General features: G+C 55.7%; 2 protein-coding genes across 3 annotated transcripts; both read right to left on the bottom strand.

Annotated features, from left to right (window-relative positions):
- Window positions 1–2771: 2771 nt before the first annotated feature.
- On the bottom strand, window positions 2772–47307 carry TTYH2 (tweety family member 2). The gene is made up of 14 exons (XM_075562179.1): window positions 47136–47307; window positions 36198–36373; window positions 31419–31530; window positions 22624–22844; window positions 19302–19397; window positions 18829–18901; window positions 14533–14602; window positions 14296–14351; window positions 13043–13135; window positions 12830–12922; window positions 10296–10438; window positions 9491–9679; window positions 9075–9153; window positions 2772–3456 (listed from the first exon to the last, which is right to left on the bottom strand). Exons 1-14 carry the CDS (start codon window positions 47262–47264, stop codon window positions 3376–3378), a joined length of 1611 nt encoding a protein of 536 aa, XP_075418294.1. The 5' UTR covers window positions 47265–47307; the 3' UTR covers window positions 2772–3375.
- Window positions 47308–53224: 5917 nt separating this feature from the next.
- RPL38 (ribosomal protein L38) lies at window positions 53225–57394 on the bottom strand. Of its 2 annotated transcripts, none has more exons than XM_075562176.1 (5): window positions 57294–57394; window positions 57066–57091; window positions 56496–56556; window positions 53482–53604; window positions 53225–53299 (listed from the first exon to the last, which is right to left on the bottom strand). In XM_075562176.1, exons 2-5 carry the CDS (start codon window positions 57066–57068, stop codon window positions 53274–53276), a joined length of 213 nt encoding a protein of 70 aa, XP_075418291.1. In that variant the 5' UTR covers window positions 57069–57091; window positions 57294–57394; the 3' UTR covers window positions 53225–53273. The 2 variants fall into 2 exon arrangements, with proteins under 2 accessions (XP_075418291.1, XP_075418292.1); XM_075562177.1 differs by having other exon boundaries at window positions 57203–57309.
- Window positions 57395–121896: the final 64502 nt, after the last annotated feature.

Here is a 121896-nt window from a genome sequence, read left to right as displayed (position 1 = left end):
GGGCATGCTAACATGGAGGCCTGGTGGCTCAGGGGCTGTGACAGTTACACAATCTCTGGTCAGCTTGAGCAAAGGGGTGTCAATCAGGTCATAGCCAACGAGGCCAGTGTGGGCATGGCCTTCTCCTGAGGATTCTGCAAACTCCTGGAGGGGGGACACACACACACACTCTCTCTCTGACTTCCCTTTCCTGCTGTTGAGACACTCAGAGAGCTGGAGGAGACAGTGTTGAGATGCTTCCACTGCCACTGGATCCACAAGACCTTCTACCCCCACGGATCTGTGATCTTCCTGCAGTCGGCATCATTGCATGTACTGCATGAGTCTAAAGAGGGACTTATGGACTAGATCTGGACTGGGCTGGGAAGTTTTTTCAATCTACCATTGCTCTTTGATACAAAGCTCTTTCTTATACACATGATTGTCTATGAATTTGTTTCGCTAGTCAACCTGGACTAACACAGGGGCGGCACGCTCACCTGCTCACTGCAAGGCAGGTGATGTGAGCCCCCCTAGGAGTGCCCCGGGGTCAGTCGCTCCTTCAGAGATGACAGCCAGGGACACCCAATGCCTCTACGCTGTCACAGTGGGTCGCACCTAACCACACGACTGAGAGTATTAGGAGCCCAGTCGGGAAGGGGACTTGGTGAAGCGCTAGTGCTGAAGTGACCTCTGTTTTGGTCCTGCAAGACCACCTGGAAGACCACAAGCGGCCCGCTGACCCCCAGACAAGGGTCCCGCCTTCTCCCGAAACGGACACTGACATCTGCTTAGAAGGCCCTCCACACCTCCATGTTGGCGAAGACTGTGAGAGATCATTGAAGGGAAAGCAGATCCATCTTGGAGGCTGTCCAGCGGAGCGTTCCTTGGACTCAAGGGTGGAGAGACGGTGTCTCACCTACTTTGGACCTGTGATCGGGAGAGACAACTAGACCGACAGACAGCTAAGCAGAGAAAAGATGGGAGTGGTCAAGGATTTCATTTTCCTGGGATGCACAAGCAACACCCAGTGGAATCCAGCAATCCAGAGCATCCTGCAATGGGGCACATGGTGGTTAAAAGGGTCTGTGTCCAGTGTTAAGGAGCCAAGAGGTCATGTTGAGGATTCAGGTGCGCCTGACCCAAGCCACGGTCTGCTCAATTGTTTCCGATGCAAGGGACGCTCAGACAGCGAAGAATGGCGGCATTCCGAAGACTTGATGCCTTCGAATTGCGGAGAACGGTGACTGTGTAGCCATGGACTGACTGCCGGGAGAAAGAATGCGCTTGTCTCCAAAGAAGTGCAGTCAGAAGGAGGAGGGCAAGACTTGTCTCCCCGACTCTGGACATGTGGCCAGGAGAGACCAGGGCCTTTATGCTCCAGAAAGCAGCGGGTCCGTGAGAAAGAGGACAAGCGTCCAGGAGATGGACAGACACCGTGGCTGCAACCCTGGGCTCTGACGAAAAGAGCCCGCCCAGCTCCATACCTCTCCCCAGCCCGTCAGCCCCTGAGGTCGAGAAGGTGGACGCTGACAGCACGCGCTTAGTACAAGGGGTTTATTTCTCTTCGGGGCGAGGCTACACAGGTAGGTAGCAGCTGCCTGCACACCTCACTCCATCGGGAGCCACGAAGGAGTTTTAGTGCCGTTTAAATGCATTGCAAGCACCTCCTCTAGGTGCCTATGACGCTCTGTTAAGAAGCATCCCCGGGGGGTCGCAGGACTCCCTGCCTGCCACGTGCTGTGGACAGACACAGGGCGTGTGTCCAGGGTGAGGTGGGTGAGAGACGGGAGGGGAACCTCGCTGCCAATCTTGCCTGGAGGAAAAGCGGCCTCACTTTGCCTCGGGGTGGCCAGTGGGGGAGGGGTACCCTGCTGCAACCAAGTTGGCAGGAGGCAGGAAGCACCAAAGACCCTGACCCGGGCAAGACAGGGCTGGGTGGGTACAGCCGGGGCCTGGGACACGGCGTGGTCGAAGAGGTAGGGTAGAGTTTCCTGCTAGAACCTCTGGTGCCAAACGTGCTTCAAGACAAAGAGGAGGCGACAGGTGCTCTGGGCCTTGAAGCTAGACACTCCCCACCTCCACCTCGGGCCCCAAACTGGCTAGGGCCTGAGAGGTCTGCCAGGAACAGAGTAGTGGGAGGGAGGGCCTGCATGTGCCGTGGCATTGTTCTTTGGCAAATCTGTGGCCGCCACATTCCAGTGAAAGAGGATGTTATGGGGTTTGTACGTTTCATGGACACCCCATGACAACCTTCTAGCCAGCCTCCATGGTGGGGCTGGAGCTGCAGGGAAGGTGGGAGGAATATGTGGTACTGGGAGGGGGGCGGTTGGCAGTGGAGGAGAAGGTAGAGGAGCTGGATGCAGAAGTGGTGGTGGAGGTGGTGGTAGTGGAGGAGGTGGAGGTAGTAAAACAGGATTAAGGGAGGGGGAGGGAGGGGACCAACCCAGCCTCGACTGAGCAGCAGGAGCAGCCTGGGCCCTGCAGCCCCTACAGTCTCCCTGCCAACAGGATAAGGCCAAGAGCCTGGACTTGGGGTCTTGCAAACCCTTAGGGGGTGAATGCTTTTTAAAAGTGTGTTCCTTTCTTCAAAAAGAGGAAAGAAGTGCACATGACAGGCTGTGACTGTGGTCAGCAGTTGGTGGACAATGGAGCAAACAGAATTCTCCCATGAACTTTTGAAACCCCCCCCACCCTATTCCCCACCCCCATCTGTGTGGCTGAACGCTGCTTGGCCATCATGGATGGTAAGTGAAACACACCCACATTTAACCCCCCCACCCCCACCCCCCAAAAAAGTGTTAACGCTGTTTTCAGAGTGCCTGTCAATACCTGAGACCCCAGAGCATCATTTCCAGGACGGAGGGGAGCTGATAAAGTGACAGAGGACAGGTGAGACCCGCAGGTTGGCACCCCCACCCCAACCAGGGCTCATTACAGACCCCACCAGGCACCGGCTGTGTCCCCACAACCCTGGAACCAGCGGCCTCCTGCTGAAGCTCCCCAATACCCGCTCTGGGACCAGGAGGGTCCAGCTGGCCTGGGGACTCTGATCTGGGCAGTATCCAGTCTCATCGCCAGTGACAGCACCTCTGGCCAGGTGGTCAGCAGGAAAGCGGCGCCCACTCAGGCCCCTGTGCTAACAGGAGGCGGGGTCCTGTCGATGGAGTCCATTTGAAGCTCCTTTGGTGCCCAGCCAGGCTTCTGGAGCCAGGCCCAGGCGGTTTGGAGACGGCAGCTCCGGGAAGCCTGGCGCCTGGTGGCGGTGGACAGAAGCGGGCAGGCTGCCCGTGTCCTGTGTCTCCGGCCTCTGCGGCTGTCCTCGGCGCTCCCCTTGGCAGCAGAAGCCGCCCTCCACTCCTGGCTCGGGTTTCTGTGAGGCCGGAGGGGGTGTGCTTAGGCAGGAAACTCCGTCCCGTAGTGCCTCAGGTGCTCATCTGCCACGGACAGGTAGGTGGCCCTCATGCTGGGGGAGTACTATGGGGAGAGAAGAGGCGCCAGTCAGCACAGAGGACCTCGTCACAGGGCCAGACACACTGGACACTGCAGTAAGAGACAGGGTGATACTGAGGAGAGAGAGCCAGGCCTGCCACTACTCCAGCCCAGTACGAGTTTTAATCTCAGCGCCCCGTGGGACTGGAGGTGGCCCTACTTGGCAGGTGACTGAAGTGAGAGGTCAAGGCTGGGGAGGTGGGAGTATCCCTTGTTCCACTCCCAGCTTAGGCTGATCACACATCCAGCTTCTAGCCTCAGAGGCCAGGTACCCTCCATGCCCAGGCCCAGGTCACCTTGCACTGGAGCCTGCAGGGGTCACCCATGGTGCAGACCGCGATGCCCTGTGACCTTGACTGAGGTATAAATGCCCTTGACAGCCCTCAGCAGAAAAGATGGCGGCGATGCCACAGAGCCCCGCCCACCACAGCGGAGCTTCAGAAATCTGGGTGGGTGGGGGCTGGGAGGGCTGCTTCAGAGGTAGGCAGGCCCCAGCCCAGGCGCGCTTTCTAGAATTCACAATTGCGAGTCGTTCCTAAAGCTCTTCAAGCTATTCCAAGAGGCCACTCTGGAACCCCAGACCAAACCCATCGCCATCGAGTCCCTGCAGACTCCTAGCGGCCCGACAGGACAGGGCGATGGGACAGGGGATGACGGCGGCGCTCCTGTGAGTTTCTGAGGCTGTGACTCTTTATGAGAGAAGAGAGCCTCCTCTTTCTCTCTTGCAACAGCTGCTGATTTCGAACTGCTGACCTTGTGGTTTGCAGCCCAACATGTAACCACTACCCTCCGGGGCTCCCAAGCAACCCACCCTACCCAGGGTTTCTGAGACTACAATCTCGATAGAAGCCGGGACCCTCCTCTAGATGTCTCCCAAGAAGCGGCCGACGGGCTTGAATAGCCTGGTGCTTTGCTGCAAAACCCCCTGTCCACTGTCCGCTGGTCCATAATTATCCAAAGCTGATGCTTAAGCCACACCACCACTAGGCTCTCCACTGGATGCGAGGACCGCGAGGACCGACACAGTAACCCTGAGCTAGGGTCCTGGGGGCTCAGTGGGTGGCAAATTAGGCTGCTAACCGAATGATCGGTGTCTCAAAGCCACCAGCTGCTCTTTGGGGAAAAGATGAGGCTGTCTGTGCTCCTAGAGCAGCAGTTCTCAACCTGTGGGTCAAGACCCCTTTGGGGGGGCCCGAACGACCCTTTCACAGGGGTTGGCCGATTCATCACAGTAGCAAAATGACAGTGATGAAGTAGCAACAAAAATAATGTTATGGTTTGGGGGTCACCACCATGTGAGGAGCTGTGTGAGAGGGTCTGGGCATCAGGAAGGCCGGGAACCGCTGCCCTAGAGGGTCACAATCTCGGAATCCCACAGGGGCAGGGTGACTCTGATCTGAGTGGGAATCGACTTGCTGGCAGTGAGTTTTGATTAGTCAGGGAACTGGTTAGAAATGTAAACCTAGCCCTCCGCCCCACCCAACGAGCCTTCCAGGGGAGCAGACAGCTTCCCCCAGGTTCTGGGAGATGGCCGAGGAGCCCTGGTGGCCCTGTGGTCACGCGCTGGTCGGCTAACTGCAGGGTCTGCCATTCCAGAAGCTCTGCTCTGTCCGTCTGGTAGGGCAGCTTGACTCAGAGTCGGCTGGAGGGTGGTGGGCTGGGTTTTCTGGAGGAGGGCTTCTTCCAGGAAATTCCAATTCAGTGAGTCAGGTCCCTGTGAGGGCGCCTGATAACAGTCTGGATCTTCTCCATCAATGGTTTAGGAGACAGCCTGGAGGGATGGGTGGGGTCTTGTGGGGAGACTCCTGGAGACTACTCATGGAGGCCTAGCTCTGGAACCAAACACTGCTGGACACCCCATCTGTCCCAGAGATGGAGCTGGGAGAAGGAGGTGCTGACTGATGACATCCGGGTGGGTATGGTGCAGGCTGGGGTGGGCAGGGCCAGTGGAGCGGTCCTTTCCAGCCTCTGGGCCTCCTAGGTAGCAGCCGGACAAAGTGGGCGCTGCCTGTGGCATAGGGCGGGGCTCCCCTGAGGCTGGTGGGACCTCACAGCCAACTTTACCTAAGCAGGGACTGTTTAGAAAAAAAACAAGACGGAAAACACAACTCGCTGCCAGTCCATCCCAACGGCATTTTAATGCTTGGGAGGGAGGTTTATTCGGTCTTCGGACAAGTATGGGGAGGGGGCTGTCTGTATCCCAAACAAACACCCCCCCACTGCCATCGAGTTGATTCTGGGTAGTCCTGCCTCTGTGCGTTTCCGGGGCTCTTAACTCTTTACAGGAGTAGAATACTCCTGGCCTCAAGATTAGCAACCCGGAGGGAAACCTCCGTGCCACGAGGACCTCCAAACAGAGAGTAGTCTCCCAATCACACTCGGCCCTCGGTTCCCCGGCTTCTGACTTCTGTTTGGTTGGGATGAAGGTTCAACCAGAGCAGCGCTGGCGGGAAGAGGTTCAACCTGCCCACCCTCCCTCCCGGGGACCCCAGAAAGGGAACGGGTCAGTGCGCGTCCACGGCACTATGTGAGGGGGCAGGCTGTGCCCGGGGTACATGCACCCAGGAGGGAGGAGGCCTGGGAGGCCTGGGCAGAGCCGGCCAGTCTGTGTGGTGAGGGCTGGCCCCTACCCTCTGGATGCCAGGGACAATCCCTTGGCAAAATGTCCCCAGACACTGTGAATGTCTCTGGTGGGGGACAAATGGCCTCTGCTCTAAGGAGGAAAAAAAAAAGCCAAAAACTCACGGGTAGGGTCGATTCGGAGGATTCATGGCCACCCCATGGGCTGGAGTAGAACTGGCCCTGTGGGTCTCCTAGGCTGTAAATCTTCATGGAAGCGGCAAGCCTCATCTTTCCCCAGAGGAGAGGCTGGTGGTTTCGAACAGCCGACCTTGCACTTAGCAGCCCAACACGCAGCCCGCTAGTCCTCCAAGGCTCTGAGGTACAGCTCAGACGTCGTCACCTGCTCCTCAGGCCCATGAAGGATCGTCCCTCAAGGCCCCAGAGTCAGGTGGCAGCTTTCACCCCCACCCCCAGGTCCACGCTGGTTCTCAGGATTATGGCATCTGGTAAGCTGGCTCTGTGGGTGCCTGCGAACATGTGAGTCTCACTTGGTCTCTGTCCAGTGTTGGCTGCCCCCTCCCCGCAAAGCCACCCTCTGGATATGGCAGGTGAAAGGTGTCCCACCTACAGCGACTCAAGGGCGCCTTCCCCGACAAACACCTGGCTCAGGCCTCTGCTGTCACCGCCCTCACGGACTTCCGGCCTTGTCTTCTGCCCCCACCCCCTCCCCCGCTCACTTTCTGTGCAGATGCCACATACACGCCAGATCCTAACCCACGGCCACCAGGTCTGTTCCCACCGCACCTGCCGGGCCATCGGGCTGCCCCCCAGCATTTCCTGAGTCATGGCTGTTAGGGAGGCCGAGGTCGCATCACCCTCAGGGGAGTAGCTGGGGGTTCAAACAGGGCCATCCTTTTGTTTGACTGCTCAAGGCCGCACCCCCAAGGCCCTGGCCACGCAAAGGGACAAAAGAGCCAGTCAAAAACCACAGCCACGCAGCACTTTCGCAATACTGCTTGACGTGCCCGGCTTTGGAGCGATACGATATCCGTACCAGCTCCCAAAACGATATCCCTATCAGCTCCCAATACGATGGCTTTGGAAAACAGACAACACCAAACCCCTGCCGCAGTCAGCTCTGACTCACAGCATCCCTGCAAGGCTGTGTGGCGGACAGCTCCTTAGGTTTTCCGAAAGTAGCCTGCACGAGAACAGACAGCCTCGTCCTGCTCCCAGGAGCAGTTGGTGGGCTTGAACCGATGACTTTGTGGTCGGAAGTCCAAAGCTTAACCCAGGGCACCCCTGGGGCTCCTGGCCACCCTAATAAGTCCGTGTTATTATCATCCCCATGCACAGGTGGGGACGCAGAGGCAGGGAGCGGGGAAGTGCCAGAAATCATATAGGACAAGTTGGCCTTTGGCTCTGGAGGCTGACCATTGTCCCTGGTCTCTCTGCCCAGCTCTGTACCAGTCGGGATTCCTGGGACTCTTAGCTCCACCCACCCACCCCCCTTCTCAGCTTGGCACTCTCTACCCCAGGCTCCTACCCACAGCATGCTTCTAGGGGGCCCTGGCTGGAGGTGGAGGGTGAGCAGCAGGTCTGGACCCAGGGACCTGAGAGCTGGGTGAGCCCGCCCTGCAGCCCGTGGGGTACAGATCTGAAAGGAAACCATTCTCCCTGGACCTCCTTCCCTTCTCTTCAGGCAGCTTGTCACTAAGTTATTGTCTCTGCCCCTGCGGGGTGTGTGTCTGTCCTTTCAGCGGCTAAGCCGGTCCCTGGTGAAAACCCAGCCTGTGATCTCCAGGGCCTCTGCTCCATCCGAGGCATCAAAGAAGACAGGCGAGTGTAGGTTAGGCGCAGGCTCCCAGCTGTGTGACCTGCTTATGAGAGACACACGAGAAGGCGCACATTCCCTCTGCACCGGGGATCAGCCAGCACCCGAATCACCAGGGGACTCCATGAAAACCCACCCCCCTCACAGTGGTTCAGGCTCACAGTGACCCTCTAGACCAGTGGTCCTCAACCTTCCTGATGCTGCGACCCTTTCATACAGATCCTCCTGTGGTGGGGACCCCCCCAACCATACAATTATTTTTGTTGCTAATTCCTCACTGTAATTCTGCTACTGTTACGAATCGGGAGACCCCTGTGAAAGGGTCGTTCGACCCCTTTGGGGATCGCAACCCACAGGTTGAGAACCACTGCTCTAGGTCAAGAGCAGAACTGCCTGTTTGGGTTCCGGACACTGTCAATCTTTAAGGGTGTGAAAGCCTCACCTTACTCCCTCGGACTGGCTGACGGAAAGGCCCACAGAGTCACAGTCTCAGAAACCCCCAGGGCAGTTCTAGCCTATCCTATCGGGGTGCTATGAGTCGGCATCCACTCCATGGCAGGGAATCGGTTTGGATCTACGGCAAAGGAATCCCCGGCCTGTGCGCGTGGGGATGCATCCGGCTACGAACAAGAAGGTGAGACCTCACCCAGAGGCACCAGGAAGAAAGGCCTGGCAGTCTTCCCACCCACCAGAGGTCATGCGAACCCAGCGGAGCGCAACTGTCTGCTGCAACCTATGGGTCACGCAACTCAGGACGGTTACAGGGGAGCCAGGGAAATGTGAGACAGTGCTGGTCGAGTCCTCTTATCTGAGAGCCCCAAAGAACACCCCCACCTACCCCCACTGCTCTCTAGTTGATTGCGACTCTTTACAGCCATGTAGGGCAGACCCTCGGGGGTGGGGGTGTGAACAGCTGGCCTTCTGGTTCACCATGGCACCAGAGGTCCTGATCTGAGGACCACTGCCCATGTCCTCCGACCCCCCTCCTGGCCTGCCTGCTCCATGCCGCCCCCCCCACGCCACCCCCACCCCCTAGCTCCCACCCCCCCGAGGTGGGTGTCCTGTGGGTTTCAGCACCAGCGGATCTGGATCCTCCGGTTCTACCTCGGAGGAGACAAGCCACTGCGCTGGGGTTGGCAGATTTTATTTGTCATCGTCTCCCCCACACGGGGAAGGACAGAAACTTTGCCACCGAGGTCCAGGTTACCGTAGGCGGCGGGGAGCCTCTTCCGATGAGCGGCACGTTCTCATAGCGCGGGGTCCCACCGAAGAGGGCCGCCTGGTTCCTGGGGGGGAGGGGAGAGAAGGACGCTCAGCGGGGTACACGCTTCGCTACCCAAGGCTCCTGCTGGGGAACGAGATGGGCAGGTGTGGGGGGGCGGGGCCCACAAAGTGTGGGGAGCAGGTAGCTCTGACGTATCTTGGGGTGACCAGTGTGGCCATCCCTCGAGGGGCCAGAGCTCCTGACAAGGGCAGACGATGGACATCTAGTGGATGCCTTTCTGGGTGGTGGGCACCTGGAGGAGGCTAGAGGGGACGGACCCGGCGGGCCACCTGGCATGCCTGCCCCCACCCCCACCCCCCGGCTCCCTGGGCCCTCGGCCTGGCTGGGTTGGGCCGTACATGTACTCGGAGACAGGGGCGTTGGAGATGGTCTGCGCCGGGGGGTGCAGGCTGGTCTGGCTGCCCAGGCCGCTGCTGTAGCTGCAGAAGCTGTGGAGCGGCGCCCCCCGGGGGTGGTGGTGGGCGGCGATGCGTCGGGCCTGGGGGTTGAAGGGGTCTTCTTCGTCGATGTCGTTGTAGTCCCGGTCCCTGGGACAGGATATGGATAGAGGGCTGTCAGAGGCCAGGGGGGGAGGGGCGGGGCTACCAGGGGACGTGCCTGCTTTTTGGTCTCTTCCGCCATCCCTTGTGCTCTGGCCAGGCCTGTCTCTTGCAGACCCTCCTAAGGAATGGGCCTCAGCTCTGCCTGCCGCCCCCGGAATCCTCAGCTCTCCCCTTCCCAACCTCACACCCACCTCCTCCTCCAGGAAGCCCACCATCCCGACAGTGCAAACCGACCAGGCTTCCTCGTGTCCCATCTGCTCATAAGGGGCCCCGATACCACCTTGTTGGCCTCCGGAGGAGCCCAGGGCTCCCGGACAGCACTGCCTACAGCTGGCCCTTGGTGGCCCTCCCAGAAACCAAAACAATTCCCCGCTTGCCCTGCCGAGTCTTGCCCGAAAAAGAGAGCCAGCTGTGCGGGATGAGAGGTGCAGGGCTGTCACCTCTCAGCCTGGCTCTATCTTCCAACCTGCCCTTAGGGGCCTAGATTCCCAGAGATGCTCCTGCAGGAATGCCACTGGCCCAGTCGGCCCCATTCCTGCCATCGGCCTCAGAGCAGCATCCCAGGAAGGCCCAGGGTGGCAGCCCCCCACCCCCCACTTACCTGGTGGCAAAGTGCTTCCAGGTGCGCGGCCCGGCACAGATCATGGAGGAGAAGGCCAGGGCGGCCAGGAGGGAGAAGAGGCCCAGGTAGATCAGGCCCTCAATGCCATCATAGCAGACGCCGGTGAGGGCATCCAGGTAGTCCTGGGAAGGAGGGGCAGACTGTTGACTGGAGAATGGGGTACACTTGGGCTCACCCGGCCACTCCCCACCCCAAGCACCTGCAACAGCTGCACTGGCGCCCAGCACGATGGGCTTCCTGGGTTCTCCCTACGCATGTGCCGAGCACAGACTGTGTGCTAGTGTGTGTGGGCGGGGAGGTCAGTGCCAAAGCGGGCAGACACGGCTGGGGGGTGAGCTGAAGTTAAGAGAAGTCTGTCTGCAGAGCGAGCAAGGAGGAGCACGGCTTCAGAAAGGGCCAAGGGAGGAGGCGAGGCCAGACCCTCGAGGACATGTGGGGACTTTGGATCTTGCCATCAGGTGGCCCAAGACTCAGGAGGCTTGGAGGATGGAAGGGATGGAAGCTGGTGTGTGCCCAGCCCTGTGCGGCCATGTGTCCTAGGCCAGGCTCGAAGCGCAGGAGAGAGGGCGTGGGGACCAGTCAGGAGCCACGGTCAGCCAGCACCAGGGGCGAGGAGGGTGGCTGGTCCTTGCTGAGCAGTTCTGACTTGGAAGTCAGGGTCCAGAGGCAAATTGCCCCTCAACTTTCCAGCTCGGGAATCTTCAGGATCCTACGTGTCAAATCGCAACATGACACACGCAGTCTTCCTTCCCTCAAAACGGCATCTCCTCCACAGGGTGACTGTGAGGCCGTTAGATGAGGGGGGTGCTTCCAGGGGGAAAAAATCGTGAATTTTCTCAATCTTGTTTTCTTTACCGCAAGATCCAGAAAAATTAGGGAAGAATAGAGGCTTCCAGAAAAATTCAAGATAACAGCATTTTCTTAAGAATTTATTGAACCGAGTGAGCGAGTGGTCCCAAAGGGATCAGTTACCAGGCATCAAAGAACAAAAAATCATATCATTGACTGCACACCTCCATGATAGGATCGCTGAAGACAAATGGGTGCATAAGCAAATGTGGTGAAGAAAGCTGATGGTGCCCGGCTATCAAAAGAGATAGTGTCTGGGGTCTTAAAGGCTTGAAGGTGAACAAGCGGCCATCTAGCTCAGAAGCAAATAAGCCCACATGGAAGAAGCACACCGGCCAGTGCGATCACGAGGTGCCCAAGGGACCAGGTATAAGGCATCATGCAAAAAAAAACAACAACGTATAAGTGTGTGTATATATGTGTATATGTATATATATACCATATTAAATGAAGGGGGAAGTGCAGAGGGGAGACCCAAGGCCCAAGTGTCGACCAATGGAGATCCCCTCATAGAGGGGTTTAGGAGAGGAGATGGGTTAATTAGGGTGTGAGGTAGTATCGATGAAGAACACAGCTTTCCCCCGGATCCTGGATGCTTCCTCCCCCCAACTACCATGATCCGAATTCTACCTTGCAGGGCTGGATAGGACAGAGGCTGTACACTGGTGCATATGAGGGTTGGAGGTACAGGGAATCCAGGGTGGATGATACCTTCAGGACCAAGGGTGTGAGGGACGATGCTGGGAGAGTGGAGGGTGAGTGGGTTGGAAAGGGGGAACTGATTACAAGGATCCACATGTGACCTCTTCCCTGGGAGAGGGACAGCAGATAAGGGGGGAAGGGAGACTCCGGATAGGGCAAGATATGACAAAACAACGATGTATAAATTACCAAGGGCATATGAGGGAGGGGGGAAGGGGGAGGAAGGAGGGGAAAAAAAAGAGGACCTGATGCAAGGGGCTTAAGTGGAGAGCAAATGCCTTGAGAATGATTGGGGCAGGGAATGTATGGATGTGCTTTATACAATTGATGTATGTATATGTATAGATTGTGGTAAGAGTTGTATGAGTCCCTAATAAAATGTAAAAGAAGAAAAGAGAAAAAATGATTAGGGCAAAGACTGTACAGATGTGCTTTATACAATTGATGTATGTATATATATGAACTGTGAAAAGAATTGTATGAGCCCCAATAAATTGTTAAAATTAAAAAAAAAAAAAAAAGAATTTATTGAACCACCCTGAGCGAGACTTAAAACCCGAGCAAGCCGGTGTGTGTTAGTTTCCTGTGGGTGTGGCACACGTGGGCGTGTTACACGTGGAAACTGCCAGCTTCATCGGCAGTTCCATCATTCTCATCAGTTTCCCTAAATCCATCTGAGAGCCGAGAGCTGTCGACTCCAGGGAGACCACAGCACAGGCCCCCCCGCAAGTGTTCTCTGCATTGGTCACAGTCTGCCAGGGGCAGGGACCGGTCAGGGCCGGCTCACGCTCTAGCCCGAACGGATGCTGCCTCTCCAGCCTCATCCTTTTCACCACGCCTCCGTCCTGGTCACCGGAGAGACTCAAGAAGCCAGGTCCTCCCTGCCCCAAAGCCCGGTCCTAGCCTGCTGTGTATGGCTAGCCCCGCCCCCACCACCCCAAGGCCCCAGGGCACCCCCACACCTTGTACAGCCCTCGGCAGTCCAGCAGGGCCGTCAGCTGGTGCAGGCTGGCCTCAGAAGAGTTCAGCAGGAGCTGGATCTCCAGCAGGTCTTTCTGCAGTGGGCGAGAGGGCAGCTGTGAGGCTGGAGGGACAGGAGGAGGGCTGGCAGAGAAGGCCCCCCCAGGGGGGCAGTCTATGCCTCCCGCTCAGAGCTGGCTCGGGCCTGGCCTCACCTGCGCCGTGGGGAAATGGGGCACAGCAAGCTGCAGCAGATGGCTGGTCTGAGTCTGCATGGCGGTCAGCGAGCGCTGGAAGACGGTCAGCACCTAGGCCAGGGAGGACAGCCACCCTGGGGTTCTTGAGAGCTCCCAGCTACTCAAGCGTGTGGGTCCCAGACTCTAGAGTCCCAGGCCCCACCCTCGACCTGCTTGGACCTCTGAAATGGTTCTTCCAGACCCAGGTGGGCAACAGCGTGGTGGGGCAGGGCCAGGAGGGTCAGGGGCAGAGGCCGAATTTCCCTTTCAGAAAACAGGGGCAGTCTGTGCATCGCCAGTAACCAGATCTCTTCACCAGCCGGGTTGAGAACGACGGTGCTTGGCTCAGAGATGGCGGCTCTATCACTCTCAGAACTCACCCGGCCTCTTCCAACTCGCCCATTCCAAGGTTCAGACCCACCCTGGGGCTCGGAGGGAGAAAGAAGGGCTAGATCTGCCAGTCTGAGGATGCTGGCCTAGAAAACCTGTGGGGCTGCTCTCCCCTGCACACACACACACATCACCCCACCCCCCCGGGTCCACACAGACTCAGGAACAGACGCCTGGCCTTAGTTGAGGCTGGTTGGTTGGGGTTGTTTCTCATAGCCCAGCAATGCATGACTAAGGTACCGGCATCCCTCCTTTCTCAGAGGTGGGCACCCTCGCTCCAGTTTTTAGCCTGGCCTCATCAGCTTTCCCAGCTTGGGCAAACACACCGATTCCCGGTCCTTTAGGCTTCCTCTGTACCGGAGCCTTGCACCTCGGGGGTGTGAACAGCGGTGCCAGGCAGCGGCGGGAAATGAAGGCGCATTCGGCCAACACCGAAGTGACCGTCCCATTTCAGGTACCTCCCCGGGGGAGGACACCCCAGCCGCCGCTGCTCTTCTCCCATCCCAGAATAGGAGCTCCACCTGCAGAGGTTCTGCCAGCAGCCAAATCCGCACCCACCCCACCCCACCCTGTGCTGCAGTGACTCGGTGGTTAAGCGCTCAGTGAGGCCCCACCAGCTGCTTCCTGACCCCTTCGAGAACACGGGAACACCTGTCCCACAGGGTCACCGTTAGAATCGACTCAGGGACACATGAGAATGGGGGTGTGCATGATGCCTAATCAAGCCCTGATCGGGAACCCGGGCCTAATGGCATCGCCCCTGTCAGAGAAGGCGGGAACACCCCAGCCACCTCTGGTTGGCCCTCACTGCCGGGATGGAGTGGGAGGCTGGAGGACTGTACCTGCTGGAAGGGGCTGCTTGGGCCTTGGCTGCAGTACAGGTAGTAGCGGGTCACCTCTGCAGGGAAAAGTCAGAGGTGTCAGGCACTGGCTCTCATGTGACCTGGCCGCCCAGCCAGGTTTCCCTAAGAAGCGCATTTCCAGGAAGCAGACAGCGGTCCAGCTGGCCTTGGCGCCCAGGGCCGGGGGTGGGCTGGGCCCCAGGAGCGGCCGGGGCAGCAGGAAGGAGGGCTCCTCACCTGTGCTGATGTGGCCCTGTGTGAGGTTCAGGATGAAGCTGTCAGGAGCAACGCAGAAGTCGCTGGTGCCCTGAGCCGGGGAGAGACGGGGATAAGGAAGGGGTAGGCACCAGTGCCCACCAGGGGCAGGAAGGAACCCAGCTTTGGGATCGCTTTCCTAACTTTGTTGTCGTGGTTACCTTATAACATTACAGGCTGTGACCCTTGAGGTCAATCATTGGAGAAACCACCCACCACCTGGTGCTGTGCTGGAGCAAGATGGCTCTCCACCCCGCAGAGAGTGACAGTCTCCAACACCCACAGGGCCAGTTCCCCTGTGAGGCCACATCGACTGGATGGGAGTTGAATTTTTGGGGGGGCTAGTGGGGGGGGTTCTTAACTTGGTCACCTTGGCCAAGTGATGTATTTTCCCCCAGTGCCTCTGTTTCCCCCTCTGTAACCAGAGCTCTAAAAGCCATCCTGTACTGAGTTACAAAAACATCAACTCATACTCTACCCCAGGAAGGGGGCCCGTCCCCTCTCCCAGGGGACACAGTCCCCCTGCTGGGAGCCGGTTATATTTTCTTCGCCAAGTGTACGTCCCCCGAGCTGTGGGCTCTGGGGGCTGATTGAGGAGCCTCCCTCAGCCACTCCATCAGATAATCGAATCCTAAGGGCTCGTCTTCGGAACAAGTCCTGCTCGTGTCAGCTTTCGGGGTTCAGAGAACACGGGTCCCCGCTGGGTGAGGGAGCTTGTCACCCTGAGCAGGTTCTGGCTGGGTGACCGCTAAGGGTCTCTGAAGATGTCCTCCGGTCACATGCGGTGACACAGACTAGGTTGGACCCGAGCCCGTGGGGCGTGTTTATCAACAAATGGACTTAGAGAGAAGACAGCCAGGTGGTGACAGGGGGCACAGATATGCAGAGATGGCACCTTCCCGAGCCAGGGACTCCAAGGGAATGTCCCCGGAGAGCAGGGGGACAGCAAGTGGCAGGTTTTCCCTCCGAAGGCAACCAGCATGGCTGACACCCTGACTGTGGCTCCCCGGCCTTCAGAACCACGGGGGAGTGGGCTGGTCCTCACGGGGTCCTGGTGCCCCGGGAGAGGGAGACACCTTCCCTTTTGGACTCCACCTCATCCCACTTTCTCTTTGCCCTGAAGGGAGCCCACGTTCCCTCCTTCTAGAACTTTCCAGCAATGCCGTGGACCTGCCCCGTGTGCCTTCTGTCTCTCATCTCCCCTCCTGACCCCAAGCACAGCTGAAGTCACAGAGGCCTGGGGGGCAGGGGACAACTCAGAATGCCACTCCCCTGAACTGCTTGCTACTCAGCCCGCTCCCTCTGATCTGGTGTCCTTCTGAGTGACTGGGAGGGGAGGGGCCACAGCTCCAGGCTACACAAAAGCTCCCCACACTGATGGCTGTCAGCAGCCTCAGGGGCCCATCAAAGGCCCATTCAGCTGTTCCGCATGGGGCCTGACTGAACAAGCAGGAGCCGTGCCCCTCCCGCCGCCACACACCCCATTGGGAGGGTCAGTGGCCCTGGTATCTGGAACAGTGGAGCCTGGTGCAGGAGAAGCCCCTCCACCCACCCACCCCCGGGATGCCTGGGAGGGACTGCCCCCCCCCCGCCTGGGTGGCCCATCATGGCCAGCCTGTGCGATCAGGCCTGGGTGGCCAGGGTGCAGGCGGGGCTGGGGCGCCCGAGCTGTGCTTGCTCCTTTGTGTTCACAATGGTCAGCGAGGAGGGCTGTCAGGGCGGCAGCTGTGTCCGCAGCTGTGCCCAGAGCCCCCGCCAGCTGTAGCTCGGGCTCCCTCCTCACCCCAGGATACACACAGGCTGCGTTTCAGCAGGACCTCAGCCCTGCTGCCTGGTCTTCTCTTCTTGGTGTCTGGGGTCAGCCTCTTCTCCAACCTCCCCGTCCCCACCCACACCAGCCGGAATCACGTATTTCCTGACGCTAGGTGTTAAGCACTGTTGGTAGAGTGGTTATGCTTTGAGCTGCGACCCACGTGGTGGGAAAAGACTGGCCTTTCCACTTCATCGACAGTTCCCGTCTGGGAAACCGACTCCAGGAGAGTGGGGGTACAGCCCCCCTGGTGAGTTGGTTGCCCTTGAATGAGCTAGCGCCTCCCCACAATCCACCCCTGACCGCCTTCGGGTACCCTCCAGGAACCCCCACCGCGTCCCTGCCTAGTCTTTCCTTTCTACGGAGCCGGGAGGCCTTTCAAATGTTTTGTACACCCAGGTACCGGGCAGTGATGAGCCGGAGTTGAATGAGTCACGGGGCAGAACGGCCCCTGTGAGTTTCTGAGACTGTCACTCTGCTGGAATAGAAGATCTCATCTCTCTCCCAAGGAGCAGCTGGTAGTTTCGAACTGTGGACCCTGCGGTCAGCAGCCCAGTGTGTAACTGCTGTGCCAGCGGGGCTTCCTGGCGTGGCCGGAAGGCTCAGGGAAGACCAACCTTGCCCCGTCAGGAGCCCTGACTCTCTCTGTTGTATATGAAATGCCCGGTCAGCCACTGGCCGGGGAGTGCTTTGGCTGTGAGCTTGGGAGAGGAGACAGGTTCAAAGCCCCCTCGGGTTTGGGACATGGAGGAAGAGGGGATTATGAGGATGGTGGGGTCCTTCAACCAGAGGCTCAGATGGGACCCACCCCCACCAGACTTGGTGAGTTCTCAGACCCAGAATTACTGTGACCAGACACTCAGAGCTGTGACCAGCCCTCAGGAACCTCATCTGGACTCTGTAGCCTTGGCGCACCACGCCCCCTCCCTGGGCCAGGTTCTCCCTACGCCAGAGGACCACACCTTCTCCCTGGACCAGGGCACCCAAGCACCTTCACTTCAGAGGTTCTAGGCCAGAGACTGGAAGGATATTGTGAGTACCATGGACTACGAAAACAGACAAACGGAACCGAACTCACAGTCATAGAGTGGATGCCAACTCACAGTGACCCTATAGGACACGGCCTACAGGACACGGTAGAACTGCCCCTGTGCGTTCCCGCGACTGTTTACGGGAGTAGAAAGCCCTGTCTTTCTCCCGAGAAGCAGCTGGTGGTTTCCAACTGTGGCCCATGAGGATCTCAGCCCAACTCGCAACCACTGCGCGGCCAGGGCTCCTCATGGACAGCCAACAGAACAAAAAGATCTGTCCTGGAAGCAGTGCAGCCAGACGTGCCTTAGAGGCAAGGGTGGCGAGCCGTTGTCTCCCGTACTTTGGACATGTTGCCAGGAGAGGCCAGACTGTGGAGAAGAGCACCATGCTTGGTGAAGCCGAGGGGCAGCAAAACAGAGGAAGGGCCTCAAGGAGATGGACGGACTCGGCGGCTGCAGCCACGGGCTCGGGCAATAGGACAGTTGTAAGGACGGCCCAGGCCGGGGCAGCGTTTCGTTCTGTTGTTGGATCGGACTTGACGGCACCTCACAACAACAAGCTGGGGGCCAAGGCTGGCTGGGGGCCCTGCCCCGGGGAGCTGGACTGCAGGACAAAAGACCAAGCCTGGCCTTTTGTCTCTGGTTTCTGAAACTAGAGTAATGGAGTTGGGAGTGCAGATTCCGAACTGGGCGCTCTGATGGGTCTTTCGGAAGTTGGCAGGTGGCCCTCCAACGTGTGTAAATGCATGGGGGGGGGGCAGACCGTCACCTTGGTGATGACCCTCAGAGAGGGAAGGGTGGGAGGAAGCCTCAGCTCCGGCCTTCCCTGGGTTTTATTGCTCGTGTGTATTCTAGCTCATAGAGACCCCACCTGGCAGAGCAGAGCGGAGCAGCCCCGCATGGCTTCCTAGTGTGGCCCAGCAGTGAATCACCTGGCCGCCAACTGCAAGATCCGCAGTTGGAAACCACCGGCCTCTCTGAGGTAGAGAGAGGAGGCTCTGTACTCCTGTAGAACGTTACAGTATCCGAAACCCACAGGGCCAGCTCTGCCCTGCCCCAGAGGGTTGAGAGTCATCAGAATTGACTCGATGGCTGTGAGTTTGGCTTTGTTCTGTGGGTTCCGCACCCGGCTGCTAACTGCGGAGTCGGAAGCTCGAAACCGGCGCCACGCCTCGGGAGAGCAAGAGGCTCTCTCCTCCGTAAAGAGCGAGGGACGCAGAAACCCTGCTCTCGGGGTTGCTGTGAGTCGGGACTGACCGATGGCAGGCAGGGAGCTCAGGCTCCGGCAGAAGTGAACGTGCTGCTCCCGGCGCGGTCACACGGAGTGACCACCGGTCCCGTTTCTAACGGCCTCCTGGCGACTTTGAAAGTGGGGACACCACCCCTTGCGGGAGGTCCTGGGTGACCACCGCCCTCGGAAGCCCCAGCCCCACTCACCACGGCGGCGGCGGTGTCGGCGGCCAGGGAGGCCCAGCTGAGGAGCAGGGTCAGCAGCGCACAGCACAGCAATCTAGGAGACAGAGCAGCTGAGCAGCGGGCGCTCGGCAGAGGCTGGCGAGCAGGCGCCAGTCTGTGGGCTGCCACCCCGTGGGCCTCACATGCTGGGAGGGCTTGAAGGCCAGAGTGCCCTTGCCCCAGCCCAATGCTGCCCTCCTGGGACCCAGACTCCTGCAGGGTTCTGGAGGCAGCCTTGGCCTTCACCCCTATGGTCAATCATGCCACCAGCTAGGGGCCCCAGGAGTCCCACGAGTGAGGCGTCCATTCCAGGGCTCCAGGGACACTCAAAAGAGAGGAGGATGAGGAGGGGGCAGAGGTAAGACAGCTCCCCAGCTCCTCCCTGGGCATTGAGGGCTGGTCAGGAGGTGGGGGGGTGCCTGTGTTTTACTCCCACCCTGTCCAAGGCTACTCACATGGCTAGCAGGCACCTGGAGCGCTTGGCCAGCCCCAGGCAGGCGATGAGGCAGATGGCCACGTCCAGGATGAAGAGCAGGAGGTAGGACAGCCACCTGGGTGAGGGGCCAGCCATCAGGGGGTGCGGGGCAGCACATCCCACATGCCACTCACAGACCCGGAGAACAGCCCCCCACCCCCGCCCCAGGCACTCTGACCCGTCCCAACAACACAGCCCAAGCCAGCAACTCAGCAGGCCAGGGCCTGGGCACGGTCTCTGCCCCCACCCCCAGCCTGAAAGATCTTCTGGGGCCCTGCCCAGCCCTGGACCAGGGAGCTCCAGGCTGTGCCCACGTCAGAAGCAGCCAGTTGGATTTCACACAAAGACTCCGGTTCCAGATCTCTGTGGCCGGCCTGAGGGCCAGCAGGGCAGCTCGGGTCGCCCAGGTGTGCTCTGTGTAACTTGGGCACACACTTGGATTCAGCAGCGGTGACGGTTCTGCAGGCCCAGGTCTCCCTTCAACGCTTCCTACGTGAGCCCTTTGCTTCTATATCCCCGACCACAGCTTGTCCATCTTTGCCTCCTAATACTCTAGCCCCACTTCTTCCATGATGGATCGGTTTGTCCTGCTAGCGCTTCGGCAGCACCACAACGCACACGCCCTGGCTCCTCTGTGGCCTTCCTTAGTTCAGGGTCCCATTTTCCCCGCACACGGATGTAGAATCCAGCGGCAAGGGGTCAGTTAGCTCTGGGCTTGTAGCTGGAAGAAAGGCCTGGCCGGCCGCCTGCTTCCGCAAAGTGAGAGTCACGCAGACCCTCGGTGGTGGAGTGCGTCTCTGTCCACACGGCCCCTGTGAACTACAGCTGATGAGCACTCTACAGTGAGCCCCTTCGGAGAGGCCTGTCCACCAGCCAAGGGCTGCCCAGGGCTGCTGGAAGGAGAGCTCCCCTAGAAGGACACAGGCTGTCCGGACTTGGCCTTCGGGTCTCCCAAACCATTGCCAGGTATGCCGATTCTGACTCACGGGGACCCTGCTGGCAACAGAAGGACACGCCGCCGGTCCCAGGCCAGGCTCACAATCGCTGCCCTTGGGAGCCCATTGTTGCACCCCCTGTGTCCCTCCACCTCCCGGAGGATCTTCCTCTCTGCCACTGACCATGAGGTCTCCCACCATGGGGGGTGGGTCCCTCCTCTTCGGCTTCTCCAAGCCCAGGCTGAAGAATGAGGGTGGACTTTGCTCCTGGGGCCGCCTGGCACCCCAGCCTGACTAGCTGCTCCCTGGTGGGCCGGTCTGAGGGGCCACACGCTGGACAGCGCAGGGTGCAGGGCGAGACAGGAACTTCCCCCGCCACAAAGGAGGGAAGTCTTTTGATTACATTGCTCTTGGTGCAGGAGCCAAGTCAGTCCTCTGGCCTGTCCACTTCACGGGGACTTCTGCCTCCACAGAGGGGGTGAGGAAGTGTTATTCTGGAGGGGGAGGGGGGCAGAGTTGGAGGGAGTAGGAGCACGGTGAGGGGCCACCCCCCAGCAGCACAGACTTTACAAATTAAGATTTCAGGCCCAAAGAAGGGGTCTGACCCAAGCCCTCACCCTCAGCACAGTATGGAGTCGCCCCCTCCCAAGCTATGAACTGCTTGGGGTCCCAGGAAAGTTGTGGAGGGGGGCTGTGGGGTCAGAGCCGGCTGTGAGACCACCTAGGAGTTTTCTTAGGGCCCGAGCTGGCGCTGTCCCAATGGGAAGATCCCATTCCACAGACGGGAACATTGAGCCCCTCCCAGCCTTGCAGGCGTCTCAGGACGGCTCTGCCTGCAGGTCCACAGTGGCTCCGGGCTCCTCGCCAGAGCTCTGTGGCTTCAGGTCTCCCCCGGGAAGCCTTACTCCCTCTCTCCCCCACAGAAAACCCAGCCAGGGTCTCCCTGATTCACCCCGCTCAGTGCACTCCTCTGCACCCACCCCTCTGGGAGCAGCAGTTCCTGGAATCAGCTCTGCCGGTCGGGGGAGAGCTCGCATGACAGCTGCATGATTACTTAACTGAGAACTTGACTCCAGAGCTGCCCGCCTTCCCCTCCGTCCCTGTACAAGCCTTGCCCCTCCCTCCCCCACTGCAAATCTTTCGAAGGTAACTGTCTCCTGCCTTCTAGCCACTCCAGCTCAGCCAGAGTTTGCTGAGACACTGTCCGGAAAGCAGCGATAGGAGGCTGCCCCGAGACCCAGCGAGGATCCAGGGCACCCCGATAAAGCCAGGCACGCCATGGTTTGGTCTCCACTGAGTGCACGTCAAAGGTCCCCCATGGAGGGCTTTCAGAGGCTGCACGGCTCTCCCTCTGGGAGCCTTCCTAAGGTGGGGCAGCCTGGATTTGAACCGCCGACCTTGCAGTTAGTCCAAAGCGTGCAGGATACCAGCCTGGTGATGAGGGTCAGAGACTGAGAATGGCGGCCTGTGGCCCGCAGGCTTGCTCCACACCGGGAAGCTTGCTTTGTGTGTAAGAAATGCAGGTCCACACAGCGGGGTGTGGGAGCCGTAGGGACCCTCCCCCACCCCTGGAAACAGCTGTGTGTACGTTTTCCCATCGCTGCCCCGTTCAATGAGCTCTGCTTCCACTTAGCAGCTACATCCAGTCTTCAGCATCCACCGGCCAACAGCAAGGAGAGGGAGAGAGGGGAAGCGAGGGGGATAAGGAGAGATGGAGACAGAGACAGGGAGAGGGAGAGACAGAGGTGGGGGAGAAGGGGAGATAGAGGAGAGGGAGAAACACACAGGCAGAGGGGAGGAGGGTGTGACCCTCCTGAGTCGGGAAGGTGTCTGGCCAGAGTCCCGCAGTGGTCCCTGGGGTGGGGCCTGATAAACCGGCGGCCAGAAATGCAGAGTGCATTGTGCAACACTGCCGATAAAGGTCCAGGGCCTGACCACAGCTCCACGAACCACGTGTTTGCCCAACGCTGCGGGAGGGACCCCGGTGCACCCAAGGGCACCAGCCAAAGGCCCGGCTGCAGTCCGCACTGAGTCCCTTCCCCTGGCCCCACAGCACCTTGACCATCCAGGTGTCCAAGGACCCTGAAGCAGAGTGTGCTACAAGTGGGTGGGGCGGTGACCTACGCCCTAGAATGGACCTGGTGCATGATGGCAGCCTTGGGGACAGTTCTGTCCTGTCCTGTCTAGTTGGAGCTGCCTCGATGGCCACAGGCATAGGGGATTCTAAGTCCACTTCAGGTTCTAGGGCCACCAGGTTGGTGATTCGAACCTACTTGGAGGGGCCTCGGAAGACAGGCCTGGCAATCTGCCCCCAAAGGCCACAGTCACACGGTGGGGGAAGCCGCATGCCCCTTGCTCTCACGTCACCTGTAGTGCTCCACGTAACTGGTCTGGTCGGCCACCTCGGTCAGCACGGCGGTGACGTTGCTCCACTCGGGCAGCCCCGCGAGCTGGGCCATGATGGTGCCGGCCATCTGCTGCAGGAACCTCAGCACCTGGATGTAGTCGCCGCGCGCCGCCAGCATCTCGCCGAGCCTCGCCAGGTGCTGCTCCAGCTCCAACTTCATCTTCTGGGTGGTTCCGGCAACCTGGGAGTGGGGGGGGCAGGGTAGAGAATGGGTCCTTGTGACCCTCTGCATAGGAGGGGGTGAGGGGGCGGGGTCCTTACAGAGGCAGCCTCTGGCCTGGCCCCGACTCCCCAGTTCTGGGGTCGCACTTTAAAGAGACCTAGATGGCTAAACAAGAATGCGGGGAGCCTTGGACGCCACGCCACCGTGGGTGTCTTCCCAGATCTCTGCCAGCAAGCCAAGGCGCCTCCCATGACTTTTGTGACCGCACCCCTGCACCCCCAAACTCAGTGCCATGGACTCGATGTTGACTCTTAGTGACCCCACAGGACAGGGTGGAACTTCCCCAGTGGGTTTTGGAGACTGGAACCTCTCTATGGGGGCAGACAGCCTCATCTTTCTCCCTTGGGACGACTGGTGGTTTTGAACAGCTGACCCTGTGGTTGGTTAGCAGCCCAACCTGTAACCCACCAGGCTCTGACAGATGTGTCGCAACATGAGGAAAAGGTGTGGGACACTGGAAGAACGACCAACAGGTGACACGGGGACGTGCAGTGACAGTCGTCAGACTTGCTCCGGGAAGGGAGACAGCCATCGGCCTTCAATTTTTTTTTTAAGGCTGCATTTTCTGCAAAGTGCGATGATACAATAATGCTCATCCCTGTCTAGACTTTTTTCCTTGCAAGTTTCCTTTGCCGCTGCTGTTGGTTGGGGTCACGGGGTCGTCGGCTCCGCCCACAACAACCCTCGGCACAACAGAACCAACACGGGCCGGTCCTACAACGTTCTCGCAATGGTTCCTCTGCCTGAGCCCGTGGTTGCTGCCCCGGTGTCCATCCATCTCCTGGAGGGCCTTCCTCTTTGTCGCTGCCCGTCCGCTTCACCAAGCACGATGGCCTTCTGCAGGGACCGCTCTCTCCTGGCCATCAGGTGTAAGGACCTCAGATGAATCTCAGTACGCTTGCCTCGAAGGAGCCCTCTGGCTGTATTTCTTCCAGGACAGATTTGTTTACAGCTCCAGGAAGTAACTCGCTTAGACTTTGGAGTTCCTCTGCTGCTGCCTCGTATCTCCCTACGTGTCGTCCAGAAGGAGCCCTGGTGGCTCGCGTAATGAGCTGTTAACCACAAGGTCAATGGTTCAAACCCACCAGCCGGTCTGCAGGAGAACGAGGAGGGTTTCTACTGTAGTGAAGCGCTACTCTGGTCTCTAGGGTCACCATGAGTCACGGTGGACTCCACAGCAGTGGGGGTTTCCTTGGATCCAGAAGGAAAAGGCTGCTCTGTATAGCTGGCAGGGGCTCCGGCGGTTCTGAGGAACCACACAGGAAGCTGACGTCACTGGCAGGCCCTGGGGCCTCTGAAGGTCTGGGTAGCAGACAGCAGGCGGAAGTCAAGGCCGCCTCTGGACTCTCCTGTTTCCTCCACCCCCCGGGTAGCCATCCTTGTCCAGGTGGCCCAACAATTTCCTGCACCTTGGCTGGGCTTTAAGGGCTCGGAGCCTAGTGGATTCTGAAAAAAAAACAAAAAAACAACCAAAACAAACGCCTGTCTGTTTAAAGGGAGGGAGGGGTGGGACATGCCCTTAGCTGTTTGGCACACTAGCAGGACCTGGCACTGTGGGCTTCTGGGAGAGGTGGCATGCAGGTGGAGCATGGACTTGCCAAGGCTTAGAGCCAACCCCCGACCTCAGCCACTGTCAGCTCACGACAACCTCGGCTGTGTCCCTGTCGAGTGCAGAGCAGGGCTCCTGGAGCAGTTACATCATTTCATGTCAACTTGGAGATGGATACAAGTGCAGGGATGCCCTCAGGACCAGGGGTGAGAGTGGCGATACAGGGAGGGTGGAGGGAAGATGGGGCAGAAAGGGGGAACTGGTACATATCACTCCCTCCCTGGGGACGGACAATAGAAAAGTGGGTGAAGGGAGATGCTGGACAGTGTAAGATGTGAAAAAATGATAATAATTGATAAATTATCAAGGGTTCGTGAGGGAGTGGGGCAGGGAAAAATGAGAAGCTGATACCAAGGGCTCAAGCAGAAAGCAAATGTTTTGAGAATGATGATGGCAACAAATGTACAAATGTGCTCGGCACAATGGATGGATGGATTGTGATAAGAGTTGTAGGAGCACCCGATAAAATGATTAAAAAAACAACAACACCAGAGTGCAAGGATGGTGTTCAAGCTGTCAGTCACATCAGCCTGATGGTGCTTCCTCATGGGCATGGCCTCATAAGGAGGGTCCTGGGAACCTCCCCACTCTCTGTCCACCTCTGCCTTCCTACTGGCCATTGAGACCTGCCAGAGCCACCGCCATTGGATCCACGTGACTTTGCACCCACCAGCCTGTGATCTTCCTGCACTCTGCATCATTGTATGTGGTGTGCAAGTCTGACGAGGGACTGATGGGCTAGTACTGGACTTGTGGACTTGAGTTGGATGCTTACCTGGTGTAGAAAGCTTCTTGCTACAAAGCTCTTTCTTACACATACACGAGTGTCACTGGATTTGTTTTCCCAGTCAATTAGTGCTGAAGCAGCTCCACAGGGGTTTCAGCGGCTGTTTGTTCAGAAGCACACAGCCAGGGCTTCCTTCCAAGACACCCCTGGGTGGACCTGAGCCACCCACCTTGTAGTCAGCAGCTGAGCACACAGACTGTTTGCACACACACCCCGAGAGCCCTGGGCTCCCTGCTACAAAGTGCCTTCACGCCACCTAGCCCCAAGGTTCCTGCAGGGCCTGGGACACCGCCCAGAAACCCCAGGCTCGTCCTGAGCCTTCACAGGGTCAGCCTGTTGGCCTTGGACAGGGAAAGAAGGCCTTTGTTCTGAACCTCCACGCTGAACCAGGGCACACAACTGGGGGACGTGTGTGCGTGCATGTGTGCAAGCTAATCCTCATTCCACAGCTTCCAGTTTGGGAAAACCACACCAACCCCACTGCCACTGAGTCACCTCTGACTCACCGTGACCCTATAGGACAGGGTGGACCTGCCCCTGTGGATTTCTGAGGTCGTAATGCTTTATGGGAGTAAGGAGAGGGATGGTTACAAAGCCACAGTGACAGCTCAGCACCAAGGCCACCAACCAACGCACCTGGTGACATTCTCGTGCTTTGCTGGGCGAGGGGGATTTCACAGGGACTTGGCGGCCTCTGCCATCTGCCTTGCACTCGGACTTCCTGATTCCGGCAGGGAGAATGACTCTTTGTTTTGTTTCTCAGTGTCAGGGGCTGGCCTCTTCCTGCCTGTGCCTGGTTCTCAGAGCCATGGGCCTTACCGAGTCTGGGCAAGAGGCAGGGGTGGGGCGGGGGAAAGGAGCGCTGCTTCGTGTGGGGGATGGAGGTCGGTAGAAGCAAAGCCAATCACTAATTGAGCCCACTCTGACTGGTGGTGACCTGGAGGGCAGCGGTGAACTGCCCCACCTCTGGGTGTCCAACGCTGTCATCTTTACACAAGATTGCTGGGTCTCTCCTCTGCAGAACAAGCCTCTCAGGAGCCGAGAGCTTCACCGCTGTGCCACCAGGCCTCCTCTGGTCATTGAGTATCATCCCAGGCATCTCTCCTGCTCCATTTAAGATGACGATGTGCCCACGTGCTTCATGACCGGCGGCACCATGCCGACTTGATAGCGTTGTGCGCACACAAATCAAGTCACGAGTGATACAGTGTGATGCCTGCATCCGAGGGAGGGCCTGGTGGCGTAGTGGGTGAAGCTGCTACCCGTGAGGTCAGCAGTTTGAAACCACCAGTCGCTCCATGGGAGAAAGACGAGGCTTTCTGTTCCTACAACTCTTTCCAGTTTTGGAGACCCACGGGGGCGGTTCTGCCCTGTCCTGTACAGTGAGAATGAGGAAGATGGCAGTGGATCGGACTGGGGGTCAGTGAGCCATGAGGGTCCAGGGGCTCCAGTGCCCGGTTGCTAGCTGAGGGGGGAGTAGTTGCACCCCCATCCATCGTGGCTCAAAGAGGTGGGAGTCGAGTCGGCTTCCGGACAGATGGGGAACCCCGGAGGGGCAGTGCTACTCTGCCCCCTAGGCCACCAGGAGTCCATCTGATGGCAGTGAGTGATGTCTGCAGCCTAGAGGAGGGGCACATCGTAACATCTGGCTGCTGACCTCGGAAGAGAGGCCTGGCGAGCTACAGGAAAACCAGCCATTGGAAATCAGTGGAGCATATATCCCTGGGGCACAGCCAGCCCCCTGGGCAGAGACCCCTGGGGCATAGTCCCCCTGGGGTCACTGTGTGTGAGAACCAGCTGCCTGGTGGTGGATGGTGGCAAGGTGAAAGCAAAGAGCTTGGAAAAGGATGCTCAATCGCTGCCCCCAGACCCACGATCTTCTCCTCACCCAGCTCCACCTCTTACCCGGAACCAGAAAAAGCCAAGGCCCCACCACCCCACCCGGCCTCTTTCCTCCCGCCGTCCTCCCACCGGAAACACCACACAGTAACGAAATTCAGTCCAGAGCGGAACTGGGCTGCTCACAGCTCTTCCTCTCCCTCCACCCCCTCTTCCCCTCCACCTCAGGGGTCCCAGTGCACAGCCGGCCCTGCAAGGGGACATGCATCCTGAGCTGGGTCCCCTCCCCACCCCCCATACCCCTGGCCACCCACAGAGGCACAGGGATGAGGAAGGGGCCGGCCTCCTACCTGGGGCAGGGTTGGGGGAGATGGTGGAGGTGCTGTCCCAAGGGACCCCCAACCAGCAGTCCCTTGCAGCGCACCCCCAGGGAACCCAGAAGGATGGGGTGGGTGAGGCACTGGTGCAAAAGATGCACCCCCTACCCACCACCCCCATGCTGCCATCAGATGGATTCTGAGTCGAGCCCCACCACTGCAGGGCAGAGTGCAACTCTCCCTGTGAGTTTCCCAGACAGGATAGGAGCCCTGGTGACACACTGGTTAAAGCACCCGGCCGAGAAACAACAAGACCCTGGAAGGAGGAGGCAGCTTCTGGAAACCCCAGGCTGCAGTTCCACTCCTGTCCTACAGGGTCCGCCACCAAGCCAGCACCGACTTGCTGGCAACACTGGGTTGGTGTGGGCTTGTTTGATCCTTCTCCCGGGGAACTGCTGGTGAGTTCACACCTCTAGCCTCCTGGTTAGCAGCCCAGCATCCCCACCCCCCAGTTAGCACCCCCACCCTCCACCCCCCAGTTTCTTGGCAACATCAGAACCACCTGCAAACTTGCTACCCTGGCAGTCCCTTATCCCGCCCCCAGCCTGGCTGAATCAGCACCTGGAGTCGGGCCACTGAAGGGTGTGTCCAGGGCACCGTGGGGTCTGCTCAAGTCTGCGACCCACCAAGAGGCCGAGTCCCATGGGCAGGGTAGGGCAGGGCAGGCAGGCCAGGGGAGGAAGGCAGCGGGTTGCTGGGGACGGAGGGAATGTCGGATCTTGGACTCAGACCTGAAGCCTGTTAACGTCTCACCTTAGGACAGCGCCTTCCCCCTGGTGTCCTGTTTCTGCGTCCCCGCCGCCCTCAGGCCTGCAGTGGACGCAGTGAGAGTGGCTGAGAGGACCTGGCCACTACCAACTGCTCCCCCCTCCCTCCCCAGACCGAAATCCAGGGGCAGCTCAGACAGCCGAGACCCTGAACGGTAGGGCGTGCTAGGGGCTGGGTGAGTTATTGGGGGCCAGGCCCCCTTCCTTGGGTGGGTGGTGGGGGAGCTGAGTCCTGGGGCTCTGCCAGTCCTGTGTCCCCAGAGCCCCCGAAGGGTCCCCATGTGGCCCCATGGCCTGTCTGACCCACTGAGGCACAGCCCCGGTGAGGCAGGAAGGCATAGGTATGGAGCTGGTGGTCCACAAAAGGGGGGCTCGTGGAGGGAGCTGATCCCAGGTCTGAGCCGGCTTGACTACTGCCAAGAGCCATCTGGCCCGGACTCATGCCCCGTCTCATCCACACACCAATTAGGACAATTATTATAATGGCTCATTATGGTAATCACCCATTTGGGGCGCACTTTGTAGTTTATAAACTCTGGTCACCAACATTATATAGTGTCATTAATTCAGCTATGCTGGCTTCCCCTCAGAGTTGGGTGGGGTGGCAGAGGGTTGGGGCAGCTGAGCCTGGGTTTCTTGTGCTCACTGTACGTGACTGGTGCGGGTAAGCCAAGGGTGGGTCTTCAGAAGGGCATGGCCCATGCCTGTTGGGGTGCAGGGCCTGGAAACTCCCAGGCCTAGGGGTGGGTGGGTGGGTCCCACCTGAGAGTCTGCTCCTGTCTCCCTGCATAATTCCCATACAAGAGAGTGAGGCCTCTGCTCTATCATACTCCCCCTGCATGTCCCCCCACAAAGCTATGGAGGGTGTCTCTCTCTCAGCCCTTGGGGGTGGGGTACAAATGACAAGTGTCTGACCCCTAGCCTGGTGGGATCAGGGATTGAGCGCTGGGCCACTAACCACAGGACTGGTGGTTCAAGCCCATCAGCTGCTCCCTGGGAGAGAGATGAGGCTGCCTGGTCCGATGAAGATTGGCCGTCTCAGCATCCCTCTAGGAGAGCCAGGACTGACTCGATGGCCCTGAGCCTGGTTTGGTTTGGACTGGCTTAAAGGCCGGCAGCTTGTACCTGCCTCGCAGCGTCGTGGAAGAAAGAGCTGGCCACCCCTCCCCGGAAAGCACAGCTGAGAAAACCCACTCTGTCCTTCTCAGGGCCTCGGAACCGAGCCGGCAGTGGGTTTAACCGAGCTCCCTGCCATCGAGTCGATGCTGACTCACAGCAACCCGACACGACAGGGTCGAGCTGCCCCTTGGGGTTCTGAGACTGTCACCCTTCCTGGAAGTAGATAGCCCCATCTTTCTTTCTCCTGCAGAGTGGCAGCTGGTGGCTTGCAACTCCTGACCTAGCGGTTAGCTGCCCGCAGCATGACCACACCACTAAGGAACAAGAGTCACCCCTGAAACGGTCACAAGTGAGCTCGGGAAGGTCAGGCCTCTGGGGCTTCCCAGGCGGGGACTCCCCCCTCTGGGGTTGGTTCCTTCTCCAGGGTGCTGCCGGACAGGGAGGGGGGGAAGTGAGACCGATCCCAGGGTGCGGTCATCGCAGGTCCCTTCCCTCCACAGCCCAGGTATGGGGAGGGAACGGGGCAAACCCCAAACCAAACTCCCTGCCATCGCGTTGATGTCACCTCCTACCGACCCCATAGGAGAGGGCAGAACTGCCCCTGTGGCTTTCCAGGGCTGTGAGACTTTACAACAGTGGACAGGCTGGTCTATCTCCCGAGGAGCGGCTGGAGATTTTGAACACTGGACCTTGCAGGTGGCAGCCCAGTGGGAACCAGGGCACCCTCAGGGCTCTCTGGGGATGGGGCAGCTCACCCAATACACAAGGTAAGCCCGCGCTGGCTTTTGCCTGCTTTCTAGTTGGCCGTGAACCCCGGCACGTGCATTTCGACGCTGTTCGCCACAGAGCAGGAGGTTAGCACAAGTCAGCTTGTGCTTACCTCACTTCCTGGCTGCCCCACCCCCATCACCAGGTGCTGTTACGTGCTTTTACGTGTTTGCAAGGGAAGGCTCAGACCCTGCAGGAAGGCGCTGTGGGGTTGGGAGAGGGGTGGCTGCCAGCCAGATCTAGAAGCAGAATCTTTGTGAGGAAATAGTTCACTACAGAGAAGCAAGCAAGCACCAGTCAGGCTGTGCTTACCTTGCCTACTGTGAGGGCGATGCGAGGCTGGCGAGGAGGCCCACGGGGAGAGCTCCCTGTGGTCCAAGCCCTGGGACACTGTGCCTGTATGAGTCACCATGCCAGTCCCTGGTGCCTCCATCCCAGCTGCCCTGCCCTGGCCCAAGCCCCTGGGGCACCAGGCCTTGGTCACTGGGGAGGGCTGGGAGGGTGGCAGTGGGTCCCCAGGTGACACAGGAGACTGCCCTCTGCTTTGCCCCCAGGGAGGGCTCTGGGCGGCCAGGCGGGCCTGTGTCTTTAAGGCAGGATTAGAGTCTCAGAGCCGCTTAGGAGACCCCAGTGGGAGGCTGGTCTTCTGCCAGCACATGCCAGGGCCTGGGCAGCCTGACACCAGGGACCATGTGCTGGGTGGGACCTGGTCCAGGGAGGCCTTGGAGCAGTATTCACAGCCAAGAACCAGTATTCCCAGGTTGCTTGGGGCCATTTCTGCCCAAACTCCACCTCTAGGTGAGCCATGGATCATGGGGGACCAGACAACTAGCCCAAAGACCCCATAGTGTGGATGTTGAAAGAAGACAGGACCCCCACCCACACCCCCAACCTCACCTCCCCCTGCCCTGCTCTATCCCTCCCGGGGGTTCAGCCTCTTCTCTGGACCGTCCAGCACGGATGGACCTTCAGCAGGCAAAACGACCCCTGGAGCAAGAGCCCCGGTGGTGGAGTTTCAGGCTGGGCCCATGGACAAATGGCTGCTATCCTTGCTGCTTCGGACAACGACCCTCTCCCACCTCCACTGCTCTGTGTGTGTGTGTTGGGGGGGGCACTCCCACCCAGAGGGGCATCCTTCTGTCTGTGTATCTGTACCACACAGAGCCAGAGGGAACTGCCGAGGTGGGGACCTGGCTGGGCCCTTGTGGCCACGCTGACCTCCTGTGTTGTGACCAGGCCCCGCCCCTCGCTGCCCACGAGACTCACCAGGGAGTCGATCCCGGAGAAGGTGTGGTTGGCGCTGTCCAAGGAGTATATCAGCTGGTACACCCCGTCGTTGGTCTCGCTGTTTCCATAGAAGCCAACGCCCACCGCGGCGCTACAGGCAAGACCCCAAACAGAGGTTAGAGGTCACGAGGGAGGGGGATAGTCAGGGATGTTAGCTGAGGAAGGCCCTCCTGGGTGGGGGGCAGGGATGACGCTGGAGTTTTGGCAGATGGGGTCCTGGGGTGGGGTGGGGGTGATGGGGGAGGTGACACTGAGTCGCAGCACAGGAACCTGCAGGTCCAGGTGCACCGTGGGGACCAGCTGTCACCGTGGCTTTTGTCACCGTGACCTTTGTCACCGTGGCTTTTGTCACGGTGGAACCACTTCTCTGAACGGAGGTGACCCTGCGCACAAGAGAATGGGATGCTGCCCGGGGTCCTGCGCCACCTTCACCAGCCTGAAGCTGAGCCCACTGTTGTTGGAGCGTGGCAGCTCCAGCGGGTCTTCCTCGTCTTCTCTGCTGCCCTTCGTGACCAAGCCTGGCATCCTTCTCCAGGTTCTGGGAACGTGGCCCAGTAGGAGATGGCGTCTAAGTGTCCTTATTGGACTTAACAAGAACACACCACTGGCCCGGTGGCTTCAGAAGGAAGGAGATGGCAGACCTGGCCTGAGAGCTTCTGATGTGCTGGGTCTGGGGGGCCCCTGTGTTGCCGCTGGCTCCCAGCCGGTTATGATGCACAGATGGGCTTGGGAACCATCGCCGTCTGGTGAAACGACGGGCCTAGTGCCCTCTGGGTACCCGCTGAGTCCTCTGGGAATCGGGGCTCTCTGTCCTTTACCCTTCTGCCCTCCACCTGGGGGCACCCTGTTCTCAAGAGGGATTCCAGTTCCTGAGGGTACCGGGTTGCACCCCACCCTAAGTTGGGGGCAGCCCGGAATAAAACCACACCAACTGCCATGGGGTTGATGCCCATTCACAGGGACCCTAGAGGACAGGGCAGCATTGCCCCTGTGACTTCTGAGCCTCTAACTCTTGCTGGGAGCAAAATTGCCTCATCTGTCTCCTGAGGAACAGCTGGTGGTTTCGAACTGCTGACCTTTTGGTTAGCAACTCCATACATGACCCACCGTTCCCTCTCCTGAGCCCTTCTGGGTAAAGTCTCCATGCCCTTCCAACATCACCACCCGCCAACCTGGCTTCTACTTGGAGCACCAACGCCTACCCAGCTCCTGGCACAGAGGGGCTAATGAATTTACTCCCGATGCCCAACTCGATGGCCACTACGTGGCCTACGCACAGCCCTGGACAGCACCGCAGGAGCATCGGTGAAGCCAGTCTCTCCCCGAGCCACCGTGTGTGGGAACTTCCTGGCTCTCCCGGCTCAATCCCATCTGCTTGGCGTCATCCCAGAATCCCAGGCCGAACACACTGCTCCAAGTCTCCACGCAGCCGCTGATCTCACGTCATCTGACTCATGCCCCTTGGGACCCTCCGATGTTTACGAAACCGCCCCCTGGGTTTCCACGCAGCACATGACACATCGCAGGGAGGACAGAGAATACACACATCCCTCTGCTTCTGCGGTTCCTAGCTTTGAATGGGAGAGGAGCTGGGATGGGGTCCTCCGGAAGCCAGTTAGAGACCTGCCTCCGCCCAAACTCAGTGTCTCCGTGTCTACACCATAGCACCGGATCCCCACGGGCCCCTGAACCCACAGAACCAGTGTGGTCTGTGAAGGTGCATCTTATACCGCGGGCCCTGTGTTTCACATGCCCCAGGGTGTATGTATCTCAACACAAGATACACAGACACACGGCTGGGACAGACCCGACACAGACAGAGAGAGAGTAGACAAAGACTAGACATGACCTAGACACAGGCTAGCCTTACATGTAGGGCAGGTTTCGACTTAGCTGTAGGGTTTGGACTAGACACAGGCACTCACGACTCAGACTAAATACATGTAAAGGGTAGGGTATAGACAAAGACTAGATATCAAATAAATATGCCATAGGGTAGGCACGGACTAGATACAGACTGAATACATGAAGGCAGGCACAGAACGGACAGAGAGCAGGCTTAGAGGCGGGGTAGGACCTTGACCGAGACGGAGACTGGATGTGCATCTCAATATGCAGGTCAAACGCAGACACAGACTGGACAGGGAGCAGACTTGGAGCAGACACAGCTGGGACAGACTACATGCAGACCCAGGGCAGGCCCAGACGGGACAGAGACCCGGTCAGCACACGGAGGAGACACAGGCATCCACAGATGGAGACAGTTTGCCACCAGTTTTTTGGAACCAGCCAGGCTGGTCCAACTAGCTCTGAGTCCACTTTGTGCCAATCGTCACCATCCGTCCCCCAGGAAGGCTGTGAGGAACACTATCAAATACCAGCTAAAATGTTAACGTGCGCATGTCCACGATCCTCTCCATTGTATCACGTTATCCAACGACAGAACGGTTGCTATGACCTGCCAAGGACGTGTTGGCTCCTGGTGTTTAAAACTTCTCTAATTTTCTGTAGTGTCGCGTGCCCCGGTGTTTGCTGGGGACTCGACACAGAGCGGAGGGCTGCTTTTCCTGATGTCGAGATGAGGGGGCTCTGGGTTTCCCCGCCTTCCCCAGGCTCTAGGTTCCCAGCAACAAGAGTCCACCTAGGCAGTTCAGTGCAGCTCCCTCTCAGCCCTGGTGGTATAATGATTGGGTCAAGTGTTGGGCTGCTAACCTCGAGGTGGGCAGTTCAAATCCACTGGCTTCTCTGTGGGAGAAAGATGAGGCTTTCTGTTCCTTTCAGGGTCTAGTCTTGGAAACTCTCAGGGAGAGTTCTACTCTGTCCAATAAGTTTTCTGTGTGTTTCAATGGATGAAACAGTAGTGATCCATCCCCTTGCCCTCCCAACTTTCCTTCCCCCCTTCTGACTGCCCACCCTGCCAGTTAATCCCTCCCTTATAAGACAGAGCACTGCTGGCGAAGTGATTACAGGTTGGGCTGTTTGAAGCCACCAGTCTCTCCACAGGAGAAAGGCAGTTAACTTTCTCGGTCACTCCCGGACAGTTCTACCCTGTCCCACAGGGTCGCTGTGAGTCGGCATCAGCCCGGCGGCAGTGAGCGTGGTGGCACCGTGGGCTGTAGGCCGGACTGCTCACCTCCAGGCCTGCTGCGTCAGAACCCAGCAGGCTCTCTGAGGGAGGAAGACCAGGCCCCACGAAGAGTCAGGGTCTCAGAAACTCACAGGGGCAGCCCCACAAGGTTTCCATGAGTTGCAGCTTGGTTTTGGGGGGTGCTTTTAGGTGAAGGTACTGCAAGGCACATGGCAGGGGCACTCTGCCCCTCAGGGTAGGGCTGGCACCAATCGGGATGGATGGTGGATCTCCCACCCCAATCCCCTTAGAGCCAGCCCATTGGTGACCGGCCTGGATGACAGCGGGGGGGGGGGGGGGGCGCGTGAGGGGTGGGAGGGAAGGGGAAGAGGGCATTGTTACCGAACTGTTGAACACAGAGAATCAGAATCACATCCCCGCCAAGCTGGTACCTATGTGAGAGGTGGGGTCTCTATGGCAGAGACCTATGACCTCCAGGCCACTCAATCGGAGGGCATTTTACAACCCCCATCCGACCTGGCGGCTCCTGGCACAGATGGTCCCTAGGACCCACCTTCCTTCCTGTCCTGTCTCCTTTAGTACCTGGCTGCTGTGACATGATGCACTTGACCCCAAGGTCTCTTCTGTCCCCTGGACCCATGGCCTCCACTCGCTCTCGCCACGCTAAGACTTGGGGTTCCCAGCGGCAGTCCTGCATCCCCATTGGCCGAAAAGCATCTGAAACTCAACTTGGGACCTCCTCCCATCCAGATGCTTAAACCAGAAACTGGAGGATTGGGGATCGGCGGGGGGGGGGGGGTAGAGAACCCTCTACCAGCTCTTCCTACTTCCCTCCCCAGCCCTTTCCCTGCCCACTGCCCAGGCAGCTGGCGGCTCTGGCTCATTTCAGATTCTGCCCCAGGGACCGGTCAGGAGTTTCTCTCTGCTGGGAATTCCCAGCTTGGAATCATTTAAGCCCAGGACCCATGGGGGCTGAGACCCAGGCCTGCTCACGCACTCCAGGCTGCTTTACCCCTGCGATCTTGCCCCAGGCTCTTTCCTGCTCCTGCCCCGTGATCGCCATGCTCAGGCAGGGCGGGCGAGACAGCCCCATGCTCTGGGTGCGCAGGCACTTGGGGGGGAGGCTCTCTAGCTCTTGGGAGCCTCTCGGGGAAAGCCCGGTGGAGCCCCAACAAGGAGAGTGCTGCTGCTCCCGCAGCCGGACTGGGCGGGTGTGCGGGGCACCCTCTGCCCCAGTGCGTCGCCCGGGAGTCAGGACCCCCATCGGAAGCAAAGAACAGCCAATGGCACTAAAAGCTATTGATCTCATGTGAATCAAGCTTCCTTGTCACCTGGATGACCCCGGCTCGCAGCTAGGAGGGGGTAGGGGCCCAGAAGCCCAGCGAATGAGAATGCTGTCTACCAAATGCCCTTGGGAACTCCCTTCCTGGACTGGACAAGCCCGCCCAAGGGCGGGGGACGCCTGGCATCGGAGCCCAGCTGCTGGGCAAGAAAGGGGCAGCAGTCAGCTAGTCAGTCGACCAGTGTGACCACTAGAGGCTTTTCGGGGACAGAGGGATGCCACTTACAGTCACGGTGACCGACCCAGACAAGATAACGTCCTAACCCTGAGCACGTGTGCCCCCCCTCACTCCCCCGCCAAGGAGAGGCCCTTAGAGAGGGACACTCACCAGCAGATGAGCCCAGCCACCACTGCCGTGCAGGTGGCGCAGCAGGAGTTGTGAAGCTTGGTCTGTACGCCATGGTTTCGCCGGCGGCGGCAGCAGGTGCAGGTCAGGTAAACCGCAAGGAAGATGAGGTTCAGGGCCAGGCCCACGGCGGCCACCAGCCCCAGGAACAACAGCGACTGGGAGGGAGAGACAGAGGTCTGGTGTCAGCACCCGACTGACTCCAGCAGGGGTGGGGTTCTGAAAGCGCCCGCCCTCCGGTCACCTGTCACCCACTGAATGGTGTCTAAGGCCCTACACCCACCCTGTGGATGAGCAGCCCCGGTGGCACAGTGGTGAAGCGCTCGGCTGCTAATGGAAAGAGAGGTGTCGCCAAACACACCCAGCGGCTCCGAGGGAGCCAAGCCCTGACAACCCGCACCTGCCAGGTGGCAGCCTTCGTAAACAATAAAGTCCAAGGCCGGCGGAGGGAACGGTAGTAGAGCTTACATTCTGAGCACCCGGCTTGCAGACAGTAAAAGCCCCAAATCCATTTGCAGCACCCCGCCCCCCTCCTTGCCCTCCCTGTGGATGAAGCTTCTGGTGAGTCCCCTCTGGGCACCGAGTCCTGCTCCCCGACGGCGTACACTGGTGCCGGTAGAGGATCGGGTGAAAATTTAACACCTGATCTTTGCTCTCCCCTTTGACCCATTTTTAAATTGTTCTGGTTTTATTAATTATTATTATTTTTAACTAAAAGATCAATTTGTTGGGGCCTCTTACAGCTCTTATAACAACCCATACATCAATTGTATCAAGCACATGGGCACACATTGTCCCAGTTGTTATTTATTACTTTCTGCTTTCTTTTCGATTAAGGTTTTCCCGTTTTAGTTTGCTATTGGTGTTGGGTGTGTTTCCCCCCATCCCCTCTGTGTACGTTTTTCTTCATATGAAATCTGGAATAGGTAAATCTACAGAGAGAGGAACTGGATTTGTAGGTTCCTTGGGACATGGCAGGGAGATGGGGGCAGCGGGGAGCTAGTAATAATGTGTCCAAGAATGAAGAAATGCTCTGACTGATTATGGCAATGACTGGCTCACCACAAGGTCAGCAGTTCGAAGCCACCAGCTGCTTTGGAGGAGACAGATGAGTCTTCCTATTCCCATGGAGAGCTGCCGTCTCAGAGAGGCCCAGGGGCAGTTCTACCCTGCCCTGCAGGGTCACTACACATCGGCATTGACCCGATGGCAGTGGGTTTGGTTCGTTTTTTGTGGAATCTGTTACAGCAGCTCTAGGAAACCAAGACTGATTGGTTGACTGATGGATTCCTCCCCTTCTCTGTCGTCGCCCACTAAGAGTCCTCGCTCTGTCAACAAGCGTGTGGAGCTGGTGCACTCTGTGGGTCTGGGGATGGGCAGAGGACCAGTGACTTGGGGACCAGCTGAGTGAGGGATGGGGGGCCCTGCGTTTCCAGGCACACAGGCACCAGGGTCCTGCCTAACTAACAGCCTGGGCCAGCTGTGAGGCGGTAGGCCCCACAGGGAAGAGGGGCCTGGGTGTACAGTGTGCGCCCCAAGCCCTCCGGGGGGAGAGAAGGGCTGAGCAGGATGCCTGGGACCCTGCGACCCTGCAGGGGCCTGTGACTGGGCCAGGAAAGAGCTGCCTGGAGTGGCCACCCTCTTCCGTGCCAACCCAAACCAGGGACTGTCACATGTAGCCCAGGCTGCGGCGTGGCATCACCTGTGGCTGTCAGAGTGGCCGTGGGCTTGGTGGCTTATTTTTTTAGGGTGTTCACCAGGCCTTTCTCTCGCAGCACCTCCAGGGGGACTAAAACCGCCGACCTTTTGATTAGGAACTGCTGGTGTTAACTGTTCGCCCTGCTTGGGGCCCCTCTGTGCCAAGGGCCCCATGGTCTTGCCGCCGTCACGTGATGCCCAGGCTCTAGAGAGCCTTGGTCTGGGTGTTGAACGTCCTATCAGGATATGCATTGTGGGGTGACAGGGACGGTGACCCCCGTGTCGAGGGGCATCCCGGTCTTCTGAAGGGGCAGGAGGTGTCCGTGACCTCCTTCTCGGGCCACTTAGTCCACCGGGAAGCCCCGTGTCCCACCCTCCTCCCCAACCCACGGGCGTATTAATCTCTTGATGCATCTAGATGGGTGCCAGCTGGTCTCTGATTTGGTGGCGGCCAATCAGGGCTGTTCCTGATGCTCAACCAGGCTCCTGAGCTATCAGCCTTCCTGTCCCTACAGCCCCCTAGCCACACATGAGGCTAAGGTCCAAAGCCCCCAAAGCCCTCCAGGTTGGGCTGCCAAAGGCTAGGGGTGCTCTTTGACAGGTGGGGGCCCTGGCTGAGTCCCAGAGAGCCTGGTCATTTTCAGCTGAGTGGAGACAGGTTGCTTAGGCGCTGCGGTGCACATACCCGACACCTGGCCCAAAGGGCCCTGGGCCCACGATGCCTGAGGCTCAGGGATGCTGAGGTGATCCCCTACGAAAGGACACAGACTGGCTCACACTTGGTCCTGACCTTCACAGGGGAAAGGATGTGGCTGGTGCTCCTGGGCACGGGCCTCCCCCCCACAACCCCAGGCAGCTGGGAAGACAGGCTGGGGGGCGGAGCTGTCACCAGCCGTCCTTAGTGAAGCAAGGGGCCAGACGACCAGTTAGTTGGGCTCCTGCCCTGGAGCCACATGGGTTCTATCAGCCACCTCTAGCACTGAGTCTGCGCCTCTCTCCAGCAGGCCCCAACCCCAGGCCCAGGCCAAAGAGGCCCAGCTGGATGTGGGGGCCCGCTACCAGGGGTGCACAGAGGCCCGGGGAGCAACAGTTCCGAGTTCTGCTGCCAACTGAAAGGCCAGGTAGGTGGCCCTAGCTCTGCGGGAACAAAGACCAGGCGATCAGCTTCCGTAAAGGCTGCCCCCTCCCCCACCCGACGGCCCGGGGGCTCTTCTGCTGCCCCATGTGCTCTCAGAGAGTCTGACCCGACTGAACGGTGTCCCGACAATTCACTGTGCAGCTCAGCTTTGCTGCTCCTGCCAAGGTCAAGGTCTGGGCCTGGAGCAGACCCCAGGGGGTTCACGATCCCCTCCAGGGTCAGAACCCTCGCGGCAGCCAGAGCCACAGCAAGGTCGGAGCCGAATCCTGCTGACCGATGTCTGACGGTGTGGGTCTATCCAGAGGTGCCTCAGAAGAAAGGCCAGGTGACCTACTTCTGAAAACCCCAGGGGCATGGTCTCCTCCCTCTGATGCAAGTTGGGGGGGGGGCACTGTGAGCTGGGGTCACCATGGCGGGAAGGGGCTTGGAGCTCGGCAGTTGCCGGTGCTGTAACACCAACAGGTGTTCTCAGAACTTTTGCGGGGACGGGGGCGGGTAGGGGGGCGGGTGGCTTGCTCTTTCCTTTTCCTTGAAACAGAACCGAGGTATGGGATCTGGAGCCCCACCCCCAACACAAACCAGCGGGCAGAGTTCTGATTGAAGGGTGAGTGAGAAGGCCAGCCTGCGCCCTGCCCACCCCCCTTTGCAGACACACCTTGAGGCTCCTCTGCGAAAACCCAGGGCCCCTGGAGTCAGTCACTGTGCAAAGCGCACGACCCAGGACCCGTGGAGTCTTCTCCTTACCAATGAAGAACACACACACACACACACACACACACACACACACACACTCCAGTGCCTGCCAGTCACAAACTAGAACCAACCCAGGGGTCCAGCAGCCCGAGGACCAGCATCCACAGGGTGTTATCTTCAGCCTGGAGGAGGGCATGGCTAGCCGCCAGGACCTCGGGGAGGTGCCTCCCCCGTGAGCAGAGGCTTCGCAGAGCTCAAACCGGAGAAGCTGGCTCGTCTCCGGCGGCAGAGGCCCCAACAGCAGGGACGGGACAGGTGGGGGCAGCTTCCTGGGGGTGGGTCAGGAAGGACATTTTTATCTGGATGGTGCTACTCTACATACCACTGGGCCTCAAAGAGTTCGAGGACATTCACATAAGGAGAACGGAAACGCATGGCTTTCCCATTGGTTCACGTCACAATCAACCACCCATCTGTTCTTACCATGCTTAGTGAAGCTGAGGGGCAGTGAGAAAGAGGAAGACCCAGGACAGGTCCATGAGCCCAGTGGCTGCCACAATGGGGTCCCACATAGTAACTGATGTGAGGTGGCCCAGGACCAGGTGGTGGGTCCTTCTGTCCGACACAGGGCCACTGCGGGCCAGACCAAGCCGCAGGTACCCAACAACTACGACTTATTGCAACGCGAATCCCGGTGTGAGGCATTCAAGAGACCAAGGCATCCGTTGGAAAAGAGGTCCTGTCAGGGAAGGGGATTTTGCTAAACAGGAAGCAAGAACAAGCATCAGACCGAGGGTGAAGCGTGGGTGGCAGAATGGTGAAACCACTGATGCTTTATGAAACGTTCAGGGGACGATGTGTCAAAGAAACCAGCCATTGGCCAATGGCTCCATCGTTGTAAGAAGGGGCGAGATGAGATGGGAGCCACATCAATTCTCGGGGAAACAATTCCTCCTACTCCAACCTGTCCTCACTGAAGAGGACCAGCCATTAAGAGCAGAAAGAAGAGCCAGCTGGTTCGGCTTCGGAAATTCTGACTGAAAAACTAAAGTGGAACGAATTTGTTGCTCACTGGGCGCCTGACTGGATGCAGAGAGGAGCAGAGCTTTTGATGGGCATTTTCCAACAAGTGGGATCCCGAAGCTGAAGTGTTTCTCTGGAGGACGAACGGTAGCAGGAGGTAAACTCAGCTCTTAACCAGGACACTCTGGAGGCCCAGTCAAGCAGGAGCTAGCAAGAGATGGACATGGTCCAGTCAAAGCAAGATAGGAAAGGTTATGCCAACAGTCTTTGGGGATGTTCCCGGCATTTCGCTCGCTGGTTCTCTGAAGGGCCACAGACCAGTAACATGTTTCTATGAGTGTCTTGGGAAATGAAAGATAGACCAAGGCCAGGGGGCAAAGTCTCCAGTGTTCTTCACTGACCACAGCAATGCCCTGCTCATTCGAACAATCTGGGGAGTGTTTCCACAGGAAACCATTTAGACCTAACACTTCTGATGTGAGTCCTTCTGACTTCTTCCCATTTCCTAATCTTAAAAAAAATTTTTTTTTAATATGTAAAGGACTCCCCGTTTTTCTTCAGTGAAGAGTGGGGGGAAAAGACTGTATTGGCATGGCTAAATTCCCCAAACCCTCAGTTCTGTAGGCCTGGGCAAGTGTCTGGTATCCTCACCACTTACAAAGTCTCCTGAGCTTGCTGGAGTTCCTATGGAGAAATACAGAGTTTTAATTCCCCCCCCCCCCCCCCGCCATTTCCCCACAAGCTTTAGAAGCCCCTTGCCCGCCGTGTGTGTTGTTGTCGTTAGGGTCCCGTGTGGGTCACAAGGAAACACTGTCCCGTCCTGCACCGTCCTCACAATCACCGCTCTGTCTGAGCTCCTGGTCGCAGCCCAGTGGATCCGCCCATCTGCCCATGGTCTTTCCTCCCTGCTGCTGACCCTCCGCTTTACCAAGCACGGGTCCCTCCTGGTACCATGTCCAAAGGATGCGAGGCCGCGTCTTGCCCTCTGCAGAGCATTCTGGCTGTCCTTCCTCTAAGACACGCTGTTTTCCTTCAGGGAGTCCCTGGTGTACCCAGCACGCTTCGCCAGAATTCAAAGGCACCCAATTCTCTGATCTTTCCTGCCACCACCCAGGTTTCACATGCCTACGATACAACTGAAAATGCGACACACATACACACACACACACACACACACACTCAGTGAGGTGTACAGCGTATGGTCCAGTCCGTGATGACCGATCCAACCCATACACGCAGATTTCCTCGGCATCTTCTGTGCCTCCTGAGCGGTCCCACGATCGGTCTACCCCCAAACAGGAAAGTCCAGGCCAGCTTCACATGACTTGTGGTTCCCACCATGTTAGGATGGGTCCTCCAAGAAGTGGGGAGGGGAGCTGTGGGTGGGTGCTATTTCAATCTCCCCAAACTCGCCTCGCCCCATGGCCCCTGTGCTGGTGCCCCGACTCGGTACTCAGTACCCTCACCCACCTACGATGCTTTCAGGTTGTGTGACGGGGCCTGGGGCCCTACAGACCAGGCCCAGCTGGCCAGCTGGCTTGAATTAGGGAACGGGTCATGTGGAGGAGGTGGCCTGGTTGACTCAAACTCGAATGTTGGTCAGTAGTTCACCCCTGGAGCCTTTTCTAGGTCCAGGATGAGCCCTGGCTCAGGAAGCTGGGGGTGGCTGGCGGGCAGAGACACGAAAAATTGGTGGTGGTGGGGGAGCGGAAGTGGAAGGGAGAAAGGAAGAAGGTGTGCGAGGGAGAGGAGGAGGAGGAGGGGAGAGGAAGGGGGAGGCCGAGGCCCAACCGGCACAAACACCTCCCCACAGCAACTGCCCTCCTTAATAGGCAATTACTCTCTGGCTCCTAATTAACGTGGCAGCCCCCAGAGGCACAGGGGCCCCACGGGAGAGCGCTTGAAGCTCCAGAGGGAAGGAAGCAGCAGCTCCGCTCACGCTCACGTGCTTCACAAGGACAATGTCCCATATCACCTGCGGCCCCCGCCCTGCCCATGCAGCAGCCACCACCTCCCCACCCCACCCCCAGCAGCCTCCTCTTCCCTTGTCAACTAGTTAATGCACCAACCCAGGGCCCAAATGGAGGCCAGGGGGATGCCAATGTGCATTCGGGGAGCGCTGGGGCGGGGACCCAAGAGCACTGGACACTAACTGCAAGGTGGGCAGCTCAAAGCCACCAACCTCTCCTTGGGAGAGAGCTAAGGCTGCCTGCTCGCGTAACGTTTACAGGTACAGAAAGGCCGGGAGGGCAGCTGGGAGTCAGGAGTGCATTTGGCTTGGATCCACGACCAAGGCTCATTCAAGAAATGACACAATGGATTCGCATGGGGTCCGTCTGCTGCACAAGACCTCTCTGAAGTGTTGACGAGCAAGGATGTCGCATTCGTTGAGGACAATGGCGCGCCTGACCCAGTCCTCGCATGTTCAGACTCCTCCCATGCAGGTGGGAGTCGGACACTGGATAAGGAAGCTCGTTGAAGAAACGGCGCATTGGAATGACCGTGCTGATGAGGCCTATCGAAAGCACCCGGGACCGCTAAAAGGACAGACAGATCTCGGTCTTCGAAGAAACACAGCTAGGAGGCTCCCTTAGGAGCGAGGATGATGAGATTCTGTCTCACGTACGTTGGACATGTTATCAGGAGAGGCCAGGCCCCAGAGAAGGCCATCGTGCTTGTAGCGGTAGAAGGTCAGCCAAAAGAGAGGAAGCTGATTGTCACAGGGAATGAGGCAATGGTCCCAGACACATGGGCAATTGTGTGGATGGCGCAGGGCGGGCAGTGCAGAGTCCGAGGCAGCTAGAGTCAGAACTGACCGGACAGCAGAGGGGTTGGGGGCTGGTGGCACAGGGGCTCAGGCTGCCTTCATAAAGAGCCACGGCTTTGGAAACCCCCAGGGGGTGGTTCTCCTGTCTGTCCTATTGGGTCCCTATATACGAGGGTATAGTTTTGGATTTTGGGGGGTGTTGGGTCAAGAAGCTCCAAGAATCACCTAGGTGGGACAGAAGAATCTACTCCAGGTGGGGGTGGGGAGCCAGGCAGGCACAGAAAAAGAGGCTGCGCCCTGGCTGATTGGGGCGGGTTCAGTCCCCCTGCCTCAGGCCAGCGTGATTGTCCACTGACCGTGACTCAGTGCTCAGTGATGGGGATGGACAGAGCTTCCTCTTCTGGGTCTCTGGCCTTCTCTCTGGAGGGGCCCCATTTTGCGCCTCCCCAGGCTCGAGGATACACACTTGGGACTCTGGGGACTATATGACTTGAAATGACCCCCCGATTGATTCTACTTCCTGACTCCTACCCTCTAAGAGCAGGGGGTCAGCCCTGCAGGGAGGAAACCAGTGCTTGGACCACAATCTGTTTGCTGGGGGAGCAGAGGGAGGGTTCCAGGGCTGCTCTCCCCTGAGGGGGTGGGTGGCTGGCATCAGTGCCACCAACACCTGTGAGCCCAGGACCCTGAGTAACTTGATGCCCAGCTGGGTTGGGTACCAGGTGCCTGGCTGGCTGGGGTCTCCCCCTTCCCACCAAGGTGCCTATGACAATTAAGGGGGAGCCTGCCACCGGACACAAGGTCGACACCTGTTTTCTCATCAGGTCCTCTTTTTGCCTGGTGACATATGAGAAAGCTCAGGCTGAGGTTTGGGCCCTGCAGGTCCAGGCCACATGGGCAGCCAGCAGCTGGATGCCCACCCTCCCCACGGCCGCTTGGGTGATGGAATACAGTCAGGAGACCCGGGTTCACCAGGGAAGTCCCCTTTCAGCCGTCTCTGCTCTTTTACCCACTCTTCCATGGCCTTCTAGAACCTAGGGTCAACGCTTCCCATCCCCGAAACTGTGTCCATGACGCGCCTCCCCTCCCCTTCGCCACCATGTCTTTCATTTTGGCACACACACATACACATACACATACGTGTACATGGGAGTACGCACTGGATCCCCAGGCCACGCTCTACCCTGGAATGGGCTGAAGCCATCCCTGCCATTTGCGGCTGGCTGCTCCTGACCATTCCCTGACACCCTGTCTTCTGTACCCTGGTAGGTACTCACCTTCGACACGGAGCTGCAGGTCAGGCGAATGAGTCTTACCACTGGGCCCTGTGATGCGTTACGTACTCACAAGCACGCTACTGAGGCTTTCTCTGGTAATGCTTTCGGAGTACGGAAGTGAGGCTCAAAGTGGTTGAGACATCTGCCCAAGGTCACACAGCAAACGACAGAACTGGGATTCCTGCCCAGGCGGCTGGATGGTCGGGCGAGCCCCCAGCCCCCACAGAGGTCCAGAAACTGCTCAGGGGAGCCCCGCCTGCTAAGATGACCTTGGTCATCCTGCTGGGTGGAGGACTCAGTCCCTGTCCAATTTGCTAAGTGCAGGCTGACAGCAGGGAGCCCTATCGATGGCCTCCCTTGGCCTGCCCCCTGACCATCACAGACTGACAAGCAGGAGACCAGGTGGTCAGTCCACAGGGGAACCTACCAAATTAGGAACAGTGATAAATAACCCCCAGGGGCCAGACTCTTCCACTGCCCCCACTCCTGTCTTCCCCTCAGGTGTCCTCGGGAGGCCCATGGAGGGCAGGAGGTCACAGGCAGAACCCTTGTCCTCTGCCCAGCAGCTGAGGCTGATGGGAAGAGGTTGCCCAGGATCCTAGTAGGTTAGAGGCAGGGCCTGTGTAGGTGTGGTGGGGGGATGGGGAGGGTCTCTCTGGCTCAGCTGTGTAAGGAGTAGGCTCAGGCCCCGCCCACTACAACTGCCCGCCAGAGAAGTGTGTGCTTCTTGGGCGAGGAGGAGGGCGGGTCTTCTTGACCCACCCGGGAGTTTAGATGTCCACCAATGGAGAGGCGAAAAGGGACTGGCGCCCCCCGGTACGGGTTCTGGGGTACCGCCCCCCTACACACACACACACACACACACACACACACACACACTCACACACACACACACACGCACGCGCGCACCCAGCGCAGCTGTCTCTGAAATCATATCCGCCCTATGTTTTTTCGGCGGGAGTGTAAGATTTCCCCAGGGCGCCCCGCGGGCAGGCGGCGTGTCCACAGGTTCAGGCTCCCAACGGTTCTGGCCGAGGGCGTGACCAGCCCAGCGGACCGGCTTCCACTTCCCCCGGAGGGTCCCCGCCCCCGACCAGAGGGACTTCTCTATCCCTGGAAGCGCAGGCACCGCGTGCCGGAGGCTCGAAGGCACAACGCCCCCCCACCCCCAGGTCCCTTGGCCCCCCCGCAGAAAAAGATCTAGGGTGGGGGTGGGGGCAGGAGCAACAGCTGATTCCCCGCCCCCCCCGCCCTCCAGCCTGCTGGGAGGCCCGGACCAGCTCGCCCACTACGAGCTCGGGTCGGAGAACCAGATACTGCCCGCAGGGGCGCACGGTCCTCAGAGGCGCACGCAGCTGGGTCCCAGCGCTCACCCCGGAATCTTTGGCCCAATGGAGGGCGGGGAGTCAGGAGCAGGGCCGCGCTGGAGCAGAGCTGAGTAGGGGCGGGGGAGGTGGAAATGGGCGTAGCAGTGGACACCCAGCGTGTCACTGGGGTGCGGAAGCCGCAGACAGAAGTAACAGCAGCCAAGGAAGGGGCAAAGGTCCCAGAACGGAGAGAAGGGGCGGGCTGGGAAGCCAAGGTCCCAGAAACTCGGGGCCACGCGCCCTCAAGCGGGGCCCAGGGCCCAGGTGAGTGGGCTGGGGGCTACAGGATCGAGGTGTCAAGGGTGGGGTGGCGCAAGGCCAAGTGCAGGACAAAGGGAAGAAGTGGGTGTCGACACTGGGGGAGGGGTATCTACTGGCCGGGGTGGGACGGCTCTGACTGGGGCCACCCCCTTCCCAGACGGAGACGCGAGCGGAGTCTCGGGTACAAGGGGAAGGCTCCCACCGCCGTCCCGAGTCCCGAGAGCTTCTGGGGGACCCAGGCTGGGGTCTATGGCACCCAGTGACTCGGCCCGCGGGTGGGGCGGGGGCCGGGAGGAGGGGGAGGGGCGCTGCTCGGTGAAGCCAGGATAGAGTCCGGCAGCTTGGCTCAAACTTCTCGGAAGCCGCTGCGGCCGCGGCTCGGAGCTTCGGAAGCGGGGAAATAGGTGTTCCCCCGCCCGACGCCGGAGACACGGAGCCGGAGCCGGTGTCCCTGCCTGCCCCGCGGGGTGCGCTCACCCCACTCTCCAAGCTGAGTCCTTCCTCGGCCCCCTCCTCCCGCTGGGCTCGATCTTTCCAGCTTCCCAGTCGAGGGGGGCCGGTGGGTGGGGGGCCAAAGGTCTCTGGGGGGAGGGGAGAGGGACGAGGGGTCCTGGCTGGCGAGGGGGCGAAGAGCAGGCTCTTGGCTCCCGGGGGCGCCGTGGGGCGCGTGGTCCCGCCTCGGGGCCTCGGACTCACCTCCTGGTAACTCTCGTTGCGGGGGTTGAAGGTGCTGTCCACGGGCTGCAGGCGCAGGTTGAGGTGGGGGACCCTGTGCAGCCACACGACCCACCAGGGCGCGATGTACTCCACGCGCGCCGCCGGCATGGCTAGCCCGACTGCGGCCCACAAGCTGCCACGGCCGCCGCTCTGCCCGGCGCGCGCCCCGCCCCGCCCCGCCCTCGCGCCCGGGCCCCGCCTCAGGCCCCGCCCCCAGGACCCGGGCCACGCCCCGCCCTCGCGCCCGGGCCACGCCTCAGGCTCCGCCCCAGGATCCGGGCCCCGCCCCTCCCTCGTGCCCGGGCCCCGCCCCCAGGATCCGGGACCCGCCCCCGACGCCCCCGCCCGGCCTCCGGCGCGCCCCCTGGGTCCAAAGGTCCGGCGCTCAGGTGCATCTGCCTGACCCGGAGGTGACAGAGGTGTCTGGAGAGGTGGACAGCATTCCCAGTCCTTCAACTCTTTCTTGTTACGGGACCCCCGGCCTCAGGGTCTTCTGATTCATCACTAGTTACCAAGTCCGGACCTGAAGTGCCAACGAGGGCGAGGCTGGCTGTCCCCAGGGCTGGTGGTGAGAAGCTGAGCTCCTTCAGGGCTGCCCGACAGACCTGATGCGTGGAACAGGAGGGCACCGCATTCTCTCCGTCACTCATTCTGAATTAACTGCCAGTCATTGACTGGACGTCTCTCCTGCACAAACGTGCCGCTCTACCACCTGTGTGTGGCAGGCAGTCTTGGGCAGTGAGGACATTCCTGGGTCCTTCCTGGACCAGTGAGCGGAGCTGTGGTGGCGTACTGGTCACGGGTTTCGCTGCAATCCCCAAGGCCCCACGTTTGGAACTACCAGCCACTCTGCCGGAGAACGATGATGACAACGGGGCTTTCTATTCCCACGGAGAGTTTCAGTCCCTGAAATTCACAGGGGCAGTTCTAACCTTGTCCTATACTGTAGGATCTATAGGGCCAGTCTAAGTCGCAATCCACTCAGTGGCGGTGAGTTTTGGGTCTGAGCTGGTGGGGTTGGGTGGGCATCCCCGAGAATGGGCCCATGGAGCTGTTTAGCAGGGCAGGTAGGGGCCAGGAGGCAGATGCTCCACACTCAACATGCTGCTCCCTAGGAGATGGCCGAAGGTAGGTGGTGGAGGTGGAGCTGGAGGGTCAGGGCTGGTAACTGTGTTATTGACAAATGATAGGTCTGTCCCGATTCCCCACCCCCCCCGGGAAAGAAAGGTGACACTTCTGGGCCTGGTCTGCTGGGGACTTCCCAGTGGAGGACATGGGGCACTCTAGGCCAATCCCTCTTTCCCAAGATCCCATGTCCAGATCTCCCCGCATGGCCATGCTTAGCCAAGGGAGGAATAAATGGGGTCAGGCCTGCTGGGCTTCAGGTGGTGGCCAGGACAGAACCTGGGCCTGGTCAGGCCGTGACAGGATGAGCAGGGAGGGGTCCCCTCCAGAGGTCAGTCCAAACGTTCCATGTTTTCCTTCCCAGCTAGCTGCTGCTGGATGGACGCTGACGCATGGACACTGAAGTGCTATCGAAGACAACTGCCCCCTTGTGTGTTCTTGTCTTAACCTACGGAGGATGGCTGCTGGGCCTGGTTTTCAGGGTGCTGCTGGGGGTGGGGTGGTTTGGACCCCTAGCCCTTGGGGCTGAGAACAAACCATTGGTCTCCTTCCCCTAAACCAGGGGCTCTGGGGGAGTTCAGACAGAGCAGCTTCTGCCCCCTGGACAACAAGCAGATTTTACATTGATAGTGCCTGAGGCTGATAGGAAGGAGCCCTGGTGTCTTAGTGGTTACATGTTGGGCCGCTAACTGCAAGGTCAGCTACTCAAAACCACCACCGGGGCTCACTTAGAGCGTGATCCGTCTCCATGGACACCGGCAGCAAGGTGTGTACAACTCTTTCCCCTTGAACCTGACCCAGGTGCTGTCCTCTTCCATGCTGGCCCCTGAGTCCAGAGGTGCTGGTGCCTGCCACTCCGTCTCCCAAACATGCTCGGGTCCCTCATGGAGCCAGGAGTTGTAAGGCTTTGTTATTTCTTGAGGAAGAGATGAGAGTCCCACCTGTGACATGGAGTGCCTTGGGAGGCAAGGGAGGGCTGGAGAGGGAGGGCCTGGGGGAGAGTCCAGGCTGGAGCAGGGGCTGGATATGGGGGAGGATCAGGGAGAGGGCGCAGAGGAAGGGACCGGACGCAGACAACAACACTTGAATCAGCTGCAAAATCCCCCCTGGGGACTATACGGCAGCCACAGGCAGCTGAGCCTGTGTGCACCTGGCGAGAGTGACCATTCTAGAAACTTGCCCAGAGGCCCGTTGACCCAGAGCTGCGACCATGACACAACAAAGCAGAGCAGAAAGGGAGAGCCTTTCCAGAAGGCTGTACAACTCAGGCCAGGACTTCTTTAGGTGGTACATCTGTCCTCCCTGCTGCCAGCCATCTCAGGAAGCTGCAAAACATACCCATGTCCGACACAACTTAGGGTCTGGAGTCAGCCCTGGCTGCCCCAGGGCCCCAGCCGGAGGGGCAGCAGCCGATGAAAGGATGCCTTTTCTTGGCCCGGAGGCCGGCAAGTCCCTGCCCCGGTCAGTTTCCTAGGAGCTCAGACTTGTCTCTAGATCACGCGGCTGGGACAAAGCCGAGCAGGGCGCTGGAACCGCCCTCTGCCTTGGGAATCTGCTTTGGGAATCTTAAACGCCTGCAGAATGGTGCAACGGAGAACTGCTTCCCGGGCCACCCAGTTCCTTTCCGAGGCCAGGGAGGAAGGGACCAGGGCTGGGCCTGACCTGTGGGAAGCCAGCATGGCCCCCTGCTCCCTGCCAGATTCAGAAAGTGCCACCCACACTTAGCTTAGCCGTCCGTCCTTTATAGACCTACCTGTTCAAGGACTTCACAGACGGTGCTGGCCAGTTAGAAGCACCTTTAATGAGGTCCTTCCCTACAGTACCAACCACACCCTGTACCATTCCTTGTTCGGTGACGTCGAGTCGGCTCTGACCCATCGTGGCCCCATGTAGGACAGAACAAAACACTGGCTGGTCCTGCGCCATCCTCACCCGTTTCTTTGCCTGAGCCCATTGCTGCAGCCACGGTGTCGATCGAGCTCCTTGGGGGCATTCCGCACACTATCTAGCTTAAAAAATGTTCTTTTAATCAGGAAGGAAAACATCCACACCAACTTCAGGTGCTTGAGAGATAGTGATGGATTCTGAGGTCAGCCACGTGCAGGTATTGCCTGGTTACCGAATTGGAATTGACTTACGGGCAGTGGGCTTGGTTTGGGGTCCAGGCAACATTGGGTGCGAACAGGAAGGTCCAGCAGTTGGAACTCACAGCTCTCTGAAAGACGAGGCTGTGAAGACTCATCCCCTGTCATTGAGTCAATTCTGATTCACAGGGACTCCGTAGGACAGAGCAGAAAGCTCCCTAGGGTTTTGGAGACTAACATTGTACGGAGCTGCCTCCTTTCCCCGCTTTGCAGAGGGTCCCTGAGAATCAGGATGCATCTACCAATATGCGTTGGGCTCCATTGTTGTAGCATGGCGCCACCTTGTGGCCGATCTCTACGTGGCATCGTGCCCGCCTTTGAAAAACCCGCTCCTTGTAAACCTGCGGAGGGATTCCCAGGCTGTAAATCTTTACAGGAGCCCACAGCCTCAGCTTTTGGCGGGTTTGAATCACTGACCTTGCAGTTATCAGTCCAAACGCGCTTAAGTTTTCTATGAACTGTCAGGAGCTTTGGAAACTTTTGTGAAGTTCCAAGTCCGCTCCAACCCAGCGATCCCAACAGAACAAACCACCATACACCCTGTGGTCCTGTGGGATCCCGATTGTTTGAACCCATTGTTACAGCCACTGTGCCCAGCGTCTCACTGAATGTGAGAAACAGAAGGACTTCTCCCAAGCTGTCTCCCCAGAATATAGGCCAAATGTAGCTGCTGGCGAATGACTATACACTTGGAGGTCATCAGGAGTAGGTCAGGGGTCATTCTCCCTGAGGGCTATCAGCCATCTAGAGCCAGCAGACACCACTGTTTATCCCACAAGTAGGATCCACTCCCTTCTGATAAAGATAGTAGTTGGCTGTTTCCTTGTAGGAGACACCAGGGAGGTCAAACCCGCCCTAGGATAACCAAGGTGAGGCTGCCATCATGAATCTAGAATCTGCCCATTTTGTCACATGTATACCCCCAATCCCTCCTCTTCCTATTGCGTGTATGCCCCTAGACCACCCCCTCATTACTGTATTACCTATAGCACAGCCCCTTCCTGTGATGTATGTCCTCACCTGTAATGAGGGGGCTTGCAAGACTCGCTCTCCCTCCACGTGGACCAAGCAGGCATGAGGTGAGCATGCTACCATGAATTGTGTCTGACTCCATTAATTTCAATATTTCTCTTCTCTCAATAACTCTACTATAATCTTTATTATATCGCTTTGCTATTTTGCCTATAGGACCCGTAATGATGTGTTAGGGGTTGGCTTCCCCTGACAACTGAAGGTCGTCTTTTTCCACTGCCCTCTACATTATCAAGCATACTGGCCTCCTCCAGGGACTGGCTCCCGACAACACGCCCAAAGGACTTGAGACCAAGCCTCACCACCCTCACTGGTTCCACTTCAAGGGCAGATTTGTTCCCTTGACCACCATGGTCCTCCCGGTATTCATCACCAGCACAATTTAAATGCATGGTCCCTCTGGTTTTCCTTATTGTCCAACTCTCACAAACACGAGGGTGAGTGAGGGCCCAGGCACTCCTCAGACGGCCTTGCTTTCCAACCCTCGTACAGGGATCCTGCAGATTTAGCCACTGAATGCGTCACTTGATCTTCCACGAGCATAGATAATGGATGCCAGCGAGATGAGACCCTATCTTCTCTGTTCAGCATGTTACCGAATGGTCCAGTGGTGTCATCCATACTGACGGCTGCCATCGGTGCTCTTCATGTGCTGGCAGCCTCGGCTAGCATTCAGTGGGCTTAAACCAGTGACCTTATCGTCTGGCAGTGGAACACACCTAAGCTTGCTAGAAGTCCCAGGACCTTTTAAAAACCGTTAAATGGGGTCACTTCCACCAGGAGAAACAGGTACTTCTCCAGTTTAGCAAGTTGCAGGATCAGGAACAAAGCCTAGGGGTCAGACTGTGCTCCCAACCCTGTAGGCTTTGGGACCTGAGTAACATCCTTTGTGCACCCGCCACCACACTAGACCTAGGCATCTTCGTGTCAACATAAGATTTCTCACAGGCCTCTCCAGATCATAGCAACCCTACAGAGCAGGGTGGAACTGCCCCGGCGAACTTCAGACTGTAGTCAATCTTTTCAGGAACACAAGCTTGTCAGTAGTGGTGGTTTAAACTGCCCACCTTCCACAGCAGCTGAGTTCTGCCCAAGTAGCCCTGCTTTGGAATGCCTGCCCCAGGCTAACACCTGGGAATGTCTGACTGGCCAACTGTGGAATGTATGTTTGAATTTCAGCGTGGACAGAATACCGTTCAAAGCTGCCGCAGAAGCTGTACAGCCACAATGCTTACGACAAGATTGCATCCCACTTTATTACTGGGGTCTGTGTTGGGCTGCCAAGGTTGGGAGTTCAAGGTCAACCTCTCCTCCTGGTAAAAATTAGGCCATCTCAAGATTTAGTTTCAGAAAAGTCACAATTGATTTAATAGTGAACTTGAGAATGCCCTTCCCCCAAATCCGAGACTGTTTAATGTGTGAAAAGCACACAAGTGACGTCTCCCAGTGGTGGTGCTGTCTGAAGCCCATCTTTAGACCTGGAAACCAGCCCGACAGAACAGGCTGAGGGTCAGGTCCACAAAGCAAGGTCCCGGGGCAGCTTTGCTGCCTGGTCCAGGATCTGCACCCAAAGGCAGCTCGTTCCCCCGAAATGAGGCAGTCCCAGAGAGCAGCCTCTTCTACGACCCCCCCCCCACCAGGCAGCATTCATAATACTAGCTAAAAAAGGCTGGCTATAACCATCGCCATGGTGACCTGGTGGCATAGTGACCACGTGTCCCCACCAAGCACCCGTCCCCCGTCCCCACCAAGACAAAAGACATGGAAGAATTAAAAAGAATTTTTCTTTATTATAGTTTGCATCAGCTAGCCGGGTTCATTTCAGCTCCTTCACTGCCAGACCTGTGGGGAAGGGGACAGAGTGAGCCGGAGCAGACCAGACACCGAGGGTTTGCACCAACAAGAAACATGTTCTTCGCAGACTTCATAAACCTGCCTCTGGCCAAGGCCGCTCCCTTGAGGACCCCTCCCCTCCCCAAGGCAGGCAGACGGCCCCCGCCCCCCTACCCGGTCTTGGGGCCCACCTGGGGGCAGAGACTGCTTCAGCTTCTCGGCCTTCTCCTTGTCGGTGATGACCAGGGTGTAGAGGTACCTGCTGCACCGCACCTTGAACTTCACGTTATCCTTGTTCTTCTTGATCTTCACAGCTGCCAAGAGACCAGAATGAGCCACCACACTGCGTCACAGAATCAAAGCCACCAACCCGTTCACCTGCCGTCCCCCTGATTTCTGCCAACAATGGCCACACTGCTCCCTGCCCCGTGCCTCTCCATCCAGCCTCAAGGTCAAACTCTTAACAGCACACACCACCACTCCTCTTAAAAACAAGGAACCTGCAGACCTGCCTTCCCTGGCTCCTTGCCTCCAAGTCAGGCAAATCCACCCCCTCTCCACTCTGGTACAGTAACAGCAGTCTCCACCTGTGGCCAGTGACTCAGACTTGGCTGCTGCCAGGTCACCTTGGGAACCATGACCCCTTGCCCACCCCCCCAAATCCCCAATATAGAAACACAGCAGAAACCTGGCTTCCCAAATAAGGACAGACTTGTGATGACCCTGGCAGGGTTCTGGGGCTGTGCAGCCCCTGGAGGACATCACGCTTGGCAAAATGGCGGGCAGCCCGAGCGAGGACGGCCCTCAACAGATGGCCGGGCTGACACAGCGGCTGGGCACAGGGACCATTGTGAGCACGGTGCAGGACCCGGCGGGCTTTTGCTCTGGAGCACACAGCAGTATCAACACAATCTCCCTGTGCGCAGACAGCCTGATCTGTCTCCCACGGAAAGACACAGCTCGAACTGCTGACCCACTGTGTCACCCACACCTCCATGTGGCCCTGTGGGAGGAACAGGGCTGCATGGACAAACCCACCAGCTGCTCTGCAGGAGAAAACCAGCCTGCCTGCTCCCACAGGAGTCCAGTACAGGGCCAGTATGGTCAGAACGGGCTCCCCAGCTTGGCTCAAGAAAACTCAGGCTCCCAATCCCAGGACTTAAGCACACACACACTTCCTGCCCACCCACCAAAGCAGACCAAGGTAACCAAGAGCACCCCCATACAGCCCAACCTATGCCCTGAACCGCTCCGCTCACGGAGTGAGGTAAATCACAGGATGCTGGTCTGTATCCGAGTCCGCCCAAGGCACAGGCCATGTGGAATTGTTTCCAAGTGAGCCATCCACTCAAACCAAGAGCCCAGGACTGCATTGCTTCCCCACCATGTCAACATGACCAGGTCAAGATTCCCCCAGCCACATGTGCAGTCTCTGAACGATGGAACCATCTTTCTTTGGAACCCTGACCTCCGTGTGGCAAGGAGACAGGACGTAGGTGGGATTCAACACCCTCACCAGGGCTCTCGGTGTCCTTTTAAGGGTTGCCACCACCATTACCCTCCAGGGGACAGACACAGAGGAGCGAGCACAGGGGGTTCTTCCAGCGACAGACCTGGCCCCAGAGACAGCGGAGAGATACCCCCAAGACCACCCCCCTTTGCACCTAAACTGTTGAGTGACTGCCTGTATTTCAGCCACAGTGGTCACATGTCTGCTAGCTGCTTGAAGCCCCTGCTGCTCTGCAGAAATGGCTTTCCACCCCGCCACAAGCACGTGCAACTGCGGACACCCACAGGGGCAGTGTGTGCTGTCCCACAGGGTAGCTACTTAAAATGACAGACACTACTCCCACCCAGGAGCTGCAGCCTAACTGGCCGAGGGCAGAGCCAGGGAGACACTCAGCGTGATCTGACTCAAGCTGACATGAGAACCTCATCTCTGTACAGCGGGGCCACTCCCACACCCATTAGGGCACCTGCTGACAGTGCCACCAGATCCCATGTGTACCCTCAGGGGGGACCACCACGATGATGCCCCTCTTTTACACCCCTGAACAGCTTATGAGGGGCCCTGGGGCATTGTGGTTGTTTGGGGCTGCTTCACTACAAGAGATCGTGTTCCAGACCACCAGCTGCTCGGCTGAAGATGCCTGCAGTCACAGGGTTGGGAACTCACAGGGCAGCTCTACCCTGCGCCAGAGGGTCCCTGTGAGCCAGCTGACCCCAGGGCAGTGCGTTTGGAGGTGGATCTTCAACTGCTCCTGGGGATTGCGCACACACCGTGGTGCCTCCACAGGCACGGAGCATTAGAAATGGCTGGTGTCTCGCCAGACCCCAGCATCAGGGACTTCAGAAAGTTCCCGAAAAATCTCACTATCAGAAGGTGGGTAGAAAAGGGGAACCCATTATAAGGATCTACATATAACCTCCTCCCTGGGGGATGGACAACAGAAAAATGGGTGAAGGGAGACATCAGACAGTATAAGCTATGACAAAATAATTAAATTTATAAACTCCCAAGGGTTCATAAGGTAGGAGGGGAAAAAATGAGGAGCTAATACCAAGGGCTCAAGTAGAAAAATATTTTGTGGACCGTGATAAGAGTTCTGAGCCCCCATCGTGGGAGGCTGTGGGCTGCTGTCCGATACAGCTCTTCTTTCATTTAGCCCTCACTGCGTCCAGGACAAAGTGGCAGGAAAAGAATGGGCTGAGTGGTGCTGGGGTGGCACAAGGACCAAAGGGGCATCTCATGGACAAGCGGGCAAATCTCCTTCAACTGATGCCCACAAGGTCCCGCAAAGCCTCTCAGCTGGACACCACTGTGTTGTAGTCTGAACCGAAGACACATGAAACCAGGGAGAGCACAGCACCACATCAGCTTTTAGGCCAGCAGTTTGAAACCACCAACTGACCCATAGTCTCAGAAACCCTGTCCTCTGGGCTTGCTACCAGCGGTCACTGGCAGTTTGGTTTTCCCAGACTCCCTGCCGCTTGAGTCTTCTCTGCAGAGCGCACCTACTGTGCACACACCCAGAATGGCCTTCCCGAATCCCACAGCAGAAAAGGCTCTCCAAGAACTCCTGTTACTTCCCGCTGGCCAGGCAGGCTTATGTGCGTGGGGGTCTGGACTAAGTGCTCCCTGACAGCCCCCAAGCCCCAGGCCTGCACACATGCACGTGACCGCCATCTTTCAGGGCCCACTTACACTTGGCGTCCTTTCGCCGCGCCGTGAGCAGGAAGTCCTTGATCTCTTCGATTTTGCGAGGCTGCAACAGAGCGGAACGCGCACAAGAAATGGTTGGAGAGGTGCCTCCCAATAAAGACAAACCACCCACCCCGTCCTCCTTCGGAGCAGCTCCAGACAACAGAAAAAGGGGTCGGGGGTGGGGCGCAGGAAAGTCGTCTCCCACACATTCCTGCCCCGCGTGGCCCGGTGGCCGTCGTTAGACGAGTCGGTGTCGACACGTTCGTTAACCAGCAAACCCTGCTCCGTTTACTTCGGCGGCCGCGCTCTGCTGCAGCCCCCGGTTTTTGTCCGCACCCCCAATTACCAACCACGCAGAAGCGTCGGACTGGCCCCGGAGCCCCCTGCCCTCGACCTCGCCACCCCCTCGGCAGACCCGCACGCTCGGGGATCTCGCTAGGACACGCGTGGCGTCTGGCCACTGCAGAGCCGACCACCCCTCTGGGGTCTCGGGGGACCCTGGGGAGGCCCCTCGTGCGCTGCCGCCGGGCCCGCTCCCCAGGGAAGGTTCCCGACCCGGGCCGTACTCACCATGGCGACGAGGCGCGGACCGGCACCTGCGGGGGTGGGGGGAGACATTCCTTGGCATTACTAGGGCTCACGGACAGACGATGACCCGCCTCCCTCCACATACCAGCCCCGTTGCACCCCAAGTTCTCTCCCCCTACCCTCGATCTAATCCCAGGGACCCCGAGTTTCACCAGGCAGAGGATTGCCCCGGATTAGACCCGCTTCCCACGTACCGGCCGGGACACTCACAGCAAGCCGCAAGAAGCGAGGAGGGCGGAAGAGGCCGGGACTTCCGCTTCCGCTCCGTTAAGGCCTCCCGCGGAGGAAACGGGCTACGGCCTCCGCCTTGGGTCAAGATTCATCCAGGCGTCCGTCCATTTGAGCACGACTGCCACCTGCTGGTCCAGATGGATGACTGCAGCGCCACAAACGCCTCTGCTCCCTCTTTCTCCCTCATCTTTCCCCTCCTCTCCCCGGTTCCCCATCCCTCCTCTCCTTCCCCCACCACCGCAGCCCCCGAAATCTCCCCAGCGTGTCTTCGTTCCGATTCAAGGAGCCCTCATGGGGTAGTGAGTTCTGCGTTGGGCTGCCAACCTCAAGGTCAGCGGTTCGAACTCACCAGGTGCTTTGCCTGGGGAGGGAGGAGGCTGCCTGTCCACTCCTGGAAAGAGTTATGGTCGGTCGGGGGTCCCTAACCTCCCTAGGAGCCCCAGTCGCCTCCAGGGCAGCGAGTTTGGGTTTCTTGTTTGTTTGAATTCTGATTCAGCAGAGCGGACAGTTTACTGCGTGTTAGGCGTCATGACAGAACATCCTCATTTGTTTGAAGACTCTTCTAAGGCAGTGTGACTCTTTCATACTGTTCCTCTTGTGGTGGTGACCCCCACCCCCACCACCCGACCATAACATTATTTTCGTTGCTACTTCATCGCTGTCATATTGCTACTGTTGTGATCCCGCGACCCCTGTAAAAGGGTTGTTTGACCCCCAAAGGGGTGGCGACCCGCAGGTTGAGAACCGCTGCTCTATGTCCCTTTGGCTGCCCTTTCCGGCGTCCCTCATCTCTCTTTCTGGTTTCTTGACCCGCAGTTATGGGTCATGCCCAACAGGCTCTCCGGCTTGCCGCCACGCCCCCTTCCACACTGCTGCTCCCAACCCCTCTGAGAACTGTTGTTGTTGCTAAGTGACATGGAGTCGGTTCCAACCCATAGCATCCCTCTCGGTGCCCAACACAGCCCTGTCCTCGCCATCCGCCATCCTCACAACGGTGCCTGTGCTTGAGCCCGTAGTTGCAGCCGCTGTGTCCACCCGTCTCCTGGAGGGCCTTCCCCTTGGTCACCGCCCCTCTGCTTTACCAGCAGGATGTCCTTCTCCTGGTCGCTCCTGACAGCATGTCCGAAGTACGTGAGATGAAGTCTCGCCATCCTTGCCTCTCAGGAGCGCTCTGGCCGTGCTCTTCCAGGACAGGCGTATCTGTGCTTTTGGCTGTCCGTGGTACGTTTGATCGTTTTCATCAGTACCACACTTCAAGTGCATCTTCAGGCTTCTGTAGTCAATATACAACTTCCACATGCATACGGGGGTGACTGAACATACTCTGGCCTGGGTCAGTTGCACCTCATTCCTCAAAGTAACATCCTTGCGTTTCAATATTCCTAAGAGGTCTGTGCAGCAGATGGACCCAGCGCAAGGCGTCCTGTGGTCTCTTGACTGCTGCTTCCAGGAGCATGGAGGGTGGATCCCAGCAAGACGAAATCCTTGACCACGTCAACCTCGTCTCCACTGATCGTGATGTTCCCTGTCGGCCAAGTGGTGAGGGCTTGGGTCTCCTTCATGCTGAGTTGTACGCCAAAGATGACTCCCAACCGCCGGCTGGCACTGTTTGGAGCACGGTCCTCCTGTGGGCCCTGAGCTAAGCGCTTCTCCCACATGACCTCCTCTGGCCCTTACGCAGGCTTGAACCAGGATGGGCCATGGTTACGACTCTACCCACTCCACACACTGTCAAGACCCAGGCCTGGGAGAGGTGACAGTAGGACGGGAGCCCAGGTGGGTCTTCAGGAGGCTTCCAGACAGACAGCCAGGCCTGCACTGTACAAGCTGGCCAGCTGCTGGAAGACCCTTGGCAGTGCCTACCCCTCCTCGCCTGCTCATAGTGCCTTGAGCCCATAGATGAAGGCAGATCTTTCCAGGGAGCCTTTGGAAAGCCTGTGGATATTGATTTGGGTTTTTTTTATCCTTCACTTTCATTTTATTTTTAGCCGCTGTCCCAATGCCTATATTTTATTATATCCTTGAATTTAATAACTGCCAATTTAATAACTGCACTCAAGCCAAAACCAAACTCAAAGCCGTCAAGTGGATTCCAACTCACAGCGAGCCTGGAAAACAGAGGCCGGCTGCCCCGCCATGTCCCCCAGGCGGTCCTCTTTCCAGAAGCACACAGCAGCATTTTGTTCCCCCTGTGACTCCGCTGGCCGGTGGGTGCGAGCCGCCAACCTTTCAGTTGGTGGTCAGGTGCTTAACTCCTGCGCCACCACTGCTTGGTAACTGCCCGACAGGGTGGAAGTACTTTGAGCTATGATTACAGAATGTCTCACAAAGCCAGAGAGTCTTGCAGGCCCAAGCTCCTTCCTCTCTTTCTTCCATGAGTCAGGTCCCTGTTGAGCATCTTTCTGGGGGTGCTGGGGGGACAGGGAGGAAGAAGCCAACTGTGCCTGCTCTCGGGGAGATCGCAGACCCTGAATGTATTAACATGTGTGTGTGGTGTGAGCCATCAAGCTGATTCTGACTCAGGGTGACCCTATGGGACAGGGCCATTCTTCCATCTCAGCACCCACCCATTCATCCATGCAGCCACCCCTCCTTCCATCTACTCCCATTCATCCATCCTCCCATCACTCATCCATCTTTTCACCTTGCCCTCACTCTCAACCTCCTCCACCACCACCTTCGCTTCCACGTCCACAACCACCAACATAACTACCACCACCACCACCACCTTTACTTCCACCACCACCGCCAAAATCACCACCACCTCCAAAATCACCACCCCGCAACTACTACCACCTCCACCCCCACCACCAATCACTACCACCACCACCATTACCACCTCCACCACCTCCACCACCACCACCTCCATCACCACCACCACGTCCACCACCACCACCACCACCTCCTCCACCACCACCACCTCCACCACCACCTCCATCACCACCACCTCCACCACCAACTCCACCACCACCACCACCACCTCCACCACCACCACCACCACCACCTCAACCACCACCACCTCCACCACCACCTCCATCACCACCACCACCACCTCCACCACCTCCACCACCACCACCACTATCACCACCACCACATCCACCACCTCCACCACCTTCACCACCACCACCGCCACCATTACCACCTCCACCACCACCACCACCATCACCACCTCCACCACCACCTCCATCACCATCACCAATCACTATCACCACCACCACCTCCACCACCTCCTCCACCACCACCACCACCACCACCACCACCACCACCACCTCCACCACCACCACCACCACCACCACCACCACCACCACCACCACCACCACTACCACCACAACCACCACCACCACCACCACCTCCACCACCACCACCACCACCACCACCACCTCCACCACCACCTCCACCACCATCACCACCTCCACCACCTCCACGACCACCACCACCACCACCACCACCTCCATCACCTCCATCACCTCCACCACCTCCACCACCACCTCCACCACCACCACCACCACCACCACCACCACCACCCTCTCCTCCACCACCACCACCACCACCACCACCTCCACCACCACCACCACCACCACCTCCACCATCACCACCACCACCTCCTCCACCACCACCACCACCACCACCACCACCACCACCACCACCACCACCACCTCCACCACCACCACCACCACCACCACCTCCACCACCACCACCACCACCACCTCCACCACCACCTCCACCACCTGCACCACCACCTCCACCACCTCCACCACCTCCACCACCACCTCCACCACCTCCACCACCACCTCCACCACCACCACCACCTCCACCACCACCACCACCTCCACCACCACCACCACCTCCACCACCACCTCCACCACCTCTACCACCACCTCCACCACCACCACCTCCACCACCTCCACCACCACCTCCACCACCTCCACCACCACCACCTCCACCACCTCCACCACCTCCACCACCACCTCCACCACCTCCACCACCACCATCACCACCTCCACCACCACCACCACCACCACCCCAATTACCACCTCCATCACCACCACCAATCACCACCACCACCACCAACCACCACCACCTCCACCTCCACCTCCACCTCCACCTCCATCTCCGCCACCAACAGCAACTACCACCTCCACCACCACGTTACCCTCAAGCTATTGGTGGTGGAGAGATGGGAAGGATGAGTGGGAGACTAGGGAGCTGGAAGGATGGATGGACGGCTAGAGGTAGAGGACTGGGTGGATGGGTAAATAGCTGCATGGACAGATGAGGGAGGGAGGGAGGGATGAACTGATGGAGAGATGGATAGGTGGAAGGAGGGATGGCTGGCTGCCTGGAGGCAGAGATGGTGGGAGAGATGGAGGGATCGACAGTTGGAAGATGAGTGGAGGAAGAGAGGGATGAGAAAGGATGAATGGAGAAGCAGAGAGTTGGAAGGCTGGAGGGATGAGTAGCCCCAAAGCAGTGCCTGGCACTTAGTAGGTGCTCAAAAATCTCTCTTGAGTGAGTGCCTGGTACTTTTCCCCATGTGGCACCAACAGGCCGGGGGCTGGGGGTGCGGGAAGGAGGCGGCTGGGCCTCTTCTCCCTGTTGGCAGCGATCCCAGCGAAACAGATGTTCGCCTTCTTGACTGGTACGATTTACGGGAACATCGACGCAGAGGAACAACACACGAAGGGCCATTTGTTCAAGTTCTGAAGGTTTTCTCAGCTCCCCACGGCAGGGAAGGTGGGGTGTGTGTATGTTTGGGCGGGGGCCCCAGTAAAATCAGGCGCCATTATTACAAGGGGAATGACATGGGGGTGGGGGGTGCTTCCAGTGCTTCATGGGCAGGCCAGCCAGGTCGTGCTGGGACATTCCAAGGGACAGGACTTCAGGCAGCGGGTGAGGCCGGACGCTTGCCCAGGGAGACACAAACATGTCTGGAGGGAGATTGTCCTTCTGAGTGGTAGAAACAATGTCCCCTGAGATGCCAGAAACCAAACAGCTGAACGCACTGCCCTGGAGGCGGAAGGCACCAAAGGGAGAGAAGAAAAGGCAGGGGTGGGGTGGGGTGGGGTGGGGGTGACAGCTGAAACCAAAGAAGGGTCTCTCCAAGCCTGTCTCCAGAGCCTGTTTGTATCAGCATTACTTGCGGGCTGGCCCAGACTGACCACATGCAGCTTCTCTGAAAGAGGAGTCCAGGATGCCCCCTGGAGGGATGTCTCCCAGGAGGGTCTTGAGATGGGAAGCTCTGAAAGGGTTTAGAGGGTCCCTGGTTGGCGCTGAAGGCTGGGGGCCTGGGCAGGTCCCTGTGGCCGTGAGGGGTGCCGCCCTGGCTGGACTCTGCAGGACTGGAGGCTTGGGGAAGGGACAAGGCGACTGCTGTGGCCTGCGAGGCCAATGGGGAATCGGTGGCAGGGTGGTCAGCGAGTGGAGGGGGTTGGTCGCCGGCGCTTCCTTCCAGCTCCGGGTGGGGCATCAAGCTGTCAGGCTGGTCCAGGGCTGCCCAGCAGAGACAGGCAAGGCACACAGCCTTCTCCACCTCTGTGCGAGTCTGGGTCGACTAGAGAAACAAATTCATAGACACACATATGCGTGTAAGGTAGAGTTTTATGTCAAAGAGTAATTGTACATTAAGAAAACATCTCCCCCCCAAAAAAGAAAAGAAAACATCCCAGTCCAGTCCAGATCAAGTCCATAAGTCCAATATTAACCCAGATGTCCGATACTAGTCCATAAATTCCTCTTTAGACTCACACAGCCACGCAATGATGCCGAATGCAGGAAGATCACAGGCCGATGGGTGGAAAGTCTTGTGGGTCCTATGGCTGTGGAAGTTTCTCAGTGCTGGTATGGGTCTCCACGTGGCTGCTCCAGGGCTCTGGCGTAGCTCCACGTGTCTCGTCAGCAAGCGTGTCTCCCAGGGTGTGAGCCCATGTCCCACCTCATCAGGTCATCAAGCGGCAATGTGATTGACAGGCTGGATTCCACCCCTTCACTCCTAAGTCTCAAATGGACACTAGATGATGTAATGACCACTCAGCAGTCCGCACCCGGCCACCGTGACGGCTAAGCCTTTTGGATGTCTTTCCTCCGTCATCGGGGATGTGTTGGGAGCAGGGTCAGGATTGGCCCGACGCTTGCAGCCACGGGGAGTCCGTCTCCCAGGGCACCATCAGAAAGAGGCTTGGAGGACCTGGCTCCCGAAGAGCGTCTTATCCCAGTGGATGCTGCGCTCATATGCCACCCGAGAGGAGACAGTAGGCCTGCCCCGGGGGGGCTCCGAGGTTGAACATTTTGAGAACTTGTTTGGCAGTTCCAGCAGGGGAGTACAGCTACCCTCGACTGCAGGACAGCCCTCCTTCTATCCAGAAGGCTGTCCTCTTGAGCCAAGTAGGCAGCTTTGGGAGGGATGCATTTGGAGCAGTGAGGGATGCAGGAGACACGTGCCTGGCCAGCCAGGTCAGTGGAATCAAGCCTGGCGATCCATGGGGTGACAGATGTCACAGCCAGATTGAGGCTGGAAACAAAGGCCTCATCCTCCCAGGGAGGGGCCGGTGCGTCCCACCCACCAACCTGTATGGCTGCCAGCGGGGCGCTTAACCACTGAGCCACCAGGGCTCCTCGGAAGACCTGAGACCCTCCACATTTCTTTGATTTCACCGGCCCATCCACTCAGCATGTGGGCAGCATGTGTGCACGGCCCAGCTGGGCATCAGAGCTGGGTGGGTGTCTGGCTGGAGGCACTTCTGGGGAGGGGGGGGAATCTGGCATGAGCAAGACAGAAGCCAAGCCCTGGGGGTCTCTGTGCACAGAGCTGAGACCCCCTCCTCTGCAAGGAATCAGAGGGTCCTGGAGAAGGATGGATGGGGGAGAAGTGACTGAGCAGGTACACGGCTGCTCCCCAGGACCTGGGCGATCAAGGAGTGGCTGTGCCCTTTCTTACCTGCCCATCCAGCTGCTGTCTGCCACCTGGCAAGGTGGGCAGGGCTGTTCCCTTACATAGCACTTGACTTCTGAGAGGAGTCTGCCTCTGGGTGGAGGGACGAGAAGGGGTGAGGTAGGGGACCCCGGCCCTGTTCAGAGCTTCCTTTTCAGCCCTGGTCTGACAGGCTGATGAGGCAGCTGGAGCAGTTGGCTTGTTCATCACAGCTGATGAAGCCTTCGGTGCCGCCTCCTGGGGAGGCAGGGAGGGCCGGCGAGGGAGGGAGGAAGGATCTGCAGCTGGCTGTCTACTTGACCTCACCCTTGGACTTGATCTAAGAGCAGGGACCTGGGTGGGGTTGGGAGAGGGCAGGTGTATGTGGCTGGCTGGGGTCACACCAGGGGGAAAGCCTGCGGGGAGTACAGCAGCGGGCGTGGGTGGGTGGGGTGGTTTCAGGAGGAGACAGACAGACAGACACCACTATGGGGTGAGTGCCTGCAGGGGTGGGTCTGCTAACAGGAAGGCGAGTGGTCAAACCCACCAGCTGGTCCATGGGAGACAGATGTGGCAGGCAGACTGACAGCCATGGAAACTCCCAGGGGGCAGTTCAACTCTGTCCCCTAGGGTCGCTGTGAGCCAGGCCTGACTCGCCGGTGGTGGGTTTGGTGACACGGTAACAAGCAGCCAGTTCCAGTATACCAGCCACGGTGTCTGCCTCCGCCAGAGGTTGGGGGCTGGGCGAGGGAAGGGGAGGGGCTGGTGAGTGGACATTCCGGAGCTGGGGCTTCCCTCCACCCTCCCGTGGTCAGTCGCTGCCCAGTCCACTCTGCTGGACCACCCTAGCATGCCAAAGTAGAACTCTGCCACTGGGTTTTCAGTGGCTGATCTTTCATCTTTCAAAACTAGATCAGGCTTCCGGCTGGACTTGAACCCCCAACCTCTTGGTTAGCAGTTAAGCCCATTCCTCGTTGGCACACCCCAGGGACATCCTGAGTGTTGATGTGCAGTATGCCCCGGCCTCCCCTCGCCCTGCCCCCCTGCATGGCCCCAAGGGGTCTCTTTGGATCTAGCCTTCGACCTGGAAGGAGTAAATAGAAGGTGAGGGGGCCGATTTTCCAATCGAGAGAGCGCAGGGGTGTGGGAGCTCACCCCAGCCTCCTGGACCTTGGGGCCATCCCTCATCTTAATGAGCTCATCCGCATCTCGTTTGCTAATGAGGAATTTAATGGTGGCAGGCTGACAAGCGAGACTGAGAGGGGAAACAGGAAGGTCGTTAGGAAAATGAAGTGTGTAGCTAAAAGCCACACCACTGCCATCCCACTCTGCCAACCCTGAGTGCCCGGCCCCAGCGCTTGAGAAGTGGGCAGCAGGGACTGTCCGGAGCAGGCTTCAAAGCGGGCTGGACCTGGGGGTTGGCATCCCCGGACAGAGGACACCCTGACTCTGCTCTGCTTCCATCCTCCCAGGCGTCCCTTCTGCCTCTCCTCTGGGCTCTGCCAGCGAAAGCTTGCCCTTCTGAGACCCCGCCAGGGCACCTCCCTTTGGAAATCCTGCCTGCAGCCCCAGATGGGTCAGGGCCCACGTACTTTGGACATGCTCCCAGCTCCTACCTCATGGAGCTAGCCCGCCACACCTCCTCTGCCCTTCTCCACCTCGGGTTCAGGGCTGTGCCGTTCTCCTCGCGTGCGGAATGCTGATCACCAGCCCCAAGTGGTGGGTGCAGAGCACGCTTTGCTGCGAGATGAACGAATGAGCCCCTGAGTGGCTAGAGGGGCATGGGAGGGATCGACAGCAGTCCAGACGCTGGCCAGCTACTGGGCGTGAGGGCAGGGACTTGGAAACAGAAGAAAGATCCCTTCCCTTAGACTGTTCAGCACGACAGACGGAGGGAAGTTAGAACAGAGAGAGCCAGAAATCTCCCCTTTCCTTCTTCCCCGGAACAGAGACTCTCCAGAAAAACGCTTCCAAATCCCACCTTGCCCTGCAGTTACCTGCGGCCCACGTGACTAACTTACAACCAAGGGGGCGGGAGGAGGAGGAGAGGTGTGTGCGGAACCTCTGGGAAGGACCCTGTGCCCACCTCCTTCCCAGTAGTGGGGGAGGAGAAGTCAGCTCTCATTTACTCTCCACTGCTCATTGGGGTTTCCATGCTCAGCTGAATCCCACCCTAAGTCACACATATATGTACACATATATGTATATGTGCATATGTTTAGGCATATATGTATAGATAGAGGCATATATGTATATATATGTATCTTATGTACAGGTATACAGGTATATGTATATATGTAGGCATAGGTATATGTGTGTATATATGTATAGGGGTGTGTGTGTATATATACACAACAGCAAGAGAAAAAGCTCAGACATCCACCAGACTCAAAGAGAAGCGGACAATGTAGATCATGGAGACCAGCACCGAGCAGGGGTAGCCCAGAGGGGTGTAGAAGCTGGGAGGAGCAGCCCTGTGTGGGATGGAGTAGCCGCTCTCTCAGCCTGTGCTCAGCATCCTGAGAGGAAGAACAGGGGCTGGACCAGCACCCTGCCACCAGAGGACCTGGTGTGACAGCACAGCTGGCCTGGAGGGGCATGTCTTCTCCACTGCTTTCCCCAGGTGGGAGGGCCCTCCATCTATCCAGGCTGGTTTCCTGGGGTCAGTCTGTCGGCCTGTGGGTGTGTGGGCAGCTTGGCCCCGTGAGTCAGGGGGCGGGGGTGAGTACAGAGGGACAGCTGGGTGAGGGCTGTGGAGGACAGAATTCCAGGATGACCCTCAGTGACCGACACTCCCTGGGAACCACCTCCCTATGGGTGTGGCTGGAGCCTGCCACCGGCTCCTAACTGCCCACCAGCCGAGGGTGAAGGTGAAGGGGTTTGGCCGGTGGGATGGAGGTCCCAGCTGGCTGACTTTTCTCAGATAGGAGCTCACAGAAACCATGCCCATGCGCAGCCCCAGCCCAGTGTGTCAGGGCAGAACTGCACCTCACAGGGACTCTTGCAGAGGCGGAGTGTCTGGACATGGGTCACCAGGCCTTTCTTCCCGGGTCCCTGTGGGTGGACTCGACCTTTCAGCCTGTTTGGGGACTCCAAGTTAATTAAGGAAAAAAAAAAAGAGGGAGAGGCTCATGGTGGCCCTGACCCCATCAGGCGGTGCCTGTAAAATTGGTGCTAGAGGTCAGGTACTCTGGCTGGCCTTGAGGAAGTGAGCAGAGGTGGGTTCTACCGCTGCCAGGAGGAGAGTTGTGTTAATAGCCACCTGAGCTCCAGAGAGGACACCCCTCCCCACCTGCAGATGAGACCCCTGCCCCAGCCCAGGCCTTGACTGCCATCCTGGGAGACTCTGGGTGAAAGGTCAGTGAAGCCAAGCCTGGACTTCTGAGCCCTGGCTGCCATGGTGAGGGGTCCCCATGGCTTGTCTTCCACTGCTGAATCCGTGGTCATCTGTTACCCAGCGAGCGAGTCCAGCCCCACAGCCTGCCTTGGTCCAGCTCCGTGCGGGGCTGAGGTTACCGCTCCTGGTGACAGGCCAGTGAGAGAGGAAATGGAAACCCAGGATGGGGCCGATTGGAAGCCATCACCATGGCCAACAGTGGTGCTCAGCGTCCCCATGATCGATCACCCCGGCAGATAGTCTCCAATCTCGGAATTACAGGAGGACTTTGTCCATTTGGGCTGGATCACTCCCCCTCCCCTGGCCACCCCCTCCGCCTGGCCTTTATTTCTTTATGCTCACAGGACACAATAGATTCTGAGTAAGGAGTTAGCCAGAAGCTGAGGCATTTAAAGAGATGGGGCTAATCATTCTAATTGAAATCCGATGCCAGAAGTGGGAAGCGCTCCCAGGGATGCTGCTGGACCTCTTATCTCTCTGGAACAGGGACCAAAGCCTGCCCTTGGCCTGCGATGGACCAGCCGAGGGAGGGCCTCCTGGAACTGCCCCCCCCCCAATTCTTGCTCCTCAAGGGTTGCTGGGAGGCCCTGGTCAGCACCGGGCAGGCTCTTCGGTTCTTAAGCTCTGCATTCCCATGTCCAGCACGTTCCTGAGGGCAGGCGATAAGTCCTTCACCTCCCGTTTGCCATCTGGCAGGTCTCCTGATCTGCTAACTCAGCGAACACCAGCAAATCAACCAATCAACGTAACCAACAAGCTAAAACCAAACGCACTGCCCACTCATCGTGACCCCGTAAGGCAGAGTAGCACTGCCCTTGTGTATTTCCCAGAGGTCACTGTTTGTGGGAGCAGAAAGCCCCGTCTTTCTTCTGCAGAACAGCTGAACTTGCCAACCATGTGGCTCACAGCCCAATCCATAGCCATGATGCCATCAGGACTCCTGCACCCCAGCAGGGGTTGATTTTTGCCTCCCCCCCCCCCGAACATAGGACAATGTCTGACGATGTTTGGGGCTGTCGCGATTTGGGAGGAGGGTTCAGGATCACCGAGGGAGTAGAGGCTGGGGATGCTTCTCAACACCCTGCCGGGCACTGGTCGGGTCCCCCAGAGCAGAATGGTCTGGCCCTACATGCCCAGAGCTTGGAGGATGAGGAACGCTAAGCTCCTCTCAGCCTTTACGTTTGTTTTGTAACTTTTCCTGTTGAATCAGTTGGGGGTTTACATGTCCCCTAATCCATCTCGTACTTAACTTACCCCATTTATCCTCTCTCTCAAGAGCTTGCAGCCCAAGTCATTCTGGAACCCAGCTCTTCTTGTAGACGAAGCAGTGGCCCCAGGTGAGGGGCTTGGGAGCAGTCAACTGGGACGATCACACACCCACGCGCACACAAACACACACACACACACACGTTTCCTCTCCTGCCTAGTTCTGTCCTGTTGTCCTTCAGGATTCCCTGGACATCGGGTCCTGCTGGAGTCCTGTGCACACCTCGGCCTGTGCGAGGCGTCCTCCCGCAGACCCGCAGGGACCCTCTGCCTGTGAGATGGTCTTAGCAACTAGCATTCCCCGCTCAGAGCTTCTAGCCTGGGATGAAGGACCCCTGGAGGCACTGTGAGGGTCAGGGCTGGGCTGCTGACTGGAAGGCTGGTGGCTCAAGCCCCCCGGCTGCTCCGGGGGAGAAAGAGGTGGTGGTCTGCTTGTAAAGGCCTTTAGCCTCGGAGACTCTTGGACGTTGACTGTTCTGTTCTATGGTTGGCAGCAACTGGACGGCAGTGGGTAGTCTATGATGATGAAGGTTAGGACAGTGGTTGCCCTTGGGGTGGGCATTGACTTGGAAGAGCATGAGGGGGCTTCTTGGGGGCTGCTCAATTTCTTCATCTACATGTTGACTGGTGGGGGACTTCACCTTGGGAAAACTTGCTGTGCTATATACTTCATAAAACCCCCAACTCACTGCCATCAAGTGGACTTCAACTCACAGCGACCCCCCCAGGACAGACTAGAACTGTCCGTGTGGGTTTCCGAGACCGAACCTGTTTATGGGAGTAGACAGCCTCGTCTTTCTCCTGCCGAGCAGCAGGGTGTTTGGAACTGCTGACCTTGCAGTAAGCAGGCCAACTCGTAACCCACTACACCACGTGTGCTGTACTCTTAGGGTCTGCCTGTTTTCTGTGTGCATTCTGTAATCCAATACAACATTCTGCCGAGTGGAGTTAGTGCATCGGCAAGGACAGATCTTGTATGAGACCACTGATGATATCAAAGAACATTAAGATCAAGATTTTCCTCCCAGAACAAACAGACTTGCATGGTGAGCAGGGGTGGAAGAGGAAGGGCAAGGGGAGGAAGGGGAGGTCCTGGGCTAAAAGGCAGACAGGTGTTAACGTGGGTGGAGGGAAAGAGAGTGAGATGGGGAAGAAAAGAGGGTGAGCCGTGGGGGAGAGTTGACAAGTGGTTTAGCAAAGTAAAGTGTTTTAAGTTGTTGAATACAAACAAACAAACAAACAAACAAACAAAAATAGTGCTCGGATATGTAAGCCCCCACCAAACTCACAGAAAACATTAAAAAAGAAAGACAAAGAAACCGACATTGATGACTAACAGACGTGGCAGGGGCCGGGAAGGAAGAGGAAGCCACGGGCTGGAGGGTGGACAGGTGTTCACTGGGATGAAGGGAGGATAGTACCAACAAGAGGGGGATGGGCTGACAAAGAGGGACACAGGCCGAGCCGTTGGAGGTTGGATACACGGTTGAAGGCAAAGCGGAGGATCTGCCCTGCACACCATCACTCACAATCAAAAGATTCAAAGCACGGTGATCTGGGCACCGACGGCCCAGCTCTGTGATTGTACAAAAACCCACCCACCTGTCCGCTTGCATCAGTGTGTTAGTCTGGGTATTTTAGAGAAACAAATCCACAGAAACTCATATGTATGAGAGTTTTATATAAAGGGTAAGTGCACATCAAGAAAACATCCCAACCCAGTGCTGCCCAAGCCCACAAGTCCAACATTAGCCCATAGGTCCGCCGACACGGATCCACAAAGTCCTCCTCCATCTCACAAAACACATGCACTGAAGCCGACTGCAGGAGGAAAGCTGAATCAGTGAGCGTGTAAGCATCTCAGGGCTGACAGGGGTCTCCACACGGCTGTTCCAGCACCCATGGCTGCGGCTTCTCCTTGGGGATGTCTTGCAGGAAGTGAGCCTTGCCAGCTGAAGCAGGGAACTGGCTAAGGCAGCTGTATCCTGGTCCGACCATCAGAAAGCCAGAGACCTGAGAGCCAGAAAGGCGAGGCTCACCGAGCCATTTATCTCTCTGCCCTTCAATTAACCCCACGTGTTTTTAGTGGCCAGGTTGGCACAATAAACATTAATGATCTCAATCAGCGCGTACAACACATGCATTCTATCTTAATGCAGTTGCTCCCACACAGTCTGGTTTCCGTTTGGCTGCCTCCCCGCTGTCTTGATTATGACCTCATCCAGGTGGAGGTGACGTCTTAACGTTTCTCTGTGTTCTCCAGGTCTTTAGCCTGAGGTTTTGTTCCTCCTTCTAAGCTCTAGGTTCCTTCACTTGGCTGACCCTTGGCAATCCCTGGCTGGAGGGATTCTGATTCATTGGGAGGCACACCGGGCTCAGGGCTGCGTACTGTCATCAGACTCCCGGGTCTGGTGATTCCAATGACCATCCAAGCTTGTGGAACCCGGGCTGTCAGTCACTGTTGTTTCATTTGTAAGCGACTTAGAACAGTATCGGAAGGAGCCCTGGAGGACGAGTGTGGCTCATGCGCTGGGCTGCTAACTGCACGGTCAGCAGTTTGAAACCACCACAGGCTTTCTTCTCCGGTAAAGGCTTATAGCTTCAGAGACCCTTGGGCAGTGGTTCTCTCAACCTTCCTAATGCCACGACCCTTTCATACAGTTCCTCATGTGGTGGTGACCCCCCAACCAGAAAACTATTTTCATTGCTACTTCATCACTGTCATTTTGCTAGTGTTATGAATCATTATGTAACTATCTGATATGCAGGATGTGTTTTCATTGTTACAAATGGAACATAATTACAGCATAGTGATTAATCACAAAGGCAATATGTCATTATCTATTGTGAAATATTTATTTCTAATGACAAATAAATGAAATTTTGTCTTGAAGCATGGTTTAGCATGGGTAACAGTCTTCACGGCATGTACTTAGTAGGTGGGCATATCTGCATATGGGTGGACCCGCTTGGAGACAGATAGAGGAGCAGTGTCTCGATTCCTAAGAACATTGGAAATATGTGTTTTCTGATGGTCTTAGGTGACTCCCATGAAAGGGTCCTTTGACTCCACAGTGGTCATGACCCACAGGTTGAGAACCGCTGCCCTGGGGAGTAGTTCTGTGTTTCTTCATGGTTGCTATGATTGAGAATTGACCCCACGGCAGTTGGTTAATCACAGTTTCTAGGAGCCCTGGGGGATTAGTGGTCACCAGGGGGCTGCTCCGCCCTTGGAGACCACCAGCTGCTCCTCTGGAGAAGGACAAGGCTTTCTACTCCCGTGAAGAGTTACAGTCTGGGCAGCCACAGTTCTCCCCTGTGCGAGAGGGTCACTGTGAGTTGGAATCGAGTCAATGGCAGCGAATTTGGTTTTGGTTTATGAGTTAGAGTTGACTTTGGTTTATGAGTTAGAGTTGACTCAATGGTGGTTGGTTCATAAGGGTACCCAAGGAGCTTTGGCCAGGGAAAAGGACACCATGCTTGGTCATGTAGATGGGCAGCCAAAAGGAGGGAGACCCTCAGCGAGATGTAGTGACCTAAGGGCCAAGACGGGCTCATGTGTAAGAGCCATGGGGAGGGTGGCGCAGGACCGGGGCTGTGTTTCGTTCTGTTGTGCGTGGGGTCCCTGTGGGTTGGAACCAAGCAGATGGCACTTAACAACAACAACAAACCATCACAATCTTTGCTGGCTTCTGTATTGAGCTGATAACCAGAACATCAGCATTTCAAGCCCACCAGCTGCTCCACAGGGGAAAGACGAAGCTGTTTCCTGCAGATTGTAAAAGTCTGGGAAACACCAAGAGGCAGTTCTCTTCTGTCCTATGGGGTCACTGTGAGTCAGAGTTGACTCCATGACAGTGCGTTCAATGACGGTAGCTGCCTTGTATGATTTTTTAAAAACCTTTTACTATTCAAGGAGGTAATGGCAACAGAGAGTTTGCTTACCACAGAGAATGCCTGCAGCCCATGGTGGTGCCGAGAATGTTGTCAGCGACCGCTCCAAAGGTCAGTGGTTCAAGTCCCTCCTGGAGGAACGAGAGACAGGCCTGGCAGTTCACTCCCCCAAGCAGGCCGTTGAGAACCCTGTGAGCACAGTTTGATTAGGACACCCAGGGGCTGCTCTGGGGGTAGAGGGGGGAGAGTCAACACAATCTCTCTCTCTATATATATATTTAGCCTAGTGCCTGGGTTACAGGATTCGCCCTGTGTTAGGACTCAGCTCTCAGTGAAGGTTTGTGGACTGGCTCAACAGCCACACTTGAAGCATTCACACACCTAGACATGTCCTGTGGAGCTTCTCCGGGCCCTGGGTTCCCAGGCCCCTGCATCTGAGCCTGGGCTGGGCATGGGCTGGGCATGCCTCTGCCTCTCTAAGAGCTTCCCTTAGCCACCACCACCAGCTCCCTGTGTCCAGCTCTGGTCCCTGCCTGCTGGAGATGGTCCCAGTGAAGTAATTCTTGCGCGGGCACCAGGGAGACATTTACCACCCACTAAAAACTCTTGCCCAGCAAGTCCATCAGATGGCAGCCTTTGAGCAGGAACTACAAGTCTCAGCCCCAGGGAGACACAGCCTCTCTGTAACCTGGGAACCAGGGAACCGGGTTGGCGAGGTGCTGCCTGTCATCACTCTTTCCTCTAGTTCTTAACTGGGGAAGATGGCTCCAGGCTGACTCCTTCCTGCCTGTGAGAAGCCTCTGGGTCCTAGGGAATCCTGTGGCTGGTTCAGTAGTATTTAAGTTTCATCCATCCATCCATCCATCCATCCATCCATCCATTCATCCATCCACACACCCATCTACTCACTCATCAGTCCATATGCCATCCAGCCATTTACTCACTTGTCAATCCAACCACCCATAAATCCCACCTGTTCACCTCCTTACCCATCAACTCATTCATACACACACACGTCCATGCATCCATGCATCCATCCATCCACCCACCCACCCATATATCCATCTATTAATTCACACACATTCATACATCTACACATCCATTCACACAATACATATCCATTTATCCCTCCTGTCTCCCTCCCTCCATCCATCCACCCATACATACACCCACCCATACAACCACCCATCCACCCACTCGTCAATCCATTACCATTCAGCTATACATTCGTGATCTATCCACCCACTTATTTCACCCACCTACCCACTCACCCATCAACTCATCCATTCACACACATACACTTCCATCTACACACACACACACACACACACACACACATCTATCCATTTATCCATCCATCCATCCACACATCCATTCACAGAATACATACCCATCCATCCACCCATCCTTATGGAGTGCTTGCCAGGTTGAATGCTGGAGGTACAAGATGAAAATATCAGTTATAGTTGACAATCCATGGAACCCTATTGTACTTGCTCCCATTCAGGGCCCCATGTGAATGAAGGGGCTATGGGGTACCCCCTCTTCTCTCATTCTGTGCCCTCCATAGTTCTGAAAGTCAGGCCAGGATTCTTGGAACCAACACCCAGCCAAAAGTCATGTGCAGACAAGACAAGAGGAAGGTCATGTGCCCTGGAGTTGACTTTGGAGACTGTCCAGTGTGTGGGTGAGGGGCAATGACATGGGTGTGTGTACAGGATGGCTAGACCAAGGGTCCTAAGAGGAGAAGTTGGGGCCCTTGTGAGGGGACCCATAGCTCTGGCTTTTGCCATTTTCCTGTCTCATTTTTTCCTAGTCTCCTTGCAAAGAGTAAGGCCCCCAGGGAAATGGATCGATATAGTGGCTGCAACAATGGGCTCAAGTATAGGAGCAATTGTGAGAATGGCACAGGACCGGGTAGTGTTCTGTTCTGTTCTGTTGTACATAGAAGGCCACTGTGGATCAGAACTGACTTCGTGGCCTCCGGAAACAACATCAACATTAACATCATCAACAACATCAGCAACATCAACATCATCAGCAACAACATCATCAACATCAACACCAGCATCATCAGCAACATCATCATCAGCAACAACAGCATCAACAACATCAACATCACCATCATCATCAACAACATCAACATCATCATAAGCAACACCATCAACACCATCATCATCAACATCATCAACCACATCATCATCATCAACACCATCAACATCACCATCATCAACACCAGCATCATCATCATCATCATCATCAACAACATCATCATCATCATCATCATCATCATCATCATCATCATCATCAACAACATCATCATCAGCAACATCAACAACATCAACATCATCAACATCAACAACAACATCAACATCACCATCATCAACACCAGCATCATCATCATCATCATCATCATCATCAACAACATCAACGTCATCAGCAGCAGCAACAACATCAACATCATCAACATCAACACCAGCATCATCATCATCATCAATATCATCAACATCAACATTATCAGCAACATCAACAACATCATCAGCAACAACAATATCATCAACAGTATCAACATCAACATCAGCAGCAGCAACATCAACAACATTAACATCACCATCATCAACACCAGCATCACCATCAACAACATCAACATCATCAGCAGCAGCAACAATAACAACATCAACATCATCAACATCAAACCATCATCAACATCATCAACAACAACAGCAACATCAGCATCAGCAGCAGCAGCAATAACTACATTAACATCAACATCAAACCAGCATCAGCATCATCAACAACATCAACATCATCAACAACATCAACATCAATATCATCATCAACAACAACATCAACATTACCAACATCAACACCAGCATCATCATCAACAACGTCAACATCATCAGCATCATCAACATCAATACCAGCATCATCATCAACATCATCAACATCAACGTCATCATCAGCAACACCAGCATCACCATCAACAACATCAACATCAGCAGCAGCAGCAACAATAACAACATCAACACCATCAACATCAACACCAGCATCATCATCATCAACATCAACATCATCAACAACAGCAACATCACCATCAACACCAGCATCATCAACAACATTAACATCAACATCATCAGCAACAACATCAACATCAGCATCATCAACATCAACACCAGCATCATCATCATCAATATCAACATCATCATCAGCAACAACAACAACAGCATCGATATCCACATCAACATCAACATCATTAACATCAACATCCTTGGTAGAGGGACTGCTTCCCAAGATGCTTTTGCGTACTGCCTCTGGTTCTGAAACCATTATTCATGCGCACCCTCTCACTCTAAAAACCCTTTGGTTCGAACAATTTATGACCCAGGGACTGCGCACTTCCCTCTCTAGTTATGACCCCTGACCTCAAGTCTACCATGGAGCAGAAATGTGCAGCCAAATGATCACAGAGGGATTCAACTGCGGTCAGGTAGCTGACTCCAGCTCATGGTGACCCCACGTGGGTCAGCGGGGAACTGCTGTGGGAGAGGATTATCAATGGCTGATTTGGGCTAGTAGATCACCAGGCCTCCCCTCTGAGCTGCCTCTGGGTGGATGTGAATGGCCAGTCTCGGTGAGTACTGAGTGCAGGAACTGCTGCCTCACTCAGGGACCTCACGGGTTCTCCAAACAACTCGAAACGAAACCTCTGTAAGAAAAGACATCTTCTGGGGAACAGTGGGATCAATTGGCCTCTTAGCCTCATCTCTCCTTCCACTCAGCTGGGAGACAGTCACTCCAAAGACTAGGTGCGCTCATGGGCGGAGGCGGGTGGCCTGCAGGGATTCCAGGGGTCAGGAGCTGAGAGGAGAGCTAGTTTCTCAGCCGGCTTGGGCTCCCCTGTGTGGAGAATCCCGAATCCCATGACAGGTGTGGAGGCACCAGGCGCTAGGAGCGTCTGCCTGGTTAACATCTGAATAATCAGTCCTCTGGTGAAGGGGAAGAGGCAGAGAAGGAACAGAGTGTGCCCCCTCTGCTCAGTGGACAAAGCAGGCAGTGTAGAGCCTGGCTAACGGTGACAAACCACTAACACTGCACGGCTCCTACTTCCCTAGCTAGTGTAGTGGTTACCTATTGGACTGCTCACTGCAAGGTCAACAGTTCGAAACCACCAGCTGCCCCTTGGGAAAAAGATGAGGCTTTCTACTCATAAAGAATCACACCCTTTTGGAAATCCACGGGGGCAGTTCTACCCTGCCCTAAAGGGTCACCATTAGCTAGGACCCCTGGTGGCGCAGTGGTTATGCATTGGGCTGCTAACTCAAGGTCAGCAGTTTGAAACCACCAGCTGCTCTGTGGGAGAAAGTTGAGGCTTTCTACTCGCATAAAGAGTGACAGTCTCAGAAACTCACAGGGGCAGCTCTGCTCTGTTCTATAGGGTCACGTTGAGTCGGCATCGGCTGCTTTTATGGAAGGAGATGGACGTTAAAGAAACAGGGTCAGAGAGAAACTCACTGGGCTGCCCAGGCCCACTGCTGCCTGGAAACCAAGCCAAGCTATAAATGCCAGTCTGCTTGCATCCTCTCCTTGTGCCCTGCACACAGAGCCGGGAGCTGCTGATGCTGGAGAGATGAAGCCAGCCGGGGCCCAGGAGTGGGGAAAAGAGCTGCAGGGGATACAGGGTCACTCATAGACCTTACACTCCGGGGAATCCTGCTCAAGCTGGGCCCCAGTTGGGGAGGCCCCAGCTGACCTCTCGTGAGTCTGTGGGGTAGCCGAAACGGGGACAATTTGGGGAGCATCTGAAACTTTCAGAGATAGTCTTCTGACCTTTCCAGGCCTGGGGCCTGGCAGGGTGGGCAGTGTGTTGGGTGAACTCTGAGGTTTAGAAACGTGACCCAGGAGAGCAGGGGAGACCCAGGCCTTTTGTGGGGGGAGGGGAGGCACAAGAGGGCAGGCCTAGGCACCCAAGTCCCCGAGAGCCCAGTAAATCAAGGTCTCTGCAGCCATGAGCCAGGGCAGCATCCAGAGCGCTGGAGGCTTTTGTATGGGGGCTGGAAGGCCAGGGAAGGCAGCGGCAGGAGGGGGGCGGGTGGAGGGCACGGCGGGCCTGCTCCCCCATCCGCTTGCTCTCATTTCCTGACTGGTGGCATCACTCACTCCAAATGCAGATCATAAAAATCACAATTGATGTTTCAATTAGTTATAATTTACAGAGCGATTACGTTTAATTTCTCTTTTATTGTATTTTAATGGCTTCAAATTTCTTGTTGATGAGATGCAGCCCCGTGCTCTGAAGCCAGGGGCTGCAGGGCAGGGAGGGGGTCCTGGAGCTCCAGGTCAGGTGGGCCCGGGGTAGCTGGAGGGGCCTTTTGCTGCCTCATTGGATCTTCCCAAGCTGGCCCACCAGCCCCATCACTTCCGTGACCTCAGAAGCGCTGGTCAGCACAGTCTTAGAGCCTCCAGGCAGGGGTCAACGAGGTCCCTCCCCAGACTGTTTTAGAGGATTCTGTTAATGAACTAGGAGAATTTGCATTTTCTTAACTAAGGATGGGGGATGAGGCAGAGACAAGGGGAGGACCCTGGTGAGGGATGTGAGCCCCAGCCTCCACTCCGCTGTGGCTGAGCCAATGAGCCAGTGGCTCTTCCCAGTCTGGAAAAGCCAGAAGACAGCTTGGGGGAGAGGACGCAGCCCCCAGGCTGCAGCCAGCAGGAGGGCTCCAGACAGCGAAAGCAGTGCCTTGGCTCTTAGCTGCCTTTGTGTCAGGCCGGCTCCTAGTGACCTCCCTGCACACAGGAATGAAATGCTCGCTGCCCGCCCTCCCGGGGCTCTCCTCAGGACTCACAGAGTTTCTGTTGGTTGATGTTCAGAAATTCATCACCAGGCATTTCTTCCTAGTGCGGCTTAGCCTGCAAGTTCCACTAGAACACACCCAGCATCGTAAATCCACAGCAAGCCACTGTCATCGAGCCCATTCCGACTCTTCGCGAAACTGCAGGGCAGGGCAGACCTGTCTCAGTGGTTTCTGAGGCGGTACGTCTTTACCGGAGAAAGCGGCCTCCTCTTTCTCCTGTGGAGCAGCTGGAGGGTTTGAACCGCCAACCTCGAGCAGTTAGCTGTGGTGCCACCTGGGCTGCATCAGAGCAACATGCAAGTCTACATCAGATGGTGGTCCCAGCTCCTGCCAGCTGAGGCGGGCTGGCTGTGCCTCGGCTGGAATTTGAACCCGCGTCGTTCACCTGCAGGGCAAGCATTCTAGCCCTGAGCCTCCAACTGACAGCTTCCTTTGTCCACCAGTAATGTTGCTCCAGGAATCTTTTTAAAAAAATCGTTTTATTAGGGGCTCATACAACCCTTATCACAGCCCATACATACATCAATTGTGTAAAGCACATTTATACATTCGTTACCCTCATCATTCTCAAAACATTTGCTGTTCACCTAAGCCCCTGGCATCAGGTCCTCATTTTTACCCTTCCCTCCCCGCTCCCCCTCCCTCATGAACCCTTGATAATTTATAAATTATTATTTTGTCATATCTTGTCCTGTCCGACGTCTCCCTTCACCCACTTTTCTGTTGTCCGTCCCCCAGGGAGCAGGTCACATGTAGATCCTTGTAATTGGTTCCCCCTTTCCAACCCACTCTCCCTCCACCCTCCCAGTATCACCACTCACACCACTGGTCCTGAGGGGATCATCTGCCGCGGATTCCCTGTGTTTCCAGTTCCCATCTGTACCAGTGTGCATCCTCTGGTCTAGATAGATATTTGTAAGATAGAATTGGAATCATGATAGTGGGGGAGGAGGAAGCATTTAGGAACAAGAGGATGTTTCATCATTGCTACATCACACCATGACTGGCTCATCTCCTCCCCAACCCTTCTGTTAGGGGATGTCCAGTGGCCTACAAATGGGCTTTGGGTCTCCACTCTGTACCCCACCCCCCTCATTCATGAGGATATGATTTTTTATTCTGATGATGTTAGATGGCTGCTTGTTTACCTTCAAGCCTTTAAGACCCCAGATGCTATATCTTTTGATAGCCGGGTACCAACAGTGGTAGGAACCCACTGGCGGCTCCCAGGGAGAAAGCTGTGGAGGGGTAGCCCTTGGAAGGCCAGGGCTGGTCCCACTAGGGTCTCTCTGCGTGGCAGCTGACCTCCAAGGCAGTGGGCAGGGGCAATCCTTGTGGAAGCAGCTTGCCGGGTCTCTGTGATTGATCCGCCCTCCCTGTCTTTCGTAGCCGAGTATTTGACAGTTATTGCCACCCACGGACTCGGCGGCGTGGCCTCTCACCCACCTCTGTGCAGTGGGCACCACCAGTCAGACCGAAGGCTTGACTTTCCTTGCGCCTGAGCTCCAGCTGGTTACAGTTGCCCACTCAGGCTGATTCCTGTGGTTTGGAAAGGGTCCCCTGCAGAGCCCCCTGTCCCTCCTGCAGACCTGATGTGGTGACAGGAGATGGGGGGGTGACAAGAGTGTCCCCTCTTCCCCTGGCTGTGCTCTTCCAAACCTGTAACCTCAGCTTCACCCTGCCCTGAGGGATGGACAGCCCGCCTGGGCCCAACTCTGCTTTGCGTGGCCCTCTGCATGGGGTGGGAGTTGGGGCTCACAGTTGCTGCTGTCCTGTCCTGGGCACAGGGCATCCTGCTACTTGGTGACTGCCCACCGATGTCCTTCTGCGAAGAGGCTTCTTCCACGTGCACACAGGGAAGCTGGATCCCTGGCCCGGCCGCGTCCACAGACTGTGAGCCGAGGCCGGAACATCACAGTGGCACAGACTGGGGACAGCTTTGGAGCCACCTGCTGCCTGGGGACGCTGCCCCAGCCACGACTCTGAAGTTCTATCGGGGAGGCTGACCAGAAGCCCTGGTGGTGTCTCGGGTAAGCTCCCAGCTGCTGGCCTGAGGACTGCCGCAGACATGCATGTCCGAGGGACCCTGTTGATCCCCCGAAGCCCCCAGCACCTCTCTTTTGTTTTTTGGGAGCGGCACTTCCCCCTCCATTGGTGCAGGCTTCCCATGGGAAAACATAGTGTGTCCCCCCACCCCCCTTCCCAGTCACCTCCAGGTCACAGGAATGGAGGGAGCTGGGCCCCGGTCTGAGCTGGGCAATCAGCCCCTCTCATGCTCTGAGGTGGCTGAGGTGAGCCCTCTGGGATTGGCCTAGCTTGGAGGGGCTTCAGGCCGTCTCCTCCTCTGTGTGGTCCTCCTTACCGGGGGCTACCCCAAGGAAGCAGGGCGAGAAGGACCAGCAACTGGCAGCTGCACCAAGACTAGAATCTGTGGGTGGGGGTGTGCTGGGGGTCACGGGAGGGGGACCTGATGTGATTGTCTGGAGGCCTGGCCCACCCAAGTCTCTTCCATGGGCACCTCCCATGCCCCCTGCATGGCTCTAGGTAACTCCTAGCTTCTGTCTGCAGAATGGGTACCCTGCCCTCCCCAGGCCCCTCGAAGCGTCTGGCGCACTCCCTCGTGGCTGGGGAGGGTTGGCGTGGCATTTGCATTATGTGGAGGAGCCAACTGACAGGGCTGAGGAGACAGCGGCAGTGAGCAGGCGGGCGGCAGTACCATGTAGTGGAAGGTGACAGCCACCGGGACATTATTGGGATGGACTCCTGCTCTGGGTGGAGGCAGCCGCCAGGCCAGGAAGCACCGTCAGGTCTCCCGTGTGCTGGGGATAGGAGCCCTGGTGGCACCATGGTTAAGCGTTCGGCTGAGAGATAAAGGCCCTCCTCTTCCAGCCCACCAGCCCTTGGGGGAGCAGCGAGCTGGATCTGAGTCCCTAGAACAGCCTGCAAACCCTCGGGCAGCTCTGCTTGGCCACGTGGGCCGCTCCGAGCTGGTACCACTGTCGGCTGTGGTTTCCTGCCCCAGATCTGGGGTGTCAGCTTGGAGGACATCAATGAGGCTGTCCTTGGTCTGTGGGGGAGTTTGTCAGGGTCTGAGTGTGGGGGGGTCAGGATGAGGGGGGTCGTCGGGTCTGGGGGAGCTGTCAGGTGATGAGCGGCAGGCGCCTCTCTGCAGCTCCCGAGAGTGCACAGCAGGTGCTGGGAAGTATTTGTTGAATCAATGAATTTAGATTACTTTATGCTTCACCTGTTTATGCTCTCATGGTGATTTATGGTGTGCACACAGTACACACACACACACACACACACCACATGCTATCACACACACACACACACACACACCACATAAATAGACACAGCACATACACACACACCCCACATGCTACCACACTCACACATCACACTCACACACACCACAAACCACCACACACATACACAGACACAGCACACCCACAGACACACACACACACACACACACACACACACACACACACACACACACACTCCCTCCCAGGGCGGGCAGTGTTGAGGAAGCCTGTGTGCCCCAGTCTGGAAGCGCACGACTCAGCCGCCCCATCCTCTCCCTGTGTGGGCAGTAGGTGGGTGGGGTCCCCGCTGGCTTGACCTTAGCAGCTTATCCAAGGTGTCTTTTCCTTGGCCCCCTCCCCTTGTCACCCTTGTGATTCTGTCCCATCCTTACAAGCTTCGGCCACGGACTATTCCCACGGGTTCTTGACCCCTGGCATGTCCGGCTGGGGGTGCAGGAACTTCATGGGCAGAAAGGAGGCCCTTACAGAGGGGAGATCGGGGGTCCCTATGTGCCTATCCTCCTGCTGGGGGGCTTCTGCATGTCAAGCCCCTCTCCTCGAGAAAGCCAGTCTGTGCTGCAGCCCCACACGGGACCACTGGATGTCAGTGTTTCGTAGTGAATGGGAAGGGGGCGCCTGGGCAGGGACAAGTCCAGCGGGCAAGTCCAAGTAGAACCGCCTCCTAGGGCTCTCCTCTTCCTAAACGCCCGTCTCCTCTGCGTGTGTGACGTGGATGAAGGTTTACAGAGTATGTCTGGTCTCCAGTGTTCAGTTCACAGGTCCTTCAACGCCCCCCTCCCCCGCCCCGCCTTATTGATGGCGCTGTCTTCAAGGTAACATAGCTTCTCCACTTCCTCTCTGGGCCTCTGTTTCTATTCCCCCCTGCGTTCCAGGCCCTGTGGACTTCCTTCCCGGGTCAGTGATGATCTCTGAGGGCTGACGATTCTGAGGAGTGTCTGTCTCACTAACAGATCTGTCAAGGGTTTGGCTGGAAGGTTAGGGGTGGTGGTGGTGGTGGTGTGTGTGTGTCTGTGTGTGTCCTGGTCTCCCAGCCTGTGAGAGATCAAGTCTTTTCTCCTAGAGGGGTCTGTGGGTCCCAATGATGGGCCTCTCAGGTCACAGCCAAATGCTGCTCCTTTGGCGGGAGGGGGGTGCTGGGGGGGGCGTGCTCAGTCTGCCTGGCTGTGCCTGCTTTATAGATTGGAGCCCTGGAGGCACAGATACGGTGTGGGGAGGATTCCCCTAGGTCCCAACTCCAAACCAGACTCACTGCCATCGAGTCGATGCGAACTTGGATGTAGGACAGCGATTTCCAAGACCGAAACGTTGTGGCCGTAGAAAACCTTGTCTTTTCCCCATATAGCACCTGGTGGCTTTGAACTGCTGACCTGGTGGTTAGTGGCTCCAACACGTAAGCCACTCTGCTATCCGGGCTCCCTGGACCTGGGCAGTGCCCATGGACTTGGAAAAAGAACCAAGGGCTCTGTCTTTTAGCCTCGTTAAGTGTTGGAGAGAAGGCTGTGCAGCTGAATCTGTTCTGACAGGGAAGGAGGGGAGGGGAGGAAGGGGAGGGTCCGAAGCTGGAAAAGGCTCCCTGGTCCCTTCTCTTGTTCTCCCAAGGTCTACAGAGGCAGCAGCGGGGAGGAAGCAGAGCCAGGCTGGCTGAGGAAGCTCCTCTGCCCCATTCCAGAAAGAGCATGCCCCACCCCCCAACCTGGGCTGCAGAGGGGTGGGGGCAGCAGCTGACAGTGGTGGTTCCACTTTGAAGTCTACCCTTCCCATCCCCGCCCTGGCCACCTTCACAGCTGCACCCCTCTGGCACTGCCAGGGGGCTCGGGGCCCTCAGGACGTGTGTCTGGGTTGGGGCTGTGGAGGCTGAGACAGAGACGAGGAGACCCAGGGCGACCAAGACAGGGAGACGAAGCCCCCAGTGCACCCCTTCTCCCCTAAAATGGGGCGGGCCTCTCGCTGCGCCTGTGCACGGTGACCCCGTGAACAGCCGCTGGACGCGCTGCCGGGTCCTTCCCTACCCGTTTGGCGTTTGCATATGGGGCTGCGTGTGATCTACGGGATTTCCTGCGGCTGGTTCTTGGAAGCCGATCACCAGACCTTTCTCCCGCTCTTAATCTGGAAGCTTCCTCTGCCTCAAGCTCTGCCGAAACCATGTCCGGCTTCACAGACTCGCCCCAAGAACAACTGGGTGGTGACTGCGCATGAGGGAGGGGTACTGCCTGGGAATTGAACCTGGAGCTGCGGCTTGCAAGGTGAGCCATCTACCCCGGAACCATCCGATGCACCAGGCTGGGATTGGCTCCTGAGCCTCCCAATGGGGTCCCAGCACTGAGGACCCAGACAATTAAGCGATCAAGGGCCACAGCCTCTGCAGACCTCCAGGGGGTGCTGGGTGCAGGTCGGGGCTGGGGTGCACGGGGTGCTTTCACCTGAGCTCAGCAGGCTAGCTGCTGCCTCCCACATATCCCCCAGGAGCCCCAAGCCCCTCATGAGAGACTGATTTATTTAGGCCCAGGGACGATCCCTCAGCGCTCTACATAGTTCCCTGCGTGTAGTAGACCGCTCAGTAAATATTTGTCCACAGAGCACCTCCATTAAAATGAAAACACCCTGAGGAGGGAGGACGCATGCTCATGTGCCAACACGTCGCCCAGAATTGGTTGATCACACGGACTAGGGTCCTAACGCGGTTTTTCAGGGGAAGAGGCGGCAGCTGAGCTGTGCTTGGATGTGGCCAAGTGCCTGGGGCAGACGTGGCTTGGCTGAGAGCGTGGCCCGAGCACCCAAGGACATCGGGTGTCTGCTTCCAGCCAATGTGATGGGGCCTCTGTTTACAGCTCTGGAAGGCTGGCCCTTGTTCTTCAGCAAAAGGGCTCAAGTCCTCACCAAGGTCCCGAGGTGCCCTTGAAGATCTGGGGTCTTCTTGCTCCTCCAGCATCAAGTCTAAGGACACCCCTCTTTGCACCCACAAGGAGGCCTGTTGTCTTCTCCCTTTGGCACGAGTGCTTTGTCCTCTCAGCCTGAGCCCCAGGGCCCCTCACCCTTTGCCTGGATTGTTCAAACTCAGCAGCGCTCCCTCCTGGAAGGTTTCCATGACCAACCTGGTACAAGGTGAGCGACGGCTACGCAGTTCTGCATCCACCAGGAAGGCAAAGGAAGCGAAAAGAAATTAGCCGCTGTAACTACAGTGTCACGTGCACGCACACACGGAACAAAGAGGAGAAGATGCCCTGATTTCTAGGATTCTTATTTCTGTCTGTTACTGATCAGTTGATGGTTTAAACGTCTTTGTCCCACGCCTCATCCCGCGCCTGCGGCCTTTCGCTTGGCCACGGACAGCTTCGTGCGTTCGCTGGCCTCCTCGGGTCGAAGCAGCCTCGTTTCCCTCTGGTCACTCGGAGAGGAGCTGGCTTCATTGCCAGTGTCTGTGTGGGCACTGCCATCACCAGTCACTGTTGAGTTGCTTCTGACACTTGGAAACTCTCTCTGTTTTGGAGTAGCACGGGGCTCCTTATGGCCTCGCTGGATGCTTCCCTTTGGAAGGACGCCACCAGGCCTTTCTTCCGAGCCACGTCTGGGTGGACTTGAGCCTCAGCTTTTTCACTTACAGCCCAGTGAGCTCACCCTCTGGAGGAACTGGCTAAGTTTCCACGGCCAGTCCCACGGAGTCATGGGGGCGTCTCTTGTCCTTGGTTCCCTGCGTGGTTTAAAGTGGAGAAGGCAGGGAGCAAACAGTTCTGAGGGTTCATGAGTAAAAATCGCCAGAGGAGACGCTTCTACTTCCACGCCTCGCTGCTTTCGGCTCAGACGGTGTCGTTCCAGAGAAAACAGTCCCATATATTGACCGTTGACTCAAAACGTTGACTGTATCCATCGACTCAAAACATGTACTGTATCCGGCAGAACCAAAAGGAACCTCCTGGGATGTGTGGACTCACCCACCAGCTTCATCGCTGAGTGTCATGTAGGCGACTTCACGGTTCCATCCCATGGGCTGTGTTGGCGCGGGGTGGGGGTGGTGGTGGGCGGGGGCTAGTTAGGATGATCTTTGCTTGACCACTGAGCCCATTGCCCTCATGGTTTGATTGCAAAATGAAGTCTTCGATCCGAAGCATTGTTTCCGGAGCATCAGGGTGGTGGTCAGACACTCTGGGCTCCTGGGAGGCAGTGCCGGTCGGAGCTGGAGATGCAGGCAGGAAAGGACAATGTGCTTATTCTAGAAGAGGAGGGCTCGTTGCTGCCCCTCCCAAGGTAACCTACCTGCCACTAAGAGTCTGGGGGCGGCGGCCCGACTGGCACATGGTGAGGGCTCAGCAGTGGTCTCTGCTCTGGTCAGTTGATGTACTCAGCAGAGGTGGTCATTAGAGGACCTTTTTGTGATGGGAATCCGTGTTGGAAATCCCATAGAAAGCTCCGTTTCTGTCATCGCGGTCCTGAACAATCCTTTGGCGTAACTCCTGGGTGATTGGGGAGGGGAGCAGGTGGATATCCATACAACGTGCCATTGTGTCCGTCCTACTATCGAACACCTCCCCTACGGGACTTGGATGTGCACCCAGATGGGCTGTAGGTGCGCGTGTACCCTGTGTCCACCTTGAGCGGGTCTAACCCCGGGCTTCTCCTTCAGGTCTCCCCATTACCAGCTGCCAGCCCCGTTCTTCCCAAGTCCAAGTGAAGCCCTTGATTGCAGTACGTTCCTCATGGAAATCCCGTGAACTTCTGGCCCTCGCTCAGAATCGGACACCCAAAGACACGGACTTGAACTTGAACTTCTGCCCCGTGGATTTCCCTTCCCCATTTCCTTCAGAGGCACTCATATCTGGGCTCGGCAGTGCTGCAGAAGCCGCTTCTGGTCGGTGTCAACATCCTGTACAGCACCCTCTGGAAAGCACATTTGAACGCCATTCATTCAATGTCCCGAAGGACCTCCCCGTCAGCCCATGGGAGTCGCTGGGTCGTGCAAATATACTCAGGCGGCTTCTAACCAAGAGATTGGAGGTTAAGAGAAAGGTCTGATGACCTGCTTTCAACAAGTCAGTCACCGGTCGCCCTCCAGAGCACTGCTCCACCCCGGAGCTCACTCGGTCATCGTGCGTCAGGACCCTCGCGCGCGAGCGCATCTGTGTGTTTTTCGAAGGCGTCCACAGGTCGAGTTCTGTTTCTCAGAAGCAATCGCCGTGCTTTTGTGCCCCTTGGATGGCGTAACGGACGCGATGAGGACTTTCTCTCTGGGTTCACAGTCATCAGCTCTACCTCGACAGCCAACCGTGAAGGGTAAAGAGTGAGCCAGCTCGGCGCCCTCAGTGTCCTCTCGTTTGTTGTGGTCCCGTGTACTGACGGCCTTCCCACGTTCAAACCACACACGGGCATCTTGAGCTCTCGTCTCCCCAATGTGCGGCGGTCTTGAGTGCTTGCAATCCAAGAGGAAGGACTCATCAACCCCCCCATCTCCACCCCCATCCTCTCCCCGTCTCATCCCCGGCTGACTCGGTCGCTGCTTTTACGTCATCCAAGTTGGCAGCATTTTATTTTTTTTCCTCCAATCATTTTATAGGGGCTCTTACAGCTCTTATAACGATCCATAGGCCCAGTGTGTTCACACACTTGCACATATGTTGCCATCATCATTTTCAAAACATTTACTTTCTACTTGAGCCCTTGGTATCTGCTCCTCTTTTATTCCCTCCTCCCCCCACCCTTCCACCCTCATGACCCATTGATAAATTATATGTTGCTATTATTTTCACTTACACCGAACGCTGTCTCCCTTCACCCACATTTCTGTTGTTCATCCCCTTCAGGGAGGTGGGAGGTATGTGTCTATCATTGTGATCGGATCCCCCTTCCCTCTTTCTCCCACCTTTCCCCTGCTCTCCTGGTATTGCTACTCCCATTTTTGTTTCTGAAGGGTTAATCTGACCTGCATCCTTATCTGTACCAGTGTACATGCTCCGGTCTAGCCCTCAGTGAAAGGCAGGACTAGGGTGAGGTAGAGGGGGATGATGAAGCCTCAGAACCAGAGGAATATTGTGTGTTTCATCGGTGCTATACTGCGCCCTGGTTGACTCATCCCTTCCTTGTGACCCTTCTGTGAGGGGATGTTCTGTTGTCTACAGATGGGTTTGGGGGTCTCTGTACCAACCCCCCTTGTTCTCAGCAATATGCTTTATTTTGGGGGGAGGGTTTCTGATGCCTGTTACCTGATCCCTTTGACATCTCATGATTGCATCAGCTGGTGCGCTTCTTCCACGTGGGCTTGTTGCTTCTCTGCTGTATGGGCATTTGTTTAACTTCAAGGGTTAGAGACCCCAGACGCTATTATCTTTTGATAGCCTGGCACCATCAGCTTTCTTCACCACATTTGCTTATGCACCCATTTGTCTTCAGTGATCACGTCAGGAACATCACAAAATTCCAGGTTATTAGGACAAATTGTTCTTGCATCGAGGGAGGGCTTGAGCAGAGCCCAAAGTCCATCCACTTCCTCAAGGCATTGACATATAAACATTTGTGCATAGGCCAATACCTCTATTTTTATGGTTTAATATTTTTCTATATGTACACACCTATGTTTACACCTCTATCCATAGCTTTGCTTCCTAGATCTTTCCTCTGTTCCCTTTTATCGAAGTTGACAGTATTTGCATTCTGTTCTTCAACCATATTTATGGCATTCATATTTTATCTACAGATTGACTTAAAAAGTTGAAATCCAGTCAGCAACTTTTATTAGTTTATTAGAGGGATTTATTCGTCTGCTGTCATTTATTTATTATTGTTTATTTGTATAGATTACGTGCCAGCTCTGGGACAAGTCCTATTTCAGACCCAGGGAACAAAGGGAGACATGCAAGGGACGAAGTCACTGTGCGCATGATCGCTACTTCCTGGTGGAAGATGATAGAAGGCCCACAAAGGGCTCGGTTGCAGCAGGACGAGTGGGGGTGCGTCCCATGTAGCCGACTACAAAGGGTGAGGGGTGCAGAGCCAACGAGGGTCTTCTCTTTTTAGTTGTCCATTTAGTTGTCTTTGAACATGCACACAGCAAAACACAGACCCATTCAGTGGCCTTGATGATAGGCGTTGGGTCGGGGAACCATCCATATCCCGTTTTCCTGCACGGTGCCTCCTCCAGCAACTCGAACTCACTGCCATCTGAGGTTTCCATCTACTCTTCCGATGGTACTGTCCCTGTGATCCCATGTGCCCATTGTTGTGGAGTTGATTCAGATTCATGTTGACCCAAAGGACCGAGTAGAACTCCCCGGCAGAATTTCCCAGGCTGTACACCCTTATGGAAGTCACCGCGTTCTCCCAGGAAGTGGCTCGCTCATTGCCATCGAGTCACTGATGACTCATAATGACCCTAGGTGACAGGATAGAAGGGCCCCTGGGAGTTTACTCTTTATGAGAGTAGAAAGCCCGGTCTGTTTCCCTAGGAGTGGGCGGTGGTTTTGAACTGCTGATCTTGCAGTAAGTAAGGCCTCCTTGCGGAGTGACTGGCGGGTGCAGACGGTTGACCTTCCTGTTAGTAGCTGAGTGCTTAGGCTCTGCATCACTATCTAGAGAGCTCTCCGAGGGAACCAGGCTCAGGGCAGACCCGTGGTTTCTGTTCAACAAGCTGGACTATTGTTTGGTCTTAAGTAGGCTGCGGGGGATATTTTTTGACGGAAGGTTTAAAGACGGTCTCAGGGCGATGGGTCCAGGGGTTCATCTGATCTTCATGGCTCCAGAAAGTTTGCACTCGGTGAGAACTTGAAATTCCGTTCTGCACGTTATCCCTGTAGATCATGATTATTCTATGGAATCTTGGATCAAAATGTTCAGGAATGGCAGCCAGGTATCTTCTGGTCTCATGGCTGAAGAGATTGTTGTTCACGGAGGCAATTAGCCACACATAGCTTCCTGCCTGTGGTCGTTATATTACATAACCTGTTGTTAACTTGAGCCTATTAAGAGTGAAGGGGTGGAGTTTAGCCTGCCAATAAGGCTTGATGACCCCATCTGGAGGCGTGATGGAGATAAATGGTTCGCTGGAGGCGGGACACATTCTCTCCCTGTGAGATATTCCTGTTGACAAGCCACATGGAGCTATGCTGATGGAATCAGAGTCCTGGAGCTGGAGGAGCCACGTGGAGACCCACACCAGCAGTAAGATGCGTTCACTGACATTGGATCCACAAGACTTTCCACCCAGTGGCCTGTGATCTTCCTGCATTTGGTGTCATTGCATGTGTTTCATGAGTCTGAAGAGGAATGTGTAGATTTGTATCAGACATATGGGCTAGTATGGGGGCTTGACCTGGACTGGGCTGGGATGTTTTCTCAATAGACGATGGCTCTTGTATATAAAGCTCTTTCTAATACACACGTGTCTATGCATTTGTTTCTCTGGTCTGCCCGGACTAACACACGCCTATACCTGCCTCTTCTACTATTGCTCCAGGCAAGTAGGGACTAATTGTCACGAGCAGTTTCTTTCTGTAGAAAGACTTCCTGGTGGAGGTGACATTTTAGGCAAGAGCCGGGAAGGTCATGGAAGAAAAGATGGGATTGGTGGTGGGGACACAGCTGTCTAGGGACAGGAAGCTGCTGGGTCAAAGGCAAGAGTAAGCATGGTGCCTTGAAGAAGCAGAAAGAGGCCAGTGTGCTTTGAGTAGGAGAACACAAATGCGCAATAACACCGAGGAGGAGCAGCGGATGCATCCTCAAGCGCCTTTGAGGGTTGGTCTAAGGAGCTTGCGTAGTATCCTGAGGGTTGGGAAAAAAAGCCACTTAGGCAGGAAAGTGGCTTGATCCGATGAATGAATTAAAAATCATCTCTCATTCATCGGTCGCTGAATGGAGAATGAATTGTATGGGGGAGTCGAGAAAGCAAGGAAACGGGTTAGGATAAACTGGGGCAGCGCAGGCACGAGATGATGACTGTCTGGTCGTGGCAGAGAGGGAGAGGAGTGTGTGGACTCAGTCTGTGAGTGGGGAGCTGCGTTACAGGATTTGATGAATATCGAATAGAGGGGGTGGCAGCAACAGCTGCTTCGGCGCGAGAGCAGGCATGGCGCTCGGTGACATTTAACGGAATCTGCGTGAGACTCGGGAGGAGAGTCGCACTCTGCTGAGTCGACGACTTCCACGTGGGAGGTCACGTTACCCAGGCGGTTAGGTGGAAGGGCAGGGACATCTGTCGGGAGGTCCAGGCTGGAGTCGAGATCGGGGCGTCATCGCCCTGGGGCTGGCACGGAGAGGCAGGGGACTGGACACAGTCTGTGGAAAGGCAAGCGTTTGAAGACAAGGATGGCAAAGGCCGAGTCCCAGGGGTTTCCAGTGTTGACAGATCAGGAAGACCTGGAGGAGGAGGCAGAGGCATTCAGGCAGGGCAAGGGCCAGTGGGCAGGCTGGGCGGTGCTCTCTTCTGCTCCATAACGCCTTCCCTGGCTCCTTTTCGGAGGTTAGACCACCAAGCCTTTCTTCCTAGTCTCTCTGAGTCTGGAAGTGTCAAAGAAACCTGTCCACCACGGCCCCTGCCCTCCCTGCTGGTTGTTGACATACTCCCCGACATAGCTTCTGACATCCTAGCAACACCTGTTCAGACGCATCCTCGGGAAAGAGCAATCGCAGTGGGTGGGGTGGGGGGCAGTGGCATGTGGTGAGGGAGATCAGCATGGGACACCCTCAGGGCGATGGATTCACAACTAGGGGCTCTCACGGACTGGCGATAGCGAGGGTGACAGACACATTGTCCCGTGGCGCAGTGAGCTCTCAGTGGTCCAGCCAGGCTGGGGAGATGCTCTCGTGGAAGAAGAGGGAGCCGAGGAGAACCCAGCCTGCGTCTGGGGTTTTCTGGAAGCCGGCCTGAATCTTCCTCTCTGAAATGCCTCTGTGTGTGTTTCGGCTCCTTGTGACCGAGAGCCCAGACGAGTTTAATGTCATTACCCTACTTCCCCAAATGATGAAACGGAGTCCTCGGGAGGTTAAGTAACTCGCCGGGGACACTCAGCCAGCAGTGGCGGATCTTGGAGGGAAGCCAGGTGTGTGGGCCTGCAAAGCTCCCTCTTCTCCCTCCGCAGGACCAGGATGCCTTCTGCCCGAGCCCCAGACACGGCGATTTCTTCCTCACTCCACCCCTGCATGTTGGGGTCCGAGTGCAGTCACAGTGGGCATAGCTCGCAGGACTCGCCCGACAGTCACCGTCCTTGCCCTCTTGCCCCTATCAATGAACTTGAATTTCTCAGGCCTTCAGCCTGAAGGAGAAGCAGCCATCCTGCTGAGAAGCAACAAAGCCCACATGGAAGACACAAACCACCTAGTGTGATCATGAGGTGTTGATGAGATCAGGTTTCAGTCATCAAAGAACAAAAAATCATATCATTGTGAATGAGGGGGAGTGCGGATCCAAAGCCCATCTGTAGGCAACTGGACATCCCCTTACAGAAGGGTCACAGGGAGGAGACAAGCCACTTAGGGTGCAGTGTAATAATGTTGAAACATACAGATTTCCTTTAGCTCTTTAATGCTTCCGTCCCCCCACTATCTTGATCCCAATTCTACCTCACAAATCCGGCTGTACCAGAGGATGTACACTGGTACAGATAGGAACTGGAAACATAGGGAATCCAGGACAGATGAACCCCTCAGGACCAGTGGTGAGAGTGGTGATAACGGGAAGGTGGGGTAGAAAGGGGGAACCGATCACAAGGGTCTACCTATAACAGAAAAGTGAGAGAAAGGAGACGGACAGTGTAAGACGTGACAAAATAATAATAATTTGTAAATTATCAAGGGTTTGTGAGGGAGGGGAAAAATGAGCTGATACCAAAGGCTCAAGTAGAAAGCAAATCTTTTGAGAATGATGAGGGCAACAAATGTACAAATGCACTTGACCCAGTGGATGGACGGATGGATTGTGATAAGAGTTGTGCGAGCCCCCAATAAAATTATTTTTAAAAAAGAAAAAAAATACGGTCACTGCATTGTCTCTCGTCCCTGTGACACTGTTCATGGTCTCATTAGCTGAGTGTGGAGGTGCAGGGAGGGGTGAGTGGGGGCAAAGGGGGGCAGAGGGAGGGGCCGGCACACAGAGAGAAAGAAAGGTGGAGGAGAGGGAAGGTGTCAGGGAGAAGACCGGAGGGGAAGCACCCGAGACACTGGGAATCCCACTGGAAGCAGCCAGGTCCACGTGCCTGCATTTCTGGGCCCCCTCTCCTGGCTCAGCCACAGAGCCTCTTTCTCTAGGATCCACCAAGGCCGGAGCAGACGTCCCCAAAGGGGATTTGACCTTGTGACTTCACCAGATTCAACTTTTCATAACTTTCCACTGCCCTCCAAGCTTGCTGGCCTGAACCATGGTCCAGCTGGGTCCAGTGCCTGCCCTCTCCTTACCTGCTTTTGGGGTGCTCTAGCCCTGGAGTGCTACATGATGGTCTCGAACCTCCAGCCTTTGGGTTAGCAGCCGAGTGTGAGAGCCACCAGGGACTCGGAGCCTGAGCCTTCCTGCCCTTCTTCTGTGCCTCCCACTCGCCAACCCAGCTCACTCTGGGCGCCTCTCCTCCCGCCCTCCAACCTCCTGCCATGTCTCCGTTAGCGGAGCCCCGGGAGCTGGGGTATGCCAGAATCTGTCCTCTTGGGATACAGACCAGGGGAGGGGGAGGGCAGGAATGGAGCTGAGGGCAAACAGGTGCAGACTGGCCAACTCATATGTGTGTTCCCCCTTCACCCCCCTGCCCCTCCCATAAATGGCCTTCCCACCACCAGTGGCTTAGGCAGAGCAGGGAAGGCAGCTTATTCCATCCTTCCCCATGTCAATTTTCTCAGCAATTCCCACGTGGGTGAGCAGCAAGAACATTTTCAGTAATATCTTTCTTATAATTTCCTCTGCCATCCCCTGGGCCACTGCAGCAGCCTCTGTGTTGGGCATCTGTCCTTTCTGACCCAGTCTCCAACTACAAACCATAAGAGTGCTTCTCTGACATAAACCTTTGGTTATGAACCATCCAAACCAAACCAAACCAAACCAAAAACCAAACTCACTGCCACAGTCAATGCCAACTCATAGCGACCCATGGAACTGGCAGGAACTGCCCCTATGGATTTCTGAGACAATACTCTTTCTCCCACAGAGCGACTGGTAGCTTTGAACTGCTGACCTTGCAGACTGAAACCCAACTTGAAACCACGATGCCACCAGGCCTCCTTATAAACCATCCCCAAACTCAAACCAAACTCACTGCCATCGAGTCCATGCTGACTCACGATGACCCCTGTGGGCTTCTGAGGCAGTGACTGCCTATGGGAGTAGAAAGCCCAGTCTTTCTCCCTCAGAGTTGCTGGTGCCTTTGAACTGCTGACCATGAGGATGGTGGCTGCAGTCCACTGTGTAACCACTGCACCACCAGGGCTCAGTGACCTTCAGCTCCAAAGTCTGTGGCCTAGTGGCCCCACAGGCTGTGCTGGCCTATCCACAGACCTTGGTGCCGGGCAGAGTTTTTCTCATTCCCAGGACTTTGCCTGCACCATCCTTCCTCCCGGATCATGGTCAACTTTCTCCCCCATCTTTAAAGTTTCGGCTCCGTGGCACCTCTTGAAGCCAACTTTGATTGACCATCGATACAGAGTCCTCCCTCCGTTTCTCTCTGTCCCATCACCCGGGAGCCTCTTCCCTGCACGAGGGACAAGCTGTGATGTCTGCTGTCCACCTCCTGGACACGGCTGGATCTGGCTCATTAACTTTCTGTGTTACTGGTTCTGCTCTCCATGCCCAGTCTGTAGTTGGCCCTCCGCCAATGTGGTTGGATGAAATGGGAGAGGAGTGGAGGGCAGCCATGGCCTGGCAGCTCTCAGAGCGCTCTCTGGGAAAGAAGAAAGCCGGCATTCCCATGGCTGCCATGGGCCAGGGGCTGGTCTTTGGGACCAGTGAGCACCACCTGTGTTGGAGCGTTGGTGAAGCCCCACGGCGCTCTCTGGCACACCCTACACAGTGGCTTGAGGTCGGGGAGAGGGAAGGCGTAAATAAAGCTGGTCTCCGGTCGTCTGATTACCAGGTACTTAGGCTATAGTTACGCAGTCAGCGTGATAAGCTGTAATTGCAGATGTTTCCCATGGTTATTTTTTCCCTTGGAAAACAAAGTGATACCTGTAATTTTCCCAAAGATATGCTCCGGTCTACCAACTCAAGGCACCACTCAGTGACCTTCCTTACCCAGGAAACACGGCCTCCCCTGTCCCTCTCTTGGTGAGTGGGGGGCTTGCTGCACTCAGAGACTCCGTGTCTTGGTCTTGGCATTACCACCAGTTTGCTGGATGCGCCTCCCTTTGCCCACGGGGACACGGAGGATGCGCTAGGCACGCGTGGAGGTGGGGTGGGCAGGGATGAAACCCCACTTGAGCCCACAGGCTTCAGAGGAAGAACTGGCTGGAGTCTTGGCCTGAGTGCGCAGGGTGGAGGATTCAGGAGGCCCGGGGACCAGCGGAGGAGGAGCCACAGAGAAGGCCCTTCTGATCACGTCAGGACACAGCCAGAGCAGCTCCTTAGAAGTGAGGATGGCGAGACTCCCTCTCACGTGCTCCAGACGGGTGGTCAGGAGAGACCAGTCCCTGGAGAAGGACATCATGCTTGGTCAAGTCGAAGGGCAGCAAGAAAGTGGGAGCTCCTCATCAGGAAGGATGGACGCGGCTGCGGTGATGGGGTCATGCGTCAGAATGGCTGAGAACGGCGCTGGGCGGAGCCAACTCAAGGTCCCTGACGACGATGCCAACGGAAACAGTGGCTGCTGTCGAGCTTAAGCCGAAGACCAGTGGGCAGGACACCGTAAGGAGGATTCCAGTCTGAGGAAAGGGCTAGGGCTAGAATGTTCTTCCCTCCTTCCCCTAAATGTCATTATTGTGTTACCGTCATTGAGGACAGACGCAGCAACGCGCACCCCGATGATCAGGCAGTTTCCACGTGAACAGCGCAGTGACGTTGACGACGTTCTCTCAGCCGTGTCGCTGGCCTCACGCTCCTTCCCTGAGGAGCCCATCCCGCCCCCTCCCTCCCCATGCACCTGCGCTCCCTGCCACCGAAGGCTCCTCACGGCTCGGTCCATCGGCTGCCGTCAATTGGATTCTCCACAGAGAGGCTTGAAGGGGTACATCGCTCAAGTCAGGCGTTCTTCACTCATTAAGCTAAACTATTGTTTTTTAAACATACTTTTAGAATCTTCTCATTGCGAATGGGGTGAACGGGGATGGAGCAGACCGTCACTTATACTTGCAACAGCTCATGCTCATTCGGTTCCAGCTCATCTGCTGCCGTCCCCTCCATGCACGGATGCGTATCCGGCTTCCTCTCCGATTCCTGTTTCCATGCCTCCTTCGTTCCTACCCCTCTGAACTTTGTCCGGGGTGGGTGTCCCCTTTTGTTCTTCAAGGACCGATGATTCTAACACAGAGGTGAGTTCAGTTGTTGGGTGAAAGGCGACTCAGAGTGACTAAAGTCTTGGGGGGGGGGTGGTACCACCAGTCTCTCTGATCAGTAAGCCCAGCCTTTTTTTTACGACTTGGGGGTTTGCTCCACCTTTTTCTCTCACTCTATCCCAGTTCCGATCCCCTGGGCCCAGTGACTTATTTCCTTAAGGTGTTTGGTTCTGTTTAAGAAGCTTTTATAACGTAGCCCCCTGTAGGTTCCAGCACATTCATGGATATTATCTTAGGATGGCTTCTTAGAGAAGCAAAACTAGTGGAGCTTATATATGTTTGTGTACACACACACACACACACACACACACACACACACACACACATTTAAAGCCATATCAAGAAAACGGCTCACACAGTTGTGGAAGCAGAGAAGTTCCAGGCTTGGGTGTCAGGTGTTAGACTGAAGGCTTCTCTGGACTTGAGGGGCTGTAGGGGCTGGTGACCTCAAGATTGGCAGGAAGGCTTGTGGCTGCAGAGGAGAATAGATCCAAGGTTATCAAGTTAGATGGCAAACCTGACAGCTCCCAGGGCCAGCAGGCACTATGGCAGACTTGGCTCAAGCCCAAGGACCTGGAGGCCCACCAGCCAGATGCAGTATACAGAACCAGCCAAAAGCAAGCAAGCTTTCCCACAGCGTTCTCTTATATGGGAAGCAGGCCACGCCCCCAACATCCTTTTGATTGCTTGGTTACTCAAAGCCCATCTCACTATGGAGGTGATTACATTGTGTCAAATCTCCTGATTACTAGGTCTTAACTGTCAAACTACTGAGAAACTCAGCTCAGTCAAGTTGACACAAAACCTTGACAAGGGTGTATTTGCAGCAAAGGTAAAAGACGCAGATACAGATATCCTCTGCCTATTGGTTGGTTTTAAGAAACCTTCAGGGAATAATAATTTTGGCTTAAGGTTTAAAGATGATGTCAGGGCAAGAGTTTCAGGATTGGGGGTTTGTTCAGCCCCCTGAGCTCCAGAAAGTTGGGATCCCAGATGCCTTTGAAATCTCACTCTATATCGTCCTGCTTTGGGTCAGGGTCCCTCCATAGAGGACAAGAACACCTTAAAAATTCCTTCAGCCTCAAGATGCTGTGGTCCTATAGCATACCCCAGAGAGCATGGCAGTGGTCTCTGCTCCTTGGAAGTGACTTCTTGGGCATCCTGGGGTGTAGGATGGTGGATCCATCTAAGGATACAATCTTAAGCTCCCCACAGACCACCTGTGTGCCACCCATCTCATGCCCATCTCCAGCCAGCAGTACACAGGCCACATGAGGTCCTTGGCGTGGATTTGCTCACAGAGGTGGTGGCTCTGAGACCCAGCAGGGATGGTGAGATCCAATGATGGAGCCTCTGCTCGTGGCAGGGAAGAGGGGGAGCTGTCTGAGAAGGTTCCAGAGAGAAAGGTGCAGGGAGGAGGTGCAAGGTGGAGGCCAGCCCCGGAGAGGCCAGCGGAGTCCTGTGCTGTCCACGCCCTTCTCCCTCTTCTCCCTGAAAGGAAGCTGTGGCTCCATTACATCTCAAGGAAAAGGCCTAATTTTGCTGGGCCGCCTGCCGCTCTGTGGTACAGGTGTACTCGTACTTCACGGACAGATATCTGGGGTGCTCCCACCCCTTAAACTCTGTTGTGTGAACCCCCTTTCTCCTTCACCCACTCCCGTGATGCCCCCACAAGGGGCCCTCACGGTGGGGGGAGCCGAGAAGGTGGGCTTCCTCTTTGGGGCCTCTATTCCTTCTTGGCTCTCAGACTCATCATCTCTGCGGACATCCAGGAGGATGGGGTGTGCATTAAGGGTGACAGGGCGCCTTTCTGAATCCTGAGAAGCCCCCAGGCTCAGGGAATCTGCCTCTATTCCCCACAGCTCTGGGCTCATCTAGCCCTAGAGCCCAAATAGAAAGCAATTCCCGTGGCACAGTGTGGGCCTGAGCTGGGTGGGGGGTGTGTACCAGGGACAACCATTTCATTAGGAGGCCCTAATGAAACAGAGATCCTGCAAGGCTAATGTTAATTGCAACCCAAAGCGTGAACAGTTCTGGGATGATGAGAAAACTGCCGCAGGAGAAGCGGAGGACCAGAGTCAGCAGAGGCGAGGCGCCCTAACCTCCCCCACCCTGAGCTCCAATGGGCCATCCGGGCCCACTTCCCCCTAGACTAGGGCCTAGAACTTCCAGGACTCTGAGAGTGCTGCTGAATGTAAGGGAGCCCTGGCCACCCTGTGGGGAAGGCTGGGATCCCAGGAGAATGTGGAATCCAAGCAGGGTGCTGGGTTTGTCCCGTATCCCGTCAAGTTGCGGAAGGGCTTGTGTTGACAGAGAAAGAACAGAGCCGGAATGCGGGTTATGAGTACCAGGCTTTCATGGGATGCGCAGCTGCCGGGCCACCTCCAGGATGGAGAAAGACTAGCCCGTAGAAAAAGAAGTCACGGCTAACATACTCTCGGGGAGGGACTTGTGGCAGGGGTGGGAAAGCACTGTGCGTATCTTTCTGATTGGCAAGTGTGAATGGAAAGGGTGACGTGGCCTCTCACACGCACCAGAGGCTTGGTGCCAGGGAAGGTATGGGGTGGATGAGAGGGAGACGTTTGTAAGGTCCTGCGCCGTTCCGCACTCAGCTGAACCAATGACACTGGGGGATCATTTTCATTCTTGTCCACCCAGATGTGGTGCATCCAACCACGGCAGTGTCACCCACAGGGTTTTCATGGATGGGGTTTTGGAAGCCCATCAGTAGCCCTCTCTTCCAGGTCAGCCTTCCTCTGGGCGGGTTCTGCTGAAACCTGCCCATTGTGGCTGGGCCCAGTCGGCATTTGGAATACTGGGGGCAGAGACGTCGAGCCAGATGTTCCTCAGAAGCGAGGTTAGCAAGACTTTGACTCACCGGCGTCAGACATGCCAGCGGGAAAGACCTATGACTGTCAGGACACCAAGCTGTGGAAAGCAGAGGACTGGCCCAAGCACGAGAAATGCCCAGTGCGATGGATGGATTGACGCCGCAGCCACAGTGCTGGGTTCAGAGGGACCAGTGATCGCTGCCAACTAGCAATCGCCACGACGTGCCCGGATGGAGGTTCCTTGGCGGAGGGTGGGGGTGGGGGTGGAACGTGGGAAGGTAACACAGAAGGGGACCCATGGAGGTGGGAGAATGACTCGCTTCTCTTATTAACGGCCCACTTGTGCAGCTCTTCAAAGACGCATCGGGCACCCATGGTGCTCTAGAAATCTCTTAGGATGTCTGAGGCGATCAAGCCAATAGCAGTCACCACCCTCATGGAGTTCAAATTCTACCAGGGACCTGGGCATGATCCAAAGCACAGGCGATAGGTTCGGAGAAGGAGACCAGTGATGCTGTCCTTAAGCACGGGGCTGCTAACCAGAAGGTTGGGGGTTTGACCCCACCCCGTAGCTCCACAGGAGAAAGACGTGGCAGTCTGTCTCTTTAAGGATCACAGCCTTGGACACCCTGTGGCAATGGTCTGCTTCATCTTATGAGTCTCTGTGAATGGACTCTGTGGCAGTTACAGCGTCTCCTGTCAACTTACAAAGGGTTGGAGTCTGGCCTGTCAATCAGGTCATAGCCAATGAGGCCTCTGTGTGGACCTGGCCTTCTCCTGAGGATTCTGGGAACTCCCTGGAGGTGGGAGACACTCTCTCTGCTTTGTTTCCCTGTGAGACATTCCTGTTGTCAAGCCACATGGAGCCAGAGCCCTGGAGCTGGCGGAGCCACATGGAGACCCACACCAGCACTGAGATGCTTCCACTGCCACTGGATCCACAAGACTTTCCACCCACTGGCCGTGATCTTCCTGCATTAGGCATCCTTGCAGGTGTTGCATGAGTCTGACGAGGAATTTATAGACTGGTATTGGACATATGGGCTAATATTGGACTTATGGACTTGGGATCTGGACCAGGCTGGGATGTTTTCTTAATGTACAATTGCTCTTTGATATAAAAGTCTTCCTAATACACATACGCGTGTCTATGGGTTTGTTTCTCTAGTCCACCCAGACCAACACAGGCTCAAAGGGACCCAGCCTGTGCTGTGGATGTGAGGTGCCATCCGGTTTGTTCTCACCCAGAGGGACCCCAGGCACAACAGGACGAAATACTGCCCGGTCCTGAGCCATCCCCACAATGGTTCCTAGGCTCGAGACCATTGTTGCAGCCACTGTGTCCGTCCATCTCGTGGCTGGACTCCCCTTTACCCCTGCCCCTCCACTTTACCCAGCACCTCGCTCTTCTCCAGGGACTGGTCTCTCCTGGCAACATGTCCAAAGTCTGTAAGACGAAGAGTCACCATCGTTGTCTCCAAGGAGCACTCTGGTCTTTCCTCTTCCGGCACAGATCGGTTTGTCCTTTCTGCACTGCACGGGATTTTTCGTATCCTTCTCCCGCACCGCAGTTCAAATGCCTCGATGTTTCCACGGCCTTCCTTATTCAGTGTCCAACGTTCACAGGCGTATGAAGCACTGGACTGGACCGAGGTGTGGTTTAGCGTTGGGCTGCAGCGTCACTCTGGGATCACATGACCATCTTCCTCCTCTCTCCCACTGTCTTCCTCTGTGTGCATGTTTCATGTCCTCGTTGATAAGGCGTCGCTCTGAAGGGACTGGGATGCACTCTCTACCAGTATGCTCTGCTGCTTACTGATAGCATTGGTGGAGAAACGGGCTTTTACAAAATCAACTGCGGACAGCCTTGCTTTCTGTAACACATGCTGGGGTGGCCTTGGGGGTCCAACGCCCTGGCACATAGCTGTTCCCCCAAACCGTAAAGTTCCCTTTCTCTCCCTGGGGGCATGGAGAATCAAGCTGGTCTCGCTGCTGCCAGGGACCTGTCGTGCATGTAAGTCTCCTCAATAAACTTGCTGCTAGCCAGGGAGTTACCCACCTACATCTTTGGTCTCACGGGGACTTGGGTAAAGGCTTAGCTCCAGCTCCATGCCAATCCACACATGTTCAAAGACCCTGGTTCCACACGAGGTCATTTTCACGGGGTTAGGATCCCATGAAAGGCGTTGGGACACACAGTCAGATCCATGTCCCTGTACAAGCTCTCTGCGGCTGGCTCCTTAGTTTTTGCCAAGTCAGTTATGGGTCCTCTCCCCTGCCCTCCCTGCCCTTCTCATGCAGGTCCCACCGACAGGCTCCCAGGCCCCGGTCAGTCGATGGTGAGTTCCCTGTCTGGGGTACCCGCGGGGTCCACCTCGGTTTGAAGCCCGGGAAAGCCACATGCTTCTCCAAGGAGATCCAGGCTGGCTTCTTCTCAGCCCCCATGACCTTGCCTGCCTTCCCAAGCCCGCTGCCCTTCCTCTCACCTTCTCCCAAGAGGACCCCCTCCATCATGCGTGATTCATGCGCTCACGTTCTAAAAGCCGCATTGCACTGGGGAAGTCTCCATAATCCTTTGTGTAATATCTCTGCTGGCTGCTTTAACGATCTTCTGCAAATTACCCATTTCCTAACAAACCATTAGCACCGAGAGGAGGTGGGAGGGAGCGGGAAGGAGGCTGAGGGGGGTATGGCCAGTTGCCGCGGCACAAGCTGAACAGGCAGGACTCAGTGTCCTTCGCCGCATCTCCATCACGGAGTCTGGAAAGGACAGGGGCCCCTGGAGCCTCTCTTGAGAGCAGGGTCCTTGATGAGGAAAGGAGGGGTCATCTGGTTCTGTCCCTCTGAGAGGCCAGGCTCCTACTCTGGCCCCCCTCTTTTGGGCCAGGGCAGCTCTGACCCTGGGGTCACTTTCCCAAGATGAATAACCCTGTATGGAGATTTGACTTCAGACTAGGAGTGGGTGAAGGGCTTTTTCTCTGCCCATTTTATTCTTTGGCTGAAAAAAATCATACAGAGAGTAGGTACCTGGGCCGGGCTCAGAACCCAGCTCCTTCAGAATGCAGAGCCTGCCCCTGTAGCCTCCTGCTACCTCCAACCACGACCTGCGGCCCTGCAGGTGTGTTGTTAGCTGCTGTGACTCAGCCCCCGACTCACAGGGACCGGATTCATAATGGAATGAAAGCGTGCCCTGCCCTCCACCATAGCCTCAGATCAGATGGGCCCATCACCAGACCTTTCTCAGGCTGGAAGCTGCTGGACCCTGTTCAGCATCATAAGCCCCCAAACAATCTCACTGCTACGGAGTCGATGCCGACGCCCGGCGACCCTCCAGGACAGGGCAGAACTGCTCCTGTGTAACTCGTTTTCGGAATACGAACCCTCGTCTTTCTCCCGTGGGCGGCTGGTGGTTTCAAACTGCTGACCTTGTGATGAGCAGCCTAATGCATAACCACTACGCCACCAAGTCTCATCCAGCATCATCCCAACATGTCAGCCTGGGCTGACCATCGGTCCCTGATTGGAGAGGGGACGTAGGTCCCTGCACAGAGGGAGAGCATTCCATGTCTGATTGCTTCGACCTCCACGGTCCGCTCTCTGGAAGGATGCTGATGACCTTTGTGACCTCAGTGACCCATGTAGGCCCTGGACAACCTCACAGTAGCAACTCCCTCCCACCCCTTTCCATAGTACTATTCTTACCTAGAACCTAACGCCTACCTGGCAGGTGAAGCAGCAGACGAGGAACACAGCCCCAAACACCTGATGAGCAATCCAAGGACAGGCAATCGCGTGTGCCTCACCCACCCTAACAGGCCCGGGAGACCCCTGGGGACACCTGTGTCTTCTCCATCATTCTTGGGTCCTGTGGGTGATGCTCAGATGCTACTCAGATACCTTTTCACCGTGAGAATGCGCAAGAAGACAGACAGAGCGCGGTCCAGGCCCTCTGAGCTTCCCAGAGCACGGTAGAGCCCCGGCCCCTCTCCCCATTTGAGGTCTGAGTCCCCCTCCCACCCCATCTTTGCATTCTCCTCCCCCAGCCTCCGTCTTGTTCCTCATTCCTTTTAAATTACAGACATTCCCTTGCATGAAAGCTCATTTAGGCCCCATAACGGAGACGATATTTAATGTAAATGGAAACACTAGAAGCGGAAGGATTTATGGTAATAATAACCTGCTTGTAATAACATGGAGTGGGTCACCTGCTTAAGCAACAGTGGATTAAACAGAAGGAAATTTACCTCCCCAAAGAACAGTGTCACCGAAAACTGCAGTCATGCCAAGCCCTGGTGATCTTATTAAATCCCATCGATCTTCTTCTGATGTGCTCCTGTGGAAGAGGGCCACATCATCCCTGGGTCGTGAGGACAGCCCGTGGGGGGCTGGATGTGGAATTAGGGGTGCAGGGCAGAGCTGGCTCCACCACAGGCCTGAGTCAGGGCCTACAGCACCGAGGCCAGCCTGGGCCATCTGAAGCGGGGGAGGGAGGAGACTGGCCCAGGAAGCAGATGCCATTCCCTTGGTGACTGTGACTCGGGGTTGACAGTCCTTTCAGACCCTTCTTTACCATGCTTGTGCTTCTTCTGGAAAGTGCTTGTTCAACTCTTTGGCCCTTGTATTTACCGTGGTGATTGTCACTTGGAAAAAAAAAAAGACAGGAGGAACTGCTGGGTGGTTCTTCGTCTCTTCTGGATGGCGAGCTTTTGTGTGACACAAATATATCCCACACGTGTGCTCTCCCTTTGCATTTTTCTTTTTCTTAACAGTGTCTTCTCCTTCGTCTTTCTTCCCCGCCCCCTGCACTTTAATTGAGATTTGGTGAAGGTTTGCACAGCAGACCATCAGTTTTGCATTCAGCAGGGCGTCCACGTTATTGTTTCTCTTTTATTAGTTATTTTGTAGTTTGATTTATGCGGAATTCTTTTCTGTCACTTCCTCCTTGGTGCTGCTGCTGTGTGTAGCTTCTCACTATATGGTAAGCTCTTCGGAGAGGAGACCATATTGTACACATGGTATTATATCTCTTCCTCCTCTGCTTCTCTCCTCTCCTCCCCCCGCTCTTCCTCCTTCTCCTCCTCTTCCTCCCTCCTCCTCCTTCTTTTTGGAATCTGGGGGTGGGGGGTGCGGTCTGTACGACCCAGACCATTGTCACTCTATCTTTTTAAATTAAAATAAATTTTAATCAACTATGTTTATCAAAATCATTTAAAATCAAAATAAATGTATTTATTATGATTCCTCCCTTTGTCTGTGGACTGGAACACACAGACAGACAGACAGACAGTACGGACGTAGTTTCACAGTCCTTCGTGTATCAGAACAGTGACCATATCCCCAGTCAATGACACCCTAGTCCTCGTGTGGGTGGTTCTTTTGTTTTTTAAGAAAAATTTTCTTAATGATTAGGGCAAAGAATGTACAGATGTGCTTTATACAATTGATGTATGTATATGTATGGACTGTGATAAGAGTTGTATGAGCCCCTAATAAGTTGTTTTTTAAAAAAAAAAGAAAATTTTCTTTTCCCATCCACCCTTTTCCTCCCTGCCGGTTCCTCCCCTCTCCCTGTCCCCACCCCTGCCTTTGGCTTTGTCTTTTCCTTTGATGTGAAAACCCTTCTTTTTGGCCCCTTTTCCCATGTCTAATTGATGGTGTTAGGAAATCTTTATATTTATGAGATTGGCCACATTTTGGTGGTTTCAGCTCCTCCATCGCCATCCCATCCACATCCCATCACTTATCCCACTCGCTCCCTGTGTCCTGTTTTCTCTCCCGCTTCTTTCCAAATACCCAGCAGGCACTTGGTCCTTGGGTGAATGTTGCCCTTTTGATCTTAAGGGGCCGATTCTTCTAGCAAAATGAGTTCAGCTCCAGACCTGGGGGGCGAAGGGTCATAGACTCGAGGGTCCCACCAGTCTCTCTCCACCCAGTAAGCCAGGTATCCTTGATGGTTTTGAGCTTTGTTATGCATTTTTTCCTCCCTCTCTATCTGGGATCTCTAGCGTGATCCCTTCGCAGAGCAGGTAGCAGTGGTAGTTGGGCACCATCTAGTCTTCCTGGTCTCGGGCTGGTGGGGGCTGCTGTCTGTGTGGTCCTTTGTCCATGACACTAATGTTTTCCTGTCTTTCAAGATCCATTGCTCGTCCTTTCTCCGCACAGGGAAAGGCCGGCAATTACATCCAAAGGGCTCCCAAAACTCAAACTCCCTGCCATTGGGTCCATTTTTGACTCACGGTGACCCCGTAGGGCAGGGTAGAATCACTTTGGTCGGTTTCCAAGACTGTGGATCTTTAAGGGAGTTGAAATCCTCATCTTTCTCCCAAGGAGCCACTGGTGGCTTTGAACTGTTACCATGGTGGCCAGCAGTCCAGCGTGTGATTGACTATGCCACTGGGGCTCCTAGGTGGTTCTCATGAGCTTTGAAAACCCCAGTTGCTATTCACCAAGGTAGGATGTACAACATTGTCTTTTGGTGAGAAAAAAAAAATTTGTTGAAGATAATTTTGTCATTAAAAAAATTTTGCTAATGTCCTCTCTAAGCTATATTTACTTACCCCAAGTTCACAACGCTTTACGTATGTGTGTGTACATATAATATATAGACATTAATAAAGCTTCTTTAAACAAATGTATACACACCTCGTGATCACACTGGCTGGTGTGCTTCTTCCATGAAGGCTTTGTTGCTTCTCAGCTAGATGGCCATTTGTTTACATTCAAGCCTTTAAGACCCCAGATGCTATCTCTTTTGATAGCCGGGCACCATCAGCTTTCTTCGCCACATTTGCTTATGCACTCATTTGTCTTCAGTGATCATATCAGGGAGGTGAGCACACAATGATATGATTTTTTTGTTCTTTGATCCCTGATAACTGATCCCTTCGGCACCTCGTGATCACACAGGCTGGTGTGCTTCTTCCATGTGGGCTTTGTTGCTTCTGAGCTAGATGGCCACTTGTTTACCTTCAAGCTTTTAAGACCCCAGATGCTATATCTTTTGATAGCTGGGCACCATCAGCTTTCTTCACCACATTTGCTTATGCACCCGCTTTGTCTTCAGTGGCTGTGATGGGAAGGTGAGCATCACAGAATGGCAGTTTAATAGAAGAAAGTATTCTTGCATTGAGGGAGTACTTGAGTAGAGGCCCAATGTCCTTCTGCTACCTTAATACTAAACCTATACATATATGCACCTAGATCTATTTCCCCATCCTAATATATAAATATATTTACATATGTCCATGTCTTTATCTAGACCTATATAAATGCCCTTTGCCTCCCAGCTCTTTCCTCTATTTCCCTTCACTTTTCTCCTGCCCCACTATCATGCTCAGTCCCCACCAGGGTTTCAGCAATTCCTCTTGGCTATATTACCCTTGATCATTTCCTACCAGGCCTCCCACACCCTCCTCACCACCGATTTGGATCACTTGTTGTTCCCTTGTCCTTGGGTTTGTTAACACCACTACCTTTCCCCCCACCTCCCTCTCTCCCATGTCCCCTGTAACTGTCTGTCCCGTTGTTTTCTCCTCCAGATTGTTCATCCAGCCTATCTTATTTAGACAGACCTGCAGAGGTAATAACATGCACAAAAACAAGACAGAACAAAACCAAGCAACAATATACAACAAAACAAGGTGTTGAAGGGGTCAGGTATCAGGCATCATCAGAACAAAAAATCTTACCATAGTGAATGAGGTGGGGAGTGCAGCGTGGAGCCCCAAAGCCCATTTGTAAGCCTCTGGACACCCCCTTACAGAAGGGTCTCGGGGAGGAGATGAGCCAGTCAGGGTGTGATGTATCAATGATGAAAAATACACCTTTCCTCTAGTTCCTAGATGTTTCCCCCTCCCCACCCCACCCCACTCTCATGATCCCAATTCTACCTTGCAAGTTTGGCTAGACCAGAGCATGTACACTGGTAGAGATGGGAACGGCAAACATAGGGAATCCAGGGCGGATGATCCCTTCAGGACCAGTGGTGTGAGTGGTGATACTGGGAGGGCAGAGGGAGGGTGAATTGGAAGGGGGAACCGATTACAAGGATCTACATGTGACCTCCTCCCTGGAGGACAGACAACAGAAAAGTGGGTAAAGGGAGACATCGGACAGGGCAAGATATGACAAAATAATAATTTATAAATTACCAAGGGTTCATGAGGGAGTGGGGAGTGGAGAGGGAGGGGAAAAATGAGGACCTGATGCTAGGGGCTTAAGTGGAGAGAAAATGTTTTGAGAATGATGAGGGCAACAATTGTACAAATGTGCTTTACACAATTGATGTATGTATGGATTGTGATAAGAGTTGATTGAGCCCCTAATAAAATGATTAAAATAAAGAAATATTTCAGAGTTAGGAAAATATTTTGTACATAAGTGAGGTGTTTCTTATAAGAGTATATAAGTTGGTCAACACTCATTAACTGTACAGACAAGATTTGTACACTGCACTCTATATAAGCATGTTATATCAAGTATGTTAAAATATGTAATTTGAAAAAAATCAATGAATTTTTCAAGAGATAAAAAGAAAAAGAGAAATCATGAGAGAAATTAAGAAGAGTATTGAGTTCTGTGTCACAAGATTATATTTCTAATTTTAACTTATGTAGTCCAAAGTATACTTGTGAAATGTTTATTAATTTTATTAAACTCAATTTTCTAAATATATAAAAATAAATGTTAAAAAATAAATAACCCCCAAACCCCACAAACATATTTACATATATGTGTTTTAAAAGCTTTATCATTTTAGCTTTTATGTCTAGATCAACACACTGTTTCAAATTCATTCTGTGTATGGTGTGAGGTAGGATCCAGGCTTATTATTTTGGTCATGTGGGTACTCAGTTATTCCAGCACCACTTGTTGGGAATCTTATTTCCTCACCAGATTGTTTCACTGCCTTTCCAAAAATCAATCAACGATTTATGCGTGAGTCTGTTTTTGAACCTTCTATTCTTTTAAATTGATGTACTTATCTACTTTTATACCCATCATAGGCTAGTTTATAGCTTTATAGTAAATCTTAAAATTAGGTAGCACGAGTGCTTCAAATTCTTCCTTTATTTTAAATTTTCCTTGAATATTCTAGGTCCATCCCATTTTCTTATATATTTTGGGACCAATTTGCCACTCTTCTATGAAAATCCTTTTGGTCTTTTGATAGGGATTGGGTTGAAGCTATCGATTAATTTGGAGAGAAAGCATAACTTAAAATATATTGCTTTCTAACCTATGGTGTTTCACTCTGTTTACTTAAGTCTTCATTAATTTTCTTCAGCAGGTATTTTTTGGGTGGGGGTTTAGTTTTCAATGTAGGGATCTTTTATTAATATTTTTTAAATAGCTTAGGTGAAAGTTTACACAGCAAACTAGGACTCCATTTAATAATTCCCACACAGATCTTCCTGTGACATTGGCGGTCACTCTCACAATAGGTTAGCGCTCTCCTTATTTTCACTCTGTTTGTTCCATTTTCATTTATCTAGCTTCCCTTTCCCGACTTGCCTTCTCATCTTTGCGTTGGGGCAGATGTTGACTATCTTAGATGGTGGACTGTGTACGGGACGCGTTACCCACGGTTGATGCTGTTTATTGTATAGGCCCATCTATCATTTGGCTGAAAGACGACCTCCAAGAGTAGCTTCCATGTCAAGTTTACAGCACACCTTAAGGTGCCTCTTCTGGCCCAGTAGGTTTTGTGTTTATTTAGGAATTTGAGTTTTGCTCTACATTTCCCTCCCGTTCTCTCCAGGATCTTCCACCGTATCCCTGACCAGACCGTGGGTCCGTGATGGTAGCTGGAACCACGAAGTTCTGGTTTGGGTTAGAAGAGGCTGTGATTCTCACGGGCTGTTAGTCCCGTGGGAGAGTTTCTTCTTTGAGTCTTTGGCGCCCATCATTCTCATTTGTTCCACATGAGCTGAGATCAATAGTTGTATTCTAGATGGCTGCTCACAGGCTTTTCAGGCCCCAGATGTTAGTCATCATCCGAAGGCATAAAACATTAACTTTACGAACTATGTTATGCCCATTGACCAAATGACCCCATGAGATTATGGTCCTAAATTCTTCAACTAAACCAATCCCCGAGTTGCTTAGACATGTCTAGGAAGTCGCTGTCAGAATGCCCTTGTGTGCTTTCTTATATATATGGGTCCATGAGGTGCCTCAGGCCAGAGGACTCTCGTCCAGCGATGAGGAAGGGCTCTGTATCAAGAGCTCAGCTACATCGAGAAGGCCTCCCAGCCCTGTCTAACTTGCGTCCACAACTCTGATGCGGGTCGTAAGCCGTCTTCTGACTCAAAAAAGTGAAGCTGGAAACTCACTGTCTTGTGGATCCGAGGTCGGTGGGAACGTGGCAGGACTCCGACAGCCCCCACGGCCCTGGAGGCAGGCAGAGCCCCAGCAGGCAGGAATGCCAAGGGGCAGAGACAGACCTCTGTTCCTCTCGCTCTGATACAAAAGGCTTCCCACATCAAGGAGGTGTCCTCAGGCTGTGAGTGATTGACAGGTCATCCTGATCGACTCCGCCCCTAGCCAGCAGGATCTAGTTGACATAATCCCTAACTTCCACAAGAGGCTAAGTCAAAAAGTCTTGCTACTATGGTTCCTGCTTACACACGCCCTGGTTTATTCCAAACAAAACGCATTTACACGGTCTGTGCTTGGCGGACAGCTGCATTTTCGTTCTCTCAGTCTTCGTTTCATTAGCATGTCTTAGAGAGAAGTCCAATGGAAACCGTAGTTTCTGATGGGGAATCTTTGGGCCCATTCAACTCAAGGTACACAGGTCAGCTCAGAGGGTCACGGCAGGTGTTTTCATTTTGTATATCAAAAGGGTCATTCATCTTGATAGATTTTTTTTTTCTCAAAGGACACAGGATGATCGAGGGGCTTATAAGGAAGACGTTTTAGGCCTTGAGGATCCCCAACTGCCATTTCCACGAGGGTCGTGTCAGTGGGAGAGAGAGCAGATTTTTGTGGGGTGCACCCGGCTTGTGGGTTATGTCAGGCCTGTGAACTCATCAATACTGTCCCATAAGGGTTTCCTAGGATGTGAGTCTGAGCAGGAACCGACTGCTCCCTCGTTCTCTGTGGGGCAGCTGCGGGAGCTTGAACCAGGGCCTTTGTGGTCAACAGCGGAGTACTTGCGCCACTGGCTAGAACCTTTGTGCTGCTTGGTTTTTGGAAACTGTAGACAGGACAGTGCCATTGCTAGTTGTCCTGGAGCTGACCCCATGGCTTGTCATCTTCATGGAAGTAGCTTGCCAGGGCTTTCTTTCTGCAGAGCCCCTGGGTGGGTTTCAACCACCAACCTTTGCCTAGCGGACAACCAGGCTCCGGAATATGCAAAAATATACCAACCTACGCTGCACGCATCTTGACGTTAAAGTGCGGGGCATCTTTCAAGAGATCAGTGTTGCGGGTGGAGGTGAGGCTGGTTGCTGTTGGTAGAAGGTTCTCGCTAACATTATGCTGCATAATGCATTGTTGGTATTCCCAAACCAAAGGGCTCAAGAGCATGCCTCTAAAGCAGTGGTGCTCAGCCTTCCTCCTGCCGCGACCCTGTCATACAGTTCCTCATGTTGTGGTGATTCCCCCCACCCCAACCATAAAATCATTTTTGTTGCTACTTCATCACTGTCATTTTGCTACTGTTAGGAATTGGGTGACCCCTGTGAAAAGGTCTTTTGACACCCCCCCCGGGTCGCGACCCACAGGTTGAGAACCGCTGTTCTAGAGGAGAGATGGGAGGTCACGAGAATGCCTGGGAAGTGAGACGAAAAGGTGACCTGGCCCAGGAGCTGTTGCATCAGCTCAGCGATTCTAATCACCACTGCTTCACCACCCACCTGGAGGAGCTATAGCGTCATGATTAGCAGCTTGGGCTCTGGGGTCAGACTGACCCAGTTAAAGTCTCAACGGTATGCCATTGGTCTTGTTCCTTGACCTGGCGGTCTTTATTAAATGGGGACATGGGATCTGCCTCTTAAGATCCTTTGTGAAGATCTTTTGTGAGGATGGCGGCCCTCTCCAGTAAGCACTGGAGAGCCCATTGCAAGGTGAGCGGTTCAAACCCACTCGCGGCTCCGAGGAACCCAGAGGAGTTTATCTGCTCCTGTCAAGAGGGACAGCCTTGGGAACCCTATGCAGGGCCCCAGTGAGTCGGAGCTGACCCAGTGGCAGAGCCTTTTGTTCTGTGTTTGCCTATGAAAGCTGGGTCCGAACGAAGGCAGCCACTGAATAATTCATGCATCTGAATCATGGTGTTGGCAAAGGATATTGATTATGCCATCATGATGCTTAATGCCATGTCAGCGTGGGGTAACGATCTTCAGGGAGGGGAGTTGAGGGGAGTTTCCTTAGGGCCGTGGCCTACAGTCAACAGATGTAAATGTTCTGGTAAAGCTCGCGCTCTCTCTCTCAATCCTGCATCAGACTCGCCACCACCTGACATCTGGTTCTTGGGATGCGGGACTGCACCCAGGAGGATTGTCTGACCTGCCAGTTTTGGGGCCATCCGCCCTGCAATCACATGGGTTGGGCAGCTGACCCTGGGTTTGAGACTTGCCAAATCCCAGAACTGGGGGAGTCATTTCCTCTCACAACTCACTGTCACTGAGTCGATACCGGCTCGTAGCAACCCTAACTCTTTATGGGAGTAGAAAGCTCTTTCTCCTCCAGAGTGGCTGGTGGCTTTGAACTGCTGACCTTGCAGTTAGCAGCCCAATGCGTAACGAGGGTTACGAGGCTGGTGTGGGGCCGGGCTGGGTTTCCTCTGTTTTACGTGGGGTCACTGTGTGTGGAAACCGACTCAAAGGGGGTCAACAATGTAGCACGTAAAAGTCACCGGCGCAGTGCGTGGCCTGCCATGAGCACTCGGTGAGTTTTGGCGATCTGTTGGTGGCGTTCTTGTTCCTCAGGTTGTCTGTGCCCTGGAAACAGGAGCCCAGTGAACCCCAGCGCAGACTCGCTGCATGGGGGAAGAGCAGTCCGTCTTGCCTTGGCCGAGGCTGGGACCTGACCTGAGCTGGGCAGAGTGTTGCCTTCTGGACTTGGCCCGAGAGACCATTGGCTCATGACAGACCGCAGGTGCTGGTGCCTGTTTGGACCCACGGGGAGAAGGAGTGGGATCTCATTGGAGGATGGATTCAGGGTGGGTCTGGCCTTGAGAGAGCTGAGCCAGGCCAGGCTAGGCCGGGCCACCGGTGGCAGCTGCTGTCAGTTCCAGCGGGCTGAGGATCTGAGCTCATCAACTTCTTCTCAGCTGCAGTCTCCTCTCCATAGTCTGCTCTGCGTTGGTGGCTCTCAAGGGGTGTAGAGATGTCAGCAGGTGCTTCCAATGGTCTCTCTTAAAGTCCCAAAGATGATACACATTCGCACCTTGCTGCCATCCCTCCACCCCAGGGCCCAACCGGTAGGGCCAGCTAGAGTGTAGGGTTCTCCTGGTGCCAGGCTGGGGGGCGGGGAGCCAAGACAGTCCAGAGTACAGGGGATCTGACCCTCGCGTGGAGCGGCTGGGACATCGATGGCTCACAGCTGATATCCCACGAGTATTTTGCAGAGAGAAGACACAGCCCACGAGGGCAGGAAAGAGCTACCAAAGCACAGGCAGGGCCGCTGCAGGCCTCGGGCCCATGGGGTCAGGGACAGCCCGAGGCTGGGGCAGGCTGGGGACAGGAGGACAACAGGTTTTGAGGAGAGGGAAGCAAGGACATCCCTGAAGGGAACCGAGGGGGTGGGGGTCTTTGAGTGGAGCCTTGTCAGGGTCCTGGCAACTGCCCTGTTTACTTCTCTGGTCTCAGGATGGCCGGCAGACATAGGCTGAAGCAGGCCTAGCCAGGCACCCACTCATGTCTGGGGTCTGGAGCACATGGGTGCAGCTGAGGCCAGAAGCTGCCGGTGCCGCGTGGTCCCCAGATGGGCGCACTTATCTTTGCTAATGGTAGCCTTCAGGCGACAGGCAGCCCGGGCAGCCCCAGTGGCCACCCATGGGGAAGAGGTCACCTTGGTGCACAGCTGGACCAGGGTGGCCGAGTCCTGCAGCAGCTCCTTCAGACCTGCAGTGGACAGTGGCTTTCCATGGAGCTCCGTGCACGGCATCAGGGTGGGCAGTACGGCAAGCAATGGCGGGTTGGTCAGCTGGCACGCGGTCAGCTCCAGGTGCAGCAGCGTGACTGCCACCTGCAGTGGACCCAGAAGGACGCAAGCTGGTTGCCAGGGGTTATTGCCGTGTAGGTCCAGCTTGGAATTGAGCCGCGTGGGAGACTCAGAGCCAGAAAACACAGGGCCTTGGGCAGCGGGCAGAGCAGTCGGCTCTAGGGTGCTGAGCAGCTACCCCGTCTCTCTCCCTCATTGCAGAGGGTGGATTCCAACCAGCGCGCCCCATCTCTGGGCCTCCAGGGCTCCTCTGGTAAAGACACAGCTGAGAAAGCCCTGGTGGGGGGCAGTTCTGCTTTGTCACATGGGGTTGCCGTGGGTTGGAGGTGACTCATTGGCACCAAACAAACCCGTTTACAGGAGAAAAATCACGGTGGAGATGCTGCCTGGGGTGGGGGTGGGGGGACCTTGAGCTGATTGAACACCTTTGGGGTTCTCTTCCTGGTTTAGCATTTGGACTCTGGAGACTGGCTGAGGCACAGAGCCCCTCCCACACCAGTCACTCCGCAGCCAATTAATTAGGTGGGATTGGTAGAAAACTCCAAGCACGTTGGGGCCAGATTAATCAGGGTCTACAGAAGTTATAGATATGCTAATGCTTTATGCTAATGACTGATGAGGGTGGGTGATTGGAGATGGCACAGGGTGCAGGGCTGTGAGGAAATTTCAATTCTTAGAGAAAATATTGGATTCAAAGAGCTTAAGGATGATTAATGGGGGTTCTGGAATTACAGAGAGGGACCGGCAGCAACTATTTGGAACAGAAATTGCTCAAGGGGAGTGTTATAGATTGAATCATGGCCCACAAAAAATAGGTGTTGCAAATCCTAACCTCTCTGCCGTGGTGATAATCCCATTTGGGAATGGGTTGTCTTTGTTATGTTAATGAGACAGGACTAGCTTAGGGTGTCTCTTGAGTTCATATCTCAGGAGATAGGGAAAAGATGAAATAAGTGAGCGAGAGGTGGGTAAGTCAGATGCCAAGACATATGGAGATCTCCCAGGAAGCAGAAGAGACTAGGACCTTCCTCCAGAGCAGACAGGACAGAGAGAGAGGACCTCTCCCTTGAACCCTCACTGCTCTGTTTTCAGACTCACTGTAAGGTCAGCAGTTCAAAACCACCCGCTGCTCTTTGGGAACACGACGGAGCTTTCTACTCCCATAAAGAGGTCCCATCTCAGAAACCCACAGGGGCAGTTCTACCCAGTCCTATAGGATTGACTTGATGGCAGGGAGCGATCCCCGCCCCCCACAAAGAGTGAGAATGTAAATCTCTCTTTGTGCTAGAGAACTAAGACAGAGTCCTAGACCGGAAGACTGGGTGCTGTTTCCCGAAACTGTGGAAGCCGTTTCGGAATTGGATAATGGGAAGTGGCTGAGTTTTAAGGTGTCTAATAAAAGGCTAGAGTGCCTCCTCGAAGAGCTGTTGGTGGGATTCCGGATGTCCAAGACAGTTCCTGTGAGGGCCCAGAGGGAGGAGGGGAGCGACAGAGACGGCCTCTCTCAGCTCAGAGAAGATATATGGAGCCAGCCGCGCAGTGTCGCCAGAAGTGCGGTGTTAAATGCGTTTCTGATGAGAGAGAACGATGAACCAGTGACTGGGCAACGGAGGAAGGGGGTACTTGGCCCACCTCTGCTCCCGTGTTCCAGTGGAGGAGAGAATTTGCAAGCGGTGAGCTCGGAGATCCGACCGATGAGCTCTGAAAGGCGCCGCTTGGCCTCTCCTTTGCTGCTTAGAGTACATCGTGAGAGGGGAGAATGAGTTTTAAAACAAACTGGAAGGGAAGCAATTGGACGGTTCTCTTGTACCAACCAAGGGTGTGTGTCCTAGAATTTTCACCGGGAATATGGCACCTGATGGGGAGGAGAGGAAGGCTGGGGCTGAAGGATTCACCCATCAGCTTAGCCTGTGGGGCACAGAGAAGGGACAAATGGCAGGGACTTGCCCTACCTCTTGGAATTATGGAGCGAGAGAGAGACCACCGGTTGAGTAGCTCTGAGATCAAGAGCATTTTGAAAGGAGCCCAGGAAGCAGGGCCCCCATGGTTTATCAGGGCGGGGCCCCAATCTCCTGGATCTCAACCGATGGGGCCAGAGTCTCCTGATTTGCACAGAGTGGACCTTTGCCACCTGGCCTTTGGAGTAGGGAGCCGCCGCCGCCAAGGAACTCCGCGGGAAGGAGGCTGTGGTGGGAAGCTGAGGGATGGACCTGCCATGGCCCAAGGGGCAGAAGAATGCAACCTGCTGGGATGGAAGGGGCAGAAGCTCTGCTCCCATGGTTGGACTGGGAGAAGGTTATTCTTGTGGTGAGGTGCCCTTGGGCTGGCTCCTAGCCATTACGATCGTGTGCACAACCGAGAGAAACTTCAGGGTCCCGCGCCGTCCCCACAATTGTTTCTGCGCCTGAGCCCCATGGATGTAGTCCCTGTGTCCACCCATCTGATCGAGGGTTTCCTCTCTTTCACCGCTGAGATAGTTAAATTTTATTGTGACAAGCTGCCCGATAAACACAGGTGGGGTTAATTGAAGGGCAGAGGGATAAATAGCTCGATGAACCTCGTCTTTCTAGTTCTTGGGTCTCTTGTTTGTGATGGTCCGACCAGGGTGCAGCTGCCTTAGCCAGTTCCCTGCTTCAGCTGGCAAGGCTCACTTCCTGCAAAACATCCCTGAGGAGAAGCCACATGGACCTACCCCGATGCAGCCCTGGGTGCTGGAGCAGCCGTGTGGAGACCCCTGTCAGCGCTGAGATGCTTACACATTCACTGACTCAGCTTTCCTCCTGCAGTCAGTGTCAGTGCGTGTGTTTTGTGAGCTGGAGGAGGACTTTGTGGATTGGTGTCGGACATGTGGGCTAATGTTGGACGTGTGGGCTTGGGCAGCACTGGGGTGGGATGCTTTCTTGACGTGCACTTAACCTTTATGTAAAACTCTCTCTTATACGAGTTTCTATGGATTTGTGTCTCTGAAGTACCCAGACTAATACAGCCGCCCTGCCACTTGACCAAACGTGATCGCCTTCTTCAGGAACTGGTCTCTCCTGGCGATCTGTCCAAAGGGTGTCAGGGGAAGTCTCGCCGTCCTTGCCTCCACGGAGCAGTCTGGTCTTACTTTTTCCCAACACGCATCGGCTTGTCCGTCCTTCCCGCAGTCCGTGGTGATTTCTGTCTTCTTCGCCGGCACCATCATTCAGATGTGCCGATCCTTCTCCGGTCTTCCTTATTCAATGTCCTACTTCCCATGCGTGTGAGCCAATGGAGAATACCCTGGCTTGGGGCAGGGCCACCTCCATCCTCAAAGTAACATCCTGGCTTTTCAACACTCTAACGAGGTCTCGTGCAGCAGAATTATTAGGAGGACCCAGAGCGTGGGGCCGGCACACAGAGTGTGGGGAGTGGGGCCATGGTTCCGATGGTTTTAGAGAACAGGAGATTGCAGGTGGGTGATGGACACATCTGGGGAGCAAGGAGGAGGGGGAGGAGACTTGGAAGAATCCCAGGAGGTGGGGCCAGCATGCAGCTTGTGGCTTGGCTTCCTTCCCCAGGCAGCTGCGCGTTGGCTCCTGCTGCTGCCTTGGCTCAGTGACAGGCCGAGGTTCAGCTGCAGTCCTGGAACCGCTGGGTGGTGCTGAGCTGCAGCCGCCCCTCAGGGCTGTGGATGCCAACCTGGCTCTCCCTCGAGGCTGCTCAGAGGGGGCCACACACCCAGAGGCAGCCCAGTCCCGGTGCAGATTTCCACACTCTGAGGCTCTGTGCACGAACGGAGCAGTGTGTGAGGGGCTGCCTTGGGGTACTGAATAGATACAGATAAATGGGCGCTATCTAATCTGGTGTTCACACAGCATCAGAATCACATCTCATCCTATTTCACGGAACGTTCTGCGAATGCAAAACGACAGGTACCTGTGTTGTCATGTCTTGAGAGCAAACACAAGTTGTCCTGCTTGCCTTTGGGATCTGCTTGGCGTCCCTTAAGGGAGGTCTGGTGGTGCTGTGGGTTAAGCGTTGGGCTATTGGCCCCCCTGCCCCCCAACTGAGAGGCTGGTTGTTCAAAGCCACTAGCCATTCCTCAGGAGGATGCAAAATCCTCAGGAGCTCCGGCTGGACCAGAGCATGTACACGGGTACAGATGAGAGGTCGCAACACAGGGAATGCAGGACAAGAAACCCCTCAGGACCAACAACGAGAGTAGTGAAGCCAGGAGGGGAAGGGAAAGATGGGTGGAGAAAGGGGGAACTGAGCACAATGATTGACATAGAACCCCCTCCCTGGGGGGATGGACAATAGAAAAGTGGGTGAAGGGGGACCGCAGTTGGTGTACGACATGAAAGAAATAATAGTTCATAAATTATCAAGAGTCCATGAGGGAGGGAGGGTGGGAAATGAGCTGATCCCAAGGGCTCAAGTAGAAAGAAAATGTTTGGAAAATGATGATGGCAACATATGTACAAATGTGCTTGACACAATGGCTTGTGATAAGAGATGTAAGAGCCCCCAATAAAATGATTTAAAAAAAACCCAACCAAACCCTTAGGAGGCATGCTGCTCGGTTCTATACAGGGTCCTATGAGTCATGTGGGGCTCTGGTGGTGTAGTGGTTACATGTTGGGGCTGCTAACTGCAAGGTCAGGAGTTCAAAACCAGCAGCTGCTCCTTGGGGAAAAGATGAGGCTTTCTAGTCCTATGAAGAGTTACAGTCACGGAAACCCACAGGGCCAGGCTGCCCTATAGGGCCCTGTAGGGTTGTCTTGAGTTGGCAGTGACGCAAAAGCAGTGTGCTTGGGATCCCCCACGGTGTGAACTCCTCATTGGGGTGAGATGGATGCTCATTGGGGTGCCCTGCTTCCAATATAAGTGGATGCTGTGGAAAAGCTTGCTTGCTTTTTTCTGGTTCTCAGTTCTACATCTGGCGTGTGTCACCTGACCTTCAGACCTTGCATTCATTGACCTCTGCAGCCAGAAGCCTCTTGTGTGGTCTGAGTCGTCTGACCCATGGACTTGGACCTTGTTTGCTTCCAGGACTGTGTGAGCCATTTCCTTGAGATAAACCTCTCTCTACACCAAGGTGCGACTGACCTACGCCTTGGTATTTCCGATGGCTTCATATGCAGATGAGAGCCGAACTGTGAGTAAGGAAGTCAACACAAGTAATTGGATTATGATGTTGAAGAGGATTGAAATCCTCGAGGGTTTACAAGCCGGTGGTGTGGGGGGGGATAAAAAACGAGGAGCTGAAACCAAGGGCTCAAGTGGAAAGAAAATGTTTTGAAAATGATGGTGGCACCATATGTGCAAATGTGCTTGACACGATGGATGGATTGTGATAAGAGCGCTAGGAGCCCCCAATAAAATGATTTAGAAAACGTTCAAAAATAAGATAAAAGAGAGAAAGAAAGTGCTGTGGACTGCCAGAAAAGCAAACACACCTGTTTTGAAGAAGTCCAGCTAGAAGCATCCATCTCACGTACTTGCTATCTGGAGAGACTCATCCCTGAAAGAGAACACTGTGTTTGGAAAGTCAAGGTCAGAGAGAGAGAAGAGCCCCACCTGAACTGGACTGGACTGACCTGCTCTTACAAGGGCATGAACCGTTTGTCTTGATAAACTTCGCTCTTTCAATACATATGTAAGCCCCGCTGGTTTTGCTGTCTAACTCGGTTAGCACCTGGTCTAACAGGGCGAGGGTGATGCAGACAAGGGCGGTGCTTCCCCCTGTTGTAGGTAAAGTTGCCGTGTGTCCATCCTGACATGACAACAGCCCAGGAGCTGCAGAGACAGGGACCACGTCCGTCGCTGCTCCTGCTTGCCGGGAGAGAAGGCGGAATGGACTCCCTGGCGGTGGGCTTGTTGTGGTTAGGGGTCAGCCAGTCAGTGTGGGGGTGGCGACCCAATGCGCAATAGAAGCAAACACTGCCTGGCCCAGCACTGTGCTCATGAGTGCTGCATTTGAGCTCATTGCTGCGGTGTTGTGTCAATCTCTCACCGAGAGCCTTACAAAAGCAGTTTTTTTTGGAGGGTTCTTTACTTTGCCAAGCGTGATGTCCTTGTCCGGGAACTGGTCCCTCCTGATAACACACCCAAAGGGGATCCGGTGTCCGTTATTCCATCTCTCCCTCCGATGTCCGCATTTGTGATGGAGACGTTTGCCTTGCCCCTGTTCTGCCAGCATACTTTGGGAACAGACAGCTCATGGTCTAGAGTTCACAGGTTCACCCTTGAAGGGGAGTTTTGCTCAGAATGTGATATTCCTAAAGGATCACTCACATTTGATTTAGATGATTCGGAAAAGGAGATTTTGGAATTGGATGATGGGATGTCCTTTCCGTGTGGCAAGGACGTGCAGTTTGGGGGCCAAAGGATGGAATGCTACGGGTTGAATTCTGTGCCCCTAAACGATGTGCTGTACCTCCTAACCTCTCTGTCTGCCTGTGGGAATCATCCTGTTGGGAGTGGGTTGTCTTGTGGTTCTACTGGGGCAGGACTAGCGTAGGGGGTATCCTGAGTCAAGGAGCCTGGAAACACAGTGGTTAAGCACTTGCTAACCCCAATGTGAGGAAGATTTACATAACGATTTACAGCCTGGAGAACCTACAGGGGAGTTCTTCTGAGTCCGGTAAGGGCAAGATGTGTCAGAATTTGACTCAGCAGTCAGGGTCAACCGTCTTGAGTCAATCTCTTTCCACAGATACAAAAAGATTAAACAAAAGAGAAAGAGAGAGAGAGAGAGAGAGAGAGAGAGAGAGAGAGAGAGAGAGAGAGAGAGAGAGAGAGAGAGAGAGAGAGGATAATCCAGATACCAAGACATCTGGAATTCTCCAAGGATCCAGGAAGCAGAGACAAGGACCTTATTGGAGAGGAGAGGAGAGGAGAGAAGAAGGGAAGGGAGGAGAGGGGAGGAGAAACTGGAGGGGCCTGTGGGTCCAGGTTAGGGAGATTTTGTGGACAGACTGTGGGACAGTGTTGGTGCCCAGTGTGAGGGTGATGCTGGATGTGTTAGGTAACCAGGATAGGGGCAGGGGGCTGTCCCTCCCATGCCTGTGAAGGTCCCCTAGAGGAGGTTGGAAAGGAATCAGGCGACCCTTAGGCACCTATGAGCTCCCCTTACCTGAGCCTGCTCCTATTCAAGCTCCTATCCAGGTGGGCAGTACACCTGGGCAGTGCAAACTTGGTTCAGGTGGGCTTAATTCAGCCAATGGGGTCAACCAAGACCTTCAACCACACCTTCCCAGCCAGAGGTTTGAAACACCTTGGTGGTGGAAGGCCGGCCTCTTTTTACCTGAGCCCGCCCCTGCTGTGCCCGCCCTCTCTGGTCTCTGTTCTACACGGGTGGTGAGATGGTCCACACGGGTGGTGAGATGTTCCACGAGGTTGCTTGTGCCCAGTTTGAACTTCCGTGCCAATTCCGGATAGCTTGGCATGCTTCCCTAAAATAGTGTGTACTCTTTTAAAAAAAAACAACAATATTTTATTGGGGGCTCATACAACTCTTATCACAATCCATACGTACATCAATTGTATAAAGTACATTTGTACATTCATTGCCCTCATCATTCTCAAAACATTTGCTCTCCACTTAAGCCCTTGGCATCAGCTCCTCATTTTTCCCCTCCCTCCCTCCCCACTCCCCTTCCCTCATGAACTCTTGTTAATTTATAAATTATTATTTTGCCATATCTTGCACTGTCTGACGTCTCCCTTCACCCACTTTCTGCTGTCCGTCCCCCAGGGAGGAGGTCATATGTAGATCCCTGTAATTGGTTCCCCCTTTCCACCCCACCCTCCCTGGACCCTCCTGGTATCACCACTCTCACCACTGGTCCTGAAAGGATGATCTGTCCTGGATTCCCTGTGTTTCCAGTTCCTATCTGTATCAGAGTACATCCTCTGGTCTAGCCAAATATGTAAGGTAGAATTGGGATCATGATAGTGGAGAGGAGGAAGCATTTAGGAACTAGAGGAAAGTTGTATGTTTCATCGTTGCTACATCGCACCCTGACTGGCTTGTCTCCTCCCCGAGACCCTTCCATAAGGGATGTCCAGTTGCCTACAGATGGAGTTTGGGTCCCCACTCCCCCTCATTCATAATGATATTATTTTTTGTTCTTTGATGCCTGATACCTGATCCCTTCAACACCTCGTGATCGCACAGGCTGGTGAGCTTCTTCCATGTGGACTTTGTTGCTTCTGAGCTAGACGGCCAGTGTGTACTCTTTTGAGACTGTAAAACCTGAAACTTCTCCCATCCTTCATAAAAACTCACTTGGATTACCAACCAGGCTTCGGCGTGAATTCTCTCTCATGTTGAGCCAAGAACCGAGGTATCACCCACTCAAGAAACCTCACAGAAGTGACCTTCACCTTGGACCCGAGTGTGTGCTTCTCACTCCACATTTGCACCACCCTGGTGCCCACTGCCGGGAGCAGAGTCTGGAGCAGTCACCGGAGGGCTTGCTCGGCTCAGAGACCTCCAGGGAAGAGCCACCTTTCAGAACTGGAACCTC

The sequence above is a fragment of the Tenrec ecaudatus genome, chromosome 10 (genome assembly GCF_050624435.1).
Source record: "Tenrec ecaudatus isolate mTenEca1 chromosome 10, mTenEca1.hap1, whole genome shotgun sequence".
NCBI classification, from domain to species: Eukaryota; Metazoa; Chordata; class Mammalia; order Afrosoricida; family Tenrecidae; genus Tenrec; species Tenrec ecaudatus.
Note: the sequence above shows the minus strand (reverse complement) of the source record. Positions and strands in the feature narration are given on the sequence as shown.

Coding starts and splice junctions, on each gene's coding strand:
- RPL38 (XM_075562176.1), bottom strand. Junction 53,605..56,495: donor GCGGCGAAAGGACGCCAAGT/GTAAGTGGGCCC, acceptor GTCTCTTGGCAG/CTGTGAAGATCAAGAAGAAC. Junction 53,300..53,481: donor GAAGCAGTCTCTGCCCCCAG/GTGGGCCCCAAG, acceptor CCTTCCCCACAG/GTCTGGCAGTGAAGGAGCTG.
- TTYH2 (XM_075562179.1), bottom strand. CDS start 47,264: ATGCCGGCGGCGCGCGTGGAGTACATCGCGCCCTGGTGGGTCGTGTGG. Junction 36,374..47,135: donor GCAACGAGAGTTACCAGGAG/GTGAGTCCGAGG, acceptor TCTCCCTCCCAG/TCGCTGTTGTTCCTGGGGCT. Junction 14,352..14,532: donor ACAGGGCCACATCAGCACAG/GTGAGGAGCCCT, acceptor TTTTCCCTGCAG/AGGTGACCCGCTACTACCTG.